At 46.1% G+C, this 138978-nt stretch overlaps 7 protein-coding genes across 20 annotated transcripts in view; all 7 read left to right on the top strand.

The window, feature by feature from the left end:
* AMPD2 (adenosine monophosphate deaminase 2) overlaps positions 1 to 9554 on the top strand; it is an 11022-nt gene extending 1468 nt beyond the window's left edge. For 2 of the 6 annotated variants that reach the window (XM_016190939.2, XM_060201944.1), the window contains 17 exons: positions 3580 to 3710; positions 3920 to 4050; positions 4425 to 4493; positions 4579 to 4690; positions 4871 to 5057; positions 5237 to 5378; positions 5471 to 5560; positions 5684 to 5813; positions 5923 to 6117; positions 6219 to 6350; positions 6491 to 6654; positions 6853 to 6979; positions 7062 to 7225; positions 7758 to 7878; positions 8125 to 8298; positions 8435 to 8545; positions 8664 to 9554. In XM_016190939.2, coding sequence (XP_016046425.1) covers positions 3580 to 3710; positions 3920 to 4050; positions 4425 to 4493; positions 4579 to 4690; positions 4871 to 5057; positions 5237 to 5378; positions 5471 to 5560; positions 5684 to 5813; positions 5923 to 6117; positions 6219 to 6350; positions 6491 to 6654; positions 6853 to 6979; positions 7062 to 7225; positions 7758 to 7878; positions 8125 to 8298; positions 8435 to 8545; positions 8664 to 8873 — 2390 coding nt within the window. In that variant the 3' untranslated portion in view covers positions 8874 to 9554. Of the gene's footprint in view, positions 65 to 2444; positions 2541 to 3579; positions 3711 to 3919; positions 4051 to 4424; positions 4494 to 4578; positions 4691 to 4870; positions 5058 to 5236; positions 5379 to 5470; positions 5561 to 5683; positions 5814 to 5922; positions 6118 to 6218; positions 6351 to 6490; positions 6655 to 6852; positions 6980 to 7061; positions 7226 to 7757; positions 7879 to 8124; positions 8299 to 8389; positions 8546 to 8663 lie in introns of those variants that run through there. The other 4 variants (XM_007529342.3, XM_060201942.1, XM_060201941.1 and 1 more) reach the window with 4 other exon arrangements.
* A 38887-nt stretch (positions 9555 to 48441) lies between these two features.
* Positions 48442 to 60317, top strand: LOC103119120 (glutathione S-transferase Mu 4). 3 transcript variants are annotated; one of them, XM_007529370.3, is made up of 8 exons: positions 48828 to 48911; positions 49077 to 49152; positions 49703 to 49767; positions 50054 to 50135; positions 50226 to 50326; positions 51471 to 51566; positions 51653 to 51763; positions 54453 to 54911. In XM_007529370.3, the coding sequence occupies exons 1-8, from the start codon at positions 48876 to 48878 to the stop codon at positions 54540 to 54542; spliced, it is 657 nt and encodes a 218-aa protein (XP_007529432.2). In that variant the 5' UTR covers positions 48828 to 48875; the 3' UTR covers positions 54543 to 54911. The 3 variants fall into 3 exon arrangements, with proteins under 3 accessions (XP_060057918.1, XP_060057917.1, XP_007529432.2); XM_060201935.1 differs by lacking the exons at positions 48828 to 48911; positions 51653 to 51763; positions 54453 to 54911 and adding exons at positions 48442 to 48745; positions 59970 to 60317; XM_060201934.1 differs by lacking the exons at positions 51653 to 51763; positions 54453 to 54911 and adding an exon at positions 59970 to 60317 and having other exon boundaries at positions 48789 to 48911.
* Positions 60318 to 68202: 7885 nt separating this feature from the next.
* LOC103119099 (glutathione S-transferase Mu 2-like) lies at positions 68203 to 80325 on the top strand. 3 transcript variants are annotated; one of them, XM_060201939.1, is made up of 8 exons: positions 68203 to 68344; positions 68670 to 68745; positions 69114 to 69178; positions 69436 to 69517; positions 69610 to 69710; positions 70245 to 70340; positions 70426 to 70536; positions 80199 to 80325. In XM_060201939.1, the coding sequence occupies exons 1-8, from the start codon at positions 68309 to 68311 to the stop codon at positions 80229 to 80231; spliced, it is 600 nt and encodes a 199-aa protein (XP_060057922.1). In that variant the 5' UTR covers positions 68203 to 68308; the 3' UTR covers positions 80232 to 80325. The 3 variants fall into 3 exon arrangements, with proteins under 3 accessions (XP_060057922.1, XP_007529406.1, XP_007529405.1); XM_007529344.3 differs by lacking the exon at positions 80199 to 80325 and adding an exon at positions 72035 to 72532; XM_007529343.3 differs by lacking the exons at positions 70426 to 70536; positions 80199 to 80325 and adding an exon at positions 72035 to 72532.
* A 2186-nt stretch (positions 80326 to 82511) lies between these two features.
* On the top strand, positions 82512 to 89693 carry LOC103119123 (glutathione S-transferase Mu 2-like). Of its 2 annotated transcripts, XM_007529372.3 has the most exons (8): positions 82512 to 82651; positions 82792 to 82867; positions 83808 to 83872; positions 84032 to 84113; positions 84204 to 84304; positions 85826 to 85921; positions 86007 to 86117; positions 89116 to 89693. In XM_007529372.3, the coding sequence occupies exons 1-8, from the start codon at positions 82616 to 82618 to the stop codon at positions 89203 to 89205; spliced, it is 657 nt and encodes a 218-aa protein (XP_007529434.1). In that variant the 5' UTR covers positions 82512 to 82615; the 3' UTR covers positions 89206 to 89693. The 2 variants fall into 2 exon arrangements, with proteins under 2 accessions (XP_007529434.1, XP_060057923.1); XM_060201940.1 differs by lacking the exon at positions 83808 to 83872.
* Positions 89694 to 101274: 11581 nt separating this feature from the next.
* Positions 101275 to 106494, top strand: LOC103119100 (glutathione S-transferase Mu 2-like). Its single transcript, XM_007529346.3, has 8 exons — positions 101275 to 101414; positions 101744 to 101819; positions 102208 to 102272; positions 102557 to 102638; positions 102729 to 102829; positions 103607 to 103702; positions 103788 to 103898; positions 105998 to 106494. The coding sequence occupies exons 1-8, from the start codon at positions 101379 to 101381 to the stop codon at positions 106085 to 106087; spliced, it is 657 nt and encodes a 218-aa protein (XP_007529408.1). The 5' UTR covers positions 101275 to 101378; the 3' UTR covers positions 106088 to 106494.
* Positions 106495 to 108051: 1557 nt separating this feature from the next.
* Positions 108052 to 116350, top strand: LOC103119101 (glutathione S-transferase Mu 1-like). Of its 4 annotated transcripts, XM_007529347.3 has the most exons (8): positions 108052 to 108874; positions 109145 to 109220; positions 109464 to 109528; positions 109814 to 109895; positions 110005 to 110105; positions 110882 to 110977; positions 111062 to 111172; positions 115899 to 116350. In XM_007529347.3, exons 1-8 carry the CDS (start codon positions 108845 to 108847, stop codon positions 115986 to 115988), a joined length of 651 nt encoding a protein of 216 aa, XP_007529409.1. In that variant the 5' UTR covers positions 108052 to 108844; the 3' UTR covers positions 115989 to 116350. The 4 variants fall into 4 exon arrangements, with proteins under 4 accessions (XP_007529409.1, XP_060057919.1, XP_060057921.1 ...); XM_060201936.1 differs by lacking the exon at positions 109145 to 109220; XM_060201938.1 differs by lacking the exons at positions 109145 to 109220; positions 111062 to 111172; positions 115899 to 116350 and having other exon boundaries at positions 110005 to 110321.
* Positions 116351 to 118701: 2351 nt separating this feature from the next.
* LOC103119124 (glutathione S-transferase Mu 2-like) lies at positions 118702 to 123506 on the top strand. Its single transcript, XM_007529373.3, has 8 exons — positions 118702 to 118854; positions 119092 to 119167; positions 119594 to 119658; positions 119928 to 120009; positions 120100 to 120200; positions 120927 to 121022; positions 121107 to 121217; positions 122973 to 123506. The coding sequence occupies exons 1-8, from the start codon at positions 118819 to 118821 to the stop codon at positions 123060 to 123062; spliced, it is 657 nt and encodes a 218-aa protein (XP_007529435.1). The 5' UTR covers positions 118702 to 118818; the 3' UTR covers positions 123063 to 123506.
* The last annotated feature ends 15472 nt before the right edge of the window (positions 123507 to 138978 follow it).

The following is a 138978-nucleotide window of genomic DNA, read 5'->3' as shown; positions in this document are numbered from 1 at the left end:
AAACCCAAGGCCAAATACCCCTTTAAGAAGCGGGCCAGCCTGCAGGCCACTTCTGCAGTACCAGGTGAGGGTGTGCTTCCTGGCCACTGGCACTTCTGCCTCCGGCCGCTGTCTCCTGGGGGGAGCGTGGCTCCTCTCCTGTTCCTCTGCACCTTCTGCTGGGTGCCCCTCACTCTCAGCCTGTGCCAGACAGCTGAGCCGGGAGGTAGTGTAGGCAGGGGGCCAAGGTGATGGGATGCTGTCTTCTGATGATGGGCGGGTGGAGGTGTAAATGCATGCGTGTCAGATAGCAGCTGGAGTGGAGACTGTGTGTGGAATGTGTGTGAATGGAGGGATGTGTGTGGCACTGACTGGTTAGCAGGCAGGCCACTCCTCGAGTGGCCGTGTCTTTTCCAGGCAAACCCCAGGAAGCCTAGTTTCCAGCCTCCTCCCGTGAGGTGGCTATGAGGGCAACCTCACTGCTGGCAGGCAGCCCAGGGCTGGGGGCTTGGCTGTAGCGCTCATTTGCTGTTTGCTTGCTTCACTCTGTCTTGTGAGTCTCCTCCAAGGCTCGCCTGTGTAGGACTCAGGTCGGGGCTGCAGCTGTCTGCTTTGACTCTCACTCTGGTCGGCATTGCTGTACCATCTGGAGCCAGCTGTGCCTGTCTCCCAAGGGTTTGGGTGCCTAGGTTTGCTTGCCATGAGTAGCCTACCTGTCACCTGCTGCCCCTCAGGTCTTGGGCTTGAGAGACACACCTCCACTTTACTGCACCTCCATTTTTAGTGGCCAGCCTCCCCCCATCCCTCCCATCAAGTGTGTCCACATCTACAGCCATCAGATGCACCTCCTGTGTTTTCTTGGGCCGTGGAATATGCTGGTTCAGGGTCTGAATTGTCCTGTTCAGTCTGTTCTCTGTGTCTAGGCCCTGGCTATCCAGAGGGTGTATCCCCTGGGGCTAGATCTGCACCCTTTGTGGTGGTCCCAGAGTGGAAGCTTCTGATACTCCAGGCCCAAGTCTCCCTGCCTGATGATGCAGTCTTGGCAGTGAGCTAGGGGCTCCTGATCCAGAGGGCATCCAGGGTGAATCTTGTGGAGTTGGTGGCTTGGCTGGGGAGTAGCCTTGGGCTGGCTCTCCAGTGAGAGAGAAAGAGAGTGGGAGTGAGTGAGTGTGTAGGTATGTGTGTTTATGTGTGTGGTGCTGTGGGTGGAGAGGGGCCAGCACACAGCTACTTCTCCCAGATCTGTCTTCAGGGCATGTGGGATTCACTTCAACCAACTTCTGGGGACCCTGAGGCTGTGTGCATGGCTGGCAGGTCAGGGGATGGCTCTGTGGTCCTTCCAGCAGAAGACCTGGAATGACATGGGCCACCCTGCTAGCATAGCGGGCTGAGATGAGGTCCCACTGACTTTACACACACCAGCCCTGGGATCCTGTGGAGCCTCCCTCGGAGAAGCTGCCAGTGGGAAGGGGTTTTCAAGTACAGGATCAGGGATCGGGGCAACAAGGACCTTCAGCTGTCTTGCACCCAGAGGGTGTAGTTGGTCCCCATCTTTCCTTCCTTTTCCTCCTCTGCCCTCTTCCCAGTGAGATAATATCACCCCTGTCTGCCCCCACCAACTTCTGTAGTTCTGTGTTTGGTTGCCTTGGTCTCCTGCCTTCCCCCGTGGGTGGGCCTGTACATGGGATATGTTTGAAGGGTTCCTGGAGCTCCTCACTGCAGATTATGGTGCTTTCTGTGGAAACACTGTCAGAGCTGTATCTCCCCAAGCCTTCTGGCAGCTGTGACAGGGCAGGCCAGGCCAGGCCAGGTCAGACCCCTCTTATCCGTTAGAAGGGACACAAGGCCCTAGGAGTTAGAGTTTCTATCCAATAAGTAGGAGCAGAGTCAGAATCAAGTTTTCCGAAGTCTAACCCCATTCTGCCTGAAACCTGCCTTCCTGGGTGCTCTGTCCTGTCCCAAAGCTGGACCTGGAGTTGGAGGTCCAGAAACTCTGAAGAGTCCTCTGGGCAGCAAGGAAGCTCAGTAACAGGCCCCCACCTGGATGGAGCACCTCTCAGCTGCCTAGAAGAAAGTAGGGAGCAAAACGAGTCCCAGGCAGAAGGTTTTGGGGGGGACTTTTGGTATGGAGAAACCCAAATGGTCTCCCCTGTCCACATCTCCCCTCCTGCCCTTGGCCATCCAGAGCATCCACACTTATTCTCCCCCAGGGCAGTGCTTTTAAGGAGGCCTGGCCCCTCCCTGTCAGCCTGCCCTGCCTACTTCAGCCTGCCCTGCACCTCTTCCGTGGGAACCCCGCTTTGGGCCAGGCCCTGACACTGGAAAGATTAAGGCCCCATTTGGGGCTCGTTTTTATCTTCCCAACCCTGCCCCTTCCTTTGATTTCTGGGCTCTCCTGGACTCCTTCAGCCCCCTGCTAGGCATCTGTTGGGGTCTCCCCTGCAGGCAGCTGCACTTGGTATGTCCTGTGTGGCTCCTGAGCTGTCCTGGGGGACTGGCTGCTGTTCCAAGGAGCCAGGGCAGGCCAGGGACTGGCTGCTGGGAGCTGCCTGAATCTTCAGGTAGGGGCCAGGCAGGGACTAGTAGGAAAAGAACTTGGGGCCTGGGTATGGGTCAGGTGCCCTGTCTTCCCTTTGTCAGGCCTTGGGACTGACTCTGGGGTGTTGGGAGTTGGGTCCTGAGGCTGTAAGGCACATTACAGGACAGTCCCCAGGCTCTTCTGAGCAAGGGTGTAGGGAAAAGAGGAGGAGGGCAAGGGGCACCCCCGGGTGCTTGCAGGGAGGGCTGAGTTGGGTGTTGGGCTTCCTGCTGGGGAGGGTGGGCTGCTGGGCTGGGATTTCACTAGAAGAGTTCTTCCCTTTACTGGGAGAGACCTCTAGCCTTTGCGGCCTGCAGCCCAGATCCTGGGGCCCTGGAGTAGCACAGACTGTTTGTGGCAGACTGTTTGGAGGGACAGCCAACAGTGGGAGGGGCAGTCAGGGGCCATGTCACATCTTGGCAGCCCTAGGGTCCTGGGGGACAGGGCAGGCCTCTGGGGAGAAGGCTGAGTGACTGCCAACCAGGCCCTGTGCTTCTCTGCCTTGTTTCCCCTGAAGGCTGCTCCCCAGGTTGGAGCTGAGCAGGGCTGTGGCTCTCCTGTGCTCTGTAGGATATAGACACCAGTCAGAGTGGTCTCCGGCCCTCGGAGAGGAGGAGCTGCCAGCACAGGCGCAGGCTGGAGCCTGGACTGCCTGCCTCAAGCTGTGGGGTGGGGGGTCCCTTGTGTAGTCACTTGGAGTGTTTATACATATGTGTAGGCACCTATTTGGTCTGAGGGAGCAGACCCCAGTCTACCATCCTAGTTCTTATTTCTGGAGAGAGCAAATCCACTCGTTCCAGGAGGCAGACTCAGGACCCTGAGTGTGGAGCTCGGGTGGGTAAGGGATCTCTGTGCTAGAGAGGATGAGGCCTCTGAGAGGCAGGCTTGCTCAGCTCTCTCGGCAGCCTTCCAGGGTCCAGCCTTTCCTGGGAGCCAGCCCGTGGTGGTGGGTTCCTGGGGCTGCCTGTGCACATGGGGGTCTGGCCCTCCTCCCTTTGACCCTGGCATCGCTGTCTCCACAGAGGCTCGGGGTGGGCTGGGGGCCCCTCCGCTGCAGTCTGCTCGGTCCCTGCCAGGACCCGCCCCCTGCCTCAAGCATTTCCCACTCGACCTGCGCACTTCTATGGATGGCAAATGCAAGGAGATTGCAGAGGTATCGCCTGGCACTGCCCACATCCCTCACCCTATGACTCCCAACCCCCACCTCTGCTCTCAGCATCCTGCCACCTCAGCTGTTCCCTCACCTCATGCTCGCCTTGCTTGGGCATCCCTGCTCCTGTCAGTCTCACCAGGTCCCCAGACTCTACAAGGGAGGGTTTGGGGTAGAGGGCCTGGCAGAGCTGACCTGCCTTCCTTCCTCAGGAGCTGTTCAGTCGCTCCCTGGCCGACAGCGAGCTCCGCAGTGCCCCATACGAGTTTCCCGAGGAGAGCCCCATCGAGCAGCTGGAGGAGCGGCGGCAGCGCCTGGAGCGGCAGATCAGCCAGGATGTCAAGTGAGCCCTGGCTTCAGCTCCTGGGGAGCCCCCACAAGGGGAGGGGTGGCACAGCCAGGCAGTCCTGGGTGACTCAGGCACAGAGGGGTTTGCCCAGAACCCTGTCTCTCTCCTGTATGAAGTGCTGACTTTGGAGCCAGACTGTTGGTCCATTGGGTCTTCTACTTGCTGGAGTAAGCTGGCACATGTTCCTTGATTTCTGGGTCTGCTCTCTCATTTCAAATATGGGGTGAGGTTAGGCCCTGTGATCCAGGGCTCTGCAGCTCTGAGAGGCCCATGAGTGACAGCTCACATAGCACCTGGTGGGTTGCAGGGACCGGGGAGCAAAGATGGCTCTCACCATCCACCTGCCCTTCCGCCTCTCTCCCCCCCAGGCTGGAGCCAGACATCCTGCTTCGGGCCAAGCAAGATTTCCTGAAGACGGATAGTGACTCGGACCTCCAGTGAGAGGGGCAGTGGGATGCAGGTGTGGGGCTGGGCCTGTTCCCCATTGACTGCAGCCCTTCCCATGCTCATCTCCTCCTGCAGGCTCTACAAGGAGCAGGCCGAGGGCCAGGGGGACCGGGGCCTGCGGGAGCGGGATGTGGTGCTGGAGCGGGAGTTCCAGAGAGTCACCATCTCTGGGGAGGAGAAGTGTGGGGTGAGTGTGGGCAGGCCCTGGGGACTCTGTTCCGTGGGAAGACAGTGTGCAGGCTATAGAAGCCACCCTCTGTAGAAGCTGGCATGGGTACTAACTAGCTGATGTGCCAAGACAGAAAGGCCCAGGTGTTTTGGGGGATGAGGGCTGCGGGGGAGCGAGGCCACAGACACTTGTCTGTAGGTGCCGTTCACGGACCTGCTGGACGCAGCGAAGAGCGTGGTGCGGGCGCTCTTCATCCGGGAGAAGTACATGGCGCTGTCGCTGCAGAGCTTTTGCCCTACCACCCGGCGCTACCTGCAGCAGCTGGCCGAGAAGCCTCTGGAGACCCGGACCTATGAGCAGGGCCCTGACACCCCTGTGTCTGCTGGTGGGGCCCCGCACCTCACCATCCCCCAGTGCTTAGTGCCCCTGAATCCCTGAGCTTGGGGCTGCCCCTGCCCCACTATTGCGGGCGGAGGCTGTACTGCTGGGGTCTTGGCTGCTCTCACCCTCCATGGGACCTCCAGGTTGGGCCGACTCTTGACTCCACCTTCCCTACCCCTGCAGATGCCCCGGTGCACCCCCCTGCATTGGAGCAGCACCCATATGAACACTGTGAGCCGAGCACCATGCCTGGGGACCTGGGCCTGGGTCTGCGGATGGTGCGTGGCGTGGTCCACGTCTATACCCGCAGGGACCTCGAGGAGCCGTAAGGGGCAGTGGGCTGTGGTGGTGGGGGCTACTGGGATCCGGGACCCACTCTGCTTTCCTCATCTGTGCTCCCCCCCTCCTCTGTGTCAGGTGCTCAGAAGTGGAGCTGCCATACCCTGATCTGCAGGAATTTGTGGCTGACGTCAATGTGCTAATGGCCCTGATTATCAATGGCCCCATGTGAGTCCTCTTTCCTGGGCTCCCCTACAGCCCCGCCCTGCCCCAGATACCTGGCACCTAGCCTCTGTTCCTCCAGCCACCAAACTTCATGGCCCTGTCTCCCTGCCTTGTTCCTCTGCCCAGAAAATCCTTCTGCTACCGCCGGCTGCAGTACCTGAGCTCCAAGTTCCAGATGCACGTGCTGCTCAACGAGATGAAGGAGCTGGCTGCCCAGAAGAAGGTGCCACACCGAGACTTCTACAACATCCGCAAGGTGGGCCCCCACCTGTCATGCACCCTGCAGCGTCCGCGCCCACCCAGCTTCCCTAGGCCCAGCTGTTCTTTGACCCCAGGTGGGCCCAGCAGCTCTGTGTTGCCTTTAGGTGGACACGCACATCCATGCCTCATCCTGCATGAACCAGAAGCACCTGCTGCGTTTCATCAAGCGGGCGATGAAGCGGCACCTGGAGGAGATTGTGCACGTGGAGCAGGGCCGTGAGCAGACGCTTCGGGAGGTCTTCGACAGTATGAACCTCACTGCCTATGACCTGAGCGTGGACACGCTGGACGTGCACGCGGTCCGTCCCTGAGGCTGGGGGTGCTGGAGACAGGGTCTGGATGAGGACTGGGTGGGGTGGGCACAGGGCAGCGGTGACCTGGGTCTGCCTGGCTCCCCCAGGACAGGAACACCTTCCACCGCTTTGACAAGTTCAATGCCAAGTACAACCCTATTGGGGAGTCTGTGCTCCGGGAGATTTTCATCAAGACTGACAACAGGGTATCTGGGAAATACTTTGCTCACATTATTAAGGTAAGGGGAGGTGTTGGTGGCTAGGCCTGGGGGGGCACAGCTCCAGCCTAGGGCAGGGGTGGGGTGGAGACATTGGGGGGTCTGACCCAGTGCACCTGCTGGGACCCACTCGAGGGTGACAGCTGCCCTATATACCTCAGGAGGTCATGTCAGACCTGGAGGAGAGCAAGTACCAGAATGCAGAGCTGCGGCTGTCCATCTACGGGCGCTCAAGGGATGAGTGGGACAAGCTGGCACGCTGGGCCGTGACACACCGTGTCCATTCACCCAATGTGCGCTGGCTCGTGCAGGTGCCTCGCCTCTTGTGAGTGTCCCCCAGGGGTGGGAGGGGACTTGGGGGGTTGGGGGCTAGAGTTCAGGGGCCACCCGCTTTTTACCCGGCTGCAGCAGCCCAGCACTCGAAGAGCTGGAGGTGTCTCCCTGTATTGTCCACAAGTGTCTGTGATCTGGGTTACCCAGGGAACCCCTCTCCAGCCGCACCTGTGCATGCTTTTGCCTGCAGTGACGTGTACCGCACCAAGGGCCAGCTGGCCAACTTCCAGGAGATGCTGGAGAATATCTTCCTGCCACTGTTTGAGGCCACCGTGCACCCTGCCAGCCACCCCGAGCTGCATCTCTTCCTGGAGCATGTGAGGCGGGGACTCAGGGCTGGGCCAGGGCGGGCAGCCAGCCTTGTCTCAGCTACAGCTCTGAACCTAGTGTCCGGTGCAGGTGGATGGCTTTGACAGTGTGGATGATGAGTCTAAACCTGAGAACCACGTCTTCAACCTGGAAAGCCCCCTCCCTGAGGCCTGGATGGAGGAGGACAACCCACCCTATGCCTACTACCTGTATTACACCTTTGCCAACATGGCCATGCTCAACCACCTTCGCAGGTGCGGCCCTGCCGGACCTCTGCCCTGTTTACCCACTGGCTCCCATCTGCTCCCGTGCCCCCATAGACCTTGCTCTGGATCTGCCCGGCGTTGGGGAAGCCTGGCACTTCCTTTGTTTTTGCAGAGCTGACTCTCCATGCTTGTATGGTTTTACTGCTGCTGGGCCACTTCATTTCAAATGAGAGGGGTGGAGGGGAATACCACAACACTAGAACTTCCTCTGGTGCCATGGCACCCGCCCCCCCATGTGGTGTCAGGGTTCAAACCTGGGCTGCAGACATGGCAGGGCATGTGCTTTACCTAGTGAGCTATCTCCATCTTCCTTGTCATACCTCTTGAAACATCCCCTCCCCCCAACCCCCTCATGGAGGGGTTCTTTCTCTGCCCTCAAGGTGACTTCACTCACAGGCATGTCTCCCCCTCCCCCCTTGTTCCAAGCCCCCATGATCCTGAGGTTGGGGGGAGGTGGGAAGGGCTCAAGGACCCGGGGAGCCCAAGCTGAGTACCTGATGCTATTTTTGTGCCCCTCCAGGCAGAGGGGCTTCCACACGTTTGTGCTGAGGCCGCACTGTGGGGAGGCTGGGCCCATCCACCATCTGGTGTCAGCCTTCATGCTGGCCGAGAACATTTCACATGGGCTGCTGCTACGAAAGGTCAGGGTTTGCATTCCCAGACATCTTCTCACTGTTTATCCCAACCCTCAGACCCCCAGCAGCTGACCCTCCTCAACCAGCCCTATCTGGACCCCTCACTTGGATCCTGACAATAAATGACTCTCATTCATCAGACCCATTCCCTGGTCCCTTGTGTGTCTTGCTACATTGACCTGCACCCCTGCAGACCCAAGTGCCTTCTCCAGCCTGGCGGCCACCTGACAAGCCCTTCCCCTTGGCCTTTAGGCCCCTGTTCTGCAGTACCTGTACTACCTGGCCCAGATCGGCATTGCCATGTCCCCGCTCAGCAACAACAGCCTCTTCCTCAGCTACCACCGCAACCCTCTGCCGGAGTACCTGTCCCGGGGCCTCATGGTCTCCCTGTCCACTGATGACCCCCTGCAGTTTCACTTCACCAAGGTCAGCAAGGCATCCCAGCCGGGAAGGACTTGGGCTCTGGGGTCTCGGGGTGTCTTCTGCCCCCTGCTGGTGGAGCACCCTGTGTCCCCAGGAGGGTGCAGGGCTGGCTGGCGCCTGAGGGATGTGGCTTCCACAGGAGCCGCTGATGGAGGAGTACAGCATCGCCACCCAGGTGTGGAAGCTCAGCTCCTGCGACATGTGCGAGCTGGCCCGCAACAGTGTGCTCATGAGCGGCTTCTCCCACAAGGTACTTGTCCCTTCGCTCCTCCCTCCTTGCCTTCCAGAAGGTTCCCTGTCTCTGGGCCCTGGAGGGTTTGAGACTGGGCCCTGCACGTGACACTTTCCACCCCCCTCTCCCCCTGCAGGTGAAGAGCCACTGGCTGGGGCCTAACTACACCAAGGAGGGCCCCGAGGGCAATGACATCCGTCGCACCAACGTGCCCGACATCCGAGTGGGCTACCGCCATGAGACGCTGTGCCAGGAGCTGGCGCTCATCACGCAGGCCATCCAGAGCGAAACGCTAGAGACCATACCCGAGGAGCCGGGCATCGCTCTGAGCCCTGGGCCCCAGTGAGCTGGCTGGCCCCCTCTGCCACACTGTCCCGGTCCTGGCTCCCTCCCTGCTGTGGTCTCTGCATGTGTCTGTTGTTCTTCTCTGTTCTGTCTTGCATGTATCTGACCTGGACCTGTGAGAGCGTTTGGCTCAGATGGCGCCTAAGGGCCCTATTTATTGCTGGACCTGCCAGAGCTGTCCACGGAGGTTGGGCCTGGCTGTGGGGGGCTGGCCCCCCTAGCCATTTAAGGTTCAGCCTATGTAAACCCAAGCTTCAGCTGGGACTCAGGTTTTGGAACCTGTTTTGTTTGTGTAACCGAGGGCTTGTCAGGTGGGGCCTGTTCACATGCACTGTGGGTACAAGTCCTAGGGCCCCAGTGGAGATGGACTGAGTGCTGCCTCGACTCTGCCATGAGGCCAGCCCACTGCCTCCACCATGTCGCTGCCTGGCAGCTGCCTCCCTCTGGTCCCATACCCCTTTGGTGTCAGTTTCCTGTGCCTGTGTGGGTGGGGCGGCTGCCCTGGACCTGCCCCCTTTCTGCAGGGGGTACCCCAAGTGTGGTCCCTGAGTTTTGACCAGATCTGGGTCCTGACTGGCCCTCTGTGCTGTGTTCCAAACCGAGGCCTTTGCTGTGAAATGCAGTGTTTCATACAGTCCCGTCTTTCCTAGTGCATGAGAAATAAAGATTATTTAAGTAACAAGGCAGGTGTGGTCTCTGTTGGAGAGCCAGGGTGGGCCCAGGAGCATTGGGGTGGGAGCCCAGCAGGTTCTGGGGATATGGTCTTTGTGTAGCTGTACAGATGGGAACTGACAGAGGAAGCATTGAGAGAGGAGAGGCCCAGCAGACATGGCCTCCTGGTCCTCATTCATCCTCCAAAGGGGATACTTCCTACCTCCTGTTTACTCTCCATGTCCTGCCCTTGGGGTGGCCTGGTTGATGTGGGGACCTGCACTAAAAGCAGACTAGGGACTAGAAGTGGTTCTCAGATTCCATGGACTGCAGCCTCTTCCAGAAGCTTGTTTAAAGTGCCATTTACCTCAGAGAGTTCAGTGCACTGTGTGGAAAGTGACTTGGAAATCTGCAAACTCACCAGCAGATTCTCTGTATAGACCTGGCACCTGTTCTGTGCTGAATACAGTTTCTAGAGCATCTCCTGGGCCCAGAGGTTGCTGGAGTTTGATGATTGTGTGAAGGAGGGAGAATGGGGCCTGTGCTGGCTGAGGTCTAGGGTTGGCAGGGAAGACTGTCCCTGCTGTTGCTGCTGTTGGGAAGGAAGAGTGACGGGTTGGTTGCTACAAAGAACAATACAGTCGTCCTTTATTGAGGTTGATCAGTTCCAGACTCTACCACAATAAGCGAATTTCTTTTTTAAAAAATATGTTTATTATTGGATAGAGACAGAGATCGAGAGGGGAGGGGGAGATAGAGAGGGAGAGAGACAGAGAGACACCTGCCAGGTGGGGACCGAGGGCTTGAACTAGGGTTCTTGCGCACTGTAATGTGTATGCTTAACCAGGCGCACCACTGCCTGGCCCCGATAAGTGAATTTCTAAGAAGTAGTATTCTTTATTTATAAATCTATTATTTTTGTGGTTAACGCATAGAAAACCTGTTTATAACCTAAATATGGGTTTTAACATTTTTACAGCCCTCTAGCCATGAAGTAACACCCCTTTAGCTTTGCTTCCTTGTTCAAAGAGACGGGAGCTGTTGCATAGATGTGCTTTTCATCTTTATGGATGGAGTGAACAGTGGACTCATTCAAGTCATAATGGCAGAGAACCTCCACAATTTTCTTGCCACCTTTGATCATTTCCAAGAGTTTCACCTCCTGGATGAGAAGCATCTTCCTCTGGAGTTTAGTTGCTTTGTCAGGAGGCTTAGAAGAAGCAACACGTTTAGGAGCCATTGTGAGGCTTAGATAAGTTCTCAGACATCACAAACAGAAGCAAAGATGCTTCTGATGCCTAGTGACATAGAAGCACGTAGGAGAGAAATACACTCTGATTGGCTTGGCTTCACCACACCTGATTTCAAACACACACAAGGAGTGGTCCAGCGGCTGGCTGCACCTGGTGTTGAAGGATTTGCAGGGGTGCTGGAACACATAGGCCTACAGTCCATGCACACAGTCATTTTAATTTTAGTTGTAATACAGGGCTGTATAATTGACTCAGACAACCAAGTGCACGCTGTGTCATTTCACTGTCTTGATCAACTTTTTAAAAAAATTTTATTTAAGAAAGGAGACATTAACAAAACCATAGGATAGGACTTGATCAACTTTTTATGAATATATTTGAAAAACTCATGCTAGAGTGAAGCTGAGAAAGTCAAAGTGTGAAGTGGTGAGGGATGACTGTACCAACAGCGAGGGCCTGTGTAATTGAGGGCCTGCACCGTGGTCTGGTCTGGCTGCCTCTCTCCACTCCCATTAGGTGCTCTGCCCCAGCTGGAAACTAGGGCAGAAGATCCCCTGACACCCTGCTGATCCCAGAGGGCTGCTGGTCAGACTCCTCGATCATGGCCAAGACCCAGAGTCCTTCAGTCTCCAGAAAACTTCTGTCTGCTCGGTCTAGTCACACATCCTAAAACAGTGTTATTGCTGAGTGACAGGCAGGAGATTGTGCAACTCTGGCTAGTTTCTGGTTGGGGAAGCAGAGTCTGACCTGGGCCAGACCTGGAACTCACATGTGGTAAAGTGTGTACTCTGCTGGGTGAGCTGCTTCCCGGTAGCCTCTTAGTTATTTATTTTTTAAACTTTCATCTTTCTTTTATTATTATTATCTTTATTTATTGGATAGAGACCGCCAGAAATCGAGAGGGAAGAGGGACATAGGGAGAGAGACAGACAGACACTTACAGCCCTGCTTCACCACTCATGAAGCTTTCCCCTGCAGGGCCAGGGCTCAAACCTGAGTCCTGTGTGCACTGTAACGTGCACTCAAACGGGTGTGCCACCACCTGGCCTCTTAGTTATTTTTTAAAAGAGTATTTTGGTGGCGCACCTGGTTTCACAAAAATGTTGCCATGCTCAAAGATGGTTCAAGCCCCTGGTCCCTACCTACGGAGAAAAAGCTTTTCAAGGGGTAAAGAAAGCTGTACTGCAGGTAGGTGTGTGTGTGTTCTTCTTTCCCTCTCCTCTCTCCTTTTTGTCTCTTTCCAATAAATAACAATAACAAAAAAATTAGATGTCTTTTTCTACCTTGACTTAAAAAAAAAAGATTTTTGAGGGCCCCAGGAGATAGCATGAGGGTTATACAAAGAAAACCCGTAAGCCACTGCTGAACCATGCTCAGGTAAAACAAATAGGCAAACAAAACAGACATTTTGAGTATATATATATATATATATACACAGAAAATTTTGGTTTTTGAATATTTGAATGTTTTTTGTGCACATTTCCTTACTGTATTTTATAAATACAGATTTTAATTATTATGTGCTAACCCATGATAATGTCTTTGTTAGGAACAACTATGGCCTCATATTGGGTTTGAAAGTGTGTACTTTGGAGCCAGGCCATAAGTATTTACATTTTTTTTTTCTCTCCAGGGTTATTGCTGGGCTCGGTGCCAGCACCATGAATCCACCGCTCCTGGAGGCCATTTTCCCCCCCTTCTTGTTGCCCTTGTTGTAGTCTCGTGGTTATTATTATTGCCATTGTTGATGTTCGTTGTTGGACAGGACAGAGAGAAATGGAGAAAGGAGGGGAAGACAGAGGGGGGAGAGAAAGATAAACACCTGCAGACCTGCCCCACCGCCTGTGAAGCGACCCCTCTGCAGGTGGGGAGCCGAGGGCTCAAACTGGGATCCTTACGCCGGTCCCTGCTTTGCGCCACGTGCGCTTAGCCCACTGCACCACTGCCCGACCCCCAAGTACTTAGATTTTTGACTTAATGCTTTCTGGCTGTGTGACCTTCAACTACTGTGTATTTTTTTTTTCAGTATATGTGCTGCTGAAGCGAGCACTCAGCTACTGTATATACCCCCCTGTACCTGCGTATCCTCATCCCTTTCATGGTGATAGTAATGGTGCTTTTCTGTTGGGTTCATTTTGTATTCATTCAGTCAATTTGGTCTCTGAATATAAGGTACTAGATGGTGAGAATAGCCTACATCAGAAAGACTGGAAATGAGGTGTTGGAGAGAATGTGGAGAAAAGGAACTCTGTTGCACTGTTTGTAGGATGCAAACTGGTGCATCCTTTATGGGAAGCAGTGTGGAGAGTCCTTAAATAAAAATACAGTGGTCTGGGAGGTGGCACAGTAGATAAAGCATTGGACTCTTAAGCAGGAGGTCCTGAGTTTGATCCCCAGCAGCACATGTACCAGAGTGATATCTGGTTCTTTCTCTCTCTTCTATTTTTCTTATTAAGTAAAATATTTAAAAAGAAATAAAAATACGAATACCTTATACCACTCCAAGGCATATCTCCAAAGGACATGAAATGTTAATTTAGAAGGACAAGTGCGGGAGTCCGGTGGTAGTGCAGTGGGTTAAACGCACGTGGTGCATAAGCACAAGGACCTTTGTAAGGATCCCGGTTCGAGCCCCTGGCTCCCCACCTGCAGGGGAGTTGCTTCACAGGTGGTGAAGCAGGTCTGCAGGTGTCTATCTTTCTCTCCCCCTCTCTGTCTTCCCCTCCTCTATTTCTCTCTGTCCTATCCAACAACGACATCAATAATAACTACAATAATAAAATAAGGGCAACAAAAGGGAATAAATAAAAAATATTTAAAAAGGGCAAATGCATCACTATGTCATATTTGCATGATTAATGTGGAAACAACGCAAATACCTATCAACAAATGTCTAGGTAAAGAGGTTATGAGTTACCTATTGAGTGAAATACTATTTGGTAGTTAAAAAGGATGACCTCGTAGTATAGTGGTGAGCATAGCTGCCTTCCAAGATGACTTCCTGTCATTGGGGACTAAATGGTGGAACTGGAAGTGGTTATACTCAGTGAACTAGTAGGCAGTGAAAGACAACTGATGGTTTCACTCAGATGTGAACTACTGATAACTAAAACAAATGAGCTCACAAAAGCAAATAGTAATGGTAACCAGAGTGAAAATGCTGTGGTTTGAATCAGAGGTGACAGAGGAGGGGAGTGGGGGAAGATTCCCATGGCTGTGAAGGCACAGGAACATGGGCAGTGGGTGTGGTGAGTTGTATATACTCATATATACCCATAGATGTAAAAGTATATTAAAATACAAAGACATTGTAAAGCTTTTTTTTTTTTAATTTTAAAAGACTGATGTGTTTATTAGCATGATAGAGAAGGAGAGAGAGAAAGGAGGAGAGAGAGGAGAGATAGAGGAGAGGGAGAGAGAGAGGAGGAGGAGAGAAGGAGAGATAGAGAGGGAGAGAGGAGAGAGAGAGGAAGAGAGAGAGAGAGAGAGAGAGAACCTGAGCTTCACTCTGGCACTTGTACCACAGATGGAACCAGGGACCTCATGCTTTAAGTCCAATGCTCTAGTCCCTGCACCATCTCTTGGGTCACAGTAAATCAATTTTTTTTCTTTTAGCATTAAGTTCTCAATGAATACTAGCTATTATCTTTATTATATAAGGCCTAACTGGATTTTTTCGTAGTCTCAGTGCTCATAAGTGAAATGACCAGGTTGGGCCAAGATATCATCATCATTACTATCTTTTACTGTTTCATTATAGAAATGAGTCAAAGTCTGTAAACCAAGGTTGAAGTCCTTTTAAAAGGTCATCCAGGGACAAGGCAGTGGTGTACCCATTGAGTGCACAGGTTACCATACAGTAGGACCTAGGTTTAAATCCCCTGTCCTCACCTGCAAGGGGAGGGGAGCTTTAAAAGTGGTAAAGCAGTGCTGCAGATGTCTCTTTTTCTATTAAAAGTATTTTATTAGTTATTTAATGGTGCTTTATAAGCTTACAAGTTCACAGGATATAATATATTTATTTTCCCTTTTGTTGCCCTTTTTTTGTTGTTGTTGTAGTTATTATTGCTGTTGTTGTTGATGTTGTCGTTCAATAGGACAGAAAGAAATGGAGAGAGGAGGGGAAGACAGAGAGGGGGAGAGAAAGATAGACACCTGCAGACCTGCTTCACCGCTTGTGAAGCGACACCCCAGCAGGTGGGGAACCGGGGGCTCGAACCGGGATCCTTACGCCGGTCCTTGCGCTTTGTGCCATGTGTGCTTAACCCACTGTGCTACCGCCTGACTCCCATAATACAGTTTCGTAACACTCTCATCACCAAAGTTCTGTGCCTCTACCCTCTCGATGATGACCTTCATAGTACAAAGTCTTTAGAAACAGTTTGGCTACTTTTTTTTTTTTCTTAGCAAGTTTACATATTTCATTTCTTTAGATTTCAAGTATGAGTGAAGCTATCTGGTAGCTGTCTTTCACCTCTTACTTCACTAAACATAATTACCTCTAGTTTTATCCATTTTGCCCAGAAGGACACAATGCCAACAGATGTCTCTTTCTCTCCCTCTTCCCTCTTAGTTTCTCTGTCCTATCAAATAAAAGAAAGGAAGAAAGAAAAAACTTAAAAGAGATAAATGGTCGGCAGAAGCAAGTGGTGAATTTGTCCTGCAGGTACTGAGCCCCAGCAATAACTCTGGTGGTAATTAAAATGCTAAAAAGTTAAAAAAAATATTAAAAAAAGTCATCCAGTACTACCATAAACCAGAACTAAGCAATGCTTTAGTAAATAAAATAAAATAAAATAAAATAAAAGCAATTAAAAACAAAAGCAAAGCAGGCAAATTTTCATTTCAGTCTACCCTATTGGGAGTCTACACTAGAGGAGAAGCCCTGGTCAGCCACCAAACACTGGCCAAGGCACCAAGGCCTTCCCTGGTTGACCTCCCTGACGCCCCCTGCTGGACGAGTTGAGAAGGTAATGGAAGGAGCTGGTGTGGCTCCCCGCATGATGGCTCCCCGGGTGATGATGGAGCTTGAGGTTTCCAAGCGCGACACACGGACGTCCACTTCATCAAAGCGGTGCCTCATCTGTAAGTTGATAATACGAAACGTCAATAAAGGCCTCGACTCGCTTGTAACTCAACGTTTGGCAAATCCTTTCATTCTTCAAAATAAGAAAGTTTCTGGGTGGGGGAGATAGCATAATGGCAAAGATTCTCATGCTTGAGGCTCCAAAGTCCAGGGTTAAACCTCCCATGCCACCATAAACCAGAGCTGAGCAGTGTTGTGGTGTTTCTGTCTCTCTCTCTCTCTCAAAAATAAAATTATATATATATATATATATATATATATATATATATATATATATATATATAAAAGTTTCCCAAATTATGACGTCCCCTCCCAATTCTGGGGTAGGTGTTTTTGTAGGTGGACCTGATAGGAGCAACTTGCTTGGAGATGGTGGACCCAGGTGGCCCATCTCCTTTCTTTGCATCTTTTTATTTTTAAAAAATAGTATTTATTTTCTCCCCATGTGTCCCCTAGAAAAAAACAAAAAATTAAAAAAAAAAGTACAGAGCGAGAGAGAGATATACCAGGCACTGCTCAGTTTTGGTTTATGGTGTTGTTGGGGATTGAACTTGAGACCTCAGAGCCTGAGGCATGAAATTCTTTTGCAGAACCACTGTGCCATCTCCTTAGTCCTTAATATTTATTTTATTAATGAGAGAGAGAACAGTAGAGAGAGGACCAGAGCCTTATTCTAATACATGTGATTCTGGGAAGCAAAGTAGGGACCTTATGCTTGAGAGAGCCAAAACTTTATTCACTTAGACATGTGACCCAGTTTCAAGAGGGACTCTTCCTATCCAGGGGTCTGGGAGATTTCCAAAGGCCTGGGAGATACTGGTAACCAAAAAAGAAAAAAGACAACTTGAGGACCCCCACAAAATATGGAAAAGATAACACTAACTATGATCAGTGTTTAAATGATTTTAAAGATCACACTTCAACTTTAATATTTACTAAGTTTGCTATCATGCAAATGTTATACTTGAAAACAATTTGTGAGCTGGGTTTTTGGCAAGAGTTCTAAAATATGCAGGATGATTGAAGAGAAATCATAGCCAATAATAGATTAAATGTAATTCACAGCCAAGTCATTTCATTTCTCCTCCTCCTCTTCTTCTTCTTTTTTTTCTTCTTCTTCTTCTTTTTTTAGACAAGTCACTTCAGAAGTGAATTGACAAAAGCCATTTTATATCTAAAGTAAAGAAGCATTGGATTTAGGGACTGGAGAGATAGCTAATTGGGGAGGGTGCCTGCCTTGCCATGCACATGCCCAAGTCTGAGTCCCAGCACCACATAAGATGTGCCATGTCTTCAAGGGAAGCTCCAGACCTGTGGTTTTCCCCCACCGTCTCTATGTAAATTAAATATAGGTTGTTGTCCAGGAGACAGCATAATGGTTGTTTTAAACAGTCAGTCAATCAATTAATTAGTTAATTAATTTTATTGCCACCAGAGTTATTCCTGGGGTTCCATGCCAGCACTACAAATGCTCAGCTCCCAGTGGCCACCCTCCCCCACATTAGGGACAGAGAGAAATTGAGAGGGGAAGGAGAGATAGAGGATAGAGAAACAGACACACCTGCCGACCTGCTTCACCACTTGTGAAGCTTTGCCATTCATGAAGTGTTGTTCCCTTCCTGCCCTCCCCCCCCCCGCCCCCGCCCCCGCCCCCGTAGGTGGGGAGCTGGGGCTCAAACCAAAATCCTTGCACGTGATAGTATGTGCACTCAGCCTGGTACACCACCTCCTAGCCCCTATAGTAGTTACGCAAAAGACTAATGGCTGAAGCTCCAAGGTCTCAGGTTTAATTCCCGGCACCACCATAAACCAGAACTGAACAGTGCACTGGCCTCTTTCTCTTCCTGTTCCTGTCCCTCCCCTCCTCTCTTCCTGTATCTCTCTTATAAAATAAATAAAATATAAAAAAGAAAGTAGGTTGGAGTGATAAAATCATGTAAGTGCAAGCCGCCCAAACAAACAAAAAGGAAATGTTAAGATTTTACGAGAGATGAGGGTGCACATTAGAATTTGTTATGCATGTGGGTCTTCCAGGAATTAAATGTAGAGTCTTAAAGGACCGGAGAAGATGCTGCTCTGGCAGGGGACCTGGTCCAAGCTGACTCCTTCCTTCTTGATGTCTTCCTACAGAGACCAGGGAGATTGGAGCAGATGAGGGTAAAATGTATATATGAAAAACATAGCCTAGAGGTCTGGGAGATGGCACAGTGATAAAGCTTTGGACTCTCAAGTGTGAGGTCCTGAGTTTGATCCCTGGCTGCACATTTGTCAGAATGATGTCTGGTTCTTTCTTTCACCTCCTGTCTTTCTCATAACTAACTAACTAAATAAATAAATATATTAATAAACATGGCCTAATCACTCTTGGCCCACACAGCTGAGGGGATGCTGTCTGAGGAGAGAATGCAGCACAAACAGCATAAGCTGTTCTACCTCCTGCCCAGCCTAGAGAACACAGTGTGTACTCAGCTGGCCCTTCTGGGTCCCGGGCAGGAGGAGGGAGGAGAATTATATATATATATATATATATATATATATATATATATATATATATATATAATTATAGACAGACAGAAGTTGAGAGGGAAGGGGGAGGTAAAGGGGGAGAATGAGAAACTGCAGCACTGCTTCACCATTCAGATGGGGGCTGGGGACTTGAAGCCCTTGTGCACTGGGATGTGCATCCTCAACCAGGCACACCACTGCCTGACTCCTAAGGGTGCACCTTAATGTTTGTTATGCTGGGTGTCCCAATAGTCTCCCCTTCCAAGGCCAGTTCCCTTATTGGTCTCCTGGATCTTTTTGAGCTGCTGTGGTCTGTCTCTTGCTTCCTTTTGGCGAAAAATTCTTATTTCATGGTGACTCTGCTCCCCTGGTCCTAATTGTTTCCTCACTGCCTCCTCTTCCTCCTTTTCATTAGATATTGTAGACTGATTTCTGATGCTCTTTCCTGACATCCCAGTGTCAGGAAAGGCATTTGCAGGAAAGAGATGCCCCTCCTTCATTCAGATGGACTTCATTCAGAGTGTAGCGCTGACCAATAGTCTCCTGCAGTTCCAAACATGCCCACAGGGCGGCGGTACTGAGAATCTTGTGAGAAGAGCTCCTCCCAGTGGGTCTCCAGATGACAAGGCCTGCTAGATTATGCTGCACCCAGGAGACAAGCTGAGTATGGATCATTCTCCCTCCGTCTGCCCGGGACCCAGAAGGGCCAGCTGAGTACACACTGCGTTCTCTAGGCTGGGTAGGAGGTGGAACAGCTTGTGCTGTTTGTGCTGCATTCTCTCCTCAGACAACATCCTCTCAGCTGTGTGGGCCACGAATGATTAGGCCATGTTTTTCTTTCACATTCAGCAGATTCTGTTTTCCCCTTCTTCTCTTTTAATTGATAGGCCAGAGAGAAATTGAGAGGGGAGGAGAATATAAAGGGGGATAAAGAGAGAGACACTTGTAGCACTGCTTCACCACTTGTGAAGCTTCCCCTACTGCAGGTGGGGACTGGGGGCTTGAACCTGGGTCCTGGTGCATGGTAATATGTGCGGTCAACCCAGGGTCATCATCTCCTACCCCTCCCCTTTATCCAGTCATCTGTCAATTGATATAGGCTGATTTCATGTTTTGGATGTGTGCAACTAATACAGTTCTAAATATAGAGATGCAGCTATCTTTTCAAACCAGTGCTTTCATATCCTTCGGATATATGTCTAGGAATAGTATTGCTGGATTACATGAGCTTTCCATTTATTTATTTATTTATTGCCTCCAGGGTTATTACTGGGACTTGGTGCTGGCACTACAAATCCACTGCTCCTAGAGGCCATTTTTTTTTTTCATTTTATTGGATAGGACAGAGAGAAATTGAGAGAGGAGGGGAAAGAGAAAGATAGATACCTGCAGACCTGCTTCACCATTTGTGAAGCAACCTCCTGCAGTGGGGAACCGGGGACTAGGATCCTTGCACAATATGTGTTCTTAACACAGTGGGCTACCACCCGGCCCCTTCCATTTTTATTTCTTTAAGGAATCTCCATGCAAACCCCCCCACCCCATCCCCAGAGCCTTCATCAGTTTGTATTCCTACCAAGAAAGGGCCATAGACTTCTTTCTCCACATCCTCAACAGCATTTGCTACTTTTTCTTCTTTTTTTTTAAATTCTTGATTGGGAGATTAATGGTTTACAGTAAATAGTAAAAAACAATAGTTTGTACATGCATACCATTTCCCAGTTTTCCACATAACAATACAATCCCCACTAGGTCCTCCTCTGTCATCATGTTTCAGGATCTGAACCCCTCCACCCCTAGTCTTTTACTTTGGTGCAATGCATCAACTACAGTCCAAGTTCTGCTTAATGTTTTCCCTTCTGGTCTTGTTTTTCTTTTTTCTTTTTAAAAATTTCTTTATTGAGGGATTAATGGTTTATAGTCAACAGTAAAGCACATAACATAAAATACATAATGTAAAATGCATAATATTTCCACATAACAATACAACCCACCCCCCTTGGGAGCCTGGGGGTCGCACAGCAGGTTAAGCGCATGGGATGCCAAGCAGTAGGACCGGCGTAAGGATCCCGGTTTGAGCCCCTGGCTCCCCACCTGCAAGGGAGTCACTTCACAGGTGGTGAAGCAGGTCTGCAGATGTCTGTCTTTCTCTCCCCCTCTCTGTCTTTTCCTCCTCTCTCCATTTCTCTCTGTCCTATCCAACAATGATGACATCAATAACAACAATAACTACAATAATAAAAAAAAAATACAACCCCCACTAGGTCCTCCTCTGCTATGTTTCAAGATCTGATGCCCCCCCACACCCCCAGAGTCTTTTACTTTGGTGCCCAACTCCAGTCCAAATTCTGCTTAGAGTTTTCCCTTCTGATCCTGTTTTTCAACTTCTGTCTATGAGTGAGATCATCCCATAGTCATCCTTTTGTTTCTGACTTATCTCACTTAACATGATATCTTCGGGCTCCATCCCAGATGGGGTAAAGAAAGTGAATTCACCATGAACCCGAGACTTTGGAGCCTCAGGAATAAGAGTCTCTTTGCATAACCACTATGCCGTCTACCCTTGTTCACATTTCTCAGTTTTCCACATAACAATTCAATGCCCCCCTCTAGGTCCTCCTCTGCCATCATGTTCTAGGACCTGAAACACCCCCCCCCCCTGGCCTACCACACCAGAGTCCTTTACTTTGGTGCAATACCCCAGACCCAGTCCAAGTTCTGCTTTGTGTTTGAACTGTAGTTCAACTTTTTTTTTTTTTTTGTAATTGGATTCATTTCATTGAAGATGCCTTTAAATTTTAGATGAAAAAGAGTTCTGCCAATATTTTCTTCTAAGTATTTGATAGTTTCTGGTCTAACATCCAAGAGGTATTGAAATCCCCTACTATTACTGTGTTGCTGTTAATGTATTGCTCTTTCAGTAGATGTTTGATGTATTCAGATGGCCTCTCATCTCATCATTAGCATAGATGTTAATAATCACTTCTTCTTCTAGCGTTTGCCCTTCTTCCGTAGCCAGTCAACAGCGTCAGGTTGAAAGGTGTCAGGAGCTGCTTGTTGCTGGCTTTGAAAGTGACTGGGATCCATGTGGATTCAGTCGGCTAGGAAGGATCATCAGTTTCCCCAATGAATGGGTACTCATGGGATGCACCACGAGAAGGTCGATCCAATGCATCCCAATCACTAAGACTTCTTGATTGACTGATACTCTGAGCATTAAATAATGACCATTCCTATCTTTTAAAATTTTATTTATTTTAACTTCTTTTTTTTAATATGTGTTTTATTTATTTATTCCCTTTTGTTGCCCTTGTTGTTTTATTGTTGTAGTTATTATTGTTGTTGTCGTTGTTGGGTAGGACAGAGAGAAATGGAGAGAGGAGGGGAAGACAGAGAGGGGGAGAGAACGATAGACACCTGCAGACCTGCTTCACCGCCTGTGAAGCGACTCCCCTGCAGGTGGGGAGCCGGGGTTCGAACCGGGATCCTTATGCCAGTCCTTGTGCTTTGCGCTTATTTTAACTTCTATCATGTCAGACTGAGAATAGCTGTTCCTATCCTTTTTTGTGGTCCATTGGATTGTGTGGTTGCTTTCTATTTTTTTTTTTCACTTTGAGTCTGTGTTTGTCTTGTCTCAGGTGGGATTCCTGCAGACAACATATGGTTGGGTTGTATTTTCTTATCCATCTTCCTACTCTGTGCCTATAGGTAAATTCAGACCATTGACATATATTGATATTATAGAACGAAGATATTTTAATGCCATTATTCTAAAATTTTAGAGTGTTCTGATATATGGAATGTTTATGATGATGTGATTGTTTATAGGAGAACTTTCAGAACTTCTTTTAGGGAAAGCTTGGTGACAGTTGATTTCTTCAACTGTTGCTTGTCTGAGAAGGTTTTATGTTTCCATCTAGTCTAAATGACAGTCTAGCAGGATACAGTAGTCCTGGTTGAAAGCCTTTCTCATTGAGAGCTTAATATATATCTTGCCATTCTCTTCTGGCCTTTAGTGTTTATGTGGAGAAATATGCTGCTAACCTTATGAGTTTATGTGTATATTACTTCTTTTGAAGTCATCCCATATGTCTCTGTTGTTGTTTCAGTATCTCTTAATCTCTTTTTGAGATCTCTTGCTTCTTTCTTAGTTTTCTCTAATTCATCCTCAATATTGCTAATTATGTTTTCTGCCTCACTTATTCTAGTCTCTCTCCCCTCTGTTTTATGTAGCTTAGCTATTTTTGTTACCCTGTTCCAATACTGTATTAGCTTGTTCAAATAGTTGTGCTCTTAGCTCAGCTATTTCAACTTTCAGCTCTCTAATTACCTCAAGATAGTGTTTTCTTTCAGAATTTCACTTGCTGTTTTCCCATTTCTCTTTTTTTAAATATAGATTTTTTTACTTTTATCTTTTAAATTTTTTCCCTTTTGTTGCCCTTGTTTATCACTGTTGTTGTTGTTATTGCTGTCATTGTTGTTGGATAGGATAGGGAGAAATTGAGAGAGGAGGTAAGACAGAGGGGGAGAGAAAGACACCTGCAGACCTGCTTCACCGCCTGTGAAGCAAACCCTCTGCAGGTGGGGAGCTGGGGGCTCGAACTGGGATCCTGATTTTGGTCTGTGTGCTTTCTTCCATGTGCGCTTAACACACTGTACCACTGCCTGGCTCCCTGTTTCCCCATTTCTGATGCTATCACTTTCAAACTCTTTCCTCATTCCTGTGACTAATGCCTCAATTAGTGTTTGGATCTTGTCCTCAATCTTATGTGCTTCTACCTTTGGGAGAGGTTTATCTGGGCTTTTGTCTTGGTTCATTCCTCCAATATTTCTTCTTGGTTTAACCATTGTATATGGTGTATTCTGAGGTCCCTCTCTAAGTACTATTCAATCACTAATCACATTTGCCTGGATTGACTTATGTCTAAGTACAGTACTTAAAGAGTTCACAGTTATGGAATTAACTGGAATTAACAGTTGTTTCAATGTTGTCTTAATCCTTCTGTGCAAAGTTCAGCTGTCAGTAGAGGATGGCCATGCTCTCTGAATGCAACTTCTTGGAGTTACACTGGGGATGCCCTATCTTCCTGCTGGTCCCTTAGGAGTGTGGCTTAGATCTCCAGGTGGAGAACCTGAAAAGCCTAAAGAGCTGGTGGCACCTAGCAGGCTGTCACTCTTAAGTAGCAGATGTACATCTCTTGCAGGAACATCAGGGCAGGTGTGAGCCCTGGAGGGGTCTGGCAGCAGCAGAGGCTGGAGATGGGCTGGAGCTGGGCATGCCACATGCTGGAGGAGCTCTGGGTGCTGCACACTCAGCCACCAGGGGGCGCGGTGGACTTGCCTCCCCAGACACCCACCACGCTTGGGTTTTACAGAATGCTGGTTACTTAACACTTGGAACCTTACCCATAACCTAGCAGTCTAGTGAATGTAGGGTTCACTAATCCTCTCCCATTTCTGACACATGGCTAGAGGATCTCCTCAGGCAACTCTCCTGTCTTTCTCTTGCCTGCGCTCCTTTGGTGGGAATGGGGAGGGACTGAACTAAGTTGACCCCAGCTTTTAGCCAGCCTCAACTATCAGCACCTGGCACACCAGTGGCCTTGCTTCTACACAGTTGTTAAGCACAACTCTCATGCCTGAAGCTCAAGATCCCAGACTCAATTCCCAGCACCACCATAAACTGGAAAGTGTCGATTGGTAGGCTGAATCCAAGAAGGTTCAGACCCAGCAGTTGATGGCTTAGGGTTGCCTTCTTGTGAGGAGCTGGGGATCTAGGTGTGTGTGTGTGAACCTCTGCATGTCACACAGTCAGTTTTTCCTTCCCTACCACAGGGCCGTGAGCCCACATCCCCTCTGCTCCCTGTTTAATCTAGCAGTCCCAGGAGCCAGACTGTGGGGGTGGCCGTTATCCCAGATGCCCACTGAAATGCCAGCGTTTGCTTCTACTCTTTCAGGGTCATCCCACCCTTGTTGTGCTACCACTGGTGGAAACCCCTGAATCACACCACCACCACTGCCATCACAGACACCTGGAGGCTCCTGCTTCTCCCAAACCCCAGCTCAGACCTCCTGAGTGCAGGCCATTTCCCAGGGCAAGGCCTCCCCCTCAGTTTTGTGCTCCAGTCAGACCCACCCTTTGCTTTCCCTCACTTGGTGCCTCTTCTTCTGTATGCATCTCCTTTGTATTTTTCTGTCTTGTCTTTTTTTTTCCTCAGTGTTTTTATTTATTATTGGATTGAGACGGGGGGGAGGGAGATAGAGAGGGAAAGAGAGAGACTGCTTCACGAGTAGAGAAGCTTCCCCTTCAGTAGGTGGGAACCGGGGGCTTGAACTAGGTTTTTTTTTTCCCTCACCCACCTCAAAGTTCTGCATCCCCACTTTCCCGAAGATAACCACCATAATTCTCACAAGTCTTACAAGCAGTTTACTTGCTTCTATTTTGCTTAGATTAAAAAAAAAAACACACCTTTTTAAATTTTTGGGTATAGACAATCAGAATAGAGAGGGAAAGGGGCGATAGAGAAGAAGAGATATAGAAAGATGCCTGCAGTACTGCTTCACCACTCAGAAAGCTTCCCTGCCGCAGGTGGGGACCAGGGGATCGAACCCAGGTCCTTGTGCATTGTAACATGTGCACTCAACTAGGTGTGCCACCATCTGACCTCTGTTTGGATTTTTTTTTTTTTTTGGCAAGTTCATGTAAATCAGATCTCTAGATTCCACATATGAGTGAAACCATCTGGTAGTTGTCTTCCATCTCTTTACTTATTTTGCTAAGCATAATCACCCAATGATTCCATTTCCATCCTCCAGTTTCATCCATTTTGGCCCAATGGACACAATATCATCGGTTTTGACTGCAGAGTAGTATTCCATGGAATATACATTCCATAACTTCTTTAGCCAGTCATCTCATGATGGGCATTTAGACTGCTTCCACTCTTTGGTATCGTGAATATTGCAGCTATGAATGTAGGGGTGCATATGACCCCACTAATTAGCATTTGAGTGCTGACTGGATAAATGCTTAAGTGTGGTGTTATTATAAGGTAATATATCCCTTTGAATCAGTGTTATTATATCTTTTGGGTATATGCCTAGTAGTGGAATTTCTGGGTCATATGGCATTTCCATTTGTATTTGTTTAAGGATTCTCCATAGTGGTTGTGCCTGTTTGCATTCCCACCAGCAATGTAGTAGAGTTCCTCTCTCTTCACATCCTCTTCAACACTTATCTTCTCTTGTTTTATTGATGGAGCCAGTTTTCACAGGTGTGAGGTGGAATCAATGTGGTTTTAATGTGCATTTCTCTGATGATGAGTGAATTAGAATAGTACTGAGTAGCTCTTTCTCTCTCCATATATATATATATAGTCAGATAGAGACAGAGACAAATTGAGAGGGAAGGGGGAGATAGGGAAGAGAAACAGAGAGACACCTGCAGCTCTGCTTCACCACTCGTGAAACTTTCCCCCTGCAGATGGGGACCAGGAGCTTGAACCTGGGTCCTTGTGCACTATAATGTTTAAGCAGGTGTGCCATTGCCTGGCCCTTGTATCTCTTCTTTAGAGAACCATCTATGCATATCTTCCGCTCACTTTTTAATTGGGTTATTCTTTTTTCTTTTTGTTGAGCTTTAAGGGTTCTTTATAGATGTTTTCTATTTAAAATTCTTTGAAAATTATCTTTATTTATTTATTGGATAGAGATAGTCAGAAATGGTGAGGGGAGAGAGAGAGATAGACACCTGCAGTCCTGCTTCACCACTCGTGAAGCTTTCCCCCTGCAGTTGGGGACCGGGGGCTCGAACCAGGGTCCTTGGGCACTGTAACATGTGCACTCAACCAGGTGTGCCACTACCCACCCCCCAGATGTTTGATATTAACCATTTGTCTGAAGTGTGGTGTGTAAATGTCTTTTCCCATGTGCTGGGTTTCGTATCTATCCTTGTGGAATTTTCTTTTGATGTGTAAAAGCTTTACATATATATTATTTATTTATTTATTATTGGATAGAGACAGAGAGAAGTTGAGAGGGGAGGAGGAGATAGAGAGGGAGAGAGACAGACACCTGCAGCCTTGCTTTACCACTTGTGAAGCTTTCCCCCTCAGGTGGGGACTAGGAGCTTGAACCTGGGTCCTTGTGCATTGTAATGTGAGTTCTTAACCAGGTGTGCCACCACCTGGCTCCGTGTAAAAGCTTTTAAATTTGATATAGTCCCATTTATTCTTTTTTGGTTTTGTTTCCCTTGCTCATGGGGTGGAGTCTCCAAATATGTATTTAATGTTAAGGTCCTGGAGTGTTTCACCAGCGCATTATTTCTATGTATTTCATAGTTTCAGGTCTAATATCCACATCTTTGATCCATTTTGAGTTAATTTGGTGCATGGTGTTAGGTGGTGGTCTAGTTTCATTTTTCTGCATGTGGTTGTCCAGTTCACCCAACACCATTTGCTGAAGAGATTTTCTTTTTCCCATTGGACAGTTTTAGCCCCTTTATCGTCTATAACATGCCTTTACCTGTGTGGAAATAGTGCTTCTTGATGAGAGCACAAAGTGCTCTCAGCAACATCCACTCTGCTTTGTGCCTCTTGCTCAATGGCAGACTGGCTAGTGATAGCTTCAGGTGTTGGCTAACTCTTGGGTTCCACTCCAGCCTTGTGGAGGTAGTATGTTCCAGTTAGAACCTGGCCTTGGGGCTGACAACTCAAAGACTTAGTAGTTCTGTGTTCTTGGGCAAGTTACCTGATTTCCCTGGACCTCAGTTTGCTCATCCATAAAATGGGAGATAAATATGTAATTATTATTATTTTTTAAACCAGAGCAGTACTCAACTCTGGTTTATAGTGGTGCTAGGGATTGAATGTGGGATCTTGAAGGTTCAGGCATGAAATTCTTTTCCATAACCACTGTGCTATTTCCCATGCCATCAAAGAGATGTTCTGAGAAGTCAAGTATTTGAAAAACAAATAAGACCTTTCTTTAAAGAGAAGCTTAGTTTTTTACTAACCACCTTTGTTTTACTTAAATTGACTGCCAAGTAGCTTTTGTTCCGTAAGACAGAAGGACCAGAGTTGGGGTTATGGGGGTGCCTATGCCAGGGTGCAGGGGAGAGGGAGCTGTCCCTCAAAGGTAGAGATCTATATCCTCAGGTCTAAGGCAGGAAAAACACAGTTTCAACTTTCTCTGGTATGAGAAGCTGCACCTTCTGTTTGTACAAGTCAGAGACAACATTTTTGAGTAACTAGGAGCCAGCCAGCAACCCAAAGTGGGCTCAGATCTCAGAGCAGAATAGAACGGTCAGGTGAGAACACCTAGGCCCTAGTATCTCCGGAGTTTCTCCGTGCCCTGATGCAGATTGAAGGGGGCACTAGCTCACCCAGCATCTGCCAGCATACTGCACTGTGATAAGTGCCTTGCCCTATTAGTGGGATTCATCTACCAAACAACCTTCACTGACGGAAAGTTTTGTGAAGTCTAAACTTTGCTCATTTGGTTCCTTTGATGAATTTCTCAAGGATACCTGGTCCATACTAGATGCCCGAGCAAAACTTGGTAGGATAAAGAGTCCTTTGATAAATATGCACACTACTGTATTGGAGGAGGAAATTCAAGTACAGGGAGACAGAGTGATTAACACTGGGGTTCCCCAACAGCAATGTCAAGATCTGAAAACAGGTCTCAGTGGGAAGCTGTCTTTGGGTCTCATAATTCCCAACCTCCCTCCATTTTCTTTTCTTCTTGAATTAATCTATGCACTTATTAAAAGAGGTGGAGGAGAGATATAGAGAAGAGTGAGAAGAGAGGGACCAGAGTGCTGCTTTAGTATTTGTGGTGCCGGCAAATTAAGTTGGGATTTCATACATACATGCAAGCCCTGTGCTCTGCTCGTGTGTAATATACTGAGCCATTTTTTTTTTGCATAGGTGATATCCATTTTTATTGTTGCACAGAAAGAAGACTCAGTACACCTAGAGTTTAGATTCAAATGTGACATGTGTGGTCATGATAACTACAACACACAACTGGAAATAAGTATCTGCATTTCTTTTTTTAAAAAAAATTATTTATTTATTTATTTATTCATTCCCTTTTGTTGCCCTTGTTTTGATGAAGTTATTATTGATGTTGACGTAGTTGGATAGGACAGAGAGAAATGGAGAGAGGAGGGGAAGACGGGGGGGGGGGGAGAGAAAGATAGACACCTGCAGACCTGCTTCACCGCCTGTGAAGCTACTCCCCTGCAGGTGGGGAGCCGAGGGCTTGAACCAGGATCTTTACACCGGTCCTTGCGCTTTGGCCACGTGTGCTTAACCCACTGCACTACCTCCTGACTCCCAAGTGTCTGCATTTCTAAGGGACAAAAGTCATTGATGTGGTCTGGAAGGTGGTATAATGGTTAAAACATTGGACTCTCAAGCATGAGATCCTTAGTTTGATCCCTGGCAGTGCATGTACTGGAGTGATGTCTGGTACATTCTCTCTCTCCTCCAGTTTTTCTCATTAATAAATAAAATCTTGTCCGGGAGGTGGTGCAGTGGATAAAGTGTTGGACTCTCAAGCGTGAGGTCCTGAGTTCAATCCCCGGCAGCACATGTGCCAGACTGATGTCTGGTTCTTTCTCTCCTCCTATCCCTTTCATTAATAAATAAATAATGTATATAAAAATAAATAAATAAAAAATATATTTTTAAAATTTCTTTTATTGGGGGATTGTTTTACATTTGACAGTGAATACAATAGTTTGTACATGCATAACATTTCTCAGTTTATGACATAATAATACAACCTCCACTAGGTCCTCTGTCATCCGTTTCCAGGACTTGTAATAAATAAAATCTTAAAATAAGTCACTGATCACTGGGACATCTGTTGATTGTACAGGTCTAATTATCTCAGATTCCAGTAATTTGTTAAACTCACACATATCCTGCAGGTAGATGTAAATTATGTGCTCTCCATAAACTACCTGGATGTTTCCTAGTGATAGCTATAGTCAACTTTGGTCCTGTAGACATCCTACACTACCAGTTGCTAATCTTTTTTGTCATTTGACCACAGTGGATAGGTCAGCATTTACGTCTTACACATGAGGAAAATGGAGTGGGACACTAGGAAAAAAAGTGAAGACTCAACAATCTAACTTGTGACTAAGATTTGTGACTCATAATAAAGGAAGCTGGAAACCCTCTCTAGAAACAGCCCTCGTGCAGAAGAAGCAGGTCTGTTCTGATATGAGAAGAGCATGGAATTCGGAAGCCAACACTATTTACTAATGATGTAATTAACAGTGGAGATTGCCGGTGTCTCGTCTCCTTGGCCTGACATGTGGCTTTTCCTCAGTTGATGCCACTCAAAAGGGAGTACTGTTCCCATTTTAGAAAACAAAATGCCTTTCTTCCTTTCTCTCTCTCTCACTTTCTTTTCTTTCATTTTTCTATTTTATTTGACAGAAAAGAGAGAAATTGAGAGGGGAGGGTGAGATAGAGAGGGTTCAAACCTGGGTCCTTGCACATGGTAATGTGTTTACTCAACTGGGTGGCCACAACCCAGCCTCCCACAAATGCTTTTCTTTAGAGGGTGTTCTAGTATAAACTGGTCTTCTTGTTGGTGGTTTTTGTTTGTTTGTTTTTAATATTTATTTAGTTATTCTCTTTTGTTGCCCATATTATTTTTATTGTTGTAGTTATTATTGTTGTTGTTGTTGATGTTGTCATTGTTGGATAGGACAGAGAGAAATGGAGAAAGGAGGGGAAGACAGAGAGGAGGAGAAAGACAGACACCTGCAGACCTGCTTCACCACTTGTGAAGTGACTCCCCTGCAGGTGGGGAGTCGGGGGTTCGAACCGGGATCCTTACACCAGTCCTTGCGCTTTGTTGTTGTTGGTCTTGTCCAGGTCAGACCTTCAGATTCTAGAATTCTGAATTTAACCTAAGACAAAAAAAAAAAAAAAGTCTCATATTTGCTAAAGACCAATATGTTAAAAAAACAAACAACAAAAAAAAAAACCAAAACACTTCTACCGACGAATGTCACACTTCAGCATCCACTGGCATTCCTGGCAGGTTCTGCCCCAGGCAGAAAAAGCAAAGCAAGGCAGTACACACCCTTGACGTGTATCAGAACCAGGCTAGATTTCACATCGACTGGAAAGTAGAACAAAGTGGTTATAATTTACTTGAAAGATTTAACTCAAACCTTCCCATTGTCTGTTTTCAGAGAATATTTGACCAGTGGCCTGGGAGGTGGCACGGTGGATGGGGTATTATACTCTCAAGCATGCGGCCTCAAATTCCATCCTTGGCATTGCGTATGACAGAGTAATGCTTTGATTCTCTCTCTCTTTCAAATAAGTAAATGAACAAATAATTATTTTAAAAGAATGTCAAGCTCCCCCCCCCCCCATATGATCTGCTTACCTGGAGCTTTTCCTGCCTTAGTTAATATTTGTGAAGCTCAGAAGAAACACCTTTGGGGCAGTTAGCTTTACCTACTTTAGATTTACCAATTTCACATTCAAATATTTGACATTCAAATATTTCAGCTAAGAGTCTCATTTACAAGGTTTTAAATTCTGATTTTTCATGACCAGAAGGATGTTATGGGGAGTTAGATGTCCTGAAAGCCTGGGATTACACCCAGCTGCAAGTCTTCCTGGTTTGTCCAAGGGCGTCCTTCCTGCCAGTTTAGCGAGGATTGAGAAATCTGTGTGTTGGTGTCTGAACTTGCCCTTCCTTCTGGGCAGTGTGTGGGAGTCACTCCTTGGAAAAGAAACGTGGGAAGAAATAAAGGGGAAGGAAGTGGATAGTTCTCTGCTTCTGTCGCCTCTCTCCCTTCTCTCTCTACTCTTTCTCTTTCCCTTCTCACCTCACAGATGCTTCTTCTCTGGTTCTGGTGGACATACAGCAATGCCTGCTCAGCCTGGGGTATTCTCTCCAGACTGAGCTCCTAGCTCTTTCTGTCAGCACCACTCAGAATCCAACTCCAGCAGGACAAGGAAGAACCCAGGAATAGACTTAATTACACTGATTCTGATCACAAGCTTGACTGGTAGATAAATCTTCTGTCTTGTCAGATTTCTCTAACTTGAGGTTATCTGAGAAATAAATTAAAGAATGTATAATATTTAGAATGAATGTGCAGATTCTTTGAAAAGAATAATTGTATTCAGTAGGCCTGCTTGGGAGTTTTTTCTTCTAGTTTTAGATACAATTGACTTCTAATATTGCACATGTTTAAGATACATAATGTGATGATTTGACACATGTATAGACTGTGAGATGACCACTAAAATTAGGGCAGTTAGTGTTTCATCAGCTCACATAGTGAGTGTGTGTACGTGTGTGTGTTAAAAGCATTTAAGATCTCGCAGCAATGGGGCTGGCAGGGGGCTCACCTGGAAGAACACACATGTTACCACGCCTGAGGACATGAATTCAAGTCCTTGGCCACTGAGTGGGAGCATCTGTGTGTGTGTGTGGGGAGCTTCACAAGTGGTTATAGTGGTGCTGTGGTCTCTCTCTCTCCCTCCCTCTCTCTTTCTCTCTTTCACCCTCTATCTTAAAGAAAAAAAAAGTTACCAGGGGCAGTGGAGTTGTGTAGGCATGGAGCTCCAGTGATAAGCCTGATGTTCGAACAAACAAATAAACACTAAGCCTCTCAGCAACATTTAAGTTCATATTGCAGCATTGTTAACTACAGCTACCATGCTGCACATTATACTCTCAGAATTTATCCATTTTAGCTGTACATTTACACCCTTTGATTAACATCTTTTCACCTCCTCCATCTAGAGCTCCACTTGGTGCCATAGTGCTTCCCATGTGGTGCTGGGGTTTGACTCTGGGTTGGATGTATGGCAAGGCCGGCACTCTGCCTAGTGAACTATCTCTCTGACCGAGGTTCCTTCTCTTTAAAAAAAAAATTTTTTTTTAAAAATATTTATTTTATTTATTTATTCCCTTTTGTTGCCCTTGTTGTTTTATTGTTGTAGTTATTATTGTTGTTTTCGTTGTTGGATAGGACAGAGAGAAATGGAGAGAGGAGGGGAAGACAGAGAGGAGGAGAGAAAGATAGACACCTGCAGACCTGCTTCACCGCCTGTGAAGCGACTCCCCTGCAGGTGGGGAGCCGGGGTTCGAACCGGGATCCTTATGCCGGTCCTTGTGCTTTGCGCCACCTGTGCTTAACCCGCTGCGCTACAGCCCGACTCCCAAGGTTCCTTCTCTTAACTAAATAGTTTTCAAAACTCATAAGTATTTTTTCCTATACTCTTAATTCTTCTTTTGTTATAAATTCCCTTACATATCCTTGACCCAGTTATATTTTACATTTAAGAATACTACTGTGGGAAAGAGAGCTTAATGGTTATGCAAAAAGATGTCCATGCCTGAGGCTCCAAAACCCCAGGTTCAATCCCCAGCACTACCATAAACCAGAGCTGATCAGTGCTCTGAACACACACTCTTTCTTTGTATCTTTCTCTATGTATATCTCATTAAAATACAATAAATAAAAATATTTAAAAAAGGAAAAAGAACACTATCACAGACCTAAACTCACCATTAGTATGTAGACCACTTGAGAGATTAAATCAGATCCCAAACCAAAAATAATTGCCTTCAGCTTGGCCTACCAGCTATCAATAGTTAAAAAAAAAAAAAGAGAATACATTTAATAGCAAATGTGCTTTGGGGTTATGCATGAGCTTGGAATGTTTTAGAAATGAATAGTTTGCTGGTCTTAAGATGAACCTATAAATATATGGACATTTTAAATGAATATTTTAGCTGCTTCCCATTACTTGAAGAAATAGTTGTAGAAAATTGACCATCTCTAACACTATCTTCCTAGACAATATTTTTAGTTTACCTGCATATTAACTATGAGGCTCAGGCAAAAATTACTAAAGTCATAGGCCCCTTGGAACATAACTAAAATAGACTTCCTAGTTTCTTCCTACATGAAGATACCTAGTTTCATCTGCTCTATTCCTACCTTTGGGTTCCTGTTTATTAAACAATTTGTCCTGCTTTTTATCTTACCATCTTTCAGCCACCAAATTGCAGATGCTACCATGATGCTATCCTGACTTCCCTAGGTAGATGACCTAACCAATGTATCTTGGAACCTCACCTTCCCAGAACCCTATCTAACTAGGAAAAGATAGAAACAGGCTGGGGGTATGGATCCATTTGCCAACATCCATGTCCATCAGAGAAGCAATTATAGAAGCCAGACCTTTCACCTTCTGCACCTCATTAAATATTTTGGTCCATACTCCCCAAGGGATAAATAATAGGGAAGGCTCCAATGGAGGGGAGTAGGACACGGAACTCTAGTGGTGGGATCTGTGTGGAATTGTACCCTTATTATCTTAAAATCTTGTAAATAATTATTAAGTCATTAATAAAAAAGAAAAAAAAAGAAAAAAAGAAAAGTATACCACCATTCACATTGTAGAAAGTCAGAACTGGGGACCAGGTGGTGGCTTACCTGGTTGAGTGCACATATTACAGTGTGCAAGGACCCAGGTTCAAATCCCTGGTCCCCACCTATCTGCAGGGAGAAAGCTTCACCAGTGGTAAGGCAGGGCTGCAGATGTCTCTCTGTTTCTTTTCCTCTGTATCTCCCCCTCCACTCTCAATTTTTCTCTGTATTTATCCAATAATTAATAAAAAGATGAGAAAAGAAAACCAGAGAGGCCTTGAAGGAATGAAAAGAGACCATTTTTTTTTAACTTTTTATTAATTTAATAATGATTTACAAGATTGTAAGATAACAGGGATACAATTCCACACAGTTCCCACCACCAGGTATGTTCCAAGGGGCCCATGATTTAGTAATTTTTGCATGAGCCTCATAGCTAACCTGTAGTTAGACTAAAAATATTGTCTGGGAAGATGGTGTTAGAGTTGAGAATAGAGCTAGAAAGCTGGATTAGGGTAGAGAGTAGCTCCAAAACATGAGTGAAGTATATAAATACCATTAACTGTTTACTCCTTAGATCTTACCGAGGGCCCATGTCTATTCATATTTAGCACAGGAGCCGGTGTGACCTCTGAATCCCTGCCAGTCTGAGCTTGCAGCCCATGGTCACAGCTGGGAACATTCTAGGCAGCACTCATTTCAGGACCAGTCTTTCTCAAGTGGTCGAGTAGGCTGACCCAGCCTCCCTTTAGATAGTAGGGCAGTCCTTACCATTGCTGCTCTACAGTGAGGACAAGGTCCTGGAGAGGCCCATAAGAGGGCTTATGATGACGTTCCTGTTGGAAGTGACCAAAAGTGATTATTCTTAACTGTCAGACAAATCTTTGATTTGTCAGACAAATCTTTGGAGAAGTAGAAATTAGAAAATCCAGAAGTAGACAAAATTGCATATGGATAATTTGTGGTGCCCTTGGAATGGGTGACTCATGCCAAATAATTGAAAATGGAGCTTAGCAAACGTGCTTTGTGATATGATTCATGACTGTGGAGAGTCACTGGTCCAGGTATTTAGCTGGCATCGATGGAGGAACTTCACAGGCATTGCCAAGGGTGTTTGAAAAATTGCTGTAGTGTACAGGTGGGGTATGGACAAAAGCCACAGTCACTAGTGTCCTTTCAACTTAAAAATCTTTTAAAATATTTATTTATTTATTCCCTTTTGTTGCCCTTGTTTTATTATTGTTGTTATTGATGTCGTTGTTGTTGGATAGGACAGAGAGAAATGGAGAGAGGAGGGGAAGACAGAGAGGGGAAGAGAAAGATAGACACCTGCAGTCCTGCTTCACTGCTTGTGAAGCGACTCCCCATGCAGGTAGAGAGCTGGGGGCTCGAACCAGGATTCTTATTCCAGTCCTTGCGCTTTGCACCACCTGCGCTCAACCTGCTGCATTACCATCCGACTCCCTTCTTTTCAACTTTTAAAAAGTATCTTTTATTTTTAATGATTATGTTCTTACTTTATTTTATTATTATTTTTAATGTTTTGTTTAAAACTTTATTTTGATAGGACAGAGATAAATTGAGATGGGAAGATAGAGAGGGAGAGACAGAGAGACACCTGCAGCACTGCTTCACCACTTGTGAAGATTTCTCCTTGCAGGTATGGTACTGGGGTCTTGAACCTGGGCCTGTCCTTTTAATTTTTTTTTTGCCCCCAGGGAAATTGCTGGGGCTCAGCACTAGCACTACAGAGCCACTGTTCCTGGCAGACATTTTTTCCATTTTATTGGATAGAACAGAGAGAAACTGAGAAAGGAGGGGGAAATAGAAGAGAGAGAAAGGCATCTACAGACCTGCTTTACCACTTGTGAAGCTTTCCTCTGTAGGTGGGGAATGGGTCCTTGTGCTTAGTACTATGTGCACTTAACCGGGTGCGCCACCTCCTGGCCCCCTGTCCTTTCAACTTTTCAATGAACTTTTTACAATCACCTCTTGCAGTGGATTATAAACATGTACTGGGTATCATTATTATTTTTTTAATTTTTAAATATTTATTTATCTATTCCCTTTTGTTGCCCTTGTTTTTTTTTTTAATTTTTTAATTATATTTATTTATTTTCCCTTTTGTTGCCCTTGTTATTTTTATTGTTGCTGTTGTTATTGATGCTGTTGTTGTTGGATAGAACAGAGAGAAATGGAGAGAGGAGGGGAAGACAGAGAGGGGAAGAGAAAGATAGACACCTGCAGACCTGTTTCACCGCTTGTGAAGTAACTCCTGTAGGTGGGGAGCTGGGGGCTTGAACCGAGATCCTTAACTCGGTCCTTGAGCTTTGCACCAGCTGCGCTTAACCCTCTGCGCTACCAACCGACTCCCTCATTATTATTTTTTTTTTATTATTCTTAGAGTCACTTAAAGCTTTTCCTTTCCAGAAAGCTATGGCTCTAATGGTGTTTTAAAAATTGCTTAATTTTGTTTTATGATCTGGGGCCTGTCTACTTATCTCTAACAATGACAGACACTTATTACATTCGCACTATTATTAAAGAGCTCTTCAAAGCTTGTCTTTCCCCTAGAGATTTTACTCCTGTTAGAATCCACAGTCCTTAGGAGATATAAAGAGAACTAGTAGAATTCTGGAAACTGACATTAACAAAGCCCCTTAAACTTCCATGACCTAAAGTAGCTCTCATAACTTTAATATACATAAGATCAAATGCCTTCTGGATCAATAAATGGTTGGTCCATGCAGGTGAACATTACACATCCAATTTTGATACTCTAGATTTATCATTAACAGCTACAAGCTACCTTTACACAGCACTTGTAATCTACACGCAGAAATTTAGTAATCTGGAAAATACACCTAAGAAGAACTGTCCTTGAACTTGGATAGAAAGGACCTTATCAGAGAGCATTATCATCTGACCCTGCTTTGAAATTCAAAAGTATTGATTCAGAGGTTAATATTTCCCAGTTCAGAAGATATACAGCACTGGTTTCTGTTGATTGATGTTCATTCCACTGGAAATTTTGGACTGAGATAGTTAGGGATCTTCCAGAAAATGCTGACTTCAGAGGTGGGACAGCTTTTGCTTAAGACTTCTGATTAATATTAACATTCTTATTTAGTCCATATCAATTAAAATTTAATGTTGTATTTATTACACACACACACACACACACACACACACACACACACACACACACACACACACACACACGACAGGGGAGAAGAGAGAGAGAACATACCAGAGCATTGCTCTGGTATATGAGATGCCAGGGATCAAATTCAAGAACTCATGCACAGGCTAGAAAGACAGCATAATGGTTAATCAAATGATTTCCATGCCTGAGGATCTGAAGTTCCAGGTTCAATCCCCAGCACCACCATAAGCCAGAGCTAAGCAGTGCCCTGGTCTTTCTCTGTGTTTTCTCTCTGCATCTCTCTTATTCAAAATAGAGGTGGTGGGGTGGGGGGAGCAGGAGGGCACACAGTCTGGTCCCTTGCCTATTGTTATAATCGGTACTTTAGGTATTGACCTGGAGACTTATTATCTAAGGACTAATAGTTGTTTCTGGTAATTGTCTGATTTACAATTGGTCAACGTGTGGTTTAAAGAGTCTTAAATGTTGCTGTGCAGCTATTGTCACATAAGATGTCATTCAGCGACTCATCCTACAACAGAAGAAAAGAATTCTGGTTTAACTATAGACTGCACTCAAGGCAGAAGCTTCTGATCTAAGAAAAGTCTCAGCACTGATGGACGTCTGAATTTTCTGATTTCATGTCCTGCGGTCTGATTGTGTCTATCCTTAGCCCAAGAGGAGGAAATGCATCTGAGGAAGGGAGAAAGCAGGCCCTGGGCCTGATGCTGACCAGCACCCAGAGCCGAACTCTGCCATCGCCAGCTATTCCAGTGCTCACAGCAGCACTCTGGGATGCATTGGATCGACCTTCTCGTGGTGCATCCCGTGAGTACCCATTCATTGGGGAAACTGATGATCCTTCCTAGCCAACTGAATCCACACGGATCCCAGTCACTTTCAAAGTCAGCAACAAGCAGCTCCTGACAGCTTTCAACCTGACCTGTTGACTGGCTACGGAAGAAGGGCAAATGCTAGAATAAGAAGCAGAACTCTGTTCTCCTGGACATGTATGTTCACAGAGACCACCACAGCTGTATTCTAGTGGTCTTTGGCTGAAGGACAGTAATGGTGTCTGTCATGCTCTTTTAAAATTCTTTTGTTTTTAATTTTTATTACCTTTATTTATTTATTGGATAGGGACAGCCAGAAATCGAGGGGGGGAGAGAGAGGAAGAGAGACACCTGCAGCCCTGCTTCACTACTCACAAAGCTTTCCCCATGCAGGCGGGGATATGAACACAACATTCACTACAGAAGAGATCCAAAAGGCTAACAAACACATAAAAAATTGCTCCAGGTTTTTTATTTTTATTTTTTATAAAATGGAAATACTGACAAGACTACAGGATAAGAGGGGTACATTTCCACACAATGCCCATCCCCAGAGCTCTATATCCAATCCCTTCCCTTGATAGTTTCCCTATTCTTTATCCCTCTGGAAGCATGGACCTTTTTTTTTTTTTTTTTTTGCCTCCAGGGTTATTGCTTGGCCTCAGTGCCAGCACTACAAATCCACTGCTCTTAGTGGCCATCTTTTCTTCTTCTTTTTTTTTTTTTCCCTTTTCTTTCTTCCTTTTCCTTGTATTTTATTTGATAGGACAGAGAAATTGAGAGGAGAAGGAGACAGAGAGGTAGAGAAAGGTATCTGCAGAACTGCTTCACTTCTCACGAAGTGTCTCTGCTCTAAGTGGGGAGCGAGGCTTAAATCTGGTTCCTTGTGCAGACCCTTCTGCATTAGTTCTGTGTGCACTTAATTGGGTGTGCCACCGCCTGGCCAGGGTTCACACTTCTGCAGATACACCTAAATGTTGTAAAGCAGCTATTCAACCTGGATCACATGAGAGTCCTCTAGGGCACTTTTTAAACTATGGCTGCCCCCCACAGCCCTGGAAACCTGACTTCACTGCTATGGGACAGGACCTGGGTATAGGTCTTTTATAAAAATTCTCTAGGCAATTAACTTTCCAGATAAGTGAGAAATTTTGCTTTTAAATCAAGAGAACTAAGGGAACGACTGACTTAAAAAGTTGCTTAGCTTGTAGAGCATAGGTTTGCTCACCTCCACATATGCTGGAGTGATGCTCTGGCTGGCATTTTTTCTCTCTCTCTCTCTCTCTTTCTCCTTTTCTCTTTCTCTCTCTCTGATGAAAGAAATAAAGTTTGGGATGCAACTTGAGTAAAAAAAAAATCACTTACACATTGAAGACAGGGGCAGAGGTAGATAGCATAATGGTTATGCAAAAAGACTCATGCCTGAGGCTCCAGAGTCTAAGGTTCATTCCCCCCACACCACCATAAACCAGAGCTGAGCAGAGGTCTGGTTAGAAAAAATAAAGACAGTAATGTAAGCAATGAGGAGGGAAGGAAGAGCATACATTAAAAAGGAAAAAATATAGAAAACTAATAGCTATAAGTACTTCTTATCAATAATTTATTTAACTGTAAAAACACGCTCTGGGGGGGTCGGGCGGTGGCGCAGTGGGTTAAGCGCATGTGGCGCAAAGCGCAGGGACCGGCGTAAGGATCCCGGTTCGAGCCCCCGGTTCCCCACCTGCAGGGGAGTCGCTTCACAGGCGGTGAAGCGGGTCTGCAGGTGTCTATCTTTCTCTCCTCCTCTCTGTCCTCCCCTCCTCTCTCCATTTCTCTCTGTCCTATCCAACAACGAATTGCGTCAACAAGGGCAATAATAATAATAACCACAACGAAGCTACAACAAGGGCAACAAAAGGGGGGGGGGGATGGCCTCCAGGAGCGGTGGATTCATGGTGCAGGCACCGAGCCCAGCAATAACCCTGGAGGAGGAAAAAAAAAAACACGCTCTGGGGGCAAAGTGGTGTTGTACCCAGTAGACCACACATTAACAGGTGCTAGGACCTGACTCAAGACCCTACCCCCACCTTCAGAAAGAAAGCGTCACAAATAGTGGAGCAGTGCTGCAGGTGTTTCTCCTTTTCTCTGTCTCCCTCTCTATTGTTTGTCTCATCTTCTGTCAAACAGAAATGAAAAAGGAAAAAAATATCTCTGGGAACTGTGGAACCATGCAGGCACTGATTTTCAGTGAAAACCCTGGCACCAAAAAAAAAAAAAAAGAAAAAGAGAAAAAAACATGATCTGGCTGTATACTATCTAAAGAAGGCATTATCAAGCTACCTATCTAGGCAGAACCCAAGATCAAACCTAGGGCCTCATTGCATGATCCACCACCCCGTCCAATTCACTCCCCACAACCATTAAAAAAAATGCTACCAAGGTTATCACTGGGGCTCGGTAGTGCCAGCACTACACATCTATTGTTACCAGTGGCCATTCCCCACCTTTTTCTTTCTTTTGTTTTATTTGATAGGACAGAGTGCTAGAGAGAGATTGAGAGGGGAGAGGCAGATAGAGAGGGAGAGAGAAAGATAAACACCTGCAGACCTGCTTCACTGAGTGTGAAGCTTCCCCCTCCCTGAGGACTTGAACTCAGGTCCTTGTGCATAGTATTGTATGTACTCAGCTAGGTGTGCCACTGCCCAGACCACTACCATCCACATTTTTAGAGAGAGATAGAGAGAGGTAGAGAAGTGCCCCTACTCCCTCATTTATGAAGTTCTCTTTGTTCCCACATGGCCCTGGGGATTAAACCCAGAGCCTCCTGCAATGAGAAAGGCCCCAAGTGCTGATTCAACACCGTGCCACTATGTAATTATTATTATTTAAACTTTTTTAACACTTAAAAAGTCTTTCTTTCTTTCTTTCTTTCTTTCTTTCTTTCTTTCTTTCTTTCTTTCCTCCAGGGTTATTGCTGGGGCTCCGTGCCTGCACCACAAATCCACTTCTCCTGGAGGCTATTTTCTCCTTTGTTGCTCTTGTTGTTTACTGTTGTTATTATTGTTGTTGTTATTGCTGTTGTTGTTGGATAGGACAGAGAGAAATCGAGAGAGGAGGAGAAGACAGAGGGGGGAGAAAAAGATAGACACCTGCAGACTTGCTTCCCAGCTTGTGAAGCGACCCCCTGCAGGTGGGGAGCCGGCAGCTGGAACCAGGATCCCTGCTCCTGTCCTTGCACTTCGCCCCCATGTGTGCTTAACCCACTGAGCTACTGCCCGACCCCCACTATGTACTTATTTTTATTGGTCACACTGGTTTACAATACTATGTCTCAGAAGTACAGTCTCCTACCTTGACACATGTATTTACAATACTGTACCCACCACCACCAAAATTTGGTTCCCATCCACCACCATCTAATTAAGCCCTTTACCCACTCCTGCCACCCCTCATCCCATCCCCTCTGCTAACACCATCCCAGTCTAAGGGTTTTATTTTTTTCTGGTGTGTTTATTTGCCTTATTTATTTCAAAATATATAAAAAAATCTATATTGTTTTATTTTCATGAGAGAGAGAAACACACACATAAAGAAGCCAGAACACTATTTAGCTCTGACATATAGTAGTGTATGTGGGGGGATTAAACCTGGGACCTCTGGGGCCTAAGGCATCTAAGTCTGGTGCACTATCACTGATGTCTGGACCTACTTTGGTTCGTTTTTTTTTTTTCCTCCAGGGTTATTGCTGGGGTTCGCTGCCTGCACTACGAATCCACTGCTCCCGGAGGCTGTTTTTTCCCCTTTTGTTGCCCTTGTTTTATCATTGTTTTGGTTATTATTGTTGTTGTTATTGATGTCATTGTTATTGGATAGGACAGAGAAATTGAGAGGGGAGGGGAAGACAGACAGGGGGAGAGAAAGACACCTGCAGACCTGCTTCACTGCCTATGAAGCAAACCTCCTGCAGGTGGGGAGCTGGGGGCTCTAACTGGGATCCCTATGCCGGTCCTTTGCGCCATGTGCACTTAACCTGCTGCACTGCTGCCTGACCCCCCCTACTTTGTTTCTTTAAAAAGTATTTTATTTTTTTATTTGATAGAGACAGAGAAATTGATGGGGGAGGGGAGAGAGAGACCTGCAGTACTGCTTCACTGCTTGAGAAGCTCCCCCCTTTCAGGTGGGAACCCAGGTCCTTGGAAAATAGTAACAGGGAAGACAGATACCACAGCATGTAAGCTTCTTCCAACTCACTGGAAGGGCTGAGCTTGAACCTGGATTGCTCAAATGGCAAGGTAGGTGTACTCTCTACGAGAGCTATTTTTCTGGCCAATATCTTGACTGTTGTGAATGATGCTGCAGTGGACATAGTAGGAGAAGAAAGACATCTTTTCAAAGTAGTGTTCTTTGAATAAATACAGAGGAGTTGCTGGATCATATAGTAGTTCTATTTGTAACTTGTTGAGGAATCTTGTTTTCCATAATGGCTACACTAATTTACATTCCCACTAATAGCATCTATGGGTTTCTTTAAGTAGACACACCTTAGATTAGAGACACAAATATATGGGCTGAAAGTGAAAGGATACATGATGCAAGTAATAATCAGAAAAGAGCAGATGTGGCTGTAATAATATTAGATAGAAATATACTGAATCAAAAAGATTATGAGACAAAGTGCAGGCATGCTATACCAGATTGTGTTCAGTGAAGCTTGAAGATAGAAAATTATAAATCTTTACACACATAATAAGCTAATATTTATATATGAGGCAGAAATGGGCAGAACTGAAGGCAGGTATAGTTCTATAGTAGTATTGTAATAGGAGACTTAATTACACTCACCAGGGCAACCAGACAGACAATAAGTAGCTAGAGGGCCTGAACAGCATAATGAACTGATTAGAGCTAGCAGACAGATGAAGACACTTCACCTGAAGACAGCAGAATACACATATTCTCAGGTGCACATGGGACACTCTTCAGGACTTGTGCAGGAAGCCACAGATTAAGTCTTAAGAACTAAAAAAAAAAGTATGTGTCATAGTAAGTATATACTGCAACCTCCCAGGATGAAGTAACAGCAGAACATTGGAAAATTCATAAATTGGTGGAAATTGAACAACACATTAAAATTTTTAAAAATTTTTTATTGGGGAATTAATGTTTTACATTCGACAGTAAATACAATAGTGTGTACATGCATAACATTTCTCAGTTTTCCATATAAAAATACTAGATCCTCTGTCATCCTTTTTGGACCTGTATTCTCCCCCGCCACCCACGCTAGAGTCTTTTACTTTGGTGTAATACGTCAACCCCATTTCGGTTCTACTTGTGTTTTCTCTTCTGATCTTGTTTTTCAACTTCTGCCTGAGAGTGAGATCATTCCATATTCATCCTTCTGTTTCTGACTTATTTCACTTAACATGATTTTCGTATGCTCCATCCAAGATAAGCTGGAAACGGTGAAGTCACCATTTTTAATAGCTGAGTAATATTCCATTGTGTATATATACCACAACTTGCTCAACCACTCATCTGTTTAAACAGCACATTTTAACAACCAACCAAACAAGGAATCAAAAGGGAAACTAGAAAACACCTGGAGATGAATGAAAACAAAAGTATAGGCCTGGGAGGTCGCACAGTGGATATAACAATGAACTCTTGAGCACGAAGTCCTGAGTTCAATCCCTGGCATCGCACAGTTTCTCTCTTTTTCATAAATAAATAAACAAATCTTAAAAGAGAAAACAAAACACAACATAATTATATGTATGGAATGCAGCAAAAGCAGTGTTAGTGGGGGAAATGTATGTCTGTATATGCTTACATTAAAAAGCAAAAATGATCTCAGACCAATGGACTAGCTTTATAACTTAAGGAACTAGAAAGAGAGGAAACTAAAACTAAAATTAATAGGAGGGAAGAAGTGATAAAAGTTAGAGCTGGGAGTTGGGCAGTAGCGCAACGGGTTAAGGGCACATGGCGTGAAGCGCAAGGACTGGCATAATGATCCCGGTTCCAAGCACCTGCTCCCCAGGAGGGGTGCTTCACAGGCGGTGAAGCAGGTTTGCAGGTGTCTATCTTTCTCTCCCTCTCTGTCTTCCCCTCCTCTCTCCATTTCTCTCTGTCCTATCCAACAACGACGACATCAATCATAACTACAACAATAAAACAAGGGCAACAAAAAAACCTTAAAAAAAAAAAAAGTGCTGAGCTAAGATGAACAGAGACTAAAAAAAAACAATACAGCAAATCAATAAAGGATAACACTTTTCTTTGAAAAGTTTTATTTGGTGAGGAGAGGGGGAAATAGTACAGTTTTATATAAATATATAAGTGGTTTGTATTGCAGATGTTCATCAGCAAAACCAGAAGCCAAAGATGAGCAGTGCTCTGGAATAAAAATACACAATTAGCAAACATGGTTTGATTAAGAAAAAAAGAAGATGAACATTACTAAAATCAGAATGAAAAGTGGGACAGGGCTACTGATTTAATGGATAATCATAGCAATACTATAAATAACTGCACACCAGCAAATTGGACCAGTAAATAAAATTAACACATTTCTTGAAGCAAGTATACCAAGACTGAAACAGAAGTAATAGATTTACACACATTAAACATTTTTCCTTTCTTTTTAAAATATTGAGGCTTTTGTACTTTTTTTTTTTTTACTATAGGCATGCAACATTTTTCTTCTAGATTTCAATACTGCAGCATTTTATAAATTCTGTTATTATTATTATTTTCAGATTAAAAACTATTCCTTATTTCATGGAATTTCAAAACTGATTTAGAGAATATTTAAAAGACTTAAAAACTACCCTGATGGCTGGGGAGGTAGAACAACAGCAGAGCCCAAGAGTTTCATGTGCAAGGATCCAAGTTCAGTTCCCGGCATTGCATGTGCCAGAGGGATGTTCTAGTTCTATGTTTCACATAATAAATAAGTAAACAAAATTAAAAAATTGCTATGAGGTAGTACACTTTGATTCTACTGGTGATATTTATGTGTTTTTAATTTGCTGATTGGTTCTCTAGCCTATAGAAATTCTGTTAACTTGCTTGAAGGCTGGAGTACCAACAGTAGAGATGGAGGTTGGTGGAAAGCAGCTTAGAGGCCAGACTAGAGGCCAGAGTCCTGAACTGGACACCTGACACAATGTATTTTGCTGTCTAGTACAGTGCTCCTTCTCCCTCTCTCCCTCCTCCTTATTTTGTTTTATGTAGACAGAGAAAGAGAGAATGGAAGAGATCAAAGCACTGAAACTTCCTTCAATGTAGTGGGGACCTGGATTGAACATGGCAAAGCAGCTAACTATTTCAGTGAGCTATTTTACTGGCTCACTTATTTCATTTATTTATTTTCAGAGCACTGCTTAACTCTGGCTTATAGTGGTTCTGGGGACTGAATCTGAGACTTTTGGTGCCTCAGGCATGAAAGACTTTATGCATAACCATTATACTATCTCCTCTGCCCTGCTAAATGTTGCTTTTTTGTTTTTTAATTAATTATTTTTATTATTTACTTATTCCCTTTTGTTGCCCTTATTGTATTCCTTGTTTTATTGTTGTTGTTATTGATGTCATCATTGTAGGATAGGACAGAGAGAAATGGAGAGAGGAGGGGAAGGCAGAGAGGGGGAGAGAAAGACAGACACCTGCAGACCTGCTTCACTGCTTGTGAAGCGACTCCCCTGCAGGTGGGGAGCTGGGGGCTCAAACCAGGATCTTTACTCTGGTTCTTGCGCTTTGCACCACGTGCGCTTAACTGCTGCGCTACCACCTGACTTACTAAAATTTGTTTTTAAACACCAGAATGGTGATCATTTTAAACTGAGCAGAGCACACAGCTAAGTCTAGAGGGTCTAGCATCACTGGGACTGCATTTCCAGGCAGTCAAGGCTGTTCCCTCTCTTCCTCTCTCCAGTCAGGCTCTGGTCTCCCTGTTCCCATTGCTCCCTTTGCATTTTACAGACTCCCTGGGAGGGTCCTGGGCCTGTGCTCCTGTCTTTAGCACCTGCTGGGACAGCTTCTCCTGCAGAGTTGTTTTCTTCCTTCTGAAGGAGCTCCATTTGCTTGCGGTCCTTGTCCCTTCTCTTCAGTGTCCTTATCCTGCTAGGTTGCTTCTTTCTGCATCAACGTCTTTCCATGTCTACTGCTTCTCACTATTTAAACACACATGAAGATCAGAGATGTGGCTCTGTGATGGAGTTCTTACTTTGCATGCTAGAGGACCTGAGCTCGATACCCTATAGTGCATAAAATGGTGGAGTAGTGCTCTGGTCTCAGTAGCTCTTGGAATAAGAACTATGTAAACATACATGTGATTCATATTTGAGAACACTCTGGCAGTTCCTACATGACTTCCAGTCTTTAATCACCAAGACTGTCTTATTTACAGTGTCCACTGTATGGCAGGAGCCAGTGATTGTTTTTTTCAGTAAAGGAACTACTGAATGGATGAATGCTGGTGTAACAATGACTGAATGCTAACATCTGTTTGCTACTTTAGTACTGTTTGGTTTGCTGTTGGCTTAAAATCATTTTCACACTGAGATCTATTAGTGTTCTTGCTTCGAGTTCAAGATGTGATCATTGCTTTCGAGTTCAATTCTGAAAGAGAAATCCTTACTGTATCCTAAGAAATATACTGGGGGTGGGGGAGGAGAGCAATTGGGTTTTGTACATAGATGTCACAATTGCAGGAAAACCTCTCTGTGAACCCACCATGACCCCAGAGGTTGCATCTTCATCAGAATCTAGATCTAGATCCAGACCCATGGGCTTGGCAGGTCTGCAGTGGGAAGGGGGATGTTTGTAGTGGGGACAGAGCTCTGTCAGCCTCCAGTGCCCAACTTACAAAGTGTGCAGATTCTGACTTCTGTGATTTCACAGGGGTTAGGTGAAGTCTCTGTGGCCTTCTCGCTCCCCATCCTCACCCTCCATTACCAGTGGTTTGAAATATTCAATACTGAGTTGATTATATTAACAAAGTATTACCTAAGTTAAAATTTATTTCTAGAGTACACTAACCTTGTGCTTTGAACTTGTAAACTTTATGGGGCTGTGTGGTGGTGTAACTGGTAAACTTGTATACTTTATTTATTTTTTATTGCCACCAGGCTTATTGATGGGCCTTGCTGCCTGCACTGAGAATCCACTGCTCCCAGCTGTCACTTTCTTTTCTTTCTCTCTCTCTTTTTCTTTTTTTATTATTTATTTATTTTTTATATAGGACAGAGAAATTGAGAGGGGAAGAAGAGAGGGAGAAAGACCTGAAGATCATTTACACTACTTGTGAAGCATTCCCTCTGCAGGTGGGGAGGGGGGCTGGAACCTGAGCCTTATACATAGTAAAGTATGCACTCAGCTGGGTGTGCCACTGCCAGGAGCCCCTGCCCCATTTTAATGTGGCATTGGATAACAAACTCAAGACTTTACTCATGACACAACTAAGCAACCACTCTGGTCCAATACTTTAGTATATCTTTCCCTTCCTCTTTCTCTCTTTTATTCTTTCTTTCTCTCTACCCCCCTCCTCCTCCTTGGCATGCTGGGGCTTCTACTGCTTCAGGTAGAGCCTTTTCTTTCTTTTTAAAATTTAAGATAGAGACAGAGCTGGAGAAGAAAACAGCAGGAGAGATCACAGCACCTGTCATTCATGGTGCTCCCATGTAGTGCCAGATGCTAGAGCCCAGGTCCTCCCCCCACACAATAAAGTGTCTACTCTAGTGCTATCTTCTGCCTCTTATTATTATTGTTGTTGCTGCCTTTTTTTTTGAGAGAGAGGTAGAAAGGAAGGGGTGGAGGGAGACATCAAAGCACTCACCATCCACAGAGTTCCCAGTGGTGCTTCCATGTGGTGCTAGGGCTCAAACTCAGGGCACTGTGTATGGGAAGGTGTCTGCATTGCTGGGTGAGTTATCTTCTAGCCTCAGTCTGGTTTTTAAGTTTCTGACCATGTGCTTATTTTCCTATTAAACTATTTCATAGCCTTTAAAGTAGGAAAAATTAGCTGTAGGCTAAATTATGTCCTGATCTCTTAGTCTGAGATAAGACGTCTATCTCCAAGGAGAGAGCTAACAGGCAGGATAGGATACTGATTGGTGGAGTTTGCCACAGGACACAGATAAGTGAATTTCAAAGGCCTCCTGTCACACTCAAACCACTTGGGTGGGTGGGGGTGTGGTGTGTGTGGGTGGTGGTGGGGGAATTAGGGCCCCAGTCCTTGAACCCTGGTGCCTGGACAACAGAGGATCTGCAGGGTCACCCTGACTGTGATCCCCCTGCCCCATGGGGCTTCTGGATGCCAGCCTGTCTGGCCATTGCTGCAATCACCTGGGCATCTGATCCCTCAGAAGGCAGCCCATACCCCCACCCACATTCCACTGAGCCTCTGGGCCCCCTTCACTGTCTGTCAATAACAGGGTCATGCATTCGGCAAGAGCCTTCCACCCCCTGCCCCTTACTGGGCTTGCTTTAGGATTTACATGATCGCAGACGCACTAATTTATATTTGTCAAACATTTCTTGGTCACATGCCTCAAGGGCCACCCCTTGCCCCTTTCCTGCAGCTAGTCCCATGGTCATTCCATCCCACCCACAGTCTGTTCTCCAGTCCCCGTGACTGTGACAGATTACAAAGATTGGGAGGCATTTTCTGACCTTCCTGGAAGAGGAGCTGATGTGAGCTCTGGGTTTCAGAGGCCCCACAGGGCTGATTCCCAGAGTCCCCTGGGTGAGCAGGAGCAAGGCTGAGTGACACTTTTCGGGAAGGAACAGGAAAATGAACCTTGCTCCTGTTGAGATTTTGGTTTCTCCTTCACGTGCACTGTCCACACGCTGGGACATCTGAATAGAGCGGGGAAGGCGCGGAGCCGGCTCCTAGGCCACCACAAGATCGCCTGAGTTTTGCAAATGCCGGGAGCTGGAAGCGCGCCCAGAAGCGGGCCCACTCAGTCCCCGGAAACTGCTCAGTGAGCTCTGGGGGTTGGATGATTGACGGGAGGGCGGGGAGAGGCCCTGCAGGCCCCGCCCACCCAGAGCACCCGGATGAGGCTTCAGTTCTGCTGTGCCGAGGCCCTTGAATCCACAAAACGCCCCCAAATGGCCATGACCCTGGGTTACTGGGACATCCGCGGGGTGAGCGGGGGTTTCTCCGGGGCTAGAGGAATGGAGGCGGCAAGCGGGCCAGTGCTGTGCTGTGGACACTATTCTGTGCCACCCAGATACTTCCCCCGCCCCCCTTCAGTTCGCGGGTGGTGGGCGTCACTCACTGGGGATTCCCATCTTTCTGTTCTTTCCCAGCTGGCTCACGCCATCCGCCTGCTCCTGGAATACACAGGTTCCAACTATGTGGAAAAGATGTACACTATGGGTGATGGTAATGGCATCCTGGTCCTATTCTAACAGCTGTGTCCTGCCCCTCTGCTGCCCCCTTTACCTCCCTCCACCGGCTGGAGATGGGCTTGCTTTTCCATTGCCTTCCCACCCCCGCACTCCCAATGTGCACACGCTTGGCCTCCCCTAACTCCCAGTGAGAAGGAATTACTGGGGTGTCTGTACAGTACAGAATGGATTTCCCCCAGGACAGCCTTAAACCCCGAAAAAGCCCATTAAGGCAGATTCCAGAGCTTTCTGACTACTCCTTTGCCCACAAGCTGGAATTCGAGTCTCAGTTCAGGGGCCACTATCACGGACTCCTTTGTCACATCCTGGGACCTAAAATTGGACCCAGGAGTTGTTTTTTAAATTCACATTAAAAAATTAACTTTATTGGATAGAGACAGAAATGAAAAGGGAAAGGAGAGAAAGAGAGGGAGAGACATCTGCCGCACTGCTTCACCACTCATCAAGCTCCCTCCCTGCAGGTAGGAGTCAGGGGGCTTGAATGACTCAGGAATTTTATGTTCACCTTCTCTTCACCCCTACAGCTCCCGACTATGACAGAAGCCAGTGGCTGAATGAAAAATTCAAGCTGGGCCTGGACTTCCCCAATGTAGGTGCAGGGCTGGGTGCTGGGCAGTTGAGAGTACTTCTCCCTGCTCCCGTCTGCCAGCTGAGGGCTCTCAGGTTGCTGTGCCTTCTGCTCAGCCCTGAGCACCCTAGCTCTCTGCAGTGCCTTCCCATGATGATCTGTGCTGGGCTCAGCCACTCACTGACAGGCTCATTCAGTGTCCAGCATGGCCAGGCCCTGGGAGGCCAGGCTTCCTGTCTGTACTTGCTTAAGGAGGGGGTGCAGGGGCTCCCAGTGTCCCCAGTAATCTGGCCTGTGTTCTTTGCAGCTGCCCTACCTGATTGATGGGTCTCACAGGCTTACTCAGAGCAACGCCATCCTGTGTTACATTGCCCGCAAGCACAACCTGTGTGAGTGGGGCTGGGGACAGGGCACAGGGGGCCAGTGGGCAGTGCCTCTGGGTGGGATGTGGAGGGTGAGTCTCTGCTGTGTGACTGCAGGTGGGGAGACAGAAGAGGAGAAGATTCGAGTGGACGTTTTGGTGAATCAGGCTATGGACACTTCTAATGAGCTCGCCACAGTTTGCTACAGCCCTGACTTTGTGAGTCTCCTGGTGTTCTGGACAAGGCTTTAACAGGAGACTAGGCTACTGTGTCTCATCTTTATGATCCTGCTCATCCTCTGGACTTCTTAGACTCTAAGGAGACCTAAGGCGTAGAACAGCTTGCCTTCTAAGTAGACCTTTATAATGCCACCGTAGTGACTCTCATAATTTCAAATTGCAGCAAGTGAAAACTTGGACAAAGTTCCTGCCAATCTTGGGGGTTAGAAGCCACGTTCCCCAGGGTGGGAGGTCATTTCTTTGACAGGGTGTTTACCTTATTGGCCCCATGCCACCCCCTGAAGCACACAGGTGTCAGTAGTACCTGTGCCCCATAGATAGCATAGGACCAGTGCAGGGCTATTGGGCTGCTACTTCCTTCCGTTCAGTCTTTTAATACTCCATACTGGTTCAGAGTCTGTCCAGTTCTTCTGGCTAATTTTATATGTTCTTACACTTTAGACATTATTTCTTTGATCCTGCTTGATGGAGAATCTGCCAGACTCACAGTAGTCCTGGCACTGACCCAGGGAGGGGATTTTTTTTTTTTTTCCTCCTCCAGGGTTATTGCTGGGCTTGGTGCCTGCACCATGAATCCACCACTCCTGGAGGCCATTTCCCCCCCCCCCTTTTGTTGCCCTTGTTGTAGCTTCGTTGTGGTTATTATTATTGCCCTTGTTGACGCAATTCGTTGTTGGATAGGACAGAGAGAAATGGAGAGAGGAGGGGAAGACAGAGAAGGGGAGAGAAAGATAGACACCTGCAGACCTGCTTCACCGCCTGTGAAGCGACTCCCCTGCAGGTGGGGAGCCGGGGGCTCGAACCGGGATCCTTACGCTGGTCCCTGCGCTTTGCGCCACATGCGCTTAACCCACTGCGCCACTGCCCGACCCCCCAGGGAGGGGATTTTGGACATGAGTGGTGACAGCTGCAGGAACAATAAGGTGTTGGTTGCTCTCATGGTGGAAGTACCCAGTAGGAGTCTGGTGATCCCAGCTTTAGTCACTCTGGTTTCCCATCAGGTACAACTGGCAACATGACGTCCGTCGCTCATGGTATCTGGGGCCAGGGACAAGCCAGGGAAGCCTATCTCTGTGATCAGGGGTCTGTGTCTGAGAGTGGTGACAGCTGTTTTGTTCCTCAGGAGAAACTGAAGCCCGAGTACTTAAACAGAATTCCAGAAATGATGACATGCTACTCAGAGTTTCTGGGGAAGAGGCCGTGGTTTGCAGGGGACAAGGTACAAGGAGAGGTTTTGTGGGTGGGAGTGTCATGTACTCATCCTGGACTGGAGTGAGGTGCTATCCGTGCTGTCTGTGTCTGCAGCTCACCTTTGTGGATTTCCTGGCCTATGACATTCTTGACCTGCACCGCATATTTGAACCCACATGCCTGGATGCCTTCTGGAACCTCAGGGACTTCATCACTCGAGTAGAGGTGATCTTGAGATGCTTTACTATTTGTGTCTCACTGTTCTCCCTGGGATTTTCTTGGTTCTGGAGTCAAACAAACAAACCCAAACTAGTATTCATGGTGGAATTCCCTTTGACAGTGTATGTGCTCATAACCTTACACACACTGTGTCAATATTTACAACACCCTACATGTGAAGAGAATCAACTTCGATTTCCAGATAAGGAAACTAAGGTTGGAGTGAGAAGGAGTTTGCTTAGCTCACGAGCCTTGCACAGGCTGTGCTGAGTTCTGCTCAGTCTCTAGCCTCACTGAGGACAGTCAGTGACTTGCCCAATAGAAAGGGGCTAGGTCCTTTTCCTGCTGTTGTACATATCACAATTGTTGTTCAGCTGTGTGATGGAGCAGAATGTCCAGGAGTATATGTGCACTTGGCAGAGGTGGACATAGTGGAATTGATCGTGAGTGCCAAAGATACAACATTTTTTTTTTTTTTTTTAACCATCAGAAAGCTTTGCAAAAATCCCACCTTTGTCTGAAGCTGCCAAGACCCAAACTGGTGATGGGATCAAGTACATTTGTGGGTTCCATAAGGGAAGACACCCCCATTACCTGCCCCCCCTTTCCTTCTCCCTTCAGTTTCTCAGATTCTGTCTTGAAGATGAGGTAGTGTCATTTTATCTCATATTCACTGATATGCTCTTCTCCTGGATGTGAGGGACTATGACAGGTACAGTGAGAGACTCAAAGGAGACTGTCCATTCACTTGTCACCCTTCTGGGCTCAGTGCAGTTGGAGAGTGACAGAAACCAGACTCTGGTGGGTGTGCTGGCCATCAGAGCTCCTCAGCAGTCACCCGACTCAGCCTTCTGGAGAGAAACACAGCTGGCTGTCTTAGAGATTCTGGATCTTGAGTTGTTGTCCAGCTGATTTCCTTCACTGTCCCTTCTACCCCCCCGATCAGTCAGTGTCCTCTCTCTCAGCTGGTTCTTATCAGTTCCCGCTCTGATCCATGGTGTTAATCAGTCTTGGTGATTTTATGAGAACTGGGATGGAGAACACATGTGGGGTACATTCTGTAGCTAGCTGCAACTGGCCCTTGGAAATATCCTCTGCAAGTTACATGTACTCCCTCTTTTGGACGGGTGGTTTCAAAAACACCTGAGTGTCATTAGCTTAGTTGGCTTTACCAGGATTGGATGGGAGGTGAAATGGGCTAAGGACCAAGACCAGCTGTTTTTGTCATCTCATTCTTCATCCCTTTTTACCTCTCCTCCTTCTCAATAATGGAGTCAGAATCTCCCCCCCTTTTTTTTCTTTAAATGAGTCACTGTTTTCCTTTTTTTAAAAAAATATTTTATTCATTTATTGGATAGAGACAATTTAAGTTGGAAGGGAGAGATAAGGGAGAGAGGGATACCTGTAGCACTGCTTCACCACTCATGAAGCTTCTTCAGACTGGGGGCTTGAACTGGAGTCCTTGCACATGGTAACGTGTACACAATACCACCTGACCTCATACGCTCTTTTTCAAGAGGAAGAGTTGGAACTTGGCATGGCCTTTCAGCCTCCTGATTTATCAGTACGCATGCTGATTTTGCTGAGTCACTGGGCGTGTGTGATCTGACCCTTTCGGCAAGCAACACAGATACATTCTGAGTATAGTCTGCTCGGGTGTCACAGTGACCAATCCTGGGAAGTTTGGCAAAAAGGGAGAATGTTTGTGAGACAGAGAGGACCTGGCACAGTGGGAGGAGAGGAGGGTGCGGGAAGGGGGAGGGAGGTGGCAGAAAAAGGTAGGGAAGGGGAGAGAGCCAGTCTGCTTCAAGCCCTACCCTCTCACTGGTGTGGGGATGCGAGGCTCATAGAAAGACAGCATGTGTCTTTTTCTGAGCCAACTCAGGTAGCATTAGAAACAGTGTTCTGAAGAGGGATCACTGTGACCACAGTCTTTTAAAAATTATTTTATTTATTAATGTATGAGACAGACAGTGTATGTCTCACATGAGATAGAGCAAGAGTGAGAGAGAAACTAGAGCACCAGTCCAGCACATACAGTGTCAGGGATTATGCCAGAAACTTCGGGCACATATGTCTGATGCTTTGCCAGTTGAGCCATTTTCCCAGCCTGATCACAGTCTCCATGTCTTTTATGGCCTTTCAAAATTCTTATCCTCCCAGCAGAACATCAAACAAGCTGTATGCCTGTAGCCTCTGGTCCTGCGCTTCTTGCATGCTGTCTGTGATGCCTGTCCTTCCTAACCAGCTTCTCACACCCTCTGGGTTATCAAATGTATGGTTGGCATCCTGTAGGCAGTGTTCTACAGCTCTTTAATTCCATCTGTCTTGGTCACTGCCTTGTTGTTCACCTGTGTGTGCCTCAGTTTCCCTTCTGATCATACTGATAGTAGAGCCTTTCCCAAAAGGTTGTTGTGGATGGCCTGCCCTATCCAAATCTCTGCTGGTTCAAAATACTGTGTAGAGTCTCTGTAGCTACCAAGGCTAAGACAGGACTAATGTGAGTTACAGAAGATAAAAGAGTTTACTTAACCAGATGGGAATCCAGAAAGTGTGTCCTGTGCCCTCTCACTTTGTGGCTGCAGTGAAGAACCTTAAAGAATGCTGATTGACTGTTTCTGTGGCGGAGGGGTGTTGACATCCTGGGGAGGAGGGCAGCAGTCCTTAGTACCAAACCCCTTTCTCCCACCCCCAGGGCCTGAGCAAGATCTCTGCCTACATGAAGTCCAGCCGCTTCCTCGCAGGCCCTCTGTACACGAAGATCGCTGTGTGGGGTGGCAAGTAGAAGGAGGCTGGGTGATGCCAGCCAGGGGCCTATGGGTGCTTGCTGCCGCCAGCCTCCTGTACTTCTAGAGCCACCTCTCAGATGTTTATTCCTTGTTTTGTTTTCCCACTTCCCCTCATTCAGGCCTTATTAGGCCCCTTACTCTACCTGAATTTATTCGCCTAGGCATTTCAAGTTCTACACATTTCAATCAGAAGTCACCCTTGACTTTGCTGTTACTTGTTTTGAAGTGCTTTCTGGGCCCCCTGCCCACATCTCATCCTGACCTCCGGCCCTGCCCTGAACGCCAGGACTGGCCTGTGTGTGGGCCCTGCTCCACAAGTGGTCCCTGAATAGCTCTGCCTGATCCCCAGTAAAGCCTTTGTCACACCTGCTGTGTCCTGTCATTATTCCTCTTGGTCACCTGGATTCCAGCTGCCCCTGTGCTCTGGGGACTGACTGGTGGCACTGGCCCTGGGTGGAGCATGGGGATGCGTGTGGTAGGAAGGAGACTGAGACTCTGGTTTCTCTCTGACAGCTGAGTGCAGAGTCCTCCTCAGGCTCCATGCAGAAGGAGGCATCTCTGTGGCCTGTGTCTCTCCTTCCCTCCCTCCCTCCAGCCTGAGGCTGCATGGCTGTGCAGGGCTGTGTGACTCAGTGAGTTGGGCCAGCATGGGGGGTCTCCCAGTGGAGAAGCCAGGGTCCTTTCCCCTCTAAGCTGTGGGGTTTATCCCAGCTGTGAGGTGGAGCCTGTGTCTGCTCCTTGTCAGGAGTCTCCATGTTCCTCTCAGATGCAGCATAGCTGCCACCTACAGCTTGCTTCTGGGTTATTTTCTCATTTCCCTGGGAAAAATATTTTTAGCCCTGCATTTCTGAAACAAACACCCTAGTATGCCCTGAAGGAATTCTTTTGTGGATGAGGTCAGGGCTGGAATTCTTGGCCCTTTGATGGAGTCACTCGCAGCTTCTAGAACCCAGCTCTGCTGGTGACAGGTGTGATGCAGCCTGGATGGCCCCCTTCTAGAAGGCCCACATCTAACACATGAAGTGCTCTGGTCTCTCTCTGCCCTTTTGCAGTGTGCACATCCAGAGTCTAGTGGGCTGTAGGGGCTAAGAGTCCCAGTTCTTGCAGTTCCAGGAGCAGGTCAGCACAGGCTTCTCCATGTTGTGTGAGCAGGCACCCCTCCCCCCAGCTACATGAGACTTCTGGGGTAGCTGTCACCCTCACAAAGGGGAGTGACCACTTAGGAGAATTTCTGTAACTCTGGAATCCCTCTTCTGTGCTTCTAGAATTGCAGGGAATATACAGATCTGGTTTCAGGTGAGACTCCAGGAAGATTATATTACACAAGAGATTGGCTTGTCACCCATGTGCCACCTGAGCCTCCCAGAGCCCGTGGGAATTCTATTTTCCAGGTGTGAGATTGATGGCTGTGTAGCAGAAGAAGGTGGGGGCGGGGAGATTTTGCTTTTTTAGGACTTAGTCTTGTCTTCCAAGCTCAGTGCTTAATTCATTCCAACACAGCTGTGGTACGAAAGGTTCTGAGGGAACCACGGAATCTTGGAGATAGGCCTTAGCACAGGTAGCTGTCAGCCTGTAGGGCCCTAATCAGAGGGCTTGCTGCATGTGGGTGGGTGGAGGCTGTGAATGCAACCCTAGCAGCTCTAGAGCTGGGGTCAGCTTGCTGCAGTTGCCTCTTCCTGGGGTGGTGATGGCAGGTCCAGAAATCTCATCCAGAGCTCACATCCACTCCTAGACAGAAGATAATTATAATTCCAGGGATGGGGTGTGTGGGGGGGTGGCACACATTACAGTGTGCAAGGACTCGGGTTCAAGCCTGTGATCCCCAACTGCAATGGGGAGGCTTCCTAAGTGGTGAAATAGCACTGACAGTGTCTCCCCTTCTTGATCTCCCCTTTCTCTGTCTCTATTCAATCAATCAGTCAATCAGTCAACAAATATTTAAAAATTCAGATTCCAGCTAAGGCCCCTTGATTCTGAGCAGGAGCAGTGGCACCATAGCCATGACTTTGGGTCACTGGGACACAGATGGATGAGGTGAGCAGTGGGTTATCTGGGTAGCTGGGGTAGAACAGCCAAGGACCTGCTCTACCAGGCTTCTTTTTCTGCCTTTCTGTCTCTGTCTCTCTCTCTCTAGCATGAAAGGAAAAGAAGAGGGAAGAGCAGAGGAGAGGATGCCTCCACTATCCATGTGGTGGCAACCTGTTCTTGCCTATACTGCTGTTATGTGGTGCTAGGGTTTGAACTAAGAGCCTACGCACACCCACATCTTAGCCAAAACTGAAACCAGACTCTCTTCCCAGCTCCTCAGACTCTAGGAACTTACTCTTCAGAGTTTGCTAGAACCCAGTCCCATGACACCCTTTACCCTACTGAGGAGTGTGCGGTGAACAGAATTCTTGAGGCTTGTAGCTTGAGATGTATATGTAGATCATTTGTAAGTAGAGAAAGTCACACTGTTGGAATCCCTGACCCCAAATATCTGACCTCTGGTTATTTTTCCCAGCTAACTCACTCCATCTGCCAGACTGAGCAATGAGGGAAAGATAAACCTTGCCCTGGCCCCCTCCATCAGCTGAACCAGGAGCCTTGCTGTCCCAAGACATCTACAAGGCTATAGCTAGGTTTTCCAAGGCAGAAAAGAAATTTCCTGGAAGTAAGACTGGACTAATAGAGACTTCATTTCCTCTTTTCCTCTGCAGCTCCTAACTATGACAGAAGCCAGTGGCTAACTGAAAAGTTCAAGCTGGGCCTAGACTTCCCCAATGTAGGTGCAGGGCTGGGTGCTGGGCAAGTGAGGGCACCTCTTCCTGTTCCCCTCTGCCACTTGAGGGCTCTCAGGCTGCAGTGCCTTCTTTTTTTTTTGGTCCTGCTCTTCGAGTCCTCCAACTTAATGTTTTTTTATTTTTTTATTTTTTATTTAAGAAAGGATTAATTAACAAAACCATAGGGTAGGAGGGGTACAACTCCACACAATTCCCACCGCCCAATCTCCATATCCCACCCCCTCCCCCAATAGCTTTCCCATTCTCTATCCCTCTGGGAGCATGGACCCAGGGTCATTGTGGGTTGCAGAAGGTAGAAGGTCTGGCTTCTGTAATTGCTTCCCCGCTGAACATGGGCGTTGACTGGTCGGTCCATACTCCCAGTCCTGCAGTGCCTTCTGCTCAGCCCTGAGCATCCTGGCTCTCTGCACTGCCTTCCCATGATGCTCTGTGCTGGGTTTAGTCATTCACTGATAGGTTCACTCAGTGCCCAGAATGGCCAGGCCCTGAGTGGCCAGCCTTTTTGCCTATCCTTGCTCAGATACGGGTTCCAGGGGTGCCTGGGGTCCCCACTGAGCCAACCTATGGTCTTTGCAGTTGCCCTACTTGATTGATGCGTCTCACAGGCTTACACAAGGCAAAAGCATCCTGCGCTCCATTGCCTGCAAGCACAACCTGTATGAGTGGGGCTGGGGGTGGGGGTAGGGAGATAGGGGGCTGGGCTTGCCCTGGGCTTGTGTGGGAAGGCAAATCCCTGCTGTGGCTGAGGTGGAGGGGAGAGGATCCAAATGGATGTTTTGAAGAACCAGACCAAAGACCCCTGACTGGAATTGGCCTGACCCTGCTATGGCCCTGACTTTGTAAGTCCCTCCCAGTGGGTTTTCGTTATGTTGGGGAAGGTGGACTCTTTCTTTCTATATTAGTGCTGTTTGCTATTTCAACTCCTTGAAACTACAAGTTTTCTAAGATTTCTTATGCTGCCACCAAAGCTGCCCTGATAGTTTCAGATCGTGTCAGCTGAAAACTCAGTTATCACTTATCTAAAGGTGTGTCCTTGACCCTCTAAGGTGGGCATTCATTCCTGTTGCTCTATCAGCCCTGTAATCCCAGAACTGTAGAACTGTAGCACTAAAACCTACAGGTGAACACACTCAGTGTGCAGCTGAGGGTCAACCGCAGAGTAACCACAGAGTGGTTGTGTGTCTGTTTACTCCATTAGTCTCCCCAGTTCCCCTCATCACTCTAGGAACTGCTCAAAAGCCCTTTCTCCTGTTACCCACAAGCTTGAACTACAATGTATACCCTGAGGCAATTTATTTTTCCAAATTAAGAAAGTTTAACTTAATTTTGCAGGAGGGCAATAGCAAGATACAGTGGCTTTATTCTCAGAGTCCAGCGCTTTCTGATTTTGTGGTTTTCATGTAGTGTTGGGGCTCAGACTTTAAATACCCTAGGCTGACACTCAAATGCCACTTCCCCAATCCCTGAGTCATTTTGCTTTTTTTTTCATTTTTGAGGCTTCATGCTTGCACAGTTCCTCTTTCTCCCCCTTCCCTCTTTTCTTGTCAAAGGGTAAGAGTTAGAAAGAGAGAGATAGAGAGAGGAGAGACACTACACCATTGCTCCACCACCCATGATGCTTCCCCTGTGTAGGTGGTCTCATATGGTGGCCAGGAGACTTGAACCTGGGCCCTAACACTCTGTTGGACAGGGTATCTCCCAACACCCATAAGCCATTTAATTTTATCAATTTATTTTAACTCCACTGTTCCTGGAAACCATTTCTTCATTTCCTTCCTTCCTTCCTTCCTTCCTTCCTTCCTTCCTTCTTTCCTTCCTTCCTTCCCCTCTCTTTCTTCCTTTCTCTCTATCTTACTTACACAGAGGGGAGGGGGGAGAAGGAGAGGGAGAGGGAGAGGGAGAGGGAGAGGGAGAGAGAGAGAGAGAGAGACTTTGCAGCACCACTACTACATCACTCAGGAAGCTTTCCCCTGTAGGTGGGGGCTGGGGATTTGAACCCAGGTCCTCATACATAATAATGTGTGTGCTCTACCAGGTGTGCCACCACCCAATCCCTCTACTGAGTCACTGCAGTTCCTTGACTCTGCTCAGTGTAGTCTTGTCACCCAGGAACCCAGGGCTCAAGCATTTGACCCAAGGGAGGGTGACTGAGGAAGGGCAATGGAGGACAGAAGGGCAAAGTGGTATTGATGCTTTTTTTATTGCTGTTACACAGAGGTGTGTTCAGTAGGAGCTTGATGACCACAGGTGAGTAAAATCAAAGCCTGGTCCCACTAGTTATATCACATTACAGTACGCAAGGACCCAGGTTCAAGCCCCTGGTCCCCACGGGCAGGGAGAGGGCCTCACAAGTGGCGAAGCAGTGCTGTAGGTGTTTCTCGTTGTCTTTCTCCCTCTATCTCTCTCCCTTTCCTCTCAGTTTCTCTGTCTTATGTGAGAACATCTGTCTTGTTCCTCAGGAGAAGCTGAAGCCCGAGTTCTTGGAAGAGCTTCCTGAGAAGATGAAGCAATACTCAGAGTTCCTGGGGAAGAGGCCATGGTTTGCAGGGGACAAGGTACAGGGAGAGCTTTGTGGGTGGGAGTGTTATTCACTCATCCTGGGCTGGAGGGAGGTGGCATCCATGCTGTCGGTGTCTGCAGATCACTTTTGTGGATTTCCTGGTTTATGACATCGTGGACCAGCATCGCATATTCCAGCCCAAGTGCTTGGACACCTTCCTGAACTTCAAGGACTTTCTGGCCTTTTTCTTTTCTTTTCTTTTCTTTTCTTTTCTTTTCTTTTCTTTTCTTTTCTTTTCTTTTCTTTTCTTTTCTTTTCTTTTCTTTTCTTTTCTTTTCTTTCTTTCTTTCTTTCTTTCTTTCTTTCTTTCTTTCTTTCTTTCTTTTCTTTTTTTTTTTTACCGGAGCACGGATCAGTTCTGCCTTATGGTGGTGCGGGGGATTGAACCTGTGACTTCAGAGCCTCAGGCATGACAGTCTGTTTGCAGTTATGCTATCTACCCCCACCCTCTTTTCTTTTCTTCTTTATTGGGGGGAGGTTTGATGGTTTGCAGTCAACAGTAAAATACAATAGTTTGTACATGTGTAACATTTCTCAGTTTCCCACATAAAAATTCAACCTACTCTAGGTCCTTCTTTTGCATCATGTTGCAGGACCTGAACCTTCCCCCTGACCCCAGTATCTTTTCCTTTAGTGCAATACACCAAACCCAGTCCAAGTTCTGCTTTGTGTTTTCCCTTTTGTCCTTATTTTTCAGCTTCTGTCTATGAGTGAGATCATTCCATATTCAACCTTCTCTTTCTGGCTCATCTCACTGAACTTGATTCCTTTAAGCTCTATCCAAGATGAAGTGATATTATTACATTTTTAATGTCATCTTTTATTGTTTTCCTGCTTCTGGAGCTAAAATGAAGAAATGTTAGCATTTTATTGGGTTCCTGACTTATGCATGGGTCTCTGCTTAGGATGTTATTCATTTTGTGAAATAGAATCTTTACAACATTTATTTCTTTTAATTTTAAAATGTAATGCTTTAATACAAGGATTGTTGGTGGGTGACTTGCTAAAGCAACATAGTGGTATTACATTAGTCTAAGATACTGATTTTTTTTTTTTTCCTTTTTCGACCTTAGTTTACAGTGGAGAACTCATCCCTTCCTTCCTCCTCCAGACTCTTTTGCTTTGATACAATACATCTTGTCTAGTCCACGTTTCACTTTGTTCCTTCCCTCGCTTATAGGTGAGATCATTCTGTATTTGTCCTTCTCCTTTTGGCTTATCTTGCTTAACATGCTATCTTTGTTTCATCCAAGATGACTTTATCACTTTTGACAGCTGAGTAGTATTTCATCATGTATATATACCACAATGTTTTTTAGCCACTCATTTGATGTTGGACATCTGGGTTGTGTCCAATCTGTAGTTTGCAATTACAAATTGTGTTGCTATGAACATAGGTCTACACTGCTCTCTTCTGATAAGTGTTTCTGTTTCCTTTGGGTAAATCCTTAAGAGAGGAATTGCTGGAGCATAGGGTAGGTCCATTTCTGGTGTGCTGAGAAGTCTCCAGAGTGCTTTCCACAATGGTTAGACCATTTTACACTCCTACCAGCAGTGCAGAAGTGTCCCCTTTTTACCCACATCCCCTCCAGTATTTGTTGTTTCTTTCCTTTCTGATGTATGACATTCTCAAAGCTGTAAAGTGATATATCATTGTTTTTATTTGCATTTCTCTGGTGATCAGTGACTTGGAGTACTTTCTCATGCATCTGTTGGCCCTCTGGATCCCTTTCTTGGTGAAATCTTTACGTTAAGCTTGCTGAGCTCTTTATATATTTTTGCTTATTAGTCCTTTGTCTGAGGTGTTTTGTGTAAAGGTTTTCTCCCATGCTGTAGGGTGTCTTTCTTTTGGATGTTGATAGCCTGTGCTGTGCAGAAGTTTCTCAGTGTCATGTAGTTTCTTTGGTTTCTTTTTGCTTTTTGTTTTCTTCGCTGTTGCATTTGAATCTCTGAAGGCTTTTTTGAAGCAGAGGTTGTAAAATGTCCCGCCAATGTTTTCTTCTATGTACTTCATAGTTTCTGGCCTAATATCCATGTCTTTGATCCACTTAGAGTTGAATTTTGTACTTGATGATATGTGATGGTTCAGTTTTATCCATCTGTATGTTTCAATCCAATTTTCCTAACACCATATATTGAAGAGGCTCTACTTTTGCCACTTAATGGTTTGGGACACTTTGTAAAAAATTAGTTGGCCATAGATGTGGGGTCCTATTTCTGGACCCTCAGTTTTCTTCCACTGGTCTATGTGTCTATTTTGGTTCCAGTACTTGGCATTTTATTTATTTATTTATTTATTTATTTATCTATTTATTTTTGTCTCCAGGGTTATTGCTGGGATTCACTGCCTCCACTACAAATCCACTGCTCCTGGAGGCCACCTTTTCCCTTTAGTTGCCCTTGTTATCGTTGTTGTTATTATTATTGTTGTCGTTGTTGGATAGGACAGAGAGAAATGGAGGAGAAGAAGACAGAGAGGGGGAGAGAAAGATAGACATCTGCAGACCTGCTTCACTGCTTGTGAAGCGCCCCCCCATGCAGGTGGAGAGCCAAAATCCAGTCCTTGCACTTTGTGCCATGTGCGCTTAACCTGCGACGCTACCACCTGGCCCCTGTACCAATCATTTTTATTACAGTAGTTTGTAGTATAGCTTGAGGTCCAGTAATGTAGTGTCTCCAGTATTGTTCCTTTTTCTCAAGATTGCTTTGGCAATTCTGGGGATTTTTTGAGAACCTGTACTACATTTTTTTTGCCTTCAGGGTTATTGCTGGGGCTCGGTGCCAGCACTATTAATCCACTGCTCCTGGAGGCCATTTTTTCTCCCATTTTGTTGTCCTTGTTGTTGTCGTTATTGTCATTGATGTTGTTGTTGTTGGATAAGACAGAGGAAGGGAGACAGAGGGGGAGAGAAAGATCGATACCTGCAGACCTGTTTCACTGTTTCTGAAGTGGGGTAAAGGGGAGCCGGGGGGCTCAAACCGGGATCCTTACGCCGGTCCTTGCGCTCTGCCCACATGTGCTTAACCTGCTGTGCTACCGCTCGGCCCCCCTGTACAACATTTTGATGAAAGAAGAATGTTTATTATCACTAAACACACAAGGAAGCTGAGATTGGAAAGAGCTAGTTCTTCAGCTCACAAAGCAGCACAGACTGTGCTGGGCTCCCCTCAGCCTCTGACCTCACTGGGGACAGTGTCTGTCCCTTTCCTGTGCTAAACAGAAAGGGATCAGGTCCTCTCCCAGCCTGGGTGCACAGCTTTAGGTTTGTATGTTGTGGCAGATGGGAGTGGAGACGTGGTAGGATTGATAGTTAAAGTACCTGATAGAGGTAATGTTAAGTACCTGATAGAGGTAATGTTTACTCTCCACCCCCAGAAAGCTTTGGAGCAATCCTATCCCTCTGGAGGTAGAGCTCTGATTCCTAGACAGGAGCTGCTGCTGGTATTGAGTGCATGGTGGGCTCCCTGGGGGAGGGTGCCTCTTCATGTCTTCTGTATTGGAGCTCTTTCCTTCCCTCCAGCTCCCTTCTTCCTCCAGTTCTCTAGACTTTTATTGAAGATGAAGTGTATCTCCTTCCTTCCTTCCTTCCTTCCTTCCTTCCTTCCTTCCTTCCTTTCTTTTTTTTATCTCCTCCCAGAGCACTGATAAGTTCTGGTTTATGGTTGTGTGGGAAATTGAACCTGGGACCTCAGAGCCTTAGGCAAGAAAATGTTTTGCATAACCATTATTCTGTCTCCCCCACCGTAGTGTTTTCCTTTTATTTCATAGCCACTGATCCGGCTCTGCTTGTAGGTATGAGGGATTGTGATAGGTACAGTGAGGGACTCAAAGGGGACCAGTCATTGTTGTCACTCCCATGGGCTCAGGGCAGTAGGAGAGTGACAGGATCCAGACTGTGGTGCCAGCTGGGTGCTGGTGAGCAGAGCCTGGGAATCCCCTCACAGCTCTTCCTCAGTGTCCCTTCACCAGTCCCTGGGAAGAAGAATTTGCTTTCTTACGGTTTGAGAATTAGAGGCCTGGGAGTTGGGTGGTAGCGCAGTGGGTTAAGCACATGTGGTGCGAAGTGCAAGGACCTGTGTAAGGATCCTTGTTTGAGCCCTCGGCTCCCCACCTGCAGGTGTCTTCCTAAGTGGTGAAGCAGGTCTGCAGGTGTCTATCTTTCTCTCCTGTCTCTGTCTTCCCCTCCTCTCTCCATTTCTCTCTGTCCTATCTAAAGAAAATAAAAAATAATTAAAAAAAAGGAGAACTAGAGGTCTTATTCCAACAGATTGTTCAGACTGTGTTTGATTTTTCTCTTCATCAGGAAGTTTGTCATCTCAACTAGCTATGCCTTTCTGCTCTGGTCCTGGCTGGTCCCCACTGGAATCAGTCAGAGCTGGATCTGCTGGTGGGCAGGCAGGCAGGGAGAGGTGACACATGGCAGAGCCTGCAGCTGGCACCTTGCTTGACCTGGCCTGTGGGTTGTGGCATCTTGGGAAATGGACTCTTGAGTACCTGTGAGCACCTTGTCTGGAAAGTGCCCTGTTCCTAAGTGGCTGCAGTGGGACTTGGCCATGGGGGGTGGGGTTGAGGTGGGAGGCGGTGGGTGAGGATCAGATAGGTACAGTGAGGAACTCAAAGGGGACCAGTCATTGTTGTCACTCCCATGGGCTCAGAGCAGTAGGAAAGTGACAGGATCCTGGCCAGGTGCTGGGTTTTCTCCTTTAGGAGGAAGAACCAGGACTCAGGAAGTTGAATTTATTAGTGCACATGCTCCTATCAGCTTTCACACTGGCTTAGCTGAGTCATTTAGTGTGATCTAACCTCTTATCCAGCTGCATACACATATCTGAGCATGATGTGCCAGAGGAGGAGTGTGAGGGAGCCCTGGGAAGGCTGGAAAAAGGCAGATATGCTGGGGAGTCAAGGAGGAGCCAGTTTTAGAGGGAAGAAGGGAAGGGAGGGCAATAGAGAGAAGCAGAGATGGGAAGAGAAAATGGCTGTTTTTCAGCCCTGCCCCTTCACTGGTGTGGGTGTGAAAAGCGGCTCACTCGTGTGTGCCTCAGTTCCCCTTTAACTCATGCTGACTATAGAGCCTCCCCTGTAGGGTAAGTGTGAATTCTTAGTCTTTTTTTAAAATTTTTTTATTATCTTTATTTATTGGATAGAGACAGCCAGAAATCAAGAGGGAAGGGGGTGATAGAGAGGGAGAGAGACAGAGAGACACCTGCAGCCTTGCTTCACCACTCATAAAGCTTTCCCAGGGGCTCGAACCCGGGTCCTTGTGCATTGTAATACATGCGCTTAACCAGGTGCGCCTCCGCCTGGCCCCGAATTCTTAGTCTTTTCATGATTTGTAGTGATTTAAAATAGTAGAACAATACAGTCTCCATAGTAACCCTAGATGAAGATGTAACATTTCCCGGAAGTTATACTTAATAGGACCTTCTCTGGTCTTGAACTCAGGTATATTGCTGTGGAGCTGCTTGTCCCCACTAGGCAGCCAACCCTCATTCTGGGTTTTCCCTCTACCCAAGGGCCTAAAGAAGATCTCTGCCTACATGAAGTCTAGCCACTTCCTCCCAGACCCTGTGTTTGCAAAGATAGTCTCATGAGGAAACAAATAGGACCTAGAAGAGGTTGAAGTGAAGAGCCACTCCGTGCTCTCTGGGCCCTTTGTCCGGATCTCAGCCTGACCTCTAGCCTTGCCTTGAACACCTTGAACACTTGTGTGTAGGCCCTGCTCCACAACTGACCTCTGAACAGCCCTGCCTGATCTCCAGTAAAACCTTCATCATACCTGCTGTGTCCTGTTTCCAGCTGCCCCTGTGCTCTGGGGACTGACTGGTGGCACTGGCCCTGGGTGGAGCATGGGGATGCGTGTGGTAGGAAGGAGACTGAGACTCTGGTTTCTCTCTGACAGCTGAGTGCAGAGTCCTCCTCAGGCTCCATGCAGAAGGAGGCATCTCTGTGGCCTGTGTCTCTCCTTCCCTCCCTCCCTCCAGCCTGAGGCTGCATGGCTGTGCAGGGCTGTGTGACTCAGTGAGTTGGGCCAGCATGGGGGGTCTCCCAGTGGAGAAGCCAGGGTCCTTTCCCCTCTAAGCTGTGGGGTTTATCCCAGCTGTGAGGTGGAGCCTGTGTCTGCTCCTTGTCAGGAGTCTCCATGTTCCTCTCAGATGCAGCATAGCTGTTGTCCACAACTAGCTTGGGGGTTATTCTCTAATTTCCTGCATATCCATGGGAGAAATTTCTTTTAAACTGTATCTATGAATTAAAAAATATTTATACTATTATAGAAATACCATGAATGTCTAATGAGAGAGAGAGAGAGAGAGAGTAGGTACCCACTACAACATATTCAGTGCCAGGGATCAAACTGGCTCCTTGGGCATGTAAGTCAGTGGTTTACCTATTGACTGGTTCTCTGACTGAGAGACAGTATTTTTGGTCCTGCATTTCTTTTAAATTTTTATTAATGATTTAATAATGATTAACAAGATTGTAGGATAACAGGGGTAGAATCCCATACAGCTCCATACAACTCCACCAGAGTTCTGTATCCCATCCTCTCTATTGGAAGGTTCCCTATTCTTTATTCCTCTGAGTATAGACCAAAGATCTTTTTTAAAAAATATTTTATTTGTTTTCCTTTTTGTTGCCCTTGTTTTTATCATTGTGGTTATTATATTTGTTATTATTGATGTTGTTGTTGCCGGATAGGACTAAGAGAAATGGAGAGAGGAGGGGAAGACAGAGAGGGGAGAGAAAGATAGACACCTGTAGACCTGCTTTACTGCTTGTGAAGCGATCCCCCTGCAGGTGGGGAGCCAGGGACTCGAACCGGGATCCTTGCATTTTGCACCATGTGTGCTTAACCCGCTGTGCTACCGGCCAACCCCGTGGACTAAAGATCTTTATGGGGTGCAGAAGGTTGGAGGTCTGGCTTCTGTAAATATACCTAGTGTACATGAAAAAAAAAACAACGCTGGGAGTTGGGTGGTAGCACAGCGGGTTAAGTGCAGGTGGCGCAAAGCGCAAGGACCAGTGTAAGGATCCCGGTTCAAGGCCCCCCCCGCCCCCCCCACTCCCCACCTGCAGGGGAGTCGCTTCACAGGCAGTGAAGCAGGTCTGCAGGTGTCTGTCTTTCTCTCTCTCTCTTTGTCTTCCCCTCCTCTCTCCATTTCTCTCTGTCCTATCCAACAACGACAACATCAATAAGAACAACAATAACTACTACAGCAACAATAAGAAAACAAGGGCAACAAAAGGGAATAAATAAATATAAACAAACAAACAAATAATACAAATAATATAAAACAAATAATACAAAAAAAATACTGCTTAGGTATTTGGGGGTAGATAGCATAATGGTTATGCAAAGAGACTTTCCTGCCTGAGACTCTAAAGTCCCAAGTTCAATCCCCTGCACCACCATAAGCCAGAGCTGAGCAGTGCTCTGGTAAAAAAAAAAAAAAAAAAGGCTTAGGTGTTTGAGATCTAGGCTGGAGTCCTCGGGCCTCTGATGGGGTTGCTCACAGCTCCTAGAACCCAGCTCTGCTGGTGACAGGTGTGATGCAGCCTGGTTGTCCCCCTTCTAGAAGGCCCACATCTAACACATGAAGTGCTCTGGTCTCTCCCTGCCCTTCTGCAATGTGCACTCCAGAGTCTAGAGCGCTGTAGGGGCTGAGAGTCTCAGTTCTTGCGCTTCCAGGAGCAGGTCAGCAGAGGCTTCTCCAGGTTGTGTGTGCAGGCATGTGACCTCTGGGGTGACTGTCACCCACACAGAGGGGAGTGGCTGTGGAGGAGAAAGTTTTTTGTAGCTCTGGCATCCTCTCACTGTGCTATTATGTTTGTAGCTAATCTCTGCCTTGCTATCAGGTGAGGTTTACAGGGCGGAGACTGCTGTAATAGGGACTTACTTGGCTCTTGAACCTTCACTTGGCAAACTGAGCTTCCCAGAGACGGTGGGAATTCTGCAGCCTGGGGGTGAACTGACGGTGTGTGTGTGTGTGTGTGTGTGTGTGTGTGTGTGTGTGTGTGTATGGGTTGGGGTGGGCAGGATTTGATCTTTATGACTCAGGCTTGTTCTCTTAGCACAATGTTGTCTGCCTTCTGGCAAACAGGAGAAGGAAGGGAGCTGAGGGACTTTGGCACTGACTGAAAGAAGCCAAGTTGAGGCCAGGGGCATTGGTCTAAGGTTCCCTGCTCTTGCTCTTGGACTGGAGTCCTGTGGACTGGAAGCCTAAAAAGGATCATGTTCCCTCCTGCCTAGGGTGGTGCTAGTTCTATTGTCCCTCCTCTTTGAGGCTGGGAGGGTGGAGTAGGGCGTGGTCTGGGGGTAAATAGAAGCAGAGCCCAGAATACATTCCTGTCCAGGTCAGAGGATAAATTGTAACCCCAGCTCATTGTTCCCTCATCTCAGAGCAGAAAACCTGCACCATGGTTATGACTTTGGGTTACTGGGACCTCCGCGGGGTGAGTAAGAGTCCTCTGAGTGAGCCATGGGGTTGTGTGGTGGTGCAATTGGTGCTGGAGGGACACATAAGAAGCTGGTAGATAAGGAGGTTGGCATCTAGTCTTCTTTTGTACCAGAAGTTTCCTCTTCAGGCCCTGCTGGCGTCTGGTCTCTCTAACTGCCAGTTTTTATTTTATTTTATTTTTTAAATTTTATGTGGGGGCATGTGTGTGAGTCAGTGAGCAGCATCACTGGGGTGTGTACGGAGGAGATGCCCTGCGGCAGACTGTCTCAGGGCCGGGCCGGTCCCTACCTCTCTGATCTTTGTCATGGCATCTCCTCCAGCTGACCCTTCCTATCCGCATGCTCTTGGAATACACAGACACGAAGTACGAGGAGAAGATGTACACAATAGGAGATGGTAATGACATCTTGGATTTTTGCTAGCTACCTGCTCCCCACCGACCAGCCTTATCAGGGGATGCCCCTTCCCTAAACACCCTTGAAAGTACAGTGTGGTCTCCAAGGCAGGATGTGGAGGGGATTGCTGGGACCGCTAAAAAGCTGCTGAGATGGTTCCTCTTAGGGCTTGCCCGTCTCTAGTCAGTTCCAGAACCTTCTGAACATTCTTTTTCTCTAGCCTGAATGTGAGATTTGGCTCAGGTTTCTGATGCCCTGTTTAAGTGGGGTCTGCTACTGACTTTTGTGCAGGTTTCCTGGATATGAAGTCTTAACTCTAGAGGGTGTGTGCATATGTAGGTTTTATTCACTGTCTCTTCTCCCCCATAGCTCCTGACTATGACAGAAGCCAGTGGCTGAATGAAAAATTCAAGCTGGGCCTGGACTTCCCCAATGTAGGTGCAGGGCTGAGTGCTGGGCAGTTGAGGGTACTTCTCCCTGCTCCCGTCTGCCAGCTGAGGGCCCTCAGGCTGCAATGCTTTCTGCTCAGCCCTGAGCACCCTGGCTTTCTGCACTGCCTTCCCATGATCCTCTGTGCTGGGCTCAGTCATTCATTGACAGGCTCACTCAGTGCCCAGCAGAGACAGACCCTGGGAGACCAGGTATGGGGGGTGCCTGGGGTCCCCAGTGATCTGGCCTGTGCTCTTTGCAGCTACCCTACCTTATTGATGGGACTCACAGGCTTACTCAGAGCAATGCCATCCTGCGCTACATTGCCCGCAAGCACAACCTGTGTGAGTGTGACTGGGGCTGGGGAGCTGGGAGGTGGGCTTTCCATGGGCTTATATGGGTGGGGTTGGAGGGCAAGTCCCTGCTATTGTTGCAGGTGGGGAGACAGAAGAGGAGAGGATCCTCGTGGATGTTTTGGAGAACCAGTTCAAGGACACGCGCATGCAACTGATTAGGCTATGCTACAACCCTGACTTTGTGAGTCCAGGTGGGCTTTTGGGGATCCCTTTTGATGGGTTCACAGCATTTTGATGAGGAAAGCAGACTCTACACTGTTGTTTTTGTCTTTGAAAACCACGGAGTTCTTGATGATCTGGAGTATATTCATGACTTGAGATTGTGCCTAATGATTCTTAGATTCGGTTACATGCATCATGATATTCCAGACTTCAGTGTGGAAATTTATTCCTTATTATTTATTCCTTACTGTGTTTACCTTGTTATCCAGTCATCTCTCCCTGAATCATACAGCCATGAGCACCTGTACTGAGTACTTAACTGAGTGTTACCCTTTTCTCCTCTGCTTTTTTCTTTTGTTCTCTTAAATTCTATTCATCACTCCAGATTGTTCTGTTGTCTATCTATTTACAGGGAGATGAAATCAATGCCTGGGCCCACCTAGGATATCAGCCCTGGCTGTTCTCACCTGTGGATAGTGGGGGTTGGGGGACTTGGGAAGCTTGTGAGTCTGCCCATATGCATGTGTGTGGTGACAGTTGTTTTGTCTCTCAGGAGAAACTGAAGCCCGAGTTCTTGGAAGGGCTTCCTGAGAAGATGAAGCAGTTCTCAGAGTTCCTGGGGAAGAGGCTGTGGTTTGCAGGGGACAAGGTACAGGGAGAGCTTTGTGGGTGGGAATGTTATTCACTCATCCTGGGCTGGAGGGAGGTGGCATCCATGCTGTCTGTGTCTGCAGCTCACTTTTGTGGATTTCCTGGCTTATGACATCCTGGACCAGCATCGCATATTCCAGCCCAAGTGCTTGGATGCCTTCCCGAACCTCAAGGAGTTTCTGGCCCGCTTTGAGGTGACTGTCTTCATTCTCCTGGCATGTCTTTGTATGTATGTCTTCCCTCTTTACTCATTTGTTGTACTTGCCCTGGAGGTAAGATAAAAAATAGAAAAGGAATAACTGTCATTTACAGAAGACTGCCAGTTGTTTCTATGCCAGGATTTATGCTCATGGTTTTATGTGTTTTGAGTTACATTTAATGTTCAACAATCTTATGAGAGAAGAATTATCCCTTATATTTATAGATAAGGAGATCAAGGCTTGAGTGGGAAGGAGTTGGCTCAGCTCACAAGGTAGCACAGGCTGTGCTGTGCTTCCCACAGTCTCTGGCCTCACCAGGAATAGTATTTCCCTATCCTGTCCCAAACAGAAGAGGATCAGATCCTTTCCCAGCCAGATGCATAGCCCAGGCAGGGGGTGGAGCACAACTTTCACAAGTGTATTGGTAGGAAAACAGAGACATGATGAGATTAACAATACCCAAAACCAAAACAAACAAACCGGAAAAAAATTCTTCTTTCTCCCTTTCTCCCTTCCCTTTTCTTCCCTTCCCTTCCCTTCCTTTTTCTTCCCTTCCCTCCCTTCCCCTCCCCTTCCCTCCCCTCTTCTCCCATCTCTACCCCTCTCCTCCCCTCCCCTCCCCTCCTCTCTTCACATTCTTGCCTCCCTGCCTTCCTTCCATCTTTCTTTCAGGAGCACTGCTCAGAGCTGGCTTATTGCTGTTACCTGGGATTCAGTTTGGGACCTCAGAGTCTCAGGCCTGATAATCTGTTGTATAAAAGGACCCTAGGATATTTTTTATTTCTAAAAAATGTTGTAACTGCTCCTGCCACATGTGCACTGAGGCTTTCCAAATGGGAGTTAGTATTGAGATTTGAGTACCCGGATGAGTCTCCCTGAGGAAGAATTCTCTGATGACTTTTGTGTTGGGGGCACTTTTCTTCCCTCTCAGAACTCCTTTTCCTTAGTCTTCAGTTACCTCTTGTCTTGAAGATGGAGTCTAATGTTCATCATAACTTCCACTCACTGATCTTATCATCTTCTGCCTGTGATGGACTGTGACAGGCATAGTGGTCATTCACTCCTGAGCTCAGTGCAGTTGGAGAATGACAGGCAGTAGGCTTAGTGGCTGTGGTACTGTTGGTGCTGCTGAGCTTCCCTGGGCCTCTCCTTACACCCCCTCATGTCACCCTGCATCAGCTCTCAAGTGGAAGAGAATATGGGTCTTATTAAAGATCTTGGAATTTGAGGCATCAGTACAATAGGGTTATCATCTGTAATTTCATTTTTCTGTTCAAGTGATCTTTTTTTTCCCCAAGTGATCTTCTTATGAGGTTTTATAATCTCACATATCACCTGTCCCAATGTAGATTCTTCAAGTTCTTCAAATATGTAGATTTAAAAAAATATGCTATTTGAGAGGAAGTCAAAAGTTGACCTACGTATCACAGCACCTCGGGAACCCCATGTGGCAATTGACTCTGGCGTCTGAACTTCTTTTTCCCACCCTCAGGCCCTTAAGAAGATCTCTGCCTATATGAAGTCCAGCCGATTCCTTCATGGACCTCTGTTTGCAAAGATGGCCTTGTGGAACAGCAAATAGGCCCCTGGAAGACAAGAGGGAACCTGAGAGCAGTGGAACCTTGATGCCTCCCCAAGTCACCCCCTCATTCTTTCTCCTTCTCCCTTTCACTCTGACTCTGGCCTTTCAGGCTTGTTTCTTCCCCCAGTCTCTGCACATCCAGGATGATGAAAGCTCTTCCACTCCCATTTTCTCCTGAATCCCCTGACTCTGATGTTATCCTTCCCCTCTCAGCAACAGATTACCGTACCCCCCAACCCTTTTCTGGTTGTCTCTGCCTTGAAGTACTTTCTGGGCCCTTTGCCCACATCTCAGCCTGACCTCCAGCCCTGCCCTGAACACCAGGACTGGCCTGTGTGTGGGCCCTGCTCCACAGGTGGTCCCTGAACAGCCCTGCCTGATCCCCAGTAAAGCCTTCATCACACCTGCTGTGTCCTGTCATTATTCCTCTTGGTCACCTGGATTCCAGCTGCCCCTGTGCTCTGGGGACTGACTGGTGGCACTGGCCCTGGTGGAGCACAGGGACATGTGTCGAAGGAAGGAGCACTGAGACTCTAGTTTCTTTTCTTTTTTCCTTATTGGGGAGATTTATGGCTACAGTCAATAGTAAAATACAGTAGTTTGTACATGTGTAACATTTCTCTGTTTTCCACATAATAATTCAACCCCCTCTAGGTCTTCCTCTGCCATTATGTTCCTGTTTCTCTGACAGCCGAGTGCAGGGTCCTCCCCAGGCTCCATGTGGAAGGAGGTGTCTCTGTGGTCTGGGTCTCTTCTTCCCTCTCTCCATCCGGAGGCCCCATGGTCATGCAGGGCAGTGTAATCCAGTGAGGAGGGCAAGAGTGAAGGCCTCCCCAGTGGAGAAGACTGGATTTAAAAATATATATATTTTTATTTATTTATTATTAGATGAGACAGAGATAAATTGAGAAAGGAGGGAAGATAGAGAGAGTGAGAGACAGAGAGACACCTGCAGCCCTGTTTTACTACTCGTAAAGCTTCCCCCCCTGCAGGTGGGGACAAGGGGCTTAAACCTGGGTCCTTGCGCACCGTGATGTGAGCGCTTAACCAGGTGTGCCACCTCCTGGCCCCCTGGATTTTTTTTTTTTTGTCATTGCTGGGATTTCACCAATTTGACTGATTTTCTTTTTCTTATGAAAAGAGAGAGATAGAAAGAGTGAGAGAACCACTGCACCTAAGCTTCCTCCAGGGCTGTTCTGACCTGGGATTTGAAACCTCCCTTACATGACAAAGCAGTCACTTTCCTAGTGAGGTATTTCACATGCTCTGAGAGCTGGGGTCCTTCCCCTTTCCATGTTGTGTGGCTTTTACTCAGTGGCCAGGAAAATTCTGATTCTTTGATTTCACTTTGTTCTCAGAAGTTTCTATGTTGCTCTCTAGGCTGCTGCACACTGTTAACCAGACCTTGTTTCTTGGCTATTCCCTTATTTTCTGTGTATGCTTGAGAGAAATCATTTTATCTGTTTCAACAAAACTTAAAAAGAACTATTTTAATATTTATAGCACATGAGAGTACAAGAGACTTGGAGAACTCCAGAGTACTGGGTGCATTCTGTGTGCCACAGGTCAAACCAGGAGACTGAAACATGCAAATGTGAGCTCTAACCAACTACTCTATCCCCTCTGAGAGGGTTTGTTTTTTTTTCTCTCCAGTCTTGTGTATATGGTTAAATAACTAGCGTACTCTGAAGGAATACTTTGTTTAGTGACATCTAGGCTGGCATTTCAGCCCTCTGATGGAGTCACTCACACCTCCTAGAACCCAGCTCTGCTGGTGACAGGTGTGATGCAGCCTGGCTGCCCCCCTTCTAGAAGGCCCACATCTAACACATGAAGTGCTCTGGTCTCTCCCTGCCCTTCTGCAGTGTGCACTCCAGAGTCTAGTGTGTTGTAGGGGCTGAGAGTCTCAGTTCATGTGCTTCCAGGAGCAGGTCAGCAGAGGCTTCTCCAGGTTGTATGTGCAGGCACCCCCCCCCCCCCCCAGCTGAATGTGTCTCCATGGAATGATTGTCACTCTCACAGAGGGGAGTGCTACGGAGGAGAAAGTTTCTGCTCGCTTGGGCGTTTATATTTGTAGCTAGTTTCTATCCTGTTATCAGGAAAAATTTAGAGGAGGAGAATTCAGTTCCTAGGCCTGTGGGAATCCTGTAGCCCCAGGATGAGTTGATGGGTATGTAGAGGAAGGAGGGGACAGGTTTGCAGCATTATGACCCAGGCTTGTTTTTTTTTTTTTTTTTTTTTTTTGGTAAAGGCAAATTTTTACTTCATGATCTATTCCTTGATTTTAGCTCAGGTGAGACACATATCAGAGAGGACTGGCTGACCTACAAAGGCTTTACATCTGTGGCAATTTGTGATAGTGGCTCATAAAATATATACACTTCCTCAGTAAAAATTTCCCAATTTTTTTAATTGTTGTAGTTATTATTGTCATCATTCTTGGATAGGACAGAGAGAAATGGAGAGAGGAGGGGAAGACAGGGAGGGGGAGAGAAAGACACCTGCAGACGTGCTTCACCGCCTGTGAAGTGACTCCCCTGCACGTGGAGAGCTGGGGGCTTGAACAGGGATTGTTGCCGGTCCTTGCGCTTTGCGCCACGTGCGCTTAACCAGCTGCACTACCGCCCGACTCCCAAAATTTCCCAATTTGAAGGACTCATAAGAGAAAGGCCCCAATAGTCATTTAAATCATATTCTTATTCTCTTCCTTCTCCTTCTATTATTATTTGATAGGACAGAGACACCTGGAGAAGTTGCTTCCTGATCTATTTGCTTCACCACCTGTGGAGTTTCCCTCGGTAGATGGGGAGCAGGGACTCAAACCCAGATCCTTGTGCTGTGAAACATCTGTTTGAGTGCACATGTTATAGTGCATAAGGCCCCAGGTTTGTGTCTCTGGTCCCCACCTGCAGAGAAAAGTTTTACAAGTGGTGAAACAGTGCTGCAGATGTCTCTCTGTCTCTCTTCCTCTTTATCTCCCCCTTCCCTCTTGATTTATAGCTGACTTTATACAATAAATAAATAAAGATACTGAAAGATTTTTTAAAAACTTAGTTAAGGGGGTTGGGTGGTAGCGCAGTAGGCTAAGCGCACGTGGCGCAAAGCGCAAGGACAAGCTCCAGCCCCCAGCTCCCCACCTGCAGGGAGGTTGCTTCACAGGTGGTGAAGCAGGTCTGCAGGTGTCTATCTTTCTCTCCCCCTCTCTGTCTTCTCCTCCTGTCTCCATATCTCTCTGTCCTATCCAACAATGAATGACATCAACAACAACAATAACCACAAGGCTACAACAAGGACAACAAAAGGGGGAAAGAAAAGGCCTCCATAGGGAGTCGGGCTGTTGTACAACGGGTTAAGCGCAGGTGGCGCAAAGCACAAGGACCGGCGTAAGGATCCCGGTTCTAACCCCGGCTCCCCACCTGCAGGGGAGTCACTTCACAGGCGGAGAAGCAGGTCTGCAGGTGTCTATCTTTCTCTCCTCCTCTCTGTCTTCCCCTCCTCTCTCCATTTCTCTATGTCCTATCCAACAACAATAATAACTACAACAATAATAAAAAACAAGGGCAACAAAAAGGGAATAAATAAATAAAATAAAATATTAAAAAAAAAAAGAAAGAAAAGGCCTCCAGGAGCAGTGGATTCATTGTGCAGGCACTGAGCCCCAATAACCCTGGAGGCAAAAAACAAAAACAAAACAAAAAAAACCCCGTGGTCCGGGAGGTGGCGCAGTTGATAGGGCATCAAATTCTTGAGCATGAGGTCCTGAGTTCAATCCCCGGCAGCACATGTACCAGGGTGATGCCTGGTTCTTTCTCTCTCCTCCTATGTTTCTCATTAATAAATAAATAAAATGTTAAAAAAAAAACCCCACCAAAAACATAGTTAAAAAAAGCATATGTTAACCAGGCATACCACTGTCCAGCCCCTTATTGTCTTCTTTTGTTCGTCTTCTCCTTCTCCTCCTCCTCCTCCTTCTCATTGTTCTTCTTTAACCAGAGCACTACTCAGTTCTGGATTATGGTAGTGTGGGGGTTGAATCTGGGACCTTGGAATGTCAGGCATGAAAGTCTTTTTGCATAACCATTATATTGTACTTTTTCCTCCCACCCCCTTAATGTGGGCAAACTGCCCTCCCCCCCCCAAAAAAAACATAATCTTAGAAACACAGTGAATATTTGGTTTCTAATATTCTACTGTATTAAAATGTATTATGACTGGTATTATGGTGTTGGGGAGACAGCATAATGGTTTTGCAAATGTCTTTCATGCCAGAGGCTCTGAGCTTCCAAGTTCAGTCCCCAGAACCACCTAAAGTCAGAGCTGAGCAGTGCTCTGATAAAAAAAAAAAAAAAAGAAAGAAAGTTTCCCAGTGCCATTTATTGAAGAAAGCATCCTTCCTGTATTTAATAATTTGGGCCTCTTTATCAAAAACTAGATGTCCATAGGTGTGGGGATTTAGTTCTGGGCTTTCAATTTTGTTCCACTGTTCTGTGTACCTATTTTTGTTCCAGTACCAGGCTGTTTTGATTATGATGGCCTATTGTATAATTTGAGATCTAGGAGTGTGATACTTCCATTTCTGTTGTTTCTTGATTAGTCAAAAATTTGTTCTGCCTTATATCTTAACTCTTTTTCAGCCACCAGGCTCTAGATGCTACCATGATGCCAACCTGACTTCCCTGGGCAGATGACCCCACCAATGTGTCCTGGAGCCCCACCTCCCCAGATCCCTGCCCCACTAGGAAGAGAGAGAGAGAGAGAGAGACAGACTGGGGGATATGGATCGACCTGCCATGCCTATGTTCAGTGGGGAAGCTATTACAGAAGCCAGACTTTCCACCTTCTGCACCCCATAATGATCCTGGGTCAATACTTCCAGAGGGATAAAAAATAGGAAAGATATCAGGGAAGGGGATTGGATACAGAGTTCTGGGGATGGAAATTGTGTAGAATTGTACCCCTCTTATCCTATAGTATTGTCAATATTTCCATTTTATAAATTAAAAAAAAAAACAATAAATAAACAACATGAATTATGTGTGTAGCCAGCCAGTAATAAAATAGTAAAGAACTACATAGACAGTTCTTCTACACAAAACCCTTAAAAGTTCATGACTAAATTATTATGAGAAATCTTTCAAGGGGTGGTTTCTAAATCAGAGTCTTGAGCTTCCATGAAAACAGAAGCGTCTGTCTCAGAAGAAGGGAGAACACGACAGGCTCTGAATCCTCGATTTCTAAGTCGGGTACTTTCTCCTGCTCATAAATCAGGCTTGAATTCCCTTTGGCTTGAATCTCTTGCTCTTCCAAATCCAAAGGTTTCTCTGGGGTTGGAGGTACAACTTCTTCATCTTCATTTTCATTTTCAGGCAAAAAGTTACAAATCATGTTGGTTCTACAGGAGAAATCATTGTCCTTGATTTGCAGCCATTCCACGTTGCCTATGTCTTCCTCTCCTTCCTTCTTTTCTGTCAGAAGAGTTCTTGTTGTGCTAAGCTTCCCCTTCTTCTTCTTTCTCCTCCTCCTCCTCGTCCCTCCTTTTTGCCTCCAGAGTTACTGCACTACGAATCCCTGCTCCTGGAGGCCATTTTTTCCCATTTTGTTGCCTCTGTTGTTTTTGTTGCCATTGCTGTTGTTGTTGTTGGATAGGACAGAGAGAAATGGAGAGAGGAGGGGAAGACAGAGAGGGGGAGAGAAAGACAGACACCTGCAGACCTGCTTCACTGCTTGTGAAGTGAACCCCCTGCAGGTGGGGAACTGGGTGCTCGAATTAGGATCCTTACGCTGGTCCTTGTGCTTTGCTCCATGTACACTTAACCCACTGTGCTACCGCTCATCCCTCCATGCTGAGCTTCTTTACTGTATGGCATTTACATTTCAGCATTGTTTTATTATTGCCATCTGAATCTGCATGCACGAAGCTCTGATTTGGCACCACTTGGGAGCACCACGGCACCAGGGGAAGTTCCTTAGATGATGGAGCCATGCCTACTCAGGCTTTTTCTCTAAGCACAATGCTTCCTCCCTCCTGGCAAACAGGAAAAGGAAGGTTCTGAACTGAGGGACTTTGGGACCAAGTGGAAGAAGACAAGTTGAGGCCAGAGGCATTGGTCTAAGAGTCCCTCTGGGCTGAGTGCCTGAAGAGGACTGGAGTCCTCTAGGCTGGGAGCCTGAAAAGGGGCATATATCCTTTTCTCCTGGTGTCCTGTGGTGTCCCTTTTGAGGCTGGTAGGGGGTGGAGTACATAGGGTCTGAAGAAGTGTGGGGTTCAGGCCACTTTCTAGCCTTGGTCAGAGGATAAATTGTAACCCTTGCTCTCTGTTACCTCATCTCAGAGTAGATAAATCTATACTCTGGCTATACCTTGGGTTACTGGGACCTTTGCTAGGTGAGTGAGGGTTCTTTGAGGGAACCATGGGGTTTTGTGGTGGTAGTACTGGAGGAAGGTATATGAAGCTGCCAGGCAAAGATGTTGGCATCTCGTCACCTGTTCATCAGAAGATTATGTTCATCAGGCCCTGTTGCTCTCAATGCAGCTAACTGCCTGTCCTTTTCATATGGGGATATGGGTGTGTGGGGGTGAGTGGAATAGCTAGGGTGTGTGTATAGAACAGGGATGGGAAATGTCCAGTCAGAAGGCTGTATAAGCTTATGAAATCATTTGTTTTGGCTCTACCAAGACAACTGTAGGTGGGACTCAATATTCAATAAGTGATTTTTTAATAGCAGCATTAAGTACTTTTTTTTTCTTTGCCACCAGGATTATCACTGGAGCTGAGCGCCTGCAGGATGAATGCATTAGTCCTAATACCCTCCCCCCTTTTGATAGTTACAGACACTGAGAGGTAAAGAGGACATAGAGAGGGAGAAAGAGAGACACTTATACCACTGCTTCACTACTCATGAAGCTTCCTCCCGCATGTGATCATAATGATGCAAACCTTCTTCCCTCCTTTCCTCTACACATCCATCAGCCCGTCCCTGGGTTACAGAATTCCCACAGGCTCTAGGAGGCTCAGTTTGCCAAGCTGAGGGTGTAAATTGGAGAATAGCAGGCCCTAGATCCACATGTAAGCTTTGCACTTATGTAATGTAGACACACACACACACACACACACACACACACACCCCTAACAGCTTCTTAAACAAATGAAGAGCCATTGAGAAAGGGATTAAATCAGCCAGTTAGGTTGCACCACCCTTGTCAATAGCAGAGCTGAATTGTAAGAGCTGTAAATTATGGGGCTGGGTGGTGGTGCACCTGGTTGAGTGCACATGTTACCATGTGCCAGGATCCAGGTTCAAGCCCCTGCTCCCCACCAGCAGAAGGGACACTTCACAAGTGGTGAAGCAATGCTGCTGGTATCTATCTTTTGTCTCCCTCTCTGTCCCCTCCTCTCCTCTTTTTCTTTTTTTCTATCAAATAAAATAGGGGAAAAAATAAAAGGAAAAATGGCTACTGGGAGCAGTAGATTTGTAGTGCCAGCACTGAACGCTAGCAATAACACTAGTGACAACAACAACAACAACAACAATAAAAATAAAAATTGGGAATGATTCCATCAAGGGATTGAGATCTTAAGTCTAGATCTCACCCACCAACAGATTACTGTGGTATACGTGTTATTAGACCTGTTATGCAGGACCAAAAAATTCTTATGGCTGGGAAAGTAGCTCAGCTGGTATATCTCAAGACTGGCACACTCAGTTTCCTGGTTTGATCCTTGGCATACATATGCAGATGCTGCTCTGGAGATCTCTAACATATGACATACTCTCATAATATATGTGGAGAGAGAGAGAGATAGGAGGGAGAGAATATTTTTGAAAGTTTGTAGAAATAACTTTTTTATTTCTTTATTGGGGGACTAATCATTTACAATCAACAGTAAAATACAGTAGTTTGTAGATGTGTAACATTTCTCAGTTTTCCACATAACAATTCAACCCCTACTAGGTCCTCCTCTGCCATCATGTTCCAGGACCTGAACCCTTCCCTGCACCCCATAGTCTTTTACTTTGGTGCAAAACACCAAAGAAATAGCTTTTTTAAAATGGATTTTTCTCATGGGTACAGAAAACAAATGAATCGCCAAGAAGCAGGATCTGAATAACTGTTGCCATATCTGGGGAGAAGCACAGGGTCACTGAGAAAACAACTCCCACCTGACTGCTGTGATAAAGCCATACAATGTGGAAGAGGAAAGAACCTTGTCTCGCAATGTTGGTGAGATAGCTCAGCTGGAAAAGCCCTGCTTTGTCATGTTAGGGTCCCAGGTTCAAACCTCCATGCCCCCATGGCACTGGGGAAGCTTTGGTGCTTTCTCTCTGTGTGCTTCTCTTTAAAAAAATTTTAAAAAATTAAAAAAATTAAAAGTGAATTGGAGCGATGAAAGCCTAGCAACCACAAATAAAATAAGGTAAAATAAAATGATCCAATATCTCTCCACTGGAATATGACCACTGTTGTATGCTTTACACTGGGTTGTTCTAGCTCTCCCCCTGCCAAGAAAATTGGATCAGTCCTGCTAGTTTCGCGGCCCGCTTGGCCCCGCCCCAAGGAACCCCGAGAGAGTTCCAGAGTTCCACAGTTCCAGAGTTCCAGAGTTCTTGGCGCCACAGCGGGGGAAAGAGGCAGCAGAGTTCTGTTTGGTGATTAGTTTGTGTTAGTTTATGAATCGTTGTTCTTGAATAAAGAAATACAGCTTCCCTGCCCAGCCGTATGTCTCTGGTCGTCTCTGTTACCCGCCCGTGAAGCTAGCCCAGCCAGCTGGAGCCTCCGAATTTTAACAACAGACCACATCAAGGCCTTATTCACTGAGACACAAAGTCCTGCATGACCGTGGGACCAGTGCCATCAGTCAGTACCCACAAGCACAAGGGCAGCTAGAATCTAGGAGGCCAAGATGGAAAAATGACAAGACACAGAAGATGTGGTTGAAGTTTTACTGCAGATCAGGCAGGGCTGGGCAGTGGGCATGTTGAGGAAGCAGGACCCATCCACCAGGCATCAAAATCTTCAGGGCTGAGAGATCAGGACTGTGCTCCATGGACCCTGGGCCCAGTCAGGTGTTGTTAAAATTTGGAGCTCCAGCCGGCTGGGCTAGCTTCGCGGTGGTAGACAGAGACGACCAGAGACACATGGCTGGGCAGAGAAGCTTTATTCACGAGCGGGCAAACGTGCTCTCCTGTCTTTCTGCTCTGGCGGCAGAGAGAGACCCTTAAACTAATCACCACACAGATCTGTCCTGCATCTTCTCACGCGGCCATGCCAAGAACTCCTGAACTCTGTAGGGATTCCGGGGGCGGGCAGAAGGGCTCTGCAAAACTAGCAAGGGCCAAACCAATTCTCCTGGCGGGGGGAGAGCGAGACCAAACCAATGTGAAATATACAACAGTCAGGCAACTCACAGCCAAGGGGACACAGAAGGAAGAATGGTCTGCGGGGCTTACAGAAGACTAGCTCAGTTGAGGAGGGCACTACTGGATGAAACTTGTGTTGTACTTTAAGAAATAGATGGATACCAGCAGCACTGCTTTACCACTTGTGAAATGTCCCTTCTGCTGGTGGGGAGCAGGGGCTTGAACTTGGATCATGGCACATGGTAACATGTACACTCAACCAGGTGCACCACCACCCAGCCCCATAATTTACAGCTCTTACAATTCAGCTCTGCTATTTACAAGGGTGGTGCAGCCTAACTGGCTGATTTAATCCCTTTCTCAATGGCTCTTCATTTGTTTAAGAAGCTGTTAGGGGTGTGTGTGTGTGTGTGTGTGTGTGTGTGTGTGTGTGTGTGTGTGAGACTCTACATTACATAAGTGCAAAGCTTACATATGGATCTAGGGCCTACCATTCTCTAGTTCACACCCTCCTGTGAGCAGGTCAGCACAGGCTATCTAACTGATGTGAGCTGCTTAAGGAAAAGACTCTAGTAATTCTGGAATACTCTTACTGTGATGCTATATTTATTCTAATTTTTGGGTCTTCTATCAGATAAAGTTTAGGGGGGGGCAAAAAATACTGTAAGAGGAATTTAACTCTTGGGCCTTCACTTGGCAAAGTGAGCTTCCCAGAGCCTGTAGAATTCTGTAGCCTAGGGATGGGCTGCTGGGTGTGTAGATGGAAGCATCACTGTGGATCATTCTGGTTAGAGCTTGTTTTCTAAGCACAATGCTGCCTGCCTCCTGGCAAACAGAAGGAAGGGAATTGAAGGACTTTGGGATTGACCGAAAGAAGATAAGTTGAGGCCAGGGGCATTGGTCTAAGAGTCGCTGCCCTTGGACTGGAGTCCTCTGGGCTAGGAGCCTGAAAGGATCATATTTCCTCCTCTCCTGGGAGTTGTACTAACCCTGGTGTCCCGCCTCTTTGAGGCTGGTAGGGGGTGGAGTAAGGTGAGCTTTGGGGGCAGGGTTCACACCCACACCCTAGCATTGGGCAGAGGATAAATTCCAACCCAGCTCTCCATTTTCTCATCTAAGAGCAGAAACACCATGGCTATGACCTTGGGTTACTGGGATGCCCGAGGAGTGAGTAAGGGTTCTCCTAGTACAGTGTGTGTGTGTGTGTGTGTGTGTGTGTGTGTGTGTTTATGAAATCATCTGGGGCAGAGACTGTCCCTGACTGGGAATCCCTACCTGTCTGACCTCTGGGGCTGCATCTCTTCTAGGTTGCTCTCCCCATCCGCCTACTCCTGGAATACACAGACTCCAAGTATGAGGAGAAGAGATACAAGATGGGAGATGGTAATGACACATGAGTTCTGCTTCTGACTCCCTTTTCTCCTCTTGGTTTCCCTCTACCAGCTGAATGAGGGTTGTCCCTTCCCTAAACACATTTGAAGGTATTGCTTGGTCTCTGTGGCAGGACATGGGAGGTGACTTCTGGTCCTCCAAATAGCTGTTGGGATGGTTTCCCTTAAGGCTTGCCTTTCTCTGAGTAGGTTCCAGAAAATTCTATCTGCTCCCCCTGCCCCTCACACACAAGCTGGGATGTGAGTCTTGGTTCAGAGTCCAGAGTTCAGGGGACACTGTCACTGACTCCTTTGTCATATCCAGGGGCCTAGAACTGGGCTCAGGAATTTTTTTTTTTTAAACACACACACACACACACACACACACACACACACACACACACACACACACACACACACACATATGTATATATTTTTTACCAGAGCACTGCTCAGCTGTGGTTTATGGTGGTTTATGGCAGGGAACTGAACCTGGGACTTGGGAGCCTCAGGCATGAGAGTCTCTTTGCATAACCATTATGCTGTTTACCCCTGCCCTAAATCCATATTTTAATAATAGTTTTTATTTTATTGGATAGAAACAGAAATTGAGGAGCCAGGTGGTGGTGCACATGGTTATGCATATACATTACTGTGTGCAAGGACCCAAGTTCAAGCCCCTGTTCCCCACCTGTGGGGGGAAAGCCTCATGAGCGGTGAAATAAGGTTGCAGGTGTCTGTTTCTCTCTACCCCTCCCCTCTCAATCTCTCTCTGTCTCTATCCAATAAAAAAACAACAGAAACTGAGGGGAAAGGGGGAGATAGATGTGAAGAGAGAAAGCGAGACATTTGCAACTCTGATTTACCACTTATGAAGCTTCCTTCCTGCAAATGGGAACCAAGGGGCTTGAATGACTCAGGAATTTTGTGTTCACTGTCTCTTGTCCCTGCAGCTCCCAACTACGACAGAAGTCAGTGGCTGAATGAAAAGTTCAAGCTGGGCCTGGACTTCCCCAATGTAGGTGCTGGGGTGGGTGCTGGGCAAGTGAGGACATATCTCCCGCCTTTTCTCTCCCAGCTGAAAAAGGTCTTGGGAGGTCAGGTTTCCTGCCTGCCCTTCCTCAGGGAGGGAATACAGGGGTGCTTGGGTTCCCCATTGAGCCCGTGTTCTTTGCAGCTGCCCTACCTGATTGATGGGTCTCGCAGGCTGACACAGAGCAATGCCATCCTGCGCTACATTGCCCGCAAGCACAACCTGTGTGAGTGGGGCTAGGGACAGGGAACAGGGGGCCAGTGGGCAATGCCTCTGGGTGGGGTGTGGAGGGTGAGTCTCTGTTGTGTGTCTGCAGGTGGGGAGACAGAAGAGGAGAGGACCCTTGTGGACATTGTGGAAAACCACTGTGGGGACATGCGGCTGCGGCTGGCCTGGCTCTGCTACAGCCCTGACTTTGTGAGTCCCTCCTGGTGCGCTGAATGGGGTTCCTTCCTGCTGGGCCTCAGGGTTTTGATAAGGAGACCTGATTCGTGTGTTCCTTCTACACTGCTGCTGTTTACCATTTAAACTCCTGAGTCTCTGATCCTCAAGAGATCAGCATGTTGCCTCCAGAGTGGCCTCATGACTCCACACTTGTGAAATGAAAACTCTGACACTGTACATAGAAAGATATTCTGGGTACTCTGGAGTGGATTTTCTTTTTTCTTTTTTGGCTACCAGGGATATTGCTTAGGTTCTGTGCCTCCACCACTCCACTGCTCCCAGCAGCCATTTTTTCTCCTTTCCCTTTCTTTTTAATGGAAGGTGTGAGAGAGGGAGAGAGAAATAGAGAAGAGTAGTCCACCATTTATGGAACTTTGTCCCTGCAGATGGGGACAGTGGAACTTGAAACCAGGTCCTCACACATGGTAATGTGTGTTCTCTACTAGGTGTGACACTATCTAGTCCCTGTGTTTACTTTGTTATCCAACTGTGTCTCCCTAAAACCTTAAGCCATGAGCACTTCTTCTTCTTCTCCTTCTTCTCCTCCTTCTCCTTCTCCTTCTCCTTCTCCTTCTTCTTCTTCTTCTTCTTCTTCTTCTTCTTCTTCTTCTTCTTCTTCTTTTTCTTCTTCTTCTTCTTAATATCTATTTATTCCCTTTTGTTGTCCTGAGCACATCTTCTTATAAGCAACCGAGTGTCAACCACAGGGCCATTGTACCTTGGTCTACTCCATTTATTTATTTGTTTATTTTAATGGTCTTAGCATCTTATGCTGTTCTCTCATGTAGCCAGAGAAAGAGAGATAGTGTGAGAGATTCCACAGTTTCCTCCAGTGTCATAACACCTCCATGTGGTAGAGGGATTCAGAGAAGCCTCCCCTCTCTCTCTTTACCAGAGCATTACTCAGCTCTGGTTTATGGTGGTACGGGGGCTTGAACCTGGGATTTTGGAGACTCAGGCATGAGAGACTTTTAGCATAACCACTGTTCTGTCTCTCCTGTCCACCTTCAGAATCTGTTTTGAACACATGAAAATGTGGGCACCCCAGCTGGTGAGCTAGCTCTTTGTCCCTGCCTACTCCTTTTAGTCTCCGAAATTTATCTTCTCTCTCCAGAAACTGCTCAGCTGTCCACTCAGTTCTGTTGTCAACCACTTCCTAGAACTTAAAACTTTTTCACTTGTATTGTTAGTTTTTGTTCAGCCCAGTGTAGACCATGGTGACCCAAGTCACAGCACTCCTGGGTCTCACCCCCCTGGGAAATGAAACTTGTGGTGACAGGTGCAGACAGTGCAGTGTTGCTGCCTTCCTTTTGCTCTCTCAGTGGACAGTCTCACAGCACCTGTGATGACCACAGGTGAATGAACTCAGCCTGGCTCTACCTGGGATATCAGCCCTGGCTGCTCTCACCTGTGGATAGTGGGGGTTGGGCGGCTTGGGAAGCTTGTGGGTCTGTCCATATGCATGTGTGTGGTGACAGTTGTCTTGTCTCTCAGGAGAAACTGAAGCCCGAGTTCTTGGAAGGGCTTCCTGAGAAGATGAAGCAGTTCTCAGAGTTCCTGGGGAAGAGGCCATGGTTTGCAGGGGACAAGGTACAGGGAGAGCTTTGTGGGTGGGAGTGTTATTCACTTATCCTGGGCTGGAGGGAGGTGGCATCCATGCTGTCTGTGTCTGCAGCTCACTTTTGTGGATTTCCTGGCTTATGACATCGTGGACCAGCATCGCATATTCCAGCCCAAGTGCCTGGATGCCTTTCCAAACCTCAAGGACTTTTTGGCTCGAGTGGAGGTGATCTCTTTTTCCTTATTATTTACCTTTCACTTGCCACCCTTCTTATTTTTGTTACTTTGCCTGTCCTGGAAATAAATGAACAACAAACCACTGGGGAGTCAGTGTCTGTTCCTTTCCTGTGTCAAACAGAAAGGGGCCAGGCCCTCTCCCAGCCTGGGTACACAGCTCAGACAGGGGATGGAGAAATTTTAGGGGTGTGTGTGTGTGTGTGTGTGTGTGTGTGTGTGTGTGTGTGTGTGTGTATAGTTCTTGATAGGAGAGCAGAAACATGGTAGGATTAATAGTAACTTCCAAAGATGTAGAGGAAATTTACTGTTTTTTAAGAAGCTTTGAATCTACCCCTGCCTTAGATAACACTAAAGTTCCCAGGTCTGTAACTAGTGTTAGGATTTAAGTTCCCAAGTGGATTTGCCTGGGGAAAGATTTCTCTTTATTGTATTTGTGTTGAGTCATTTTTCTTTCTTGCCTCACCCGCCTCGCCCTGCCCAGCCCCCTCCGCACCGGTCCCCTTCCCTCCACTCCCCTCCCCACCGTTCCCCCCTCCTTTTCAATTTCCTTTCTTTCCTCTTTTTTTTTAATATTTATTTAATTTATTTATTCCCTTTTGTTGCCCTTGTTGTTTTATTGTTGTAGTTATTATTGTTGTTGTCGTTGTTGGATAGGACAGAGAGAAATGGAGAGAGGAGGGGAAGACAGAGAGGAGGAGAGAAAGATAGACACCTGCAGACCTGCTTCACCGCCTGTGAAGCGACTCCCCTGCAGGTGGGGAGCCAGGGTTCGAACCGGGATCCTTATGCTGGTCCTTGTGCTTAGCGCCACCTGCGCTTAACCCGCTGCGCTACAGCCCGACTCCCCCTTTCTTTCCTCTTTATCTTATTCCCTTTCTTTCTTCTTCCTCTTTCTCCTCATCTCTCTCTCTCTTTTTCAATATTTTTCCCTTTCATTGCCCTTGTTTTTCCTGTTGTTGTAGTTATTGTTATTAATGTCGTCATTGTTAGATAGGACAGAGAGAAATGGAGAGAGGAAGGGAAGACAGAGATGGGAGAGAAAGACAGACACCTGCAGACCTGCTTCATCGCCTGTGAAGTGACCCCCTACAGGTGGGGAGCGGGGGGCTTGAACCGGGAGTCTTACACCAGTCCTTGCCCTTATCCTTCTGTACTACTGCCTGACTCTCCTCTCTCTCTTTACCACAGCATTACTCAGCTCTGGCATATGGTGGTACGGGGGCTTGAACCTGGGATTTTGGAACCTCAGGCATGAGAGACTTTTAGCATAACCACTGTTCTGTATCCCCTGTCCACCTTCAGAGTCCGTTTTGAAGATGAGGCAGTATGTTTATTTTAAGGCTTTCTGATTATTCACTGATCTGCTCTTTTCCTGGGTGTGAGGGACTGTGACAGGCACAGTGGGATTCAGAGGGGACCCCTCACTCTTGTTACCCTCCCTGGACTCAATTCAGTTGGAGAATGGCAGGCAGCAGGCAGCAGGCTTGGTGGTTGTGGTGCCTCTGGCACTGGTGAGCTGCTCTGGGCTTCTCTTCACAATCCCTCTACTTCCATCCTACTGCTCTTCAGGTGATCTCCCTTCTCAGCTAGTTCTCATGGGCTCTGGCTCTCATTTGGACAGATCACCCCTGGCATTTCTGTAGGAGCTGGGGCTGTGGACTTCCAGGGAATGGGGAGTGGCTGTGGGTGTGGCCACAGGCAAAAAGAGCTGGCAGACCAGGACTCTGATATTCTGCAACTCAGGGGCCCCTCTGTAGTGAGGCTGGTGCCCAACACCCCAAGTGCCCCTGCCTGGCTGGCTGTAGCAAGAGTGAAATGGGCTCAGTCTCCTGGCCAGGCATGAACTCCATCCTGTGGGTAGACAGTGAGAGCCTGTGCTCCCTGGCTTTCTTCTCCACATCCTGGGCCAATCTCAGCCCTGCTTCTGCTGAATCATTGCTGAGACTGGCCTCTTTTGCAAGTTGCTCTGGTACATTCTGAGCTCCCTGTTCTCTTAGTGGTTTCATGGTGGGATCAGCATCCTTTCTGTGAAAGATGGAGAATGCTTATGAGACAGGGATAAGGGCTTTCTGAAGGGAAGGCTGAAGAAGGGGTGTCCAGAGAAGGGTAAACACAGCAGAACTTGGACTGGAGTTGGTGTGATTCACCAAAAGTAAAAGACTATGTGGGTGGGAAGGAAGGGTTCAGGTCCTGGAACATGATGGCAGAGGAGGACCTAGAATGGAAATATAGAAAACTGGGAAATGTTACACATGTACAAACTATTGTATTTTACTATTGACTGTAAACCATTAATCCCCCAATAAAGAAATTTAAAAAGGGGGTGTTCAGGAGAAAAAGCTCAGAACTGGGGCAGGCACAAGTGCGTGCCTGTAAAGGAGGAAGTTTCCTCACCTGTATGTGCCTGACTTTCCTTGCTAGTCATCAGAAGAATTTATCTTGAGAGTAATTGTGTGAATTCCAAAGCTATGCATCAAGTTTAAAAGTTTCATGAGAGCCCAAAGATCATAAACCACAGAGCACATAGTTGATTCTTCAAATATGGCACATGGTAAGATACCACTTATTTGACTAAGAAGTCATGAGTTGACCTATGTAACTGAGCACCCCAGAAAGTCTTTCTTTTTTTGTTTCCTATTATTTTTATTTATTTATTAGATAGAGACAGTCAGAAATTGAGAGGAAAGGGGATGATAGAGAGTAAGAGAGACAGAAAGATACCTGCAACACTGCTTGACCACTAGTGAAACTTTCCCCCTGCAGGTGGGGACCAGAGGCTCAAACCTGGGTCCCTGTGCACTGTAACATGTGTGCTCAACTGGATGTGCTACCACCTGGTCCCCAGAAGTATTTTCTTAAATCCTAACACAGGACACCTCACCCAGGAAGGACTCTCTAAGTCCTGAATTTGGGGCTCCTACAGTGGGGTTACAGGAGCACAATATGGCACCTGACTCTGGGCTCTGACCTTCTTTTTCCACCCTCAGGCTCTGAAGAAGATCTCTGCCTACATTAAGTCCAGCAGCTTCCTTCATGGGCCTCTGTTTGGACCGACAGCTTCATGGAACAGCATATAGTGTGTATAAGGGCACACTCGTCACACTCAGAGAAGGAGATGCTTTGAATTTGCTGTACTGAAGCCAGGAGGTCAAAGTGACTCTCCTACACCCCTGGTTCTCCTCTCTGTCTCTTTCCTTATTCATTTCTTTCTTGCTTGCTGTGAAATTACTTGTTCCTTCCTTTCCCTTTCGCATTTGTCCATTTCTCAGAGCATCACACACCCCATCTTTATTCAGTAGTGTCCTTCTCAACTTAACTTCTCTGAGTCCCACAGACCATCTTCCTTCAGTGTCCCCTTGGCTGTGAGGTGTCTGACTGGGCCCAGGATCCCTGTGTAGGCTCTGCTTCCTCAGCTTGCCACCCTACATGCTGATATTTTTTAAGTATCCCTATTTCTTTCTGTAGGTGAGATTGGTGTGTATAGACATCTTTTTGGTCCTTCTTTTAACATCTTACTCAAACAAATAACCTGTTCTGCCTGATCCCCAGTAAAGCCTTCATCACACCTGCTGTGTCTTGTCATTATTTCTCTCAATCACTTGGACCCCATTCCCCCTGTGGCCATGGGGACTGACTGGTGGCACTGGCCCTGCTTGGTGCATGTGGATGTGTGTGGTAGGAAAGAGCACTGCGACTCTGGTTTCTCTCTGACAGCTGAGTGCAGAGTCCTCCTCAGGCTCCATTGGAAGGAGGCATCTCTGAGGCCTGTGTCTCTCCTTCCCTCTCTCTAGCCTGAGGCACCATGGCTATGCAGGACTCTGTGACTATTGCATGCAAATGTTGTGCACTATTGATGTACAATCTATGTAGTTTCTTAAAACCTCCTTTTGGTTTTTAATTATCTGTTTCTTTGGGTAGATGAGACTATTATGTATCAGTACTTTTAGGCTCTTTATTATTTCAAAAGAGAAATAGTGATTTACAAGACTGTGGTAGTCACATGAGTATAGTTTCTTATCTCCACACAATTGTTGTCTGTGCACCACTCCAACCCCAAACTTAAGTCCTCCTTCTTTTTAACATCTCAATAATTTGAACATTTAAACATCTATACACCTTGGCAGTCCACCTGTGTATAGATAGTAAGTCCTCTCTCAAACATTACCATCAATAGGTCCTAGGAAACTGTGACTTTATTTTTTTTAATTTTGTATTTATAAAATGAAAATATTGACAAGACAATAGGATAAGAGGGGTACAATTCCACATAATTCCCACACCCAGAACTCCATATCCCATCCCCTCTCTTTAAAGCTTTCCTATTCTTTACTCCTCTGGGAGTATAGATGGACCCAGGGTCATTATGGGGTGCAGAAGGTGGAAGGTCTGGCTTCTGTAATTGCTTCACCACTGAACATGGGCGTTGACAGGTTGATCCATACTCCCAGCCTGTCTCTCTTCCTAGTGAGGCAGGAATCTGGGGAAGCAGGGCTCTAGGACACATTGGTGGGGTCACCTGCCCAGGGAAGTCAGGTTGGCATCATGGTAGCATCTGGAACCTGGTAGCTGAAAAAGAGTTAAGATATAAAGCAGAACAAATTGTTGACTAATCATGAACCTAAAGGCAGTAACATTGCAGATGAAGATTGGGGGTCTCCATTTTGGAAAAAGCTAGTAGGTCTATTTTAAGTATATTCCAAGGGGCCCGTGACTTTACTAAAGTTTTTGCCTGAGCCTGAAAGCTACCATGCAGGTGGACCCAAAGTATAGTCTGGGGAGATGGTATCATAGTTGGAAAAAGGACTAGAAAGCTGGGAAATTGTGCAGATGCAGTCACATCTGCCATGTTGCCCCCTCAGGCTATTGCTAGTTCCCACGAGAGTTGGAACATTCTCGGAGAGCCTGTTCCACCATGTTGTGCACTCAGGGCATTGTCAATTCCCCCGCAATAGTTGCAGTGTTCTGGTTACTCTTCCCCATTCTCATTCTCACGAGAGCTATTCCCATAAAAGCCCTTCTTCTTCCGCACCTCACTCTCTTGCCGGCCTTTCACTTCGGTGATTAGACGCAGGGAAGGTTGCTGTGCTAGACGGCCATTTTTGCTACCTCCATGTGGCCCAAACTGCTGTTCTCTCACCCAACTCTGAGGTGCCAGCGCAAATAAAGGATTGAGTTCACTTTCTGCTCCAAACCTCCTTTTTCTGCATCCCGCCGCTGCAAGTGACAGATCAGGGAAGAGAGTAGCTCCCAAATATGGGAAAAGTATATAAATATTGTTAACTGTAAACCCCATTGATTTTTTTTTTCCCCCTTTTGTTGCCCTTGTTGTAGCTTCGTTGTGGCTATTATTATTGCCCTTGTTGACGCAATTCGTTGTTGGATAGGACAGAGAGAAATGGAGAGAGGAGGGGAAGACAGAGAAGGGGAGAGAAAGATAGACACCTGCAGACCTGCTTCACCGCCTGTGAAGCGACTCCCCTGCACGTGGGGAGCCGGGGGCTCGAACCGGGATCCTTACGCCGGTCCCTGCGCTTTGCGCCACATGCGCTTAACCCACTGCGCCACCACCCGACCCCCCCCCCCCATTGATTTTGATCTGGGGCCCATAGTCAACACAGGAACCTATGTGGAAACTGTGACTTTTTAAGTGAGACAATGTAAAACAAAACCAGTTTTTGCTGTAGATCAGTTGGTTGAAAACAAGACTTAAGTTCATGTACCATATGTCTGGTTACAAAAACATCACCAAATGTCTAAAGAAAGACCACGGGACTGGGTTGTGGCACACCTGGTTGAGCGCACATGTTACAGTGCTCAAGGACCCGGGTTTTAGCTCCTGGTCCCCACCTGCAGAGGGAAAACTTTGCAAATGGTGAAGCAGGGCTGCAGCTGTCTCTCTTTCTCTCTCCTCTCTATCTCCCCTACCCTCTCAATTTCTGGTTGTCTCCATTCAATAATTCAAAGATAATAAAAAAATTTAAAGAAAGGTCACGTCTTTGATAATAGATAATACATCTCTGGTAATGTCTCTGATATTACATAATAACTTGTGTTTATTCATTCATTCATTTTCCATCACACTCATTCCAGTTTAGGGTTGCAGGTGACAGGAATCTTTTTAAAAATTTATTTATTTATTTTCCTTTTTTGTTGCCCTTGTTGTTTTTATTATTGTTGTGGTTATTACTATTGTTGTTATTGATGTTGTTGCAAGATAGTACAGAGAGAAATGGAGAAAGGAGGGGAAGACAGAGTTGGGGAGAGCAAGATAGACACCTGCAGACCTGCTTCACCGATTATGAAGCGACCCCCCTACAGGTGGGGAGCCAGGGACTGGAACTGGGATCTTTATGCTGGTCCTGGAGTTTCGTGCCATGTGCGCTTAACCCGCTGTGCTACATACAGCCTGACCCCCGACAGGAATCTTTTTCAGGAGTTCAGAGTGCAAGGTGGGAATGAGCCATGGACAAGAGGAAAGAGGCCCCTCTTTCTCAGGGGTGCTGTGGGCCAAGGCCTTAGCTAAGTCTCTCATATAGAAAGTTACAAAACATCCTGAAAGCAGCCGGTAAAAACATTTATAGGTAGAGCGGACATTCCGACCATTGGAACTGAGATTACCATCTAGCTGTTTGGAAAGTCGCTCACCCACCTTCCTCCCCCACTACCTTAGCAGAACTTCCTCATTGTTTGTGCTTATATTGCGGCTGTAAAACAAAATTTTTAGAGCTTGATCAGATCTCTTGTCTTGCTCTCGTTCTTTGTGTCTCTTGTCTCCTTCATTCTCTCACCCCCTACCCTAGGTCTCCATTGATAGACCCCGCAGGCTGGGGCACAGGGGCACTTATAATATGAGTCCATCCTCACACTTGGGCATTAACATGCCTGTTTTTAGAATGTGGGAAGAAAACAATGTCTGGACAGAATCCATGCAGACAAAAGGGAACATGCAAATCCCACAGAGCAGCTCTGTGGGGAACTGAGTCTCCCTCCTCTCCAGCATTATAACTAGACACTGGTTGGTCAGGTGGAAACATGTACAGCTAGCAAAATACCAATTAAAATGTCATTGGAGGGAGTCGGGCGGTAGTGCAGTGGCTTAAGTGCATGTGGCGCAAAACACAAGGTCCAGCCCCAGCTCCCCACCTGCAGGGGAGTCACTTCACAGGCGGTGAAGCAGGTCTGCAGGTGTCTCTCTTTCTCTCCCCTCTCTGTCTCCTCCTCCTCTCCATTTCTCTCTGTCCTATCTAACAACGGCAACATCACTAATAATAACTATAACAACAGTGAAAAACAAGGGCAACAAAGGGAAAATAAATAAATATTTAAAAAAATAAAAAAATAAAAATAAATAAAATGTCATTGGAATCTTAGGGTATTACTGTGAACCTATAAAACTAGCATAAGAGAAAGGGGTTTCCCTCCTCTACTTGAGGTAATGGAGAAAGAGGTCCACTCATCTCTATTCAGTGCCATTTTAAGTTAAATCATGCTCTTGGCAGAGAAACAAAATAGTGTGTTATAAGAGCATAAAACAGTTCTTGCCCTTTGCCTTTACTGTTCACTTGGGGACTTGCCTGAATATAGTAATCATAAGCAGAGGAAATCATTAACTTAAAGGAGATTATGGTGATGCAAAAAAGGAAAAACTAAATAGAAAAGTCACTCCTGTGGACCTGGTTAAGCTCACATGTTACCATGCATAAGGACCCAGTTTCAAGGACCCATCCCCCATCTTCAGGTGGAGCTCTGCATGCCCTGAGGCAGAGCTACAGGACTCTTTCTCTCCCTCCCTCCCTCCCTCCCTCCCTCCCTCTCCTTTCAATTTCTCTATGTCCTATCAAATAAAAAGAAAAAATAGTTGTTGGAAGCAGTGGATTTGTCATGCAGGCATCAAACTCCAGGGACAACCCTGGTGGCAAAAGAAAAGAAAACATACCCAGTTATGTGAGAGCAACTAAGCAAGTATCTCTAGGAAGGAATGCTAGGTAATCATTAACATTTAGAAGCACAGTGAGTCCTAAAATAACAATGTTCTGTTAGAGTCCATCTAGTTATAGTGCTTTTAAAATACTTTCTTTTTAGTTTTTCAGTTTACTAATTAATCACTTAATGGATCATTGAGTAGAGACAGAAAGATTGAGGGGGGGAAGGGATATAGAAAGGGAGGCAGAGAGATACCTGCAACACTGCTATGATTTCTTTGCGTCTGAATCTCCTTGTGGAAAGCTCTGTTAAACTATTGTTATCTCATCACTTAGTTAATTCCTGCATCATGATTAAAAAGTGAGGTGCTGACATGCAAACTTTTTTTTAAAACAAATACTATACAATTAACTGTGGCTAGCTCCTTTTTTTATTGTTGTTGTGTTTATTCTTGTTGTTATTGACGTCATTATTGTTGGATAGGACAGAGAGATAATGGAGAGAGGAGGGGAAGACAGAGAAGGAGAGAGAAAGATAGACACCTGCAGACCTGCTTCACCACCTGTGAAGCGACTACCCTGGAGGTGGGAAGTCGGGGGCTTGAACTGGGACCCTTACGCTGGTCCTTGTGATTCGCACCATGTGCGCTTAACCCTGACTCTAGCTTCTTATTATTTACCAAATAAACGTAAAAAAAAAGTGAACACTAAAATAATCTTGTAAAGCCAAACATAACATCAAACAGTGAATACACACACCTATTTTTGGATGAGGTTGGATATAACACTGCCCTGATCTAAATACCCTATAAGACAACTGTAAGGAAGTTTGAAATTAAGCTAAAATCTTTTCCCAGTGGTAAATTTCCTTGATCACTGTTGCTATATTTGAAAGCCTTTGAAGGGCCATTCGACTGACTGGGCTTTGCCAAGCCTATGTGCATGAGTGCTCTAGGATTTTTGTATGCATGTAACTAGTGGGAAAGGGGCTATTTCAGTGGGTCCCTGTTGTGGCAGTCATTGGATGCTACTTCACCCCACTCTGGGTCACTGCTATGAAGATGTTAGGGTTCCTCCCAATAGATACTACAAGTGGCTGAGATCTGTAACAACTTTCTTTGTATCCTTCTCCAACAGCAGACCGGAATGGATGCCTTTCCTTTCTGTAATTGCCACCCCTCTCCTTCCTTCTTTCTCTTACATGCAGTTTGCAGAAAGGACACCCAGAGGCAGCATCAGGCAAGCCCAGCCTTGGGCTTTGGGCCTTTGGCAGATAGGGGCTGCTCTCCTCTGCTTCCCAGCACTTTACTGGGCTAAGTCTCCTGAAAAGGGATCCAGAGCTGCAGGCTCTGGCACTTTCCAAACATGGGGTGACCGGTTCCCCCAGCTATGCGGGCACTTAAACATGGCCTTTCTGTCAAGGTACAAGACCCACATGGAAAACAGACTCAATGCAAGCCTCTATCAAATGCATTCAGTTCATTCTGCTTAGTCAGTCCATTCAGCTCCTGAAGCTTCCCTTTGCTGGCATAGGCCTCAGTGCCGCCTGGCCTGGAACTGTGTGGAGAGAGCTCCCAGGGACCTGGTGCCTCTCAGCCTCCATCTTACCCTTCATGCCCTCTTCCCTGGAGGAACAGGCTGCCATTCTCTTCTTTCTGAAGGGACTTCCTGTGCTCAGAGTCTTTGTCTCATCTCCTCAAAATCCTTGTCTTACCAGGCTGCTTCTTCTTGTCTCAGCCTCTTTCCCTGTCCTCTACTTCTTGGTGTTTAAATACACATGAGGGACCAGAGAGGTGGCTCAGTGGTAGAAGACATGATTTGCATGCTAGAGGCTCTAAATTTGATAGTTGATAGTGCATAAAATAGTGGAGTACTCTAAATCTATCTCCATCTCTATCTCTTTTAAAAATATTTATTTATTATTAGATATAGAGAGAAATTGAGAGGAGAGAGGGAGATAGAGAGGGAGAGAGAGAAACAGAGAAACACCTGCAGCACTGCTTTGCCACTCATGAAGCTTTCCCCCTGCAAGTGGGAACCTGAGTCCTTGTGCACTGTTATGTATGTGCTTAACCAGGTGCACCACCACCTGGCCTTCTCTATCTCTATCTCTTTACCTTTATGTCTCTTTCTCTCAGAATAAAAACTGTGTAGACACACAAACATGCTCATATTTAAGAATATCTGCCCCTGGTAGTTCTCACAAGACTTAAAGTCTTTGGTCACCAAGACGGTCTTTTTTTTTTTTTTTTTTTTTAATGATGCTTACAATATGCTAGGAACTCAGTGGTCTTTTAAAAAAAATTATCTTTATTTATTTATTGGATAGAGACAGCCAGAAGTTGAGAATGAAGGGGGTGTTACAGAGGGAGAGAGACAGAGAGACACCTGCAGCACTGCTTCACCACTCTCAAAGCTTTCCCCCTGCAGGTGGGGACCTGGGGCTTGAACCCAGGTCCTTGTACATTATAACATGTGTGCTCAACCAAGTGTGCCATCACCTGGCCCCTTCGATTATTTTTTTTAGTCAAAGAACCACTGAGTGAATGAATGGATGTTGGTGTAACAATGAATGGATGCTAACATTGATCTGTTTATTTAGCATGAATCTATTTCTGTTCCAAATTCAAGACACACATGTCTTTGAAAGACAAATCTTTAATGCTTTGTGAATAACAGAACATAAAACAGAGACTTTTAGTTCTTGGATTTGTGCACACCTGCTTGTGAATTCCCAGACTCCTGAGGCTGCATCCTAATGTAGGTCTGGACTAGAACCCAAGGACTGTCAAGTTTGAATGGAGGGAGGCATCTGCAGTGGGGACAGAGTTCCACTGTCCTTGGGGACACTCTTCTTCCATTCCAACTTCCAGCTGATAGAGCTGTGAAGATTTCCAAGATTTAATAGGAGCTAGGTAATGTGTCCATTCTGAACACCCACTCCATAATTACAGGTGGTGAAGCCTTATAGCTCACTGGGTTCATACCTTCCATTCCTCACCAAGGGTAAGGTTTGTAAGCAAAAACATTAAAATTTAGTTTTCTGGGAGTCGGGCTGTAGCGCAGTGGGTTAAGCGCAGGTGGCGCTAAGCTCAAGGACCGGCGCTAAGCTCAAGGACCGGCGTCAAGATCCCGGTTCCAGCCGCCGGCTCCCCACCTGCAGGCAGGTCCCTTCACAGGCGGTGAAGCAGGTCTGCAGGTGTCTGTCTTTCTCTCCTCCTCTCTGTCTTCCCCTCCTCTCTCCATTTCTCTCTGTCCTATCCAACAACAACGACATCAATAATAACTACAACAATAAAACAACAAGGGCAACAAAAGGGAATAAATAAAAAAAATAAAAATAAATAAAAAAACCTTTAAAAATATTTAGTTTTCTAATCTGCTAACCTGGCTCTCTAATTTGTAAACCTATTAGGAAAAGTTCTACTTTATATTTCCACTAAAAATCATAATATCTTTTACATTAAAATGAGCTTAAATATTTATTTACTTACTTATTTATAAGAGAAAGACAGAGAGAGCCAGAGCATCATTCTGGCACATGCTATGCCAGCAGTCAAACTCTGGACCTCATGAGTCCACACCCCATCTATTGCACCACCTCCTGAGCTATTAGAAAAAGTTAAATCACAAGACAAACTTTTGTCTTCTTTTTGTTGGCAAAATAATCCTGTCTTCAAAGAGAAAGGTTGTCAGATAGGACTCTGCTCTTCTGGAGGTTGTACTGATTCAGCCATCAGGCTATGACCTCACAGGCCACTTGAACCACTCTTTCATGCCCCAAACCACACCAATGCCAGGAGACAAAGGCAGGGTACCAACTCTGGACTTAAACAGACACATGCATTATAGTGTGCTCCCTGGCTGTGAAGGGTCTTCCAGATTCTGAGGTGGCTCTCTACTGACCCCTCTCCTCTAGCAGGATAGCTAGTGACCCCACAGAGAATAGCTACCCCCCCACCCACATTCCACTGTCCCCTGTCATTGCTCTTGTCAATGGGAAGGTCACTCAGCTAGCAGGACTCCTCCACCCCCTGCCCCTTGCTGGGGAAGCTTCAGGATTTGATTCACATTTGCTCTTATTCTTCTTAGCACGTGGCTTAAGGGCTGGGCTCCCCATAGTCCAACAAAGAAAGCACTGGAGGCCACTGCCCCTTGTCTCTGAGGGTTATTTCACCCCACTGAGTGTCTGTTATGGAAGATTAATGGCTTCAGCAAACAATAAAGACCAAGAGGAGTTTTCCAAGAGGCCTCTAGATTCCAGAGGTGCCTTTCTGGCCCTCTCCTGGCAAACTGAGCCTCCCAGAATGCGTTGCTCAGAAGCCAGGGATGAGGCTAGTCATACTAGACCTTCTACCTTGTGGAATGCATGGGTGCTTCACAGAGAGCAGAGAGAAAAGTGCCTAGGTGGCAGAAGCTGACCTAGGGATGAGGAGAACTGAGCTTGGGAGCAGGCAGCTGTTGAACTTTCCCTATCTGGGGAGTAACTGGAGCTCCTCTGTTTTTCCTGCTTCACTTTCTCCTATTACCTTTCAGCCATGTGTTGCTGAGTCACTGGTTGATGTTTGATATCTGCAAGCTGCACAAGTATTTTCTCAGCCCCTTGTTCTCAGCTGGAGGTCCCAGGGAGAACAAACCCTGGGAGGCAGCCCCCCCCCCCCCTCAAAGGAGCTGGTGAGAAGGGAGGGCTTGGTGAAAGAGCACAGAGCTGGAGAGAGAGCCAAGCTGCCCTAGCCTTAGTGTTTGCTGAGGAAGCTGCTGCTTCCCTGTGTGAGCCACAGAGCCTCTCCAACAGGTGCTTTTGATAAAATGAGGTTTCCAGAGCAGTCATAGTAGATTCTATCTGACAGGGTAGCAGTAGACTCTATATCTTACAGTAATTTCATTTATACATATATTTAAAAATTTTATCATTGATTTAAAAGATTATAAAATAACCACACCTACCACCAAAGTTCTGTCCCCCTACCCCCTCCAGAGATAACTGCCATAGTTCTCCCAACGTCTTAGAGATGAGTTGGCTATGATGTGCCTGCCCCGCTTCCTAGTGTACACACAGCCCAGTAAACCCTGCATGAACCTGCTGTGTCTGGCCTTTTTTCCTCTTGGCCACTTGGACTCTGTAACAGCTCCTGTTGTTTCCAAGCAAGGAAGTGACACTGGCCCTGGGTGGAGCATGGGGAGCACTGAGACCCTGGTTTCTCTCTGACAGCTGAGTGCAGAGTCCTCCTCAGGCTCCATGCAGAAGGAGGCATCTTTGTGGCCTGTGTCTCTCCTTCCCTCTCTCCCTCCAGCCTGAGGCTGCATGGCTGTGCAGGGCTGTGTGACTCAGTGAGTAGGGCCAGTGTGGGGGTCTCCCAGTGGAGAAGCCAGGGTCCTTTCCCCTCTAAGCTGTGGGGTTTATCCCAGCTGTGAGGTGGAGCCTGTGTCTGCTCCTTGTCAGGAGTCTCCATGTTCCTCTCAGATGCAGCATAGCTGCCACCCACAGCTTGCTTCTGGGTTATTCTCTCATTTCCTGCATATCCATGGGAGAAATTTCTTTTTAATTCTTCTAGACTGCTTTTTTCTTTTCTATTTTTATTAGAGATTTGATAATGACTTACAAGATTATAAAATTATATAGTTCCACATTGCACCCACCACAAAAATTCTGTACCTCCCCATGCTAAACACCTTAATATTCACAGTCTTAGAGATAGTTTGTCACTTCTTTATTTTTTGTGAGTTCATATGTTTTATCTGGCAGTTGCCTTTCACTTCTTTACCCGTTTCACTAAGTATAATATCTCCAGTTCCATTCATTTTTTTCCCCAAAGGACATATTGTCATTTTTTTAAAATTGCAGAGTAGTATTGGATTGAGTTTATGTTCCACAACTCCTTTGTCTAGTCATCAGTCAATGGGCATTAAGCTTGCTTCCACTCCATGGCAATTATGTATAAAGTAGCTATGAATATAAGGGTGCATAATTAAACTACTTATATAAATCACAAGTGAGTTATATTATTATTTTAATCCTATGAGGCTTTCACATGAGTGAGAGATAGAGCTAGAACATGAGAGAACAAGTGAGCAAGAAGAGAGTAATTAAGCATTAAGATAGTGAGCCACTACAACACATTAACATTTGGTGCCAGGGATCAAACTGGGGTCTCAGGCAGGCAAGACTAGTGTTCTACTTGCTGAACTATTTCCAAGGCTTAGAGATTTTTTTTTTTTGAAGTCTTGCATTTCTGAAATAAACACCATAGTGTTCGTGAAGGAATCCCTGTGAGACTCCCTTTGATCCTTTGTGTGGAGTCCTCGGGCCTCTGATGGAGTCACTCACAGCTCCTGGAGCCCAGCTCTGCTGGTGACAGGTGTGATGCAGCCTGGTTGGCCCCCTTCTAGAAGGCCCACGTTTAACAAGTGAAGTGCTCTGGTCTCTCCCTGTCCTTCTGTAGTGTGTATGTCCAGAGTCTGGTGGCCTCCAGGGGCTGAGAGTCTCAGTTCTTGTGCTTCCAGGAGCAGGTCAGCACAGGCTTCACTAGGCCACATGGGTAGGCACCATCCCTACCTGTATATATCTTCTGGGATGACAGTCATTCACACAGAGGGAAGTGGCTGCTGAAGAGAAAGCTTCTCTTTCCTTCCTCCCTCCCTCCCCTCTTTTCTTCCTTTTTTCTTTCTGCCAGTCTTTCCTATTTACTAGAGTACTACTCAACTCTTGTTTATGGTGGTGTTGGGGATTGAACCTGAGCAGAGAAAATTTTTCTGAGGTCTGAAGTTCCCTTACTGTGCTTTCATTAATTGTTACTAATTTCTGAGTCAGCTATCAGGTGAAGTTTAGGGAGGAGAAAATACTGTAAGAGGGATAAAGCACTTCGGCCTTCACTTGGCAAACTGAGGCTCCCAGAGCCTGTGGGAATTCTGCAACCCAGGGGTGAGCTGATGGGTGTGTAGAGGAAAGGAGGGGAGGAGTTTTACATCTTTATGACTTAAGCTTGTTCTCTAAACTCAGTGCCACCTGCCACCTGGCAAAAAAAAAAAGAATGAAGGGTACTGAGGGACTCACAGGATAAACAGGGAGCAGACAAGCTGAGGCCACTTGGCATTGGGGTAAAGTTCCCTATTATTGGCTGTAGAGTCCTCTGGGCTGGGATCCTAAAAAGGATCATGTAACCTCACCTCCTAGGAATGCTCTTGCCCTGTAGCCCCAGGTCTTTTAAGCTAGTAGGGTGTGGAGTAGGGCGGGCCTAGGGGCGGGGCAGAGGCCACACTTCCCTCCTGAACAGGATTAAGTTCCCAGACCAGTTTCTGTTCCCTCATCTCAACGCAGAACCTGCACCATGGTGATGACTTTAGGTTACTGGGACCTCCGCGGGGTAAGAGTTCTTTGAGTGAGCCATGGAGTTGTGTTTGTGTGTGTGTGTGTGTGTGTGTGTGTGTGTGTGTGTGTGTGTGTGTGTGTCACTGGAAAGTGGTGTTGGAAGTCTGCAAACAGAAATAGTACAGCTGGTGACTTATGGCAACAGAAGCGTCCTGCTGAAGTCCTGCTGCCATCTGGTTCCTTTCACTGTCTGTCCTTTTGATGTGGGGACATGTATGTGTGTGTCAGGGGTTGGGGGGAGGTGGTGAGAAACATTGCTGGGGTGTGTATAGAAGATCACCTGGAGGATACTGTCACTGAGTGGGCATCTCACTTCTCTCCCAGCTGGCTCACTCCATCCGCCTGCTCCTGGAATACACAGACTCCAAGTATGAGGAAAAGAGATACAAGCTAGGAGATGGTAATGACCTCCAGGTTCTGCTTCTGGTCCCCTCTTGTCTTCTCTGCCTTCCTCTGTCAGCTGGATCAGGGGCCTCCCCTTCCCCAACATCTTTGAGCCTCCAACTCAGGACAAGGAAGTGATTACTGGGGTCCTAAAATAGCTGTTGGGATAGCTTTCCATAGATCTTTTCTGTGAGTAATGCTCATGTTGACTTAAAACCTAAGTTGCTTTCTTCAAAGCTAGAGTGAGGCTTGGTTCAGATTCATAATACCTTATTTTTAGGGGATCCTGTTACTGACAATGTGTGGGTTTTCTTGGATATGAGGGCTGTCTTCTGGTGTGTGTATGTATGAACTCAAGTGAAGATTGAGCTCACTGTCTCTCCTCCCACCCCCATTCTTCCCAGCTCCAGACTATGACAGAAGCCAGTGGCTGAATGAAAAGTTCAAGCTGGGTCTGGACTTCCCCAATGTAAGTGCAGGGCTGGGTGCTGGACAATTGAGGGTGCCTCTTCCCCTTCCTTTCTGCCACCGGAGGGCTCTCAGGCTGCAGTGCCTTCTGCTCAGCCCTGAGCACCCTGGCTCTCTGCACGGCCTTCCCATGATGCTCTGTGCTGGGCTCAGTCACTTGCTGACAGGCTCACTCAGTGCCCAGCATGGCCAGGCCCTAGGAGGACAGGCTTCCTGCCTGTCCTTATTCAGAGGGGGTGCAGGGGATTCCAGGGTCCCCACTGAGCCAGCCTGTGCCATTTGCAGCTGCCCTACCTGACTGATGGGACTCACAGGGTGACACAGAGCAACGCCATCCTGCGCTACATTGCCCGCAAGCACAACCTGTGTGAGTGAAGCTGGAGACTGGGCATAGGAGGGCAGTATTTAGTGCCTCTGGGTGGAGTGTGGAGGGTGAGTCTCTATTGTATGACTGCAGGTGGGGAGACAGAAGAGGAGAAGATTCGTGTGGACATTGTAGAGAACCAGGTTATGGACACACGAATGCAACTGGCCAGGATCTGCTACAGCCCTGACTTTGTGAGTCCCTCCTAGTGGGCTGTATAGCATTCTGTCTTACTGAGTTCTTGGGGCTTTGATAAGGAAATCAGACTGTATATTGATTTATCTACCATGTTGCTTGTTGCCATCTGATTCTGAGTCTCCAGTGCACCAGTAACCATACAACTCCAGATTGTGCCTAATGACTGACTTAGTTACCACATACAATATTCCAGACTTTGTAGAGTGGAATTTGATGTCTTCAAACTGTGTTTTACTCACATGTTACTCCCTCCTATCTCCCTGAAACATGAAGGTGCAGCCATATTTGCTCAATACTGAAATGAGAGTCAACCATAGGTCCTTTGTATTTTGTTTACGTCTTTCAATTTGTCCATTCCCCCACATCACTCTAGAAACTGCTCAGGTGTCCACTCTACTCTGCCATCAACCATTTGCTGGGATTTATGACTTTCTCACCTACATTAGATTCTTCCCAGTGTAGTTAGAGTGGCCAGGCTCACAGTAACCTGGGTCTGACCCTTGGGAGAAGACTCATGACAGGTGCAGACACTGCAGTATTGCTGCTTCCCTATGGTTCTCTCAGTGGACAGTCTCACAGCACCTGTGATGACCACAGGTGAATGAAATCAAAGCCTGGCTCCACCTGGGATATTGGCTCTGGCTGCTTTCACCTATGGCCCTGACAGTAAGGGGGCCCTGAGGGTCTACCTCTCTCTCTCTCTCTCTCTCTCTCTCTCTCTGTGTGTGTGTGTGTGTGTGTGTGTGTGTGGTGATAGCTGTGTTGTTCCTTAGGAGAAACTGAAGCCTGAGTTCTTGGAAGGGCTTCCTGAGAAGATGAAGCAGTACTCAGAGTTCCTGGGGAAGAGGCCATGGTTTGCAGGGGACAAGGTACAGGAAGAATTTTGTGGGTGGGAGTGTTATTCACTTATCCTGGGCTGGAGGGAGGTGGCATCTGTGCTGTCTGTATCTGCAGATCACTTTTGTGGATTTTCTGGTTTATGACCTCCTGGACCAGCACAGCATATTCCAGCCCAATTGCCTGGATACCTTCCCGAACCTCAAGGAGTTTCTGGCCCGCTTTGAGGTGACTGTCTTTATCCTCCTGGTTCTTTATACTTTGCATATCTTCCCTCTTCACCCAGTTGTTTTATTTGGCTGTTTTACTTGTCCTGGAGGTAAAGTAAAAAGCACAGAAGAAATAACACGTTCACTGAAGACTTTGTTGGTGGTTTCTATGCCAGGATTTGTGCTCATGGTTTTATATGTTTTGAGTTACTAATCTGAACAACAACCTTATGAGAGAATTGCTCTTTGTATTTTATAGATAAGGAGACCCAGATTGGAGTGGGAAGGAGTTGGCTCAGCTCACAAGGCAGTACAGGCTGTGCTGGGCTCCCCTCAGCCTCTGGCCTCGCTTGGGACAGTTAGTGTCTGTCTCTTTTCTGTGCCAAACAGAAAGGGGCCAGATCTTCTCCCAGCCTGAAAGTTTGTGAGTGTATATTCAGTTGTGCTGAGAGACCAGAGAAATGGGGGGATTAATAATCATCACCAAAGACACATTAATTATCATTTTTTAAAGCTTTGAAGATACTCTTTCCTTGAAATTTCCAGGAAAGTAGTGCTGGGATTTGAATTTATAAGTGGGTATCCTTGGGGAAAGATTTCTCTTGATACTTTTGTGTTGAGATACTTTTCTTCCCTCCTTGAACTCCTTTTCCATGTTGCTCACTTACCCAGAATTTGTCTTGAAGATGGGTCTTTTAAGGCTATTTGATTACTTACTCATCTGTTCTTCTCCTGGACGCGAGGGACTGTGACAGGCATAGTGGGGGACTCAATGCAGATCTGGGAATTTGAGGCATCAGTCTAATAGCATTCTCACCTCTGATCTGCTTCCAAAGCTCCCTTTAATGTGGCAGGGATAGGGCTTGAACCTGGGTCACTCACCATCCAAGTGAACTCTTTTGTTGACCTGTGATCTTCCTTTTCAACTAGTTCTCATGGTCTCTAGCTCTGTCTCAGGCTGATCGCTCCTGGCGGTTATGTAAAAGTTGGGGCTGTGGACTCCCAGAGTATGGGGAGTGGCTGTGGGGACAGGCAAAGTGCATGGGGAGTGGCTATGGGAACAGGCACAGGGTATGGGGAGTGGTTGTAGGAACAGGCACAGGCAGAAAGAGCTGTCAACCCAGGATTTTGATTCCCTGAAACTCAGGGGCTCCTTTGTAGTGAGGTTGTTGCCCAACACCACAAGTGCCCCCTGCCTGGCTGGTTGCAGCAGGATTGAAATAAGCTCTATCTCCTGGCTAGGTGCCCACTCCATCCTGTGAGCAGGCAGTGTGAGCCTGTGCTCCCTGGCTTCCTACCCCACATCCTGGGCCAGTATCAGCCCTGCTTCTGCTGAGTGGCTGGTGGAATCTGCATTTTGTACAAGTTGTGCTGCTATGCCCTTCATTGTTGGGGCTATGCTGCTCCTTACTGACTTTTTCAGATAGAAGAGAGAGACAAAGGGAGGCAGAGAAAGTCACCACAGCATTGAAACATCCTCCAGTGCAGTAAGAATTGGGCTAAAATCTGGTTCAAGTGCTTGAACCATCTCGCTGCTCCTGCATGGGTACATTGTGATTCTCTTATGTTTCTACTGTGGGAAACTGGGAGTCAAGATCAGCCCCTGGGAAACAACACTGTTTCTGAGATAGGGACAAGGTCTTTCTGGTGGGAGGCTGTCAGGGATGCGAGTGTTCAGGATAAAGAGCTCAGAACTGGGAGAAGGCCAGGCTCCATCCAGTCCTGCCCACTCACTATAGTGTCAGTGGCTTCATCTGTGTGTAACTAATTTCCACTGCTGAAACACAGGAGAATATACCTTTTAGGATAGTTTTGTGGAGTCTGCACCTACCTTGTAAACTTTCATCATTTTATGAGAGTCCCTAGACCATAGATAATAAACCACAGAGCACATTGTAGATTCTTCAAATATGACACATGGTAAGATTTCACATGTCTGATAGGCAGTTGAGTTGACCAATGGATCTGAGCACCTCAGATCTTAAACCTCAGTATTGGATCCCACCTCCCCTAGAAAGACTCCCCAGGATCCTGAACTTGAGGCTTCTGCAATGGGGCTACAAGAGCCCCATTTTCCAGTTGACTGTGGGATCTGATCTTCTTTTTTCTCACCCTCAGGCCCTAGCAAAGATCTCTGCCTACATGAAGTCCAGCCGCTTCCTTCGTGGGCCACTGTTTGGAACAATGGCTTCATGGAACAGCAAATAGTCAGAGAAGGAGCAGCTTTGAATTTGCTGCACTGGAGCTATGAGGTCAAAGTGACCCTCCTGCACCCCTGGTTCTCCTCTCTGGCTCTTTTTTTCCATTCATTTCTTTCTTACTTGCTGTGAAATGATTTGTTCTTTCCCTTCCTCTTGTGTTTGTCTATTCCTTAAAGCATTACACATCCCAGTTCTATTCAGTAATGTCTTCAAATTAACTTCTTACCTTTAAGTCCTGCAGACCGTTCTTCCTTCAGTGTTTCCTTGGCTGTGAGGTGCCTGACTGGGCCCAGGGTCCATGGAGCACAGTCCTGATCTCTCAGCCCTGAAGATTTGGATGCCTAGTGGACGGGCCTTGCTTTCATCATGCCCCCTGCCTGACCCTGCCTGATTTGTAGTAAAACATCAGCCACATCTGCTGAGTCTTGTCTTTTAGTTTTTCCTTCATGACCACCTGGACTCCAACTACCCCTGTACTGTGTGGCTCTTACAGGTCACATTGGCCTTGACTGAGGGATTTGTGTGGTGGGAGGTGTTTTGTGGCTTCTGGTTTCTCTCTGCCTGCTGAGCACAGAACACCACCCTCTTAAGTGGAAGGAGGTGTCTCTGTGGCCTGGCTTGCCTCTTTTCTCCCCTCCACCATGAGGTCCTATGGCTGTGCAGGACTGTGTGTGTTTACAGGAGGGCCAGAATAAGGATTCTTTCTCTGTCTACATCCCTCAGAGCTGTGAGCTGGATCCTATATCTATTCTTTCCTCAGCTGTTTCTATCTCCCTCTCCAGTCTGCTGCCCAGCTCCCATCTAGAACCATGTTTCCTTGATACTCCCTGCTTTTCCTGGGTGCCCATGGGAGAAGTTTCTTTAATTTTGGCTACATGCCCCCAATAAAGAAATTAAAAAAAAATTTTGGCTACGTGAACATGTCTGCTCTACTCACACTGATCAAATACTTTGGAAGGTCTAAATGTTGGATGAATTCCCCAGCCCTTTGCTAGGATCATTCATAGCACTGCCTAGGTCTGAGTGATGATTGTTGGGCTGAACTCTTTATAGGAGGCTCTTATTTTATAGTGTTGAGATGCCATTCTGCAGTTCCAAACCCTAGTTTTTTTTTCAGAATCTGGGCTGTCATTTTCTCCTCACACCTTTCCATTAGCACTGCAAGATGGGCTTTCTCTATGGTGAATCTTCTACGTATATCCTCTGGAGTGATCTTAATCACACTGTGGAATATGCTGCATAAGAGAAAAATTGCAAGTCAAAGTATCTTATCTAAAAAGGATACACATTTGGGACAAAATGGATAGGAACTGATGGTGAATATGCTAAATGCTAAGTAAAGAGGTGAAGGACAACTACCATATGGTCTGCTCATATGTGATATATAGTTGACTAAAGTAAAATGAACTTGAAAAAAACGGCAACAAAATTGTCTCTTGGACTTTATGAGAAGGAAGGTTTTTATTAGAGTTGTGGTAGGGGGCACAGAACTTTGGTGAAGGGTGTAGTGACTTTACACACAATATGTGGGTGTGAGAATACTACTGAAATCTTAATGACTTTGTAAAACAATTCTAAATCACTAATAAAAATAAGGAAATTAATGGAAAAAGATACATCCAAAAATATAATTTGTTGAAAAAAGGGCTTAGTTTTAACTATTTCTCAAAAGATTTCCATTAATCAATAAACATGAAAATGTGCTCAGCATTATTAAATATTGAAGAAGTTTTGAACAACATAGGATCCTACTGCACAGCAATATAAGCTGATAAAGAATATATAAGCAATATAAAGAATAAGTAATATTCTCTCTCTCTCTCTCTCTCTCTCTGCCACCAGGGTTATTGCTGGGACTCGGTGCCTGCATTACAAATCCACCACTTCCAGCAGCCGTTTCTTTTATTCTTTATTTCTATTTTTTTTTTAGTTTTGACAGAATAAAGAGAAATTGAAAGGGAAGAGGAGATAGAAGAGAAAGAAAGATAGACACCTACATATTTGCACTTAGCTAGGTGCACTATTGCTTGGCCCCCATAATATTCTCTAATTGCTGAGTAATGCAAATATCCCTTGTGATAGGTGGAATAGCCTCTTTAGAGTCCTCCAAAATCTACTAGAACTAAGCATATATCTCCTATGTCCTGAAATCCCACTTTCTATAAAATAGTAAGATGAATGAATCTCTTGTGCTATAGAACACATGCTTAGTAATGTTCAAACATTGTTATTTGAAATAGTTGATCACTGGCAGCAATTCAAACATCCATCAGTGGGAAATAGACACATTTCCCACACAAACTACAGCTTGTGAAAATAATTATAGTATTCATATGAGGGGTTAGATGGTGGCATACCAGGTTGAACACACATGTTACCATGTACATTTATGTATTTATTTAACCCAATTGCACCAACCCCCCTCTGTGGGGTGGATGTGTGGCTAGTGTGTTTGTGTGTGTTAGGGCTGCAATTTTGGACTGGAAGCCTGGCCAGCCAGAGCTCAGAGGTCTTTGGTGTTCAGGCATCTGGACATTATTTCTGGAGTCCTATTGGCTGGGCTGAAGTTAGGGATTGAATTTCATTCTGGCCAGGACTCCTGCAACCAATGGTAGTGCTGCCTCTAGGGGGTGTGTCAAGAACTGCACAATGGAAAGGCTGTACTTCAGGCTCCCCTTTTTACCAGCTCCTGGCCAAAGGGTAAATTCCATTACAACTGCAGGAAGGTCCCTCTATTCAGAGCACCAGAAGTGGCACAGTGACCATGATCTTTGCCTACTGGGACATTCGTGGGGTGAGTAGAGGTCCATAAAGATGGCATGATGCTAATAGGTAGACTGGAAATGGCACTTGGAAGGGACGAGGCCTTCCAGGTGGTTCCTGTTCAGGGCTTGCTGGTGACCATGACTTCTCAGGTGTAGGTGGGAGGAGGGGATAGGAGTGTGGAGGTGAGTGACAAGGTGGGGGAGGGGGTGGAGGTGGGGGTGGTAGATAACTCAGAGTAGAGACCATCACTCAGTGGGGATCTCCAGTCTCTGACCTCTGTCACTACCATCTTTCCCAGCTGGCTCACTCCATCCGCCTGCTGTTGGAATATACAGGTTCCAAGTATGAGGAGAAGAAGTACTCCATGGGAGATGGTAATGGCATCCTGGTCATGTTCCAGCTTCACTGTGCATCCTGATTTGGTACCCAGTATCCCACATGCAGGTTATCTGTTGTCCTCTCAGTTAGCCTCCACCAGTTAAAGCAGCACACACCTCTCCATGAACCTCTTTGAGGTTGCAGCCAGGACCCCTGCAAAGTAGGACAGGATAGGAGTTTCTTAAGTGGTAGGGTTGGACACAAAGAGCTTTGAGCTCATTCTTTCTTCTGCCCTGCAGCTCCTGACTATGACAGAAGCCAATGGCTGAATGAAAAATTCAAGCTGGGCCTGGACTTCCCCAACGTATGTTCAGGGCTGGGTGCTGGGCAAGTAAGGGCACCTCTTTCTGCTTCCCTCTGCCACCTAAGGGCTTTTAGGTTGCAGTGCCTTGTGCTCAGCCCTGAGCACCCTGGCTCCCTGCTCAGCCTTCCCATGATGTTCTGTGCTAGGCTCAGTATTCCACTGACATGCTCACTCAGTGCCCAACATGGCCAGGCCCTGGGAGGCCAGCCTTCCTGCCTGTCCTTGCTTAGGGAGGGGGTGCAGGGCTCCCAGGGTCCCCAGTGATCTGGCCTATGCTCTTTGCAGCTGCCTTACCTGATTGATGGGGCTCACAGACTGACGCAGAGCAATGCCATCCTGCGCTACATTGCCCGCAAGCACAACCTGTGTGAGTGGGGCTGGGGTGAGAAGTGGGGGTGGGGAGCTGTGAGCTGGGCTTGGCTTTCCCTGGGCTTGTGTGGGTGGGGCTAGAGGGCGAGTTCCTGCTGTGGCTACAGGTGGAGAGACAGAAGAGGAGAGAATCCGTGTGGACCTTTTGGAGAACCAGGCCATGGACACTCGCCTGGAATTAGCCTGGCTCTGCTACAATACTGACTTTGTGAGTCCTTACTGGTGGACTGGGAAAGACATCATTAAGGAGCCCAGAATGTGTGTTCCATTTGCAGTGTCCTGCTTGCAGCATTTGAATTCCTTGGTGTCACTGATCTGCCAAGCAGCTCCCTCTACTGCAACAGAGCAGCTCTCACAACACGACTGTGATAGCAATCTGTAACTCAGTTCCCACCAGACTCAGGATAGAGTCCAGAGTGCCTGGGTGAGACTCAGTGCTCAGGCAGTTCACTCACCTGGTCAGTCCAGAAGCTGACTCAGCTCCCCAAAGTTCTTGGGTGTCAGCATGCTAACTTGATGAGAGTCTCTCTTCCCTTCCTTGTGGCCACCCAGATTCTGCTCCTCTTTGAAGAGAGGCACAAATACCCATCTCTTCTCTTGTCCTCCACTAGCTAGGACTTTCTGCTTCTTTGCCCATGCCATTGAGTTCTTGGCTTCTTTCTGAGATAATTAAGAGTCAGTCAGATTCTCATAGTCTCCTGGGTATTTGGTCATGAGTAGAGACACATAAGCACATGTGGGGACAGTGAAGTGGTCTGCCTTCTTGTTGCACTCACAGATAGAACTTCTCAGGGTAGACTCTTGATCACAGTATTATTCAATAGGAGCCTGAGTCACACTCAAGTGTAGTCATTAACATAGCTGCTCTCACCTGTGATTGCTGGGGGCAAGGGAGCCCTGGGGTCTGCGTGTGTGTGTGTGTGTGTGTGTGTGTGTGTGTGTGTGTGTGTGTGTGTGTTGATAGCTGTCTGTCTTGTCCCTCAGGTGAAGCTGAAGCCTGAGTATTTGAAAGAACTTCCTGAAAAAGTGAAGCAGTACTCAGACTTTCTGGGGAAGAGGCTGTGGTTTGCAGGGGACAAGGTACAGGGAGAGGCTTTGGGGTGTGGGGAACTGCCATACATGCAAGGACCAGACTCTGGTGCCCACTCATTCTTGTTTCCACAGCTCACCTTTGTGGATTTCCTGGCTTATGATGCCCTTGACCGACTCCGTATATTACAACCAAAATGCTTGGAAGCCTTTGCAAACCTGAAGGACTTTATGGATCGTTTTGAGGTTGCTTCATTTAATTACATATATCTTCTTTATCTTACTTTTTTTCCAGAAGTTTTCCAAGACTGGAAGGAAACTCAAGAAGAATGAGCATCTCTTGAGAACTTTTCCAGATTCTGACATATATTGTGTCATACTTAACTCTGCAGCTTTGACTGAGCAGATTATCACTTCTACTTTATAGATAAGGGAGCTGACATTGGAAAGAGAAGGACATTTCTTAGCTCACAAGGCAGCACAGGCTATGTTGTACTCCCTTCAGCCTCTGGTCTCACTGGGGACAGTCAGTATTTGTCTATTTTCTGTGCCAAACAGAAAGGGGCCAGGTCCTCTCCCAACATGGGCCTGCAGAAAAGGAGAGAAGTGTGAAGGGAGCAGAACATTCAGAAGTGTATGGACTTGAGACATGGTAGGACTGAGTAAATACCAAAGAAATGAACCAAATTTTCTCTCTATTTCTTTTTATAAGTTTATATTTATTTATTTATTTGATAAGACTGAGAAAAATTGAGAAGGGTAGGGAAGATAGAGAGGGTGATATATATTTTAAAATTTTTATTTATAAAAAGGAAACACTGACAAAAACCATAGGATAAGAGGGTTATAGCTCCACACAATTCCCACCACCAGACCTCCATATCCCATCCCATCCCCTGATAGCTTTCCTATTTTTTATCCCTCTGGAAGTATGGATCCAGGGTCATTATGGGGTGCAGAAGGTGGAAGGTCTGGCTTCTGTAACTGCTTCCCCACTGAACATTAACGTTGGCAGGTCAATCCATACTTCTAGCCTGTCTCAGAGAGGGTGATATTAAGAAAGATACCTGCAGAACTGCTTCACCACTCATGAAACTTCCCCTTGTAGGTGGGGACGAAGGCTTGAACCCAGATTTTTGTGCACTGTAACGTGGATGCTCAAGCAGGTGCACCACAGTCTAGCCCCCTTCCTCTCTATTTCTATACAGCTTTGTAGTGGCCCCACCTTGCCCTTGGGTAATCCTGAGCTTTCCAGGACAATAGTTGGTGCTGGGATTTGAATATCTATGTGAGTGCCCTGGGGAAAGGGTTTCTCTTGATGTCTTCTGTTGGAACAATTTCCTTCCCTTCCCTTCCCTTCCCTTCCCTTCCCTTCCCTTCCCTTCCCTTCCCTTCCCTTCCCTTCCCTTCCCTTCCCTTCCCCTCTCTTCCCTTCTCTTTCCCTCCTGCCCCTTCTTCCTTTCTCTCTGATTTCCCAGATTCTTATTGAAGATGAAGCAGTATCTTCCTATTATATATCTCTCTTTTCCTGTTTCTTATTTGTGGCTAATTGTTGGTTACAATATTTTAAGATTATATGTATAGTACCATACCACTTTTCTCATATTCACTAATCTACTCTTCTCTTGGGTGTGAGGGACTGTAACAGGCATGGGGGGGGGGTACTCAAAGGGGATCTTTCATTGCCTTTCATTGTACACACACACACACACACCACACCACACACATACACACACACCATGCTCAGTGCAGCAGGGGAATGTCAGGATCCAGCCTTCAGTGTTGTGTCAGCTGAGTGTTAGTGATCAGAGCCTGGGAATCCCCTCACAGCCCCTCCAGATGTCCCTGAATCAGCCACTCAAGGTCCCCCTGAGTCAGTGCATTGGAGAAAATGTCTGCTTTGTTATGTGTTCAGGATCTGATCCATGAGTTTAGCAGCCCACAATCATCCTGCTTCCACTGCTGGCTGCCAGCAGCTCTGCCCTGGCTCTGCTGGGTGAGTAGCTTTGGTGATTCCGTCAGTGTTGAGACCATGGTCCAGCATGGAAATGGAGAGTGGCTGTGTGTGTAGCTCGAGACTGGGCCAAGTGGGTCTTCTGGATATGGGCCAACCAGGCAGCTTAAAACCTTGAGAATTTCTGGATGCTCTCTGTCTTGGGAAGATAGTTTCCCAGCCAACAAACAGCTCTCCTGAGAGGGCGCTGCATTGCCAAGCAATGCAAGTTTGATCTGGGCCTTCACTACACTGAAGGAAACATCAGTGCTGTGCTGTTTTTTCCATTTCCCTCTACCTCTCTGTCTCTGCCTCTCTCTTCCTAGCTGAAAAAAGTTAGACCGAGATTGGTAAAGCTTTGGCAACAACAACAAAAAAACAAAACAAAATAGTTTCCAGCCACACCTGTTTGCATTTTTCCCAGTGGGCTGAGAAGAGCTGAGTGTGAGACAGGTAGGTGGAGGCCTCGTGAGACAGGGCTGTTATCAGGTAAGGCAGCTGAACTCTCCTCTTTAAGGGGAATGACTGGATGGGGCTGAGCAGTGACATATCTGGTTGAGCACACATGTTACCATTGTTAAAGAGTGAAATCAAACCACCATCCACTGCAAGGAAGCAAAAGATGTTTATTCACGAATTGCAATCCGGGCCGAGATGGTGACTGGTGTTAGTCTACCAAGCTCGACCCTGAACAAAGCTCAAACCATAAAATTTATAGGAATTCAGACTACACTCAGGGAGGGGGGAACACATCACCTTATCAGCCTATATCCAATCATTTCAAACTTAGCAAAAGCCTGATCCATTCAGAGCGAAGCATGGGCTAGTTCTAAACATCACACCAGACCAATAGGTCCCGGCCAAAGTGGGAGGGGGGTCACCACATTCCTTTGCTCTTTGTTGGGACCACCCGGCCATCTGTTTGTAATTCATCAGGCCATCTGTTTAAACTACCTGGTGACAGTATTCCTATGCAAAGGTCATGAGGAGGTTTGTCCGCAGCAGGGTCTGTCAAAATAATTGATGGCCTTTTAGGTTCTGTTGAGGGGAAAAGGGCAAGGAATTTTCCACCTCACTGGGCAGGAGGGCAAAAAGCAACTATATTTAAACTATTCTTAAAACTCAAACTCAAAAAGCAACTATACTTATAACTATTCTAGAGTTACTGCCTCTAACAACCATGAGGAAAGACCTAGATTCAAGCCCCAGGTTCCCACCTGCAGGGGGAAAAGCTTCATGAGCAGTGAAGCAGTGCTGAAGGTGTCTCTCTTTCTTTATCCCTCTCTATCTCCCAGAAATTCCCTCTTAATTTCTCTCTGTCTTTGGACTATGCTTGCCTAACCTGGTGTGCCACTGTCCAGCCATTTCTCTGTATTTACATTAAAAAAGAGAGAAAGAAATAAACAGCTACCAGGAGCAGTGGATTCATCATGTAGGCACCAAACCCCAACGATAACCCTCGTGGAAATAAAAATCAAATCAAACAGCCAATCAATTAATAGGATGACTCCAGCCAGGATTGCCCTTTTTTTCCCCAGTGACTCCTCTTGTCACTTTCAGCATGGCTTTGCTGAGTCTGTAGGTGCAGTTTGGCCATCTCTGCAAGCTGCCAGATACCTCCAGAGCTCTGGGTTCTCTGGGAATGTTGCTCTTTATAAGCCCCGACTGTCAGGTGGAGAAGCAAAGCACAGGTGAGACAGTAAGGACAAGGCCTCCTGTGTGCAGGGGAAGAGGGGAATGAAAGAGCCAGAGCCTGGGGCCAGGGAGAGAGCCAGGCTGCTGGAAGCTCTGTCCACTTACTCCTGTGTGAACTGAGGCAGCTGCTTCACCTCTGTGTGCCTCAGTTTCTGATAAGTGGCCATCATCATGTATGCTCTCATGTAAGGTCACTATGGATTCAAAACCTTCCCAGGGGCCAGTTGGTGGCACAACAGGTTAAGCACACATAGCATTATGTACAAGGATCTGGGTTCAAGCTCCCAATCCCACCTGCAGGGGGATTGGTTCATAAGTGGTGAGGCAAGTCTGCAGGTATCTATCTATCTATCTATCTATCTATCTATCTATCTATCTATCTCCCCATGTTCTCTCAGTTTCTCTCTTTCCTATCCAATAAAATGGGGGGTGGGGTGGGATGGCCTCTGGAAGTGGTGGATTTGAAGTTCCAGCACTGAGTCCCAGCGATAACCCTGGAAGCAAAACAAAAACAAAGACACAACACAACATAATACAACACAAAAAAGACACCTTCCCACAATCTCTTGTAGATTTCAAGCCACTAACAGAGTGTGGAATCTCTGTCAGATGTACATCTTACTATGCTGTCACATTTTAAAATCATGTTTTACTAATATTTTAAATTATATTATTTATTGGATAGAGACAATAAATAATAAAAGTGAAGTTAGGCTAGGGAGATAGCAAAAAGGCTTTCATGCCTGAGGCTCCAAGGCCCCAGGTTCAATCCCCAACAACACTATAAGGCAGAGTTGAAATATGTATACATATGCATCTACAGCACTACTTTACTGATTGTGAAGCTTCCCCTTTGCAAATGGGGAAAGGGGGCTTGAACCTAGGTCCTTGTGCATGGCAGTGTGTGCTCTCAACCCAGTGTACCATTTACTGCCTGACATCCTGCTGTCACAGGCAATTAGAACCCCAGAAGTTTGTCGTGTGTCTCCTCGTTTGATCTGATGAGGAAAAGCTCTACAGGGCCCTGACTTGCTGTTTCTGCAGGGGGGCTGTTCTTCTAGCGTGTGCCCTTCTTCCGTAGCCAGTCAACAGCGTCAGGTTGAAAGCTGTCAGGAGCTGCTTGTTGCTGGCTTTGAAAGTGACTGGGATCCATGTGGATTCAGTCGGCTAGAAGGATCATCAGTTTCCCCAATGAATGGGTACTCACGAGGGGGGCTGTTGAAGTCCCGTAACAGTGTGGGGTACAGCAGATCCTAATACTGACTCTCTTTTACCCCCTCTCAGCATCTAGAGAAGATTGCTGCCTACATGAAGTCCAGTCGCTACCACCCACACCCCCTGTTTCTAAAGATCGCCGTGTGGGGCAACAAATAGACCAGGTGGGCCAAGTAGCTGTGGAAGGGGCATCCTGTGCATGGTCTCTGAGAATTACTGGATCCTCCTACTCCCCGGATTCACTCCTCCTATTCTCTCCCCCTTCTTTCACCTTTCTTCTCCCCATGCAAGCCTTTTAGTCTCCTTTTCCTGCCTCCCATTCCTGTAAATCCAGGCTCCTTAAGATCTTGGACAGCTATTTTCCTCAGTGAGGTTCCTCAACCTTACCTTTCTCATACCATCTTTCCTTTAGAGGTTGCTACTGACTTGGGGTGCCCTCTATGCCCTGGCCCTGTAGAGTTTGGCCCTTAACTCCTGGCACTGCCCAGCCCTACCATATCCCCAGTAAAGTCTTCATCACACCTGCTGTGTCCTGTCATTATTCCTCTCAGTTTCCTGGACCCCAGCTAGCCCCTGAGCTCATGAGGACTGACTGGTGGCACTGGTCCTGGGTGGAGCATGTAGATGTATGTGGTAGGAAGGAGAACTGAGACCCTGGTTTCTCTCTGACAGCTGAGTGCAGGGTCCTCCCCAGGCTCCACTGGAAAGAGTCATCTCTGTGACCTGTGTCTCTCTTTCTCTCCCTCCAGCCTAAGACTGCATGGCTGTGCAGGGCTGCATGACTCAGTGAGTAGGGCCAGAATGGCAGCCTCCCCAGTTGAAGAGTCAGAATTCTTTTCTATTCCATGTTATAAACAGTGATGTTCAAACCATCATTTTTGAAATGGTCATTCATTGGCAACAACGGCAAACGCTAGAAGAAGAATTGGCAACAATCTAAAAGTCCACCAGTGAGTAGTGACAGATCAACTACAGTTTATTCGTTTTACACCACTGCATAAAAGAAATGGAGCAATTCACATAGTTAAGATAAATGTAGCCGGGGGGGGGGAGGTTCAGGTCCTGGAACATGATGGCAGAGGAGGACCTAGTGGGGGGTTGTATTGTTATGTGGAAAACTGGGAAATGTTATGCAAGTACAAATGACTGTATTTATCGTGGAACTGTAAACCAGTAAAAAAATTAAGAGAGATAAATTTAGTTTGATAAAATAGTTATTTTATTGAAATATATGTTTGTGTACCCTGAGTAGTATGGCATTTTTTAACTTAAAAATATATTCAACTTTTGTGAGAATAATATTTTTGAAAAACAGTATGGAGTTTTCTCAAAAAACTAAAACTTACATGAAACAGCAATCTATTTCTGGGAATCTATCTGAAGACACAAAGTCACTAGCTCAAAAAGGTAGCACTGAAAAAAAATAGTTGTACCACCCCAATGTCTTTTGTATCATTATTTAGGGTAGCTATGATACAGCAATAACCAAAGTGTCCTTCAACAGATAACTGGACAACGAAGATTTGATGTATACACAATGGGATACTCTTCAACTAAAAAAAAAAAAAAGATGCAAAATTTCTATTTGCAATAAAATGAAATTAAGAGAATGACAAATAGTGAATGATTTTACTTACATATGCAATATAAGGAAATACTACTAGTGGGCAGAGAAAACAAAAAACTCCACACTGATCTGTGGAGTTTGCACCATAAGGACAGATAAGTGAATTTCAAAGGCCTCTGGAGCTGACCTCTCACACCCAAACTACTGGGTGGGGTAGGTGGGGGAGGGTCAGGGCCACAGTCCATAAACCCTGGTGCCTGGACAGCAGAGGATCTGCAGGGCCACCCTGACCATGCCCTCCGCCCCCCTGGGGGGCTTCTGATGTCAGCCTGTCCTGGACACTGCTGCAGTCACCTGGGCATCTGATCCCTCAGAGGGCAGCCACCCCCACACCCACATTCCACTGGGCCTCTGAGCACTGTTCATGTCATTGCCAATGGCAGAGTCACCCAGCTAGTGAGGCCCCTCCACCTCCTGCCCCTTGCTGAGGCTGCTTCAGGTTTTAGATTCTCTAAGGATGAGCACTATTATTTTTAATTTCTTTATTGGGGAATTAATGTTTTACATTCGACAATACATACAATAGTTTGTACATGCATAACATTTCTCGGTTTTCCACATAACAATACAAACCCCACTAGGTCCTCTGTCATCCTTTTTGGGCCTGTACTCTCCCTGCCCCCCACCCCAGAGTCTTACTTTGGTGCAATACACCAACTCCAGTCCAAATTCTGCTTAGTGTTTTCTCTTCTGATCTTGTTTTCAACTTCTACCTGAGAGTGAGACATATGGATGAACATTATTTAATTCACATTTGCTCTTATCCTTCTTAGCACATGACCGAAGGACTGGATTTCTCTACAGTCCTTGAGATAAAGCAGATTTTCTTGTCTTTGCTCTTGATGGTCATTCCATTTCACCGTAATCTTAAACAAAGACTTTTAGGGATTCTAAAGACTGAGAGAAATTTTTAAAGGGAACTGAGTTGGTCTTCAAATGAAGGGGCAGATTTAACTCTATTTGAGCAGTCTCGCTGTCAGGCCTTAGTCTAAACAGGGTGAGTCTCCCAGAGACTTTAGGGGGGAAGCTGAGCCATGCTTCAGGGGGAAGGAAATGAAAGGACGGGTCAGGAGTCATGTTTTGTTGGTTTAGGCCAGGCTCTGTGCCAATTCCCTCAGATTTAGAAAAATCTGAGCGGGGCGGAGCTGCCACGTAATCTGGTGTGGGTGGGCTCCTGAATCCTTAATCTTAGTGGCTGAAATGGCTCCCTCTGGGGATGGGCCCGCTCCTGGCAGTGGCAGTGTTTGCTTAGTGTGGCTGGGCGGGCGTGCTGAGGGGGCGGAGCAATCCTCGGGGTTTTAAGTTCCCACTCTGGCGGCTCAGAGCACCCTCCTTCCTCTCTGAGCACGAAAAACCAGCGCCATGTCCATGACTTTGGGCTACTGGGACATCCGCGGGGTAGGTGAGGGAGCGTCTCAGTATGGAACCAAGGGTAGCAGGCTGTGAAATGATTCTAGGGAGGAAGTGGTTCTCCCAGAACCTGGTCTTGGTGCCCAGCCAGGTGTGTGTGTGTGTGTGTGTGTGTGTGTGTGTGTGTGCTGTGCGCGTGTGCTTGTGCGTGTGCGTGTGCGTGTGTGTGTGTGTGTGTCCAAGCAGGGTCTCAGTCTCTGACCTCTGTGACAACATCTTTCCTAGCTGGCCCATGCCATCCGCCTGCTCCTGGAATACACAGGCACCAAGTACGAGGAGAAGAGATACACGATAGGAGATGGTAATGGCCTCCTGCTCATTGCTCAGCTATCAGCATCACCAAGCATCTATTGCACCAACCACCTGTTTCTTTTTGGGACTACCTTCCACCAACTAGAGCAGCAGCTGTCCTTCTAGGACACCCCCACCCCATCCCAAACCCTTTTGAAGGTGCATCTGGGCCTTCCAGGGCTGGCCCTGAGGGGATTTCTGGGCTCTCTGAAGAGTAGTTGGTGTGGGCTCCCCTTAGGACTTGTCTTTCTCTGAGTAATACTCATGGAGGTTCTAAACACACCCCCAACCCCACTACCCAACTGGGATGTGATACTTGGTCCAGAGTCTGGACCCTGTGTTCAGGGGTTGCTTGTCATAGGCTCCTTTGTTACATCCCAGGACCTAGAACTAGAGCCAGGAGTTTTGTGTTCACTGTCTTTTCTCTCCCCCACAGCTCCCAACTATGACAGAAGCCAGTGGCTGAATGAAAAGTTCAAGCTGGGCCTGGACTTCCCCAATGTAGGTGCAGGGCTGGATGCTGGCAAGTGAGGGCATCTCTCCTCCTCCCCTTTCCCACCTGAGGGCTCTCAGGTTGCTGTGCCTTCTGCTCAGCCCTGAGCACCCTGGCTCCCTGCTCAGCCTTCCCATGATGCTCTGTGCTGGGTTCAGCTACTCACTGACAGGCTCATTCAGTGTCCAGCATGGCCAGGCTTCCTGCCTGTACTTGCTTAAGGAGGGGGTACAGGGGCTCCCAGGGTTCCCAGTGATCTGGCCTATGTTCTTTGCAGCTGCCCTACCTGATTGATGGGTCTCGCAGGCTGACACAGAGCAACGCCATCCTGCGCTACATTGCCCGCAAGCACAACCTGTGTGAGTGGGGCTGGGGACAGGGCACAGGGGGGCAGTGGGCAGTGCCTCTGGGTGGGGTGTGGAGGGTGAGTCTCTATTGTGTGACTGCAGGTGGGGAGACAGAAGAGGAGAGGATTCGCATGGACATTTTGGAGAATCAGGCTATGGACACCCTTTTACAAATGGCGAGGGTCTGCTATAACCCTGACTTTGTAAGTCTCTTCCCTGAGGGCTGGATAGGCTTTTATAGAAGCTCAGACTCTTTTGTTCCGTCTGTGCTGGTCTTCCTTGCTTTTTGAGCTCTTTAGAACTATTCATCCTCCAAGAGTTTCCCTCTGCTATCGCCAGTGCAGTCCTGAAGATGTCAGATTGTGTGAAATGAAAATTCTTGACTCATACCTGCTAGTCTTTAGAGAATCCAGACCACCAAGATGTACATTTAGTCACTGAATGATATGTTACAAGTTAGCCCAGGGCTGGAGGAGATGGTGCAGTGGTCGTGCACATATCTTCTATTGAAGACTTTCCAGGTTTAATCTCCTACACACAATGGCTAGAGCTGAGAAAAAAAAAAACAACAATAATAAATATGCAAACCTAGGGCTGTCCTTCTGTTACCTATATCTTATCCTGCATCATTTTGGTTCTTCTGCCTCCTGGATCTGCTCCCTGGAAGGGTGTTTGCACTCAAGTGGCACCACGTAGGGGCAGTGTAGTGTGGCCTGCCTTCCCCTGACTCTCACAAATAGAGTGGCACCCAGTAGGAGTCTTGAAGCTCACAGGTAGATTAAATTTGACCATGCCCTACTTCCCATCCCTCACTTCCATGTATAACCCAGTCTTGTTGCTTCACCTGTGGCCATTGGGGGAGAGGGAGCCCTGAGGGTCTGCTGCTCTGTATCTGTGTGTGAGGGTGGTGGTGTTGTTTTGTCCCACAGGAGAAACTGAAGCCTGATTACTTGAAAGGACTTCCTGAAATCTTGAAGCAGTACTCAGACTTCTTGGGGAAGAGACCCTGGTTTGCAGGGGCCAAGGTAAAGGGGGGGGTGGCTCATGAGGAAAGGAAGTTGTTATTCCTCTTAGATTTTGGTGCCCACTCATTCCTTTTGTGTCTGCAGCTCAGTTATGTGGATTTTGTGGCTTATGCCATTCTTGACATGCTCCGAGTGTTTGAGCCCAAGTGTCTGGATGCCTTCTCAAACCTGAAGGACTTCATGGCCCGCTTTGAGGTGATTTCCCTGATCCTCCTCAGTCGTTACATCTGTGTCTTTCCTCTTCTCCCTGACATTTTCCTAGTCCTTGACCTATCAAGAAGAAAAACTAGTATTCACAGAAAGCTTTGCCAGAACTTTGTTACAACATTTTTTTGATGGTAGAAGGATTATAATTTCTATTTTACAGATAAACAGAGCAAGGTTGGAAGCCCAAGGAATTTGTACAGCCCACAAGCCAGTACAGGCTGTGCTTCTGGCCTCATTAGGCAGCAGTCAGTGCCTCTCACTTTCGTGTGTGTGTGGTGTGTGGTGTGTGTGTGTGTGTATGTTGGGGGGGGTGAGAAAGAAAGGCAGAGATAGAGAGAGAGAGACAGACTTGGGCACTTTTCCAACCTGGGTGCATAGTGCAGGCTAGAGTGAAGGAAGCTAAATGGCCAGAGTATGTATACCGCTGGAAGTAAAAGAGTTGAGACAATGGGTTTTATATGAATCTCTCAAGTCACAGACTATACTGATGTTCCATTTACAAAGCATGGCAGCAGTCAGATCTCTGTCTGAGATAGTACTGAGGTTCCCAGGAGAAGGATTTTTATCTTGATTTTTTTTTTCTTTTGTTGTTGTTGGTGTCATTTCCTCCCCATCCCCACCTGACATCCATTCTTTCTTTCTCCAGTGACCTGAACTCTTTCTTAAAGAGGGAAAATTGGTGATGCACTTGGTTAAATGCAGGTTGTCATGAGCAAGGGCCTGGGTTCAAGCCCCATACCCCTACCTGAAGAGACATGCTTCATGAGTGGTGAAGCAGTGCTGCAAGTCTCTCTCTCTCTACCTCTGATTTTTTTCTCTGTCCTATTGAATGAAAGATAGGAAAAGAAAAGATGGGGTAGAGTGTTTGTTTTCAACTCATATTCACTCATGTGGTCTTCTCTGTATGTGAGGCATGGGGTTAGGTATAGAGGAATTCAAAGGTGGCACCCCCTGCCTGGAGTCTAGCCTCTTGGGCCCAGCGCATGTGGACAATGACAAGGACCAAACTGAAGGTATGAAAGTATAAAATTAAAGTGGTTGAGCAGCAGTACAACTGGTAGACTATACAAATTACCATATGAAGGGACCTAGATTCAAGCCCCTAGACCCTACCTGCAGGGGGAAAGCTCTATGAGTAATTGAAGCAGGACTGTAAATATCTCCCCTTTACATTTTTCTCTCTTTCTTTCTATCTCCCTCTCAATTTCTGTCTCTATAAAAAAGGAAGAGGAGAAAAAAAAGGAATCAAGTAAAGAAGGAGGGGAGGAGGAGATGGGAGGAGGGAGAGGAGAGGTGGAGAGAACAAGGAGGAGATGGGATATAATATAAAATATAAGATGGGATATAATAAAAGAATAAACTTGAAGGCAAGATGGTGACACATTTGTTAAAATTGCTAAAATTCACTTCTTACTCTGGCTTGCTCCCCTGGTCCCTACCTCAGGGTAAAAGCTTTGCAGGCAGTGAAACAGGCTGCAGCTCTCTTTCTCTCTTAGTTTCTCTCTCTCTTTATCCTCCTCTCTCACCCTATTCCTGTCTCTGTCATAATTTTTTTAAATGGAAAAAATCCAAAAGAATAAACTTACAGATTTGAGACCCCAGAGACTGTCACATGGCCCCTCACTGGACTCTACAATGACAGACTGTCCAGTCTTCTAACTCAGTGTTTCTGCAGGGGTGTTATTAGAGATGGAGAAGGGGGTCAGGCAGTAGATACTGATACCCACTTTTCTTTACCTCCAGGGTCTGGAGAAGATCGCTGCCTACATGAAGTCCAGCCGCTTTCTTCCTCGTCCTCTGTTTCTCAAAATGGCCACATGGACAGGCAAATAGATGCTGGAGACAGGAGACAGAGCAAGGAGTCAGATGGGGATCTGGAGAATATTTAGACATGTCCCTTTTGCCATATGTCCCTTTTGCTGTTTTGCTATATTTTTATTTTTTTCACTACCTCTCCTAGTGGGGAGGTATATGTGCTCGCTTTTAGCTCAACTTCATGCCCTTCTGTCTCTTAGCAAGGGGGTTTTTAAGAATGGTGAGTTTCTCTGTGCTTAAGTCCTTTGGCTTTAGTATGTGTGGACTCTCTCCTGTCAACCACAGTGCTTGTACCATAGATAGGGGTGGGGAGTGGGAGAATCATGGCTAGTGGTGTGGGGTGAGGCAATCACTGCTAGTGTGGTATCCCTCCACCTAATTTCCAGAAGCTTCCTCTGCTTTTGATGTCCATCCCTGTGTTCTTACCACATATCTCAATAAAACCCATTCTGCTCTATTGTAGTTATTGTTTTACCTGTTTTATGCTTCAGATTGATGGTAAATTCATTGAGGGGAGAACTCATGCCAAGAGTTTTATTCCCTAAACATATCATATGCAGCCAATGCACAACACAAATTGAGATTTTGAAAGAATTATCTCTGGGGAAGATCCTGTCAAATGCTCTAGCCATCACTGGGATTTACAGGTTGGGGTACAGTTCAATTCAGCTGTGAAAGATGTAAAGTTTAGAGGATTTAAAATCTACAGGTCCACCAATGTGTCCTGGAGCTCAGCTTCCCCAGAGACCCATCCTACTAGGGAAAGAGAGAGGCAGACTGGGAGTATGGACCGACCAGTCAACGCCCATGTTCAGCGAGGAAGCAATTACAGAAGCCAGACCTTCTACCTTCTGCAACCCTCAATGACCCTGGGTCCATGCTCCCAGAGGGCTAGAGAATGGGAAAGCTATCGGGGGAGGGGGTGGGATATGGAGATTGGGCGGTGGGAATTGTGTGGAGTTGTACCCCTCCTACCCTATGGTTTTGTTAATTAATCCTTTCTTAAATAAAAAAATAAATAAATAAAATCTACAGGTCCGGGGCCAGTGGAATAGCTCACTTAATGTGCTTCTTTGCCATGTGTGAGACTCAGTTTTGAGCCCTGCCCCACTTCACTGAAGGAAGCTTTGGTACTATGGTTTCTTTCTTTCTTTCTTTCTTTCTTTCTTTCTTCCTTCCTTCCTTCCTTCCTTCCTTCCTCCTTCCTTCCTTCCTTCCTTCCTTCCTTTCTTTCTTTCTTTCTTTCTTTCTTTCTTTCTTTCTTTCTTTCTTTCTTTCTTTCATTTCCACCAGGGTTATAGCTGGGGCTAGTTGCCGGCACTACAAATCCATTGCTCCCAGCAGCTATTTCTTCCTTTTGTGAATTTTATCTGACAGAACAGAGAGAAATTTAGAGGGAGGGGAGAGAAAGTGGGAAAGAAAGAGAGAAACACCTGCATCACTACTTCACCATTCGTGAAGCTTTCTCCCTACAGGTGGGGACTGGGACTTAAACCTGGGTCCTTGTGTATGGTAATACATGCATTTAACCATTTGTGCCACCAACCAGTTCCTACTTTCTATTTCTTATTGGATAGGACAGAGAGAAATTGAGAGGGGAGGGGAAGATAGGGAAGGAGAGAGAAAGAACTGCTTTAGCACTTGTGAAGCTTCCCCCCGAAGGTGGGGAGTGGTAGCTTGAACTAGGGTCTTTGTGCATGGTAATGTGTGCACTCAACTTAGTGACCACCACCTGGCCCCCTATTGTTCTATCTGCCTCTATTTAAGCAAGCAAGCAAACAAAAAATCACCTACAGGTCCAAGGAGATGAACCATGAACTCTCTCTCATGAAGCATGCTCTAGATTGTAATTAGCCTTTGAATAAATAAACTGATTTGAAATGGGTAGCTGGGTGAAGGGCAGCATTTTGTGCAGCCAGGAGGTGTGACCATTCTGTGCCAGGACTCCTATAAAGGAGCAGCACAAGTCGTCAAACTGCCTGGTGGCTGGAGTTGGACAGTATTACGCTCCTGTTACTTGGTTTTCATGACAGGCAAAAGCTTTGGGTATTTTGTGCCAATAGTCACTATTTGCAACTACACTTCTTGCAGTTATTAAATAACATGGTGTAATACAGATAGTGCTAACGTCATTAAGAAATACATCATTAATTTAAAAAAGATAAAACAGGTTAGATAAAGGCACAGTGAAATGGATCATTTATGAAGCTAGTAAGATAAAAGTTAGTCGTGCCAAAAGCTTGTTAAACTTTAATTTAAAGACAGAGGAATAAGAATCAAAAGAAGTAATAAATTTAGGAGTGACATGATAATAAAAGGTAAGTAAAGAGAATTCAAATGTTAAGCCATAGTAAAATAAACATAGGTCTAGTTCAGAGGCTGGTCTGTAATTTATTTATTTCTATCCTTTTATTTATTTTTTCCTTTTTTGATAAAGAAATAGAGAAATGAGAGGAGGGGAGCTAGAAAAGGGGGGAGAGAGAGAGGGAGGGAGAGAGAGAAGAGAGGGAGAAAGAAAGAGAGAGAATGCTATATCACTGTTTCACCACTTGTGATGCTCTTTCCCTGCAGGTGGAGAGCCCTGGTCTTTGCACACTGGTGCTACTTGGTGTTGTACTCCTCAGCTTCCCCCACCCTGAAATTTCCTCCAAAGAACTAGATAGTAACACTTTTTGGCCTTGAGGTCAGAAGCTCTGTGTCCAAATCTCTCAGTTCACTTTTGCAGTGAGAAAACAGCTATAGACAAAAGAGAAATGAATGGGTGGGACTAAATCTTGATAGGCTTCATTTGCAGAAATTTAGGGGATCCTGGTTTCTAGACAAGAAGCGCAAATTAAAGGGGCACCGCTATGTTAAAGATAAAATATAAGATCTGAGGTATAAGAGGTGACTAGGTATCAAAGAAAAGAAAGAACAAAACATTCTGTCAAGCAGAGGGGAAGTATAGCATGAGACACTATTACTCCTTTGGCCTATTTCAGCATGTCTGAGGATACTGAAGGGGCAAGTGGCTGGAGAGAGAGAGCACTAAAATGGACAGTGGGCCCTGTGCTCTATGGTGGAGGGACAAGACACTTGGGTAGTGGGCCATGTGTACTGGCATATATTCTAGGGAGATGTTCTTCCAAACGAGACGACCAGGAAAGCATGTTTTATTATGGCCAAGACTGAGCACAAGTCCCAAGACTAGGCATTCTCTGGCACCTCTTGACAGGCCTCAGTCAGTACTCAGTATGTCTCTCTCCCATCTGGAGTAGGAGCACAGGCACATCCTGAGGTCATGGCTGCCTCCAGCGCCTGCTGCCACTTGCAGGTTGCATGCCAAAATTTCTCCAGGAGTTTTGTCATAGCAGAGAAGAATGAAGCTGAAAGAGACCCAAGTACTATAGCTAGAAGATAAAGGGAGTTTCTTTCCCCCTTAAATGTCCTGAGTCAAACCCTGGAGGCAAAAAAAAAAAGTGTCAACTTAAAAATTAGCCCTTAATGTTGCTGTGAAAAAAATTCTGGTTGCTTTGGGAGGGTCAGACCAAATGATTTTGCAGGCTGTATATACAGCCACCAGGCAGGGCATTCCCCAGCCCTCTCTTAGAAGGACAATTGCCTGATTTTTTTTTTTCGTGTGTGTGTGTGTGTTGCCTCCTATATGCAAAAACCTGTGTTCTGGCACTGAGCTATAACTCCAGTGCTAACACCCAAATTGGCAACTGACCACCAGTTCTGGATATACACACCTAGATAATTGAAGCCAATTTTCTTGCTGGGCAATGGTGCACTTATCTGAGCCACACACATTACCATGTGCAAGTGTTGGGACTATGTGTGAGCCTGATAGAGCTTAGGGAGAACCACCCCCGTCCTTGGATGGAGGTCTGAGAAGATAACCTCTTGGTAAGTCTCTCTCAACCGAGGTGAGCATAAGGGGGAAAACTCAGACTTGGTTCTTTCCTTCTTGACTCTCAGGCCCACAGATACTCCAGTACTTCCCTCCATTAACTGCAGGCCACATGGCCACAGATTCACTTATTCAAAGTCACCTTCTGATCACAGAAGAACACACCTTATCGCACACTTCATCACACACCTCAGATCCCAGACAAGAGAAATTCCAAACTATATGGCTTTTTGATATCCATCTTCTCTCTGTCTCACCCTTCTGGCTTAACCCCTATGCTTCTCTCAAATACCTTTGGATAATTAAGTTGCTTGCATCATGGAGAATAACTCTTGTATCTCATCAATTCCTGTCATACCAGCCCCCTACCATAGGGGCATGCTGACTGTTTAAGAAACCTGTAATTTCTGTGGTCCAGGAGGTGGCGCAGTGGATAAAGCATTGGATTCTCAAGCATGAGGTCCCAAGTTCAATCCCTGGCAGCATATGTACCAGAGTGATATCTGGTTCTTTCTCTCTCTCTCTCTTCCTGTCTTTCTCATTAATAAATAAATAAATTCTTTTTAAAAAAAATGTCCTGAGTCAGCACTGCTGTAACTAGTTTTTCAGGGACTTGGCTCCTTCCACCTTGTGACTCTGTTGTCTCTTACAGTGCTTCTTTATCTCCAAGGCTGTCTCTTCTAGCAAGAGTATGGAAAAGAAAACAGAGAAAACCCAGGCGATCAATTTCCCATTGGGTAAGGGAGACAGAAGTTGCACTCGTGGCAACTGTTCCTATACCACGGGTGAGGTCCAGTGTAGGTGCAGAGGCTATACATAGTCATAACGGTAGGTCAACATTTCAACAAAAGGGTGGATTTTGATCATCAACTGCAGTCTCTCCCAAGCCCAGAAAAAAAAGTCAAACAGGAACTCAAAAGATAGTCTAAATCTGTGGCTTAAAGCAGAGATGTAAGTACACTAAAATATATCATTTTGGGGGTTGGGCGGTAGCACAGCGGGTTAAGCGCACGTGGTGCAAAGTGCATGGACCTCGTAAGGATCCCGGTTTGAGCCCCCAGCTCCCCACCTGCAGGGGAGTCGCTTCACAAGTGGTGAAGCAGGTCTCTCCCCCTCTCTTTCTTCCTCTCCTCTCTCCATTTCTCTCCATCCTATCCAACAACGAACGACATAAACAACAACAATAATGACCACAACAACAAGGGCAACAAAAGGGGAAAAAAATGGCCTCCAGGAGCAATGGATTCATGGTGCAGGCACCAAGCCCCAACAATAACCCTGGAGGCAAAAAAATAAGATATTATTTTAGTATATTGCTTAGCTACAATGTGCCATCACTGGCTATTACTTTGTGCACTCTGTTATCTTCACTTTTATATGGTAACTAGAAATGAATGTTGCCCCTGTGTTGTGCTTGATAAACCAAACTCCCTCCCGGCCCCACAGATGAGAAATAGAGAACAAACAACAGACATCCTTCAGAAAAGTTCCTAATGCTCTGCTTGAACCCTTCCAGATGCAAGCCTTGCACAATAATGTTATCTTCAATTTTTCTTTCAGAAACAAGTTGACAGATTTGACTGGACATGTGACCACTGGTGTCAGAAAGATAACTAGTCAACAAATTCTTCCATTCCCACCAGCTTACTGCCTCTTTCCCAAGGTCACTTCCTTTTCTGTTCCTACATAAGCCCCAGTCACTAGCCCAAGACTAGGATGGCCTTTGAGATAAGAGCCTGCCACTTTCTCAGGTTGCTAGCACCTGCTTAAAAGTGTTTCCCTTATACCAACTCTTAACTTTTGAGTATTGACTGTACAAGGGAGAACAAGTGAACACAGGCATTCGGTAACAAGTAGAATACAGGCCAAGGCATTTAAGATAAGTCTTTTATCTTTCTGTACTGCATCAAAGCAAAGGAAAGGAAGTGGAGGGAGGGGGTGAAGAGAATGTTGGGGTCCTCTTGCATGATGATGGAAAAGGACCTAAGTTGTGGGTGAAGAGTGTTCTGCAGAGAAATTTCACAGGAGATAAGAGATTGTATCCATGTGTCAATAACTGCTTTGTAAACCATTAACCTTCCCGATAAAAATGATAAAAAGGGATTTTTATTGTCAGACAGACCCAAGATCTTCCGTATTGGTAAAACAGGAAAATAGCTGCTGGGGATGGTGGGCCAGAGGTAGAGCATGCCTGAGCTCAAGCCTTTGTACTGCATATATAAGAGCTCATGCCATTCTCTCTCTCTCTCTCTCTCTCTCTCTCTCTCTCTCTCTTTCTCCTTCACACACAAAGAGAAGTAAAAAAAAAAAAAAAACAACTCTTGAGAATCCTTAGCTTAAAAAAAGTCAGGGAAATAATGAGAGGTATCAGGTAGGTTGTTGAATCCTGAGAAGGACTAAGGGATTCCTGAAGGCTGAGTAGCCAGGAGTGTCACTAAGCACAAGTGGATTGTTCTAGAGAAAGACCCGCATACACTACTAAATACATATCCCCAGCTCCTGTGCTGACAGGTGGCACTATTACAAAGGTATCTCTAGGAGGCCATGCTGCAGTGCAGCGGGTTAAGCGCACATGGCACAAAGCACAAGGACCAGCATAAGGATCCCGTTTAGAGCTCCAGCTGTGAAATAGGTCTCTGCAGGTGTCTATCTTTCTCTCCCTCTCTCTGTCTTCCCCTCCTTACTCAATTTCTCTCTGTCCTATCCAACAACAACAGCAATAACAACAATAATAACAACAACAACGATAAACAACAAGGGCAACAAAAGGGAAAAAATGGCCTCCAGGAACAGTGCATTCGTAGTGCAGGCATGGAGTCCAAGCACTAATCTTGGAGGCAAATAAATAAATAAATAGTATCTCTACTGCTGTCTCTGAAATCCTGATTCCTCGCTACCACCCTTGCCAGAAGAACAAATTATATGGACCTGCTTTTTTACAACTGTGGTTTTGTACCACTGTGTATAATTAACATGCCTAAGCTTCAGCTCCAAGGGAGGCTGGCAGTGGGAGGGCACATGAGCCAGTTAGGATTAAGTTCTGCTGTATAACCACTAAATGGTTATATCACCTCTATGTCAGAACACCACTAAATGATAGTGATGAGTTAAGTAGGACAGAAGTCTATGTCTTGTATATGAAAACAAACTGGATATAAACTAGGAGCACTGGTAATACTGGCTTCTCAGTTAGCCTTATGGTTTTGATGCCTAACTTGATGCTACATGATCCACAGAATGTGGTTTCCATTCTCTGTGCCACCCCCTTATCCAAAATGACTTTGAAAGCTCCAACACATCAGCATTCCAAACAGCAGAAGAGGGAAAAAGGGATACATGTCCCTTCTTTTTAAAAATATTACCATTGCACAAAGAGAGATATATTTACCCTATTCCTCCCCAAACAGGAACAAACTGTGTTCAACTCTAAGTTGTGAATCTCTGAGTAACATTCAAATTGATATTCTGAACATGACAGTCTGATATAGGATGCCATTTCACCCTGTATAAGGCAGTAAAAGAATGGGAGCTAGAGAAAAATAGCTGAGCTCTACAATGTCACGAGAAAAGATTTGTATTCAGGTTCTCAGAGTTATTCCACACTGATGTATGATGCTTGAGGCCCTACTTTGGTGAGAAGATTCCAAACTGATGTTGAAAAGGGCTTTTATACTAAGCATTGAGAACAGCAGGCTCTGCTGGCCCTTGTCTCCCTCCTCTGGTGATCAAACTTTATTAGTTAATAGTTTCCTGACACAGGGGTGTGGCATAATGTGGCAGGGGTGAAGCCTTTATTGAGGATAGATATACAAAACTAACTTGCCACTCATGACAACATGAGATTTGAAAGTGGAGAATAGGGAAGGTTGGGTAGTGGCTCATTCAGCTAAGCACACACATTACTAAGCACAATGACCCTGGGATCAAGTCCCAGGTTCCCACTTGTGGAGAGGTGGAGGGAGGGGGGCAGGAAGTTGCATGAATAGTGAAGCAGACCTGTAGTGTCTTTCTTCCTCCCTATCTTCCCCTTTCCTCTCAATTTCCCTCTATCCTATCAAATTAAAAAAATAGCAGAGAGTAAGAGAAATCATTTCTGATGGGTTCCAGAACAGCTCTTTCGATATGCTCCAAGTAACACATTTCTATGTGATCAGACCTAAAATGGACATTGCCCATTTTATGGGGATAACCCAGTAACCACTTGATAAGACCTAGTCCTGCCCCAAAGCTCCACTGCCCTCCCACCCCACATCAACTATACTTTTTTTCTAGTTCTCTTTCCATTTTAAATGTAATTTTGTAAGGAAGCAGGTAGGGTTTCAGTCACAGTTCACAAAATCTGCTAAAACAATTAGAAACATTATATCCTAGAACATAAAATATAGACCTCATTGTCCTTCAGTGATCTAATGCAATATGAGTGTGGTCCTGCTCATTCCATTCCCACCTCTCAGCACCACGGAAACACCCCCTTCTAATCATCTCAGCTTGGCCCTTTGTCTCTGTGTGGGGACACACAGCAGCACCTATTCATTAAGAACTCAAATATGCACACCACCACTTAATCTCTTCTTCCGGGTTTAAATCCCACAGGTGAGTCACCTGTAATTATTCCCATTGTAAAAAAAAAAAAATCTCAGAACAGTACTAAAGGTTCATCCATCATGATTTTCAGAAATGCTTTATTTCAATTTGGCCTGAGCAAACAAACAGCCAACTACAAAAATCACATGGGGTGGTCCTCAGAGTTCTTTGCCAGCCCTGGAGACCTTTCTGAGCCTCTGTCCTGCCCCTAAGCACTTCTTCCAGAACAAAATTTCCCTGTCCTAAGAGCAGGACATTCCATATTTCTGTGCTCTATCTCTCAACCAGAACACAGCAAAACTTAAAAAATGTCCTTGAGAACTTTAATTTGGAGCCTCAGGCATGAGAGTGTCTTTGCATAACCACTATGCACCACCTCCTTGAGAATTTTAAGCACTACTTTGAAACCAGATCTTATTTCTTCTCTCTTTTTTAACTTAAAAATTTTTAAAAAACTATATTTACTGGATAGAGACAGCCAGAACTTGAGAGGGAAGTGAGTGACACAGAGAAAGAGACACCTGCAGCACTGCTTCACTGCTCGCAAAGGTTTCCCCTTGCAAGTGGGGACTGGGGACTTGAACCCTGGTCCTTGTGGACTGTAGCTTGTACGCTCAACCAGGTGCACCATCACACAAACCCCAGATCTTTTCTTTTTTAAAAAATTTATTTATTTTAGATAACAACAGAGAAATCAAGAGGGAAAGTGAGATAGTGAAGTAGAAAGAGAGACACCTCTAGTACTGCTTCACCACTCATGAAGCTTTCTTCCTGCAAGTGGGGACCAAGGGCTTGAACTGGTCCTTGAGCATTGTAACACATACACTTTACAGGTGCGCCACTGCCTAGCCCCTGAAGGCAGCTCTTCTTTTTCTTCTTCTAATTCTCATTGGAATGAAGAGAGCACATAGTTGTGAGTGCCTACCTTGTGCTGGGCTCGACACAAACAGCAAATGCAAAAACTCACTTAGGACACTGGCCCTATTCTCAGTCAGGCCAAGGCAGACATTTCAACACACAATTGGAGTTCAAGGTGGTAAACACAGGTAGAAAAAGCCTCACTTGATCCTATAGAAATGGAGATTTAAAACAAGTGCATTGGTGTTGGTCTGCATAAACCAAATCTCAACAGTTTAACACATTTCTATTTCTTATTTTTCATATCCAACATGGTCAGCAGAGGTTCTGCTTTCTGTAATTTGCCAGGTGCTTAGACCGAGGGAGGCTCCAAGGTGTTAGTTCAGTCTTAGAAGCAGAGATGGTCACAGGTGCATGGACTTATAAAGCTGCTGCCTAGAAAAATAGGATAGAAATTTATTTATTTATTTCTGGGGTTAGTGTAGGTATTATGAATCCATACCTCCTGGTGGCCATTTCTTTCTTTTTCCTTTCTATTTTATTTGACAGAACAGAGAGAAATTGAGAGGAGAGGCAAGGGTGGACCTATTTCATAGCTTGTGAAGCTTCTACCTGCAGGTGGGGAGTGGGGGCTCAAACCCTGGTCCCTGAGCATGGTAACATATTTACTCAACCACATGTACCACCTCCCAACTCCAATGTGAGCACTTACTACTCTTATTTAATTCATCAAAGCAAGTCACAAGGGAGCACTTAAGTTCTAGAGGAGATACCCCTGAAATCTTCCAATTTTGTAAAACTCTGTGAAACTGCTAATAGTGAAGTTTTCTCAAAGGGAAAACAATGAAAAATCTTCAGTGATTATTTCTAAGGATTTGGGGTAGGGACTGTTCATGGTGGCGTTCCTGGGGTGATGACTTCAAAGTTTACCTTAGAAGATGACAAGTTTACCTTAGAAGATGATTGGGAGGAGCCTGGGACAAAGCATTTTTTAAATTTTTTTAAAAGATTAATTTATTTACTTATACTTTTATTTTATTTTATTTGATAGGACAGAGAGGGGAGAGGGAGATAGGGAGAAATAAAAGAGAGACACCTGCAGCACTGCTTCACTACCTGTGAAGTGTCCCCCTTGCAGGTGGGGGCAGGGGGTTTGAACCCAGGTCCTTGTATGGTAATGAATGCACTCAGTTGGGTGCACCACTGACGACCTGGTCAAAGCATTCTGGCCACAGGGAACAGCAAGTACAAAAGCATGAAGGGGATGGCAAGACAGCTCACTTGGACAGTGCGTCTGCTTTGCCATGCACTCAGCCCAGGCTCAAGTCTAACCCCTACTGCATTGGAGGAAAGGAAGCTTTGGTGTTGTGCTGTCTTCTGATTTTTTTTCTTTTGCTTCCAGGGTTATTGCTGGGGCATGGTGCCTGCACCAGGAATCCACTGCTCCTGGAAGCTATTTTTTCCCCTTTTGTTGCCTTTGTTATTTTATCATTGTTGTGGTTATTATTATTGTTGCTATTGCTATCATTGTTTTTGGATAGGACAGAGAGAAATGGAGAGAGGAGGGGAAGCCAGAGAGGGGGAGAGAAAGATAGACACCTGCAGGCCTGCTTCACTGCTTGTGAATTGACCCCTCTGCTGGTGGGGAGCCAGGGTCTCAAACTGGGATCCCTGCGTCAGTCCTTGCGCTTTGTGCCATGTGCACTTAACCTGCTGGGCTACCTCTCGGCCCCCCTTCTGACTTCTTTTTATATAAACAAGTTGGCCTGGAGTGACAAAAACCAAAACCAAAAAAACAAACATAAAGCAAAAATGCAGGAAAACAGGGCTGGTCCCTGCACTACATGGGAAGTACTAGTTAGAGTTTCATGAATAGTGAAGCAGAACTGTGGCATCTCTTTTTCTCTAAGGAAGCTGAAAAGACAGAAAGTCACTAGAAGCAGTAGAATTCTGCAGGCACAAAATCCCAGTTGCCCCTCATCCCTCCTCCCTCAAAAGTATGAAGATGAAAGCAAACATGGTCTTTTAGAATATTTTTTATTATCCCACATAACTTTACAGTTATGTAACACTGATCTGGTCTAAGTACTCTAAAAATATTGGTCTACTTCTCATTGCCATTTCCTACCACCCAGAAGGGAAGGCCCTGAGGCAAGGTGTGTGTGTGTGTGTGTGTGTGTGTGTGTGTGTGTGTGTGTGTGTGTGTGTGTGTGTGTTTGTGTGTTGCAGAGCCCAGATTTGAGGTCAGGCAGGCCCACTTCTGAGACTTTGCTGCTCTCAGGGAATTCAGAAAGACTCTGGGCCAGGGGATCATAAGGACAGATTACTGAGGACTAAGAAATCATTACCCTTTTTTCAACTCATCTTGGATGGAGCTTGAAGGAATCATATTAAGTCAGATAAGCTAGAAAGATAAGAATGAATATGGAATGATTCCACTCCTGGACAGAAGTTGAGAAATAAGAACAGAAAGAGGAAACACAAAATAGAACTTGGACTGGGTTTGGTATATTGCACCAAGGCAGAGGACTCTGGGTAGAAATGTGGGGTTTTATTGGGGTGGGAGGGATTTTGGGTCCTGGTGCATGATGGTGGAGGAAGACCTAGACTGGGGGGTGAAAGTGTTTTTCAGAAAACTGAAATTTATTATTATTATCACCAGAACTTATTAACTACTTCTTCTTCTCCTTCTCCTCCTCCTCCTCCTCCTCCTCCTCCTCCTCCTCCTCCTCCTTCTTCTTGTTATTATTATTATTATTATTACCAGAACACACTGCTTAGCTCTGGCTTATGGTGATGTGGGGGCATTGAACCTGAGACTTTGGATCCTCAAGCATGAGAGTCTCTTTGTATAACCATTAAGCTGTTTATACCCCCCACACACATGAAAACTAAGATATTTTACACATGTACCAACAATTGTATTTACTGTAAACCATTAATACCCCCAATAAAAATATTTTTTAAAAGAAGCCATTACCTGCATTCAAGCAGGGCAGTGGCATGAACAAATCTGCACACTGGACAAATCACTAGCTAGATGTTAATTCCTTCTTTCTCTTACCATTCATCTGAACTTCTTAGTCAAGTGGCTCATTGCTCCACTTTGATGTGCAATTGACAGATAAGCAAGGTGTAATTTTTGGTGCAAAGTCCAGTTATTCTTATGACTCCTTAAAACTAATTTAAATGAAGACTCACATGCACACATATCAGAGTTTCCCACTTCACCCATCTCATCAATGAAATAAATCTACCACAATTTTTTCTTGAATCGCATCCTCCATAGCTTTTAAACTTGGAATGACTTGATCCACTTGCATAACTTCAATAATAAATATGGTTGGTTTTTCCTAATACTCTTGAGGAAACCGCTTCACCAAATATACCTAAAACAAGGTTTTTTTTTGGGGGGGGGAAAGGAAAAGTAGTAGAGTTATTTCCTTTTACAAAATGAGTTGTCATATTGAACACATTGATAAGCCTAATTTTAAAAATCAACAAGATGTGCTGGGGATCTTTCCATATTAGTTCAAATAGTGCCTTGTGGTCTTCCACAATATTGGGGGGGGGACACACATGTGATTTCCACTTGTTATTGTAAATAATGACACAATCTTTTTAAAAAAATATTTATTTATTCCCTTTTGTTGCCCTTATTGTTTTATTGTTGTTGTCGTTGTTGGATAGGACAGAGAGAAATGGAGAGAGGAGGGGAAGACAGAGAGGAGAAGAGAAAGATAGACACCTGCAGACCTGCTTCACCGCCTGTGAAGCGACTCCCCTGCAGGTGGGGAGCCAGGGTTTGAACCGGGATCCTTATGCCGGTCCTTGTGCTTTGCGCCACCTGTGCTTAACCTGCTGCGCTACAGCCCGACTCCCAATGACACAATCTTAAGAGTATACCTCTTTGGGTATATAGGTTAGTTTTTAGTTGCATGATATTGCTGGTTTATAGGGTATAATTTGAATTTTGGAAGATACTGACAAATTGTCTTCCAAAGTAAATTATATAAGCTTACAGGTTCAATGGCAGGAAATGCATATCACTTTTCCAAGTCTTGCTAATACTTTTTAAGACTTAAAGTATTCATCTGATGGTTAGAAAAATGGACTGGGACCTGTAACCTTAGGGTAGGGCTCACTTTCCTGCATGCTTCTCTCAATTCATACCAAATAAAATTGCATCTGCCAGTCCCAACCTAATCAACGTAACGAGTGCCACTTCAGCATGCTTCACTTCACACTGTGTCAAGAGACTTCAGGTGTGGAATGTCAGCCCTTCAGCTTCATTACTCGGGTGAGACCTTTCCTTTCATAGGATTCTCTAATTCCATTCCAGGTGGTTCACTTCCTAACAAAGTCCCAAAACCTAGATATATACCAGGTCCCATGAGATAGAGCTTATGTTCACGAGTGCACAATAGTCTGTAGTGAGTCAGTATAAAGTTCATAATGAAATAGTATCTAATTAGACTTAGATACCCTCCTCACCTCCTTCCTATTACAGTTCTCTCACTCCAAAGTTAACCTTATCAAGCAAGGACTGAAAAGATGAATAAGAGCAAGAGACTGGCATACTTTAATGATGACTCTTTAGTCACTATCAGGCCACCCCATCAGCTGGGGCCCTATTCGGGGAGTCCTGAGATTACCAAACAGACATGATGGGCCTAGACCTCAAGTAAATCCCTCTCTCCATTGCTACCGGTCATCTCTATCAGGAACAACAAAAAAGACCCCTCTGTGGGCCCCCCATAGGACCTTGCCCTCAACTTGGATCAACAACTGTAGAGAATGTTCCATTCTCCGAAGGGAGGCTGGACAACATACTCTATGCTACACCTGAGGAAGATGGGTCGATATTGGGGCAGCTTGGAATGTTCCTACTCATGACCACAGAATGTGAACTCAGATCTACAGGGATGCAGAGGTCACATAGGCTCCTAAGCTGAATATGTGCCCCAGACCAAATCAAATCGATGGGGTTTACAGTCAACGATATTTATACCTCTTTCCCATATTAGGGAGCTACTCTCTTCCCTGATCCAGCTTTCTGTCCCTTTTCCAGCCATGACATCAACTCCCCAGATAATAACTTTGGTCCACCTGCATATCAGATTTCAGGCTCAAAGGAAAAAAAAAAAAACTAGTATAGCTACAGGCCCTTTGAAATATAACTAAAATATTCCTACTAGCTATCTACAAAATGGAGGACCCCCCAATACTTCATCTGCACTATTCCAGCCTTTAGATCCATGATTGTTCAACAATTTGTTTGGCTTTGTATGTTAACTCTCTTTAGCCACCAGGTTCCAGATGCTAGCATGATGTGACCAGACTTCCCTGGACAGACGACCCCACCAATGTGTCCTGGAGCTCCGCTTCCCCAGAGACCCACCCTACTAGGGAAAGAGAGAGGCAGGCTGGAAGTATGGATTGACTTGTCAATGCCCATGTTCAGTGGGGAAGCAAATACAGAAGCCAGACCTTCCACCTTCTGCATCCCACAATGACCTTGGGTCCATACTCCCAGAGGGATAAAGAATAGGAAAGCTATCAGGGGAGGGGATTGAATATGGAGATCTGGTAGTGGGAATTGTGTGGAGTTGTACCCTTCTTATCCTATGGTTTTGTTAATGTCTCCTTTTTAAAATAAATTTTAAAAAATTAAAAAAAGAAAAATTGACTGGGAGCCTGAAGTTTCTTGCATTATAAAACCTTTTAACATTTTGACCATTAATATTTTAATTTCTATATTATGTTCCCTATAGATTTATCAAAAAATTTTAATTATCTTTATTTATTGGAGACAGTCAGAAATTGAGAGGGAAGGTGGTGAAAGAGAAGGACACCTGCAAGCCTGCTTTACCACTAGAGAAATTTTCCCATGCAGGTAGGGACTGGGGGGTCTCAAACCTGGGTCCTTGAGCATTGTAACATGTGCACTCAACCCACCACCATCTGCCCCCCTCCTCCCATATATTCTTGTGCATTTAAAAAGTTGAGTTACCTTCACTTAATCATTCTTTAAATATGGTGTTTATACTGGTCTTTTTTTTTTTAGTATCACACATTTAATTTTGTGCTTATCATAAATACATTTTAGAATTTGATACTGTTTAATCTGTAGATATTTTGTTATGGCTTTTTTTTTTCTATCAGGGTTATCACTGGGATGAGGTGCCTGTATGGCTCCATCATTCCTGGAAACCCATTTCTTTTCTTGTTTTGCTAGGCGAGAGATGGAGTAGATGAGAGAGAATGAGAGGCAGAGAGGAGATAGCTGCAGCACTACTCCACTGTTTGTGAAGCTTTCCTCTTGTAGCTGGGGGAAAGGAGGGGCCTATTATGACTTCTTTATAGAGAAACTCTTGCTATCCACAAATAAACTTCTATAGCTTTGTATATAGTGATGAACCTTAAATTCCAGATGTATTAATTAGTGACATGAGGTAGGGTTCTCTTATTTTTAGGGAGGTTCCTCTTATTTTTAAATGGTATGTAACAATGCCAAATCTATTTATTGGTTAGTTTGCTCCCAACTTAAAAATACCATCGTTTGGCAGGACCTAGAAGGGGTTGAATGCTTATGTGGAA

The sequence above is a fragment of the Erinaceus europaeus genome, chromosome 11, assembly GCF_950295315.1.
Source record: "Erinaceus europaeus chromosome 11, mEriEur2.1, whole genome shotgun sequence".
In the NCBI taxonomy this organism is placed as follows: domain Eukaryota; kingdom Metazoa; phylum Chordata; class Mammalia; order Eulipotyphla; family Erinaceidae; genus Erinaceus; species Erinaceus europaeus.
This window is presented reverse-complemented; position numbering and strand designations above follow the sequence as displayed.

Coding starts and splice junctions, on each gene's coding strand:
- LOC103119120 (XM_060201934.1), top strand. CDS start 48,822: ATGAGGCTTCAGTTCTGCTGTGCCGAGGCCCTTGAATCCACAAAACGC. Junction 48,912..49,076: donor GTTACTGGGACATCCGCGGG/GTGAGCGGGGGT, acceptor GTTCTTTCCCAG/CTGGCTCACGCCATCCGCCT. Junction 49,768..50,053: donor TGGGCCTGGACTTCCCCAAT/GTAGGTGCAGGG, acceptor TGTTCTTTGCAG/CTGCCCTACCTGATTGATGG.
- LOC103119099 (XM_007529344.3), top strand. CDS start 68,309: ATGGTTATGACTTTGGGTTACTGGGACCTCCGCGGG. Junction 68,345..68,669: donor GTTACTGGGACCTCCGCGGG/GTGAGTAAGAGT, acceptor CATCTCCTCCAG/CTGACCCTTCCTATCCGCAT. Junction 70,341..70,425: donor TGTGGTTTGCAGGGGACAAG/GTACAGGGAGAG, acceptor CTGTGTCTGCAG/CTCACTTTTGTGGATTTCCT.
- LOC103119123 (XM_007529372.3), top strand. CDS start 82,616: ATGGCTATGACCTTGGGTTACTGGGATGCCCGAGGA. Junction 82,868..83,807: donor GAGATACAAGATGGGAGATG/GTAATGACACAT, acceptor TTGTCCCTGCAG/CTCCCAACTACGACAGAAGT. Junction 84,114..84,203: donor TGCCCGCAAGCACAACCTGT/GTGAGTGGGGCT, acceptor GTGTGTCTGCAG/GTGGGGAGACAGAAGAGGAG.
- LOC103119100 (XM_007529346.3), top strand. CDS start 101,379: ATGGTGATGACTTTAGGTTACTGGGACCTCCGCGGG. Junction 101,820..102,207: donor GAGATACAAGCTAGGAGATG/GTAATGACCTCC, acceptor CATTCTTCCCAG/CTCCAGACTATGACAGAAGC. Junction 102,639..102,728: donor TGCCCGCAAGCACAACCTGT/GTGAGTGAAGCT, acceptor GTATGACTGCAG/GTGGGGAGACAGAAGAGGAG.
- LOC103119101 (XM_060201936.1), top strand. CDS start 108,730: ATGGAAAGGCTGTACTTCAGGCTCCCCTTTTTACCAGCTCCTGGCCAA. Junction 109,529..109,813: donor TGGGCCTGGACTTCCCCAAC/GTATGTTCAGGG, acceptor TGCTCTTTGCAG/CTGCCTTACCTGATTGATGG. Junction 110,106..110,881: donor TCTGCTACAATACTGACTTT/GTGAGTCCTTAC, acceptor CTTGTCCCTCAG/GTGAAGCTGAAGCCTGAGTA.
- LOC103119124 (XM_007529373.3), top strand. CDS start 118,819: ATGTCCATGACTTTGGGCTACTGGGACATCCGCGGG. Junction 120,010..120,099: donor TGCCCGCAAGCACAACCTGT/GTGAGTGGGGCT, acceptor GTGTGACTGCAG/GTGGGGAGACAGAAGAGGAG. Junction 120,201..120,926: donor TCTGCTATAACCCTGACTTT/GTAAGTCTCTTC, acceptor TTTGTCCCACAG/GAGAAACTGAAGCCTGATTA.